Source organism: Enhydra lutris, unplaced genomic scaffold, assembly GCF_002288905.1.
Source record: "Enhydra lutris kenyoni isolate GAN:26980312 unplaced genomic scaffold, ASM228890v2 scaffoldscaffold111, whole genome shotgun sequence".
NCBI lineage: Eukaryota > Metazoa > Chordata > Mammalia > Carnivora > Mustelidae > Enhydra > Enhydra lutris.
In genome coordinates, this window is record NW_019154195.1 from 1,330,021 (window position 1) to 1,469,048 (window position 139,028).

Here is a 139,028-nt window from a genome sequence, read left to right on the forward strand (position 1 = left end):
AACAGGCGTCTCGGATGGCAGGGCTGAGAAGGGCGCCGGGCGCACAGCAAACATGCCGAGGGAATGAATGAGGAGCCTGTGTCATTGGGACGTTGTGGGCCGGTGCGGTGTCCCTCCAGAGTCTGGGACTCGTCTTCCTGGAAAGCACCGGGACGACGACAGTGGTAATACTGGTAACTAAGGTGCGTTTGCCGAAGTGCACGGGCTGCATGAAACGAAGCAAGTGGGGACTCGGAGAAGAGAGAGCAGCGCTCCCAGGCAGAGCCCGGGCGCGACCCTGGGCCCCCTGACACCGCACTAAGCTCTCCAGGGAAGGGATGAACTGTCAGTGGATCAGCCTGAGGCACGCACAGATGCCCCCAGGGAGCCCTTCCAGTGGGACAGGCAACCTATTTGCAGAGGAACCCGAGGGTCAGAGTTGACTTGCGCAGGGTCACACAGCCCGCACGTGGCCGAGTGGAAACCGTCGCAGAATCTTTCTCGTCCTAGGTGTCCGCTCCCGCCAGACTGCCTGGGTTCGGGAGTAGAAGAGGCAGGCGGAGAGCGCGGCCCGTCCGCCTGCCAACCTCGGGCTCCCGCAGCTCCTCACCCTCCCGCCCCCCGCCCCACCCCTGTCCAAGGTCAGCGCTTCACAGAGGGGGCCCAGGGGCGTGCGCCAGGCAATGTTTTCTCAAGTCTTCACTTACGCGTGCCCTCTCCCACCAACAAGAGCATCACCCCTTCCCCCTTTAAAAGCAGTCTGAAATTTCACACGAAACTGAATCACGCTAACCAACCTCCCAGCAAGGAAATGCCACTTCAGACCATGCTTTTCCGACCTACAATCACAACCAGAGTCCAAAAGTTCCTCCCAGAAGTCAGGCTCCCACCCCCCAGGTGGCCATCCATGACCTTGGTTTTGAACACCTCATCCTCCAGAGGAGGACCCGAGGCCCCAGAGGAGCAGGGAGCGTGAGCTGCTCACAGACAGGGAACCACCAGGTGTCAGATTCCAGGCTCACACCGGAAATCTCACCTCCTCCCTCAACTCCCCGATGCCAGTAAACTCCTCCTCCCCTAGAGGTAAAAGGAACATGGAGTCGGTCCAACCATGGCCATTCAACACGATGAAAAACCCCTGGGCAGGGCCCTTTCTTCCCCAGGACAGCCCACTGCAGCCTCCCACAAACCCAGGGACGTGGGCACCCAGGACTCCGGCTGTAGGTCCCAGGAGACTGGAATCAGCATGGGGGGGTGGCTATCCTGATGAACGACCCCCTGGCAGGCCTCGCCTCACAGGATAGCTGCAAGGGTTCTCTAGGGCTGTGTCCATCAGGCACCGAGCACAGTGCCTGGCACACAGAAGTACCCCAAACCGTCAATATCCGTGTGTTCACCCCCCAAGTCCCACCCAGACCCCTGTAAGAAGACAACTACCCACCAAAGTCCCTCTTCCAGAGAAGGGAGGGAAATCAGAAGGGGAGATGAACCATGAGAGACTGTGGACTCTGAGAAACAATCTGAGAGTTTTGGAAGGAAGGGTGTGGGAAGTTGGGTGAGCCTGGTGGTGGGTATTAAGGAGGGCACAGATTGCAGGGGAGCACTGGGTGTGGTCCATAAACAATGATTTCTGCAGTCAAATGCTCTACCCCTGAGCTATACCCCCTAAACAATGAATTCTGGTACACTGAAAAGAAATTTAAAAAATTAAGAAACTCCAAACAAACAAAAAAACAAAATCCCTCTTCCTCCTCCACAGTATAGTTCTGTCCCTGCAGAGTAGTGGCCTGGTCAGGGACGCTTCCAGCCCTCGGAGCAGTGAGATGTGACACTGTGACTGCCCCCCCAATACACACACACTTTATGAGACGTGAGCAGGGGAAGACCATGTTTTCCAAGCAGCTGGATGCAGGAAGGGGCTTCAGGTGCGGGGGGAGGAAGCCACCATCGGGAGCATGGGCACGTCTGCCTGTAGAGAAAAGCTACCTGCCACAGCCCCGGAGTGAGAACGGCCTTGTTAATCCACTGAAGCCGTGGGGTCCTCCTGTAAGCTGTGGTAGGCAGGCCCAGTTCCTTCCCAGACCGATGAGCTCCTGTCTGGAAAGCCCACGGCCCACCGCAGGTGATGAGGTCCGGTCACTCTTCAGGACAGCCCAGTCTGCACCCCGGCCTGGGAGGGAACCGACTCCACAGCTGCCCCGCCTGCTGCTCTCCACTGGCCCAGCGCTGTGACGGCAGGTACCGGGCCTCCATGCCCACTCTCGCCCTTCTCCCTCCCCACTCAAGAACCACGCAGAGCAGGGACAATCGGATAGTGCCATTTATTGCCCCGCACCCTCCTGCCGCCGTGTCCAGGCCAGGGAACAGACCGGACCCCAGCTCCGCAGGGACGCGGGGACCAGGGGCTAGTCCCGCTCCAGCACTCCTCCCGGCCCAAACCCGGGGAGGGGAGGAAGGACGAGGGCCAAGAAAAACAACAGGACCCGCAGGGCAGAGACAAAATAAGGGCAGGACGCAGTCAGGAGCGGGCATGATTCAAAGAAAACTCTACAGGGGAAAGGACCCTCTTTCCCTTCCCCCCGCATGGCCCTTCTGACCCGGAAGGCTCCTCGCAAGCCCCGGGGGCGGAAGGGCAAGGGAAAGAGGGGCGGGGCACCGGTCGTCCAGTGGCGGGCTCCGGCGTCCCCGGGTCTACAGTTCTCACGCTCGGTCCCTCCCGGGCTCGCAGAGAACCAGAAGGGCAGGCCAGGCCGGGGCAGGGTGCAGGGCGGGGGCAGGAGGGCCCTAGCACCCCCGGCCGCCCGTGGCTCCACGCGGACCGCGGGGGCGGGGAAGGGGGAGAGGAGACCCGCCGCTGGTGGCGCCCCTCTGTCCGCCTCTCTCTGGTCTCCGGGTCCAGCGCCAGCGTCCCGGCCAAGCCCGAGGGGCCCTGCCCCCCCGGGCCTCCGCCCCTACCGGCCCTCCCCGCCGCGGCACTCGCTGCAGCGCCCGCCGGCAGCCTCGTCGTCGTCGTCGTCGTCGTCCCCGCCCGCCCGGTAGTAGCTCTGTCCGCAGCGGCTGCAGACCGACGGCGCGCCCACGGCGTGCACCTTCTTGTGTCTGCGCAGCGCTGCGCCCTGCACGAAGCCCTCGCCGCACTCCACGCAGATGTGAGCGGGCTCCTCGCCCCCCGCCGCCCCGAGCCCGTCCCCGTGCTGGGCGCGCTGGTGGGCCAGGAGCCCCGCCCCGTGCCCGAAGCCCTTCCCGCACTCCACGCACACATACGGCTTGGGGGCCGGGGCGCGCCGCGAGCGGGGCCCCGGCGCCTTGGCCCCCGCGCCCGCCATGGCTGCGGCCGCCGCGGACCCCTCGCCCGGCGCGCCCACCACGATGATGCCCTCGCCGTCGCCCACCGGGATGGCGATCTCGCCGTCCGCCGCCGCCGCCTCCTCGGGCGCCTTGGCCCGGCGCACGCTGGCCGCCAGCACCTTGGCCGCCACGCCGGGGCCCGACAGCTCGGGGTGCAGCCGCAGGTGGCGCGCCAGGCTCTTGGGCTGGCTGAAGCCGCGGCCGCAGCGCGGGCACACGAAGGGCTTGAGGCCGCTGTGCGAGCGCCGGTGCTTGGCCAGGCTCTTGCTCTGCGTGAAGCTGCGGCCGCAGTCGGGGCAGGCGTAGGGCTTCTCGCCCGTGTGGATGCGCTGGTGCTGCATGAGGTTGGAGCTCCAGCTGAAGCGCTTGCCGCACTCGGAGCAGGCGTACGGCTTCTCGCCCGTGTGGATGCGCCGGTGCTGCACCAGGTGCGAGCTCTGCGAGAAGGTCTTGCCGCAGTCGGCGCAGGCGTTGGGCCGCTCGCCCGTGTGCGTGCGCTGGTGCCGCGTCAGCTTGGACCAGTGGCTGAAGCTCTTGCCGCACTCGTTACAGATGTAGGGCGCCGGCGGCCGCGGCCGGGGCGGGGGGCCAGCCGGGGGCGCGGACTGGGGTGGGGACAGCTTGGTCGGGGGCCAGCTGGGGACGTCATCGTCATCCATGATGAGGATGTCCACTACAAGGCAAGAGGGTGGGAGGGGAGTCAGAGAAGCCCCGGCTCGACACAGGGCCCGTCCGGGAGCAAGGGTGGAGAGCGAGGGTCCGGAGCGAGGGCCGAGGCTCCCGCCGGCTGTGCCACCTGCCGCAGAGCACGCACAAAGCCTCGGGCAGCTCGTCACCTGCGCGCCTTCTCGGGGTGCCCTGTGGCACGGGAGGGCAGCTGGGCTGGGTCACCTCGAAACCCGCTGCACAGACCTGGCTCTCGGCAGATGCCCCGTCTCTCCACCTCCCTGCCCACCCTATTTTCCTCAGAGCATGGCTCGCTCCCTGGCATTTCACTGCACGTTCATGTCTTCCATTATCCACCCTCAAGACTTTTCCTTCCCAGCTGCCTCCCCCACACCGGAACAAGGCCTGGAACACTGCAGCGACTCCAGAAGTGGCTGGGAAGTAAACTGTCCACAGGGATTCAACAAGGATGGAAGTCTAGGCAATGATACCTGAAGCCCAAAGGGCCAGGCAGAGACAGGGAGGGTCCAGGGAGAGCGCCACTGGCAGGGGGAGAGCGCCCACACCCTGGCCCAGGAGCAAAGGCAAGCCCGGGAGTGAGGGCATCACACCTGGGCTCCAGGAAGACTATCCTGGTGCAGACTAAGAAGAAGGAGGAGCAGGGCTGGTTCATGGGATCACAGGCTAGCACGGGATCCCACCTGCCCTGGCACCTGGGAATGTGGCCCCCACATACCGGAGCCCCCGTCTGGCCCATGCAGACGACAGAGGAGCCTGGGGCCCTGGTCTGGCTGGCTGTATGGTGAGGACTCAAAGCCTGTCCGATGTCTGCACCACACGTGGCTTTGAGTAATGTCCCAGGGAAAGTGAAAGTGGGATCTCACAGCTCAGAGACTGACCCCCGTGCACCTGAAGCAAGGGCTCTCGCTCCCCGATCCGGTGAGTGGGGCCCGGGCCTCAGCCAGGACTCCTCCACGGTGCCCACCAGCCCAGCATGGCCCTCCATGAGTGCGCCCACAGCTTCCCTTCCAAGCATGCATCAGAAACACTGCTTCCCCGCTCCCTCCCTCCCAGACCCTGGGCTCCACGTGGCAGCCAGTCACACACCAGGCACAGGCTGGGCCCAGAGCACTCACACACGGACCCAGGGTAACACACACCCATGCAAAGAGCGCCACGATGTGCCGAGGTGGGCACTACCTCACCAGCCTCAAAGCGTCTACATCCGGTAAGGGCGGCACCACAGAGCTCGGGTCTTTACAGCACAGAATCAACCTGGAAAGCCTTGCTCCAGTCCCCCCACTTCTGCCCACTGCATGGGGTTCAGGGGGTTCCTCAGACCCCCTCCCTGCTGCCAGAGAGCAGCTGGGCCCGAAGGCCAGACCCTGCCCTTGCTCCAGGGCCATATGACAGCCCCAGTGCCTCGTTCCGTGGCGCTCGGCACTACTGGCCCAGAGCTGCTCGGTGGCAGGGGCAGCTGAAGGCTTCCCACGCGCTCCCCGTCCCCAGGGTCGGCTGCACGTGGCCATGGTAGGGTCCACGCTCGCTTCACCATGGGGTCCAGTTTTCGAGATAATGAACTGATTCTCTATCGTTCTCCAGTCTCCCCTTTCTGAGCATCGGGACGAACGCCTGCATTTACACGGATTGCGGGGGGGAGGGGGTCTCCAAGAAGCAGCACGGCGTCCTTCGGGCAGGACCCTGGTGGGCCCTGGCAGCTTCCCTGCTCCCCAGCCCCGTGGGATGCTCCTGGCGCATCCCCATGTCCTGTCTGCACCAGCAATCGCTGTTTCTCCAGGAGGCCCTGGTTCATCTGATGCAAAAGTACTTCCAGACTCAAAGCTGGGAGCGGTCACTGCTTTTTTTTTTTCTTACAGAAATATTCCACTGAGTTCATTCACACAGACGCTTCTTCCCAGACAGATCCGGATCTACAGGTTTTTCTTGAGTCTTTTCTCTGTGATGTCTGCATCCCCCTTCAGAGGGGAGAAGAGAATGCGAATAGCCTGTAATTATTCATTTGCTGACCCCAAGGTAGTGCTGAGATAACCACCCTATTACCACCGATGACAATTTCTTGAAAACACAAAACACAGCTTTGTGTGCGCTACTCCTGACCCAGCGAACCTCCCGCAGCTCTCCTGAGACCCAACCCCGCTCACTGCCTGCCTCTCTCCAGCCGGCGGCGGTTCGAGGCTCGCCTGCTAAGATCCCTTGGAAGGGCCCAGGACCCTCGGACTGAGCTCCTGCTGTGCCCTTCCGACCTGTAGGTCAGTTTTGATGAGACCCCTGGCTCGCCTTTCCTTCTCCTGGGAATCAGAAATGTGGCCCCGTTGTCTTCTGGCATAAAGCCCTGCCCCTAGATGCCCCCAAGATTTCCTTCTTTCCTCACCATCCAGTGACCCGGACAGAACACGGCTCGTTCGTTTTGGTGACGCCCTTGGATTTGTGATTTGCTCTTTCAAGGCCTAACTTTTAGAATTCAGAAAGGTCCTCTTGGCTTGTAGTGTTCACTGTTTACTCTTTCTCTGCTTCGGATTTCTGCAAGGACCTCCCCATCCACACGCTGGGATTCTGACTTTTTTTTTAACTCCATTTTAACATTTCTTCATTTCTTTTTGATTTTTAAACATCCCTCCTTTTTACCTCCAACTTTTCTCAGGGAGTATGTTCTTTGTATTCCCTCCTGAGTTTTCTCCTTCATTTTTTGAAGGAATCAGACGCCTTCTGAAACGAATCTGCTCCTGTTCTCCGCTGAGCCCCGCACCCTTGCTTCTGAGCTGTTCCGAGTATGTGCTTCTCCCACCGGCTCTCACCTCTCTGGCCCGGCGGTGTGTCTCCAACTGACCCCTTATCTGGGGAGATGTTACCTGCTCCTTTTCTCTTTTATTCTGACAGCTCTGGGGTTGGGAGCACTTGTGTTAAGCTCAGTTTGTTCCTGTTGCTTTTTCTGTGCAGAAGGGTTACCCGACTCCCAAGCGGTGAGGTTCCCCTACTCTGGGGGGACAAGGTTCCCCAACTCCCAAGGGGCGAGGTCCTCCGAGCTCCCTCCTCTGATGTTCTCGTCGTAGCTGACAGTATGGGACAGTGCTGCAGGTTCCTAGCTCTGCAGCCCCCATTTTTATCTGTACCTCCTCCTTCCTTCCCCCTGTGGTCAAAGACATTGTCCCACTTGGTCTTGAGTTCCCTCCCGGAAGGTTTTGCTGAGTGGGTCCTGCTGTGGGCAGAACGTTCTCCGTGACTGGCAGCAGAGCCCACGGGTGGGCCCCAGGTCACGCCAGCCCCAGACCTTCCTGCGGCCCCGCTCCCAGTCTGGACAAAACACGTCCAATCTCAGCTGCAGGCCTCAGGGGGACCACCTCCCAAGCTTCCAGGGAGTCCCGGAGGGCTATCTGGGGCTCTTCCTTGCTTCCTTCCCTCCAGCACAGTGCCAACACCAGGCAGGCCTGTGGCCATTGGTCTGTCCCCAACCAACTGTATTCTGGGGTCACAGAGGCACCCACACACCTAAGGTGTGCTGTCATCAGCGTGGCTCAAGGAATCTGGGTTCTGCCACGTGGTTTTTCTGGGGAGGTTTGGGGGCTTTAAGGGCTGCCATCATCCCGGGCTGGACAGAGCATTCCCGGTGAGCCCTCCGGAATGACTCTAAGGCGCACTGCGACCGTGAGAGCCAGACCTCGGCAGAGGGAGGTCAGAACCCTGTCCCCCACGACAGGACTGCCAGGACACCAGCGCACTTCTTCCGTGTTGGGGGAGCTCCCGCCTCAGAATCACGGTGTCATTTCTATTTACGCAGTCATTTTGGACTGCTGCCCGTTCTGAATACCTGCGGCCAAACCCAGGACAGGCCTGCACGGCTCTCCCACCCCAGCGCCGTCCGGCCCCAGGCCTCGGACCACCCGCACCCGGACGGCCAGGCCGGGCCAGCAAAGGGGCCCCAGTCAGCAGGTGAGGAAGGGCTGCCCTCCCCCGGGGATGGTGCAGCAGACACCGGCTGTCCCCCCACCAGCTGCCCCCCCCGGCTGTCCCCCCACCAGCCGCACCGCCCGGCTGTCTGCCCCACCAGCTGCCCCCCCGCCGGCTGTCCAGTCCCCCCCACCCCCCACTCTGGGCGGGTGGCCCGGCCTCTCCGCTCTCCAGCACTCGGGCCGGCAAAGCCAGCGGCTGGAGAGGAGCACGGGACGGACAGGCCGAGCATCTAAAGCAGCAGCCGGCGTGAACAACGGCGTCCGCTCAGTCCGCATACCACTCCCCAAAACACCCAAATCCAGGGATGAAAATGAGAAAATTCTTGGGGTTTCACAAATGCCCTGGGCAGGTCCATGTAATGGAAAGGAGACCCCTGGGCTCTTTTCAGTCTCGTGTGCACAGAGCGGCAGGAGAGGCACCACCCAGGTGACCAGGTGTCTGCCCCCCGCAGCTGCGGGCTTCCAATGGGGTCACAGCCCAGCAGCAGGGGTCAGCTCAGGGAGGAGCAGGTCTGCGGTGACCCACACGGAACACGGTGGGAGGAGACGCGAACACAGCACCGGGGAGGCCGACGGGGAGGACTGATCCCAGACTCGCTGCCACCGCACGTGAACACACAAGGGGCTGGGCCGAGGGCACGTGCCGAACGACTCAGGCCCTGACGAAAGTCAGAAGACAGGCCGTGGACCCCCCTCTGCCATGTGTCTCAAGGTGCCTCCTTGTCATGGGGGGAGTCACCCGAGACACCCGAGGCAGGAAGACACCAGGTGGAGAGGCTCCGACTTGCGGGGACAGAGCGAGCTGGAACGGCCTTCAGACAACAGGCCTGCTGGAGCCCGCCAAGCCCACCTCCCCCCGGCATCCAAGGGGCCCTGAGGCCAAGCCTTCCCTGGGGAAGGGGCCTAAGGCCCACAACTGCCCCCAGCTCCTGGGCAGCCGCCTGCAGACCAAGACACGCTGGCTCTGGGCTCGGGGCTCCTGAGCTCCCGAGGAATGCCGTTCTCCCTGGGGTGACAATGCTCAGTCCCTCTTCCTCACCGGAAAATCCTGAGCTCAGGGCTGAGCTGCGATACGGCAGGCGCACCGATCGTGAAGCCACCTCCTCCACCATGCGTCCCCGACGCGGCCAGCCAGACCCATGTGGGGCTGCCGGGAAGAAAGGCCAGGGAGCCCCTCAGCATCTTCGGCAGGGCCCCGGGGGACGCGAAAGCCGGAGCTGAGGACCGGTGCAGGAGTGTGCGGCTGCCCGGCACAGCACACACAAGGCCGCCCAGAGCCTTCACCCAGCCTGGAACCAGCCTGCGGGCAGCCTGCTGTCCCGGACCGCTCCGCACCCTTCCGGTTAGAGCCGCGACCAGGATGGCTCTCGTCTCATCTCGCTGCCGCACCCCCTGTCTCAGTCTGCCCCCACGGCCTTGGCCCCACAATCCCCCACAACCCTATCCAGCCAGGGCCCAAACCTCCTGCAGTGGGCAGCCCCCTCCTTGGCAAAGCCTCCCTGCCCCCAAGATGAGCCTCTGGCGAGGCAGTCTCCACGGCCGTCCCCTCAACAACCACCACCAGCCTGTGGGCCCCACACGGGCAGGGACCTCGGCCTCAGGCACAGTGTCCCCAGCTCCTCCCCTGCAAAAGCGAGGACACAGGGCACAGCTTGCCTCCACCCTGCGGACTCCAGGCAAGGTGAGCAACGCAAGGTGTGGGATCACTCCCGGCAAGCCAGGACTCCGCGCCAGCCCAAGAAGCTAGGCTGGGGGGGCGCCTGGGTGGCTCAGTGGGTTAAAGCCTCTGCCTTCAGCTCAGGTCATGGTCTCAGGGTCCTGGGATCGAGCCTGGCGGGGAGCCTGCTTCCTCCTCTCTCTGTCTGCCTCTCTGCCTACTTGTGATCTCTATCAAATAAAATCTTTTAAAAAAAAAAAAAAAAACTCAGGCTGGGGGCTGTGGACAAGGGTGGACGCGAGGACTGGCTGGAGGCCACCGCAGGGTGGCAATCCAGGTGCCAGGTGGCGGTGGCAGCGGGGGCTGGGTGGGCTCCGTGGCCACATCCAGAATGTACACTATAAGTGGATCCTCAACAGGCCAGAAGTCAGATCAGAAGGGCCCAGGGAGCCCCCAGGGTCGGCCAGGCCATGAGGCTGCGACTCAGGGCTCTAACAGCACCTTCCACCTGCCCCCTTCAGACCTGGGCAAGGGAGGAGCCCACCCCACCTGCCTTCTCCCAGCTCCAACCCACCCTGGTCAGACCCACCACAGGTATCAGGCCGGGGTCTCAGGGCAGGAGTCTGGCCCAGTCACCCCACAAGAGGCCCCAGACCCAGGTGGGCAGGACTCCCCGGGGCAGGCCCACAACCACGGGACGCAGAGCCACTTAGAAGCATCCAGGCTCAAGGCCCATGAGCTGAGCACGGGGGTCACGGTGGCCGGCCCCGCGACAGGGGTGGGGGAGAACAGGCTCCGGGCTGCACAAGGGAGAGCAGAGAACCCACCAGACGTTCTGCAGGTTTCGTAAGGAGCACAAGTTAACAGAGGACTCGGAAGATTAAACCTGACTTACTCCACGGCAGAAGTTTGGAGAAAACTGGGGCTGTGACTCAGACTGCGTGTTTCGCTGGGTGAAGTAAGCACTTTGTAGCTGCGGTTTCGTGTTTGCTCTTAAAGAGCCCGCACCTGCTCGAGGACCTATGGGTGCAAAGACAGGACATCTGGGATGTTCTTTAAAATCTCCGGGGGGAGAAAAGGGCACAAATGGAGAAACGAGACTGGCCAGGAGGTTGGTAACCCTGAAGCTGAGTGCTAGCAGAGTCATGTACCTGAGCTCCAACGCCCCCATAACACACAGGCTTTTAAAGTAATTCTGCAAGGGCTAGAAGGCCGAGGACATGTGTCAGGGGAGGCAGAAGAAGCAGGCCCAGACAGGCACAGCGAGGAAGGACGGGCATGGTCCTCCCCATGGAGGGCTGCTGGGTCAGAGTGAGCACGGAGACCCCACCTCTGTTTCCTCCTTGGTAACCAAGGCCACCAGGACCTGCCTACAGGGAGCTTCTCTTTATGCTCCTCTGGGTGATCTTATAACGCGTGGGGGGAGGCCCAGAGGCTTTAAAAACCCTACCCCCGACCACGGTCCAGGCCCCGTGGCCCATCTCGCAGACGACTGTGGGATGCTGGCACCGGGGCCGAGACCCAGCGCCCGTTGTGAATGTAAAGTCCTACCAGCACGTGGCCGCGTCCACTCACTTCCATACTGGCTGCCTTCCCGCTGCACGGGGCACGGGCTCTGCAAAGCCAAAAATCTCTCCCCTCTGGCCTCTGTGTAAAAAACACACCTGCTGACGCCGCGCCGGCATAACCGCCGGCACGAAAACACACGGGCAGCAGCATGAAAGCCAAGCCCGTGCTTTATTTCTCGGATGCCCTAGAGGAAAACCCCTGGAAACCAGAAAGCAGAGTCTCAGCAAGCAAACCCTGGGCCCCGAGTGCTCAGAGGTGAGTTTTATTCAACCCAAATAATGCTTTATTAAACACAACAGGATACCGATATTGAAAAAGTGGAAGATTTCCCCTAAAAACCCAGATACTCAGCTTTCCCCCCAAAACTGGCACACATCACACCCTCCTCTGTGGTCCTGTCACCCCAGCCCCACAATGCCCACCCTCCGTCTATAGCTTCTCACTTGAGAGACCTGCAGAGAACCTAGAAACAGGGCAGAGGGGCCAGGACACCGGGGAGCAAGGAGGCTGGGCTGCGAGGGTGGAGAGGACGGGCAGAAGGGGAGAAGCGGCCCCCAAGGGCGCCCGTACCCTCTGGAGGAAGGAGGCATCACTCCTGGGCCACGGGAGCAGAGGGGAAAGGAAGCCGGGGTCCAGGAGGGGTACTGAGCACTGCCCAAGGCCACCTCACCTGGGTTCTCGTGACTGGCCATCTGCTGGTCCTCGGAATCTAGCGGCCCCGGAGACCAGGCCTCTTCCCGCAGCTCCATGTCTGGGTCCCTGGAAGAAGGGGAGGAGACGGAAGGGCAGAGATCAGAGGACGCCAGAGTAGGAAGCCAGGCGCCACGTCGGCTCCAATCCGTGCTCGAGCTCCGAGCACCCAGCTCGGCCCAGGCAGGCAGCATAGGCAGCTGGTACCTGAGGGACAATGGAAAAACGGCCCGCATTGCCCCTGCGCAAGGGACCAGCCCAAGGCCACGCACCATCTGGGGGAGGAGGGAGCTCGGCGCTGCAGCCACCGGCCAGGCAGGAGTCCTGACTCCACCGCCCGCAGCTGGAGCCTGGGGAGACCAGCTCCTGCCTCAGCCTCCCTCCCCCCACCTCCCAGCACCCGGACCGCCACCAACACGCCGACCCGTCTCACGGGCCTGAGGTTTAAACAAGACGACGCACGGATGCGGCTCTAGCCCCAGAGTCCATCCCTGCCCATCGGCCCGGAATGGCGAGGCCGACATGGGCACCTGAGTGCTCTAGGGGGTTCATGCGCTCGGGTCTCCCAGCAACACTCTGTATGGGGGTCCTGGGGTAAGGCGCGAGCCTCTGGCATCTGCACTCAGAGGGGCGGCCGGACAATGCTGGCCTCGGGGGAGGGAGCGGCGGCCTCCATCGCTGAAGATTTACGGGATCTGGAGATTTCGGGAATCGGGACGCCATGTCACTGGGTGTCCTGCGCCTTCTCTCAGTGTAACGTTCGCAGGACTTGTCCGAATGTCCTTTTCACAGCTGGACGAGACTCCACCGTACGGACGGACCACATTCCACGTCGTCTGTCCACCGGCCGACGCGGACGGTGTCTGGGCTGTTCCACCTCGGGGCTGAGGAGCAAAGCCGCTGGAGACGTCTGAACGCACATACCGTGTGGACGTGTCTTCATCTCTCCACCGCCCACCCCACGCAGTGGGCCTTGCCGAGGAGAAATCGCTCCCCTCCTTCTTTACTGGCCTCGAGGGTCAGGTTCTCACCACTCACCGCCGCCAGGGGCAATGCCATGTGGCAGGGCCTGACTCCCGGGGCAGACAACCTAGGCCTCCCCTGCTGGGCAAGGAGCTGGCGGGCAGCACCCGGAGACCGGGACAGGCCCCCGGCCCCAGGTGGTCTCGTCCGTCCTGCACTGCAGCAGGGCCTGGCACCAGGGGTACCCGTCCCTTGCTGTGGCGCCACTCCCCGGGGACGGGGACCTCGTCCCCGAAGCTGAGTGCACGCAGCTCAGGGCAAACCCCGCCCCCCACACACACGGGACCTCTCTGCAGAGGAGCAGCTGCGCACGAGCACCCACCAACAGCAACCATCTGCCCCCACCACAATATGCCAGACCCACTTCTCTTGAATCCCCCACTGACAGGGGGCTCGCCACCATCCAGGCACCGAAAGGAACCCATTCCACTGCCAGGGGGCTCAAGCCTGTCCCCTCAGTAACCTCCGCTGATCTCTGAGAGGAGCTCTGAGAAGCCACCTGTCCAGTTCATAGACACTCGCAGGCATCTCCCAGGTCCAGGCCCAGTTCTACGCGCGTCACACGCCATTACCACATTCGGTCCCGCCCGAGCCCTCTGAGTGGGCCATGCTGCCGCCCAGCACGCAGAGGAGGAAGCTGAGCCACAAGTGGCCGAGACCTGGAGGCAGACGGCCCACGGAGAAGCGTGAACCCGGGCTGTCCGGGCCAGGTCCTCGCCAGACGAGTGCTCACTCACACAGCAGCGTCCCATGTGCCTCCCACGTGCCTCCCACGAGCCAAACCTGGACACCGGGGTCCCATTTTCCAGCCGCTGGCCCCAGCTCTGTGCCACCCTGCACTGCCGTGCTGTCAACAACCCCCTTCCCCACGTCACAGCAGAGGACGTGAGGTCACAGTGAGGTCATCGCGGAGCAGGGACAGGACACCAAAGGTGCCGCTGCAGACTCCTTGGTCCCAACTGCTCTGCCGTCCTGAAACCCAGCCAACCGTCAACAAGGATCGAGAGGAGCATGGGACACGGGCGAGGACAAAGGCAAGCCCGTCTCAGGGGCCAGGAGCCACGCTGGGGGGCCCTGAGCAGGGGCTGGCAAGTGGCTGCCTCGGAGGTGCTGCTGAAATGTGGACAGAAGGCAGGAGCCTGGCAGGAGGCCAGCAAGGGGCCCCTGGTCGGAGCCCGCAGGCAAAGGCCAGGCCTCTTCGGCCCCGGCCACTGATGACAGGGGGCCACCACGGGGTCGGGCCAGGTTGGCGAGGGAACACACACACAGGGGTGCCCTGCTCAGGTTCTGGCTCCACGCAGCATCACAGCGCCCACCGTGACACGGGACAGCTGCCCAAGGACCACAGGCCCCCTCCCCGCAGGGCCCTCATCAGACGAGATCTTCCCGTCGGCCTCACGGGAGCCAAGGCGAGAGCATCAGCAGTTCTGCGGGCGCTGGCATCTTTCCGCCCCCGTCCCCGTCACTCCCACCCCAGAGGCGCAGGGTCTCCCCACGGGCCAGGCGTCGCTCCGACACTGGACAGCGCCCTGGTGATCGGGCCACAGCCCCAGCCACATAAGGGGGCCCTACGAGTGAGAACAAGCGTCTGGACACGAAAGGCGAGTTCACCCAGTGAAGTTCCCTGAAGATATGCTCTGAGGGGGGGGCGGAGAGGGGAGGGGAGGGATGGCCCGCTGCACCAGGAGGTCGGAGGAGGATCTCCCAGGAGGAGGAGCCGCAGGAGCGGCCCTGCAGGAGGAGCAGGGAAGAGGGATGCAGGGACGCGTGTGCAAAGGCCCTGAGCAGAGGCTAGAGATGCAGGGGTGGGAGGGCTCTCTTGCAGGGCTTCGAGGCCGCACAGAGCATGAAGAGTGGGTGAAATGTGGGACCCTCTGAGGTCAGCGTCGTTACGACCCGTACTTCACAGACGAGGACACTGGGGTCACAGACATGGGGGCCGGTGCTGGAGGTCGCCAGCAGCAGCAGCAGCATGTGGACGGCGGCAGCGGGCAGCCCGGATGCTCCGGCACAGCGCTGGGCTCGGAGCCACGGGACGGTCGCCACACGGCTGCGGAGCCGCACGCAGGCGCTGGGGGCCCCCGACCAGGCAACCCCCTCTCCAGAAGCTGATCTGAGGGAAACCCAGACCTCAGAAAACGCTTCTTGCAGACAAAAAATAGTTCCTCACGGCCAGATTTAGAGCAGGGAAAAACGGGAGAGAACCCGTCAGCGCCACGTGGGAGAAAGCCCGAGAAAAGTCCCAGCGATGCCACAGTCTCGGGAGCAGCGGCTGTGAGCCGTCTGCTCCCGCAGCAGGAGCGCTCGTCCCTCTTCGCTTCTCATCTTCATCTCAACGTTTTAATTCTTTAGAACAAGCGATCGCTTCTGTAATAAGGGAAAAGACAAGACAGCTCTTTTCCGGAAGGCCGGAGGGCTGTGCATCGCGAGGGGAAAATCACTGGGTGTGGAGGGGGCAACGCGGGGATGCCGCTGCCCGGCGGTCAGGTCACACAGGGTGACCGTGACCATGAGGCCGCGCAAACCCCGCACACAGCCGCTGGGCGTGCAGGTCGGGGAAGCGGTCTGACGGCTCCTCCCGCAATAAACAGACCCACTTTGGGAGCCGGCGACTCCACTCCCACGTGCACACCCGAGACGTAAACCCAAACTCCGGTCCGGCCGCCCACATTCCCGGCAGTGCTATTCCCACGCAAACACGTGGAGGTGGGGAGAGCCAGTCTCCCAGGGCCACAGAGAGAGGCTTCCGCAGGATTCCGCAGCCGTCCAGGACAGAGCCGGGGGCGGCTGGGGGCTGGGGGCGGGAGTGGGGCGGGACTCTGCTAATGGGTCTGTGGCTTCAGTGGGAGCGATGAGAACACCCAGGAGCCAGATGGTGGTGACAGCCGTGAATGCATCAGAAACCGCTAACTTGTAGGCGCGAAAAGAAAGGATTGCACGACATGCAAATTAGACCTCAATTAAAAAGTAAACAGACTTTAGGGTTCCTGGGTGGCTCAGGCAGTTAAGCAACTGGTCGTGATCCCAGGGTCCTGGGATTGAGTCCCGCATCAGACTCCCTGCTTGGCGGGGAGCCTGCTTCTCCCTCTGCTTTCCTCTCTCCCTCTCTCTCTCAGGAATAAATAAATAAAAATCTTTAGGGAAAAAAAGTAAACAGGCTTTAAAAAATCGTACGGGGCTGTCTGATTACAAGGCCACAGAGAAAACGAGGTAAGACAGGATCGCCGTCTACTCGTTAGACCAAACACCCCTGCTCACGGACCACGCGACAGAGCCGGCTACATCTTCGCGGGAAACAAGGGGCGCCTGGGCAGCTCAGTCATTAAGTGTCCGACTTTAGCTCAGGTCACGATCTCAGGGTCCTAAGATCGAGCCCCACATTGGGCTGCTTCTCCCTCTGCCCAGCCCCACCTCATGTCCCCCCCACCAATAAATAAAACCTTAAAAAAAAAAAAGAAAGAAAGAAAAACAAGGTTAACATGAAAGACACAGTGAGCACTCACAGGGCTGTGGGCCGGCAGGGCTGAGGCAGAGGGCCGGGCAGCCGCCCCTCTGCCCCGCTGCCCCCCGCGCCTGGGCGGCCGCCCCTCTCCCCACTGCGCATATGCAGACTCGCTTGCCAAGTGGGTGCCCCGTGCTTCCTCTGAATGAGGAGTGCATAAGTCACAGGGACTTCCCTGACCCGAGTCTCCGCCTCAGGCCGGCTTCCTGCAGCGACGAGGCCTCGGCCTTCGCTCGTCCCCTCCCTGTCTCCCTGCTGCCCGCGCTGCCCCACCGCTGCAGGATTGCGGGGCAGGGACTGGTCTCCACCGGGGACATTCACCCAGAACAAGCCGCCCCTCTTCCTGAAACTAGGAGATGGAAGCCACCCAGCACAGGGCCCTCCCTGTCCTTCCCTCCAGACCCCAGTGAAAGGAGCCCGGGCACAGACCTTCTCTCTGCCTATGGGCCAGGGTCTCTTCCCCACAGCCTCCACCCCTCGGCCCCCAACCCTGGGCGGAAGCACGTCTGCGGGTCCCACGTCTGTGGAAGTACAATCCGTGGGCTTCTGTCCTGCTAATCTGTTTCAGTCAGTCCTGGCCAGAAACCCGAAGAGGCAGAGGAAAGTCTCCCTCCCCTCTCGGGGGACACGCAGGAGCCCAGAGGGCTGTAGGCTGCCTGTGAGCTGCCCTGCCAGGACGGGCTTTCCCTGCGTGTTCGCACAGTCCCTCTGTAGAAGATGTCTGAGTAGCGACGCGAGGTCCTCCATTTTGCCCCTTGGCCTCTAAGGCCCTGAGTGTTTACCTTCCGGCCCGTGACAGAAAATGCTTGCAGACCCTGACTAGCAGACCCTAGCTAGCAAGCAAGGGCTGCTGAGACGTTGGGGGCAACGTCCCAGGCCGGACGGAAAGGCCTGGACGTGCTGTGCCTCCAACTGGAGGGAGAGAGGGGCAGAAGGCAGGCCAGGTGGCTGCGGGGGCCACAGGAGGGACGCCCATCTGAGGCAGCCGGAGCTCGGGGGTCCCCATCCTGAAATCCCAGTAAGGTTACCTTGCGTCTGTGTTTTGTGCACCGGAGTATGATGGGACAAGGGAGCACGCCCCAGGGGCTTCCCCACTGCTCCCCACAAGACCCAGCAAGTACCCCCCGGGGCCAGGAGAGGGTCAGGACAGCGCCCGAGCCAGGGACTAACCAGGGGTCCTACTGAAGAGTTGGGAAAGGTGTTCACTACACCTTACCCAGGTCCCTTCCTCTCCCACTCAGTCATTCATCACTCAGAAAGCTGCTGAGGCCTGTGGGCTGACCCTGTGGGCCTGTGGGTTCCCTACCAGGATCTCAGGATCGTGGGGGAAGGGCTCCAGCCCCCTCCCCTCCACAGCACTGCACACAGAGAGGAAGCACCGGGGCGTGACCGTGTCCGGCGACCAAGAGGCCCCCGGCCTGCTCTGGACGAGGGCTAACTATGCAATCTGACACCTTCGGAGCCCCTGCCTCGCCCATCTTCCCTCCCAGCTCCCCAGTTTCTGCCCCCTCTCTGTGACTTTGCCCAGCTCCAACCTCCAGTCCCCAAGATGGAGGGCCTCCCCCAGACCACCCCACCCACCCCAGCCAGGCCTTTGAGCGATCCAATTAACACAGGGGCTGACAGAGGCCAGCGGCTAATAAGCTTGAGACAAATTATTGTTATTATTGTTGTTATTAGATCCCGCCCACCTCCTCTGGATGCCGGCCCACCAATTAGCCCCTCTCTTTCTTCCGCTGCCAATCTCCCCGCCTCCCCTCCCCCGTGCCAGCAACCAGACGCTCCCAGTACCTGCAGAGCAAGGGCTCCTCCTGCACCTATGCCCCAGGCCCTTCCCTTCCCTTCTCTGGGACACACACACACCCATCCCCCACCCCCACCCCGTCCTCCCCTCCCCTCCTCCCTCAGGGCTGAGCTGCGACTTCCACCTCCTCCTACCTCCCACCCATCTCCGGCCTCCCCCTGCCCAGCCTCCTGGTCATCAAATCCAGTGGCTCTTTTACCCCTGTGCTGGCAGGGGACAGAGTCCAGCACTCAGTCCCTTCCCCGTCCACCCTCCCCCGCCTCCCCATGCCCACCCCCTTCCAACGCCCCTTTCAAGTCCACCCCCCACATCACAGACCACTCATCCTCTTAAGTCACTCAATTCAAACAGCCCAGGTAAAGGTGGGCGCAGGCTCCGCAAAGACACTTCTCCGAAGAGAACACGAAGAGCTGACAGGCACTAACAAGAGGCTCGACGTCCCCCGCCGACAGAGAAACAGACCTCAACCACAGGAGGTCCCAGGAAAACACAAAACACCCAGTGCTGGCGAGGCTGTGGAGAAAATGGAACCCCGCGTTGCTGGAGGGGGTGTGAAATGGGGGGCTGGAGGGTGCGGCACAGAAGGACGCCAGGGTCCGGCAGCTCCACTCGGGGCCGCAAACCCAAGACAAACAGAACATGCTTGAGCAGAAATCCGCACACGCGTGTTCAGAGGCATAAATCACGACCGCCAAAACCTGGAAACGACACAACCGCCCAACAGCAGGTGAACCCCGACCGCTGGAGAGAACACTGTTCCATCACACAGGAGTGACGCACTGACACGCCACACAGCACAAGCCCTGAACACATCTCACCACGCGAGGTGCGGACACAGAGACCGTGTCACGCATGAAAAACAGCAAACCCGCAGAGACGATAGAAGTGAGTGACTCCCGAGGGCAGGGGAAGGGGAGCGAGTACAGTCTCCCTCTGGGATGACAATGTTCTGCGGGGATGGGGGCGCCTACTCCCAAGAGGGGGTCATGTGCTAGGAGACTCACGCCTCCATGAGCTGCTGGGGTTCCCTTCCCTGCCCCACCTGAACCCCCTGCTGCACCTGCCCAAATCCAAACCCAGCCCCCAGCCCCCTGCCCACCTCCCACCTGCAGCAGTCCTCCAGCTGCCCCAAGTCCTCTCCCCTCCCAAGGGCCCACCCCCGCACCGCCCAGCATCCCAGGACTGAGCTTCCTTCCTCCCCAGCCCGCACCGCCACCTGGAACCATCCGCCCAGCCCACGAGACTCACTGAGGGGAAGCAGCCTGGCCGGCCCTGGCGTCCTCGACTGGCTGGGGGCCACTCAGACCTCACACCCCTCTTCAGCCTGGGTGGTGACACTCCACAGCCCCACTGGCGGTGCAGGCAGGCCCTACGCTCTCCTCTCCAGCTCCCACCCACTCCCATTTTCTGTGGGTGGCTTCACCCTTCGCCCCAGGCCCAAATACCCATCCGTCCCCTCCTCTACCTCCCACCCAGGCCACCTCCCACACCCGCAGCTGATGCTGCCAGGCTCCCACCTGTTCTTCCAACGCTGAGAGCAAGTCGGCAACACCATCAGAACCGTAAGCCCTTTTTTGGGGGGCAAACGGGGGCCTCTGTCAACTTTCCCCACTTCCTCCACAATGGCAGTCTGCTCAGACTTCTTCCATCTTCCCGGAGTCGGCTGGGAAGGCCGCACTTCCCCAGAACGCAATCTGCGCCCGTTCGGGTTTCCCAACACACCGAAAGAGCTGACCAAAGCAGTCGCTTCTGATCCTGCTCCCCTGACCCCCAGCCCCGCTTTCTTCCTCTTTTCACTGACCAGCTGCCTCACAGTAAGCCTACCTCATGGCTTGCTCTCTCCCATCGGCCTCCCACCCAGCCACACAGGCCTCACCCTTGCCCTCGGCCGCTGTCCCCTATCCTCGGGGGCACCCGCCGGCCCCGCCTCCAACCCTGTGGGGCCCTCCCGGGGGTGCAGGCAGGCGGCAAACTCCAGAGGCCCTGGCCCCCATTCCCCACTATCTCCAAGATAAACCAGTACCGGGAGTTCCTAGAGCCTCCCTGTGCGCTTATGGCGGCAGGTGCGGCAGGAGCCCGGAGGCCACCTGCCACCGTCCGGGAACACCCAGCATCCAGTCTTCAGACACGTCCGTCAATGCTCCTCATTCCTTCGTCTGGACAAGTAACTGAAAACTGCTTAAACAAACAAAAATACTCTCTAGGGGGTTAAAAGGCCACGCTCCGTCTGTCACCCCTCAATCAGGCCAGACCCCCATTCTTGGGGGGTGTTTACGTCCTGCCACCTTGCCCGATCTCCCCAGTGAAAGTAGCAGCTCCCCCAGAAAGCCTTCCCAGACTTCTCCCTTCCCTCAGCTCAAGTGTCCTCTCCTTTCAAAGCACAGACTACACGTCAGACCCTCATACCCACTGCAATGGGTTCACAATCCCAAGCCCATACACCGTCAGAGAGGAGAGAACAAGCTCTCCGGGCAGGCTGCCAGAGTCCAACTCAGCCCCGCCACTCGCAGCCATGTGACCTTGGACAAGGTGGTCTGGCCTCTGTGCCTCCTGACCCTCCAGGCCCCGCGGCCAGATCAGAGGTTAACGTGTGTGAAGCGCTCAGCCGGAAGCCAGGCACCCAGGATGTGCCTGGCAACCCCCGACAAGAAACTGTCGAAGTTGGGGTGCACACAAGTTCACAGAGCCAGCCACCAAGTAGAGGCACCAGACTCCAGCGTCGCCAGCCGCCAAGGTTATCGTTCCTTTCCTCCTCACCCTCAGGATCCTGGCACTGGCTCCCTTAACCGCCATCATTACAGTCGCGGCCTGTGGCCCCAGGTGGCCGGCGGGCGCAGCTCAGGGCCCCTGGCCACCCATCCAGGCTCCTGTGGCTGGCTGCTCGGTGGTCGTGAGGCCACAGCTCTCCGTGCTACTACGACAAAGCCACTGACACCACCAGCGTGAGTCATCCCCGAAACGAGAGGCTGGGGCTTGGGGTGCCTTGAACCAGCCAGTGACCCTTCGTGACAACACACCCCCTGCTACCCGATAACGGACACTGAAAAGGTCTTGAGGATAGCCTCCGTCTCCCCCAGACCCCAGCCGTGGCCGAAAAAAAGAAGTCATCAGAGCCCGTGGCATTACGGTGAAGGGCCGAGCTCTGGAATCGCGTGCAGGCCAGTGTTCCCAGTGCAACCATGGGGCCCAGGGCTCCATCCCACGCCCCTGAACTGGGAGCAACCAACCCCATCCCAAGACCTCAGAGAGCTTGGGACAGCGAGGACCAGACACAGGACCAGGCGCCTGCGAAGTGCTCAGGAAGCAAGTGCCGTCAAATTTAATCTGTCACCAAGAGGCCAAAGCTGCAGCTGGCTCCCGGAGGCCCCAGCACACATGAGGCTTTGGGCAGCCTGGAGGACAAGCGAGCAAGGTCTGGAGGCTGACATGTGTCTGAGCACAGGTGCCCGGGGAGCTGTGTCCCCAGCACTGACTACCGCTGCCATCACTGCAGCCACGGGCCAGAGTGGCGAATCCGGAGCTCACCATCACCTTCCCCCAAGCCCCAGGGTCCTCTTGGCCAATCCCTCCCTGTCTTTCAAGACACAAGATACACCACCTCCCACAGGGACAAGCTTCCCTCTGGGCACCTACAGTTCCCGGAAGGGATGTTCTGGGAAATCCCCCAGCCCTCTCCCTGGTCCTTCTGTATGTGTGTCCCCGACAGGCCTCCAAGCTGCTGCAGGACAGGAACTGCCACCCAGTGTCACCCAGCTCTGGGTCTGGCACAGGGGATCCTCAAGAAACGCGCACCGAGGGACCCTTCTCTCCCACCCCATGGTAGAGCGCTGTGCCAGGACCAATTTGCCCATGGGCCCAGCACAGGACCAGCCTTATCCAGAAAATGCTGGACTGTGCTCTCCACCACAGGGAATGAGGAAAGAGGGAAGGGACAGGTCCATGGTCACCATGCTGGAAGAGACAGGAGGCAAGGCCTGGCCTAGGAATGCTTGGCTCCAGAGCCTTTCTTACAGACCTTCCACTCAGCTCTCTGGAGGGGGACACGCATTCACAGCTTCCCTACCAAGTCAAAGCTATTACTACCATTCCTCTGCACCCAGGCAGAAACTGAGATGAGAGAGTCATTTACGCTGTAAGGTCACAAAGTACCAGGTATGGAGCTGGGATCTGAACTCGGGTCTGTCTGACCCCAGCACTTCTAAGGCCACACGGTTGCTCATGGGTCAGGCATGCTGATAAGCCCTTGGGGTTCTCCCGTTCCTCAGCTCAGCGGGTGTGCGGGTGGGGATTAAATCTGGAAAACTTCCAGGTGAAAAAGCTAAGACAAGAATAACAACGTGGGGATCTGATCCCAATGCTCTCGGGGCTGAGGAGGACCACAGGGAACTGCAGCAAGAGCAGGCAGGTGGACGCCAGCCGCATTTAGCCCAAGAGGCTTAGGTCTTAGGGGATAAGCGGGGATCAACAGCGACCGTGCTTCCCCAGAGCAGAGGCCGGCTGACTCCCAACTGTGTCCTCAGCACTGCCCAATACAGCCCGGCACCAGGCAGCCACACACCAAGTGACCCCTTCCTGAACGCCTCTGGACGGGACTGTGCCGGGAGGCCTTCCCACAATTGCTCTGGGGGAGGGGGTACTCCGTGTCCAGGTCCCCATCTCTGCCAGCCCGCTCCGGGGCCTTGTTCTTGACCCTGTCCTGGTGCCCAGCATGGGGCCGGGCACTGGGAGAGCCTGTGGGTCACTTTTCCGTCGTGGGACGCCACCATCCTGTGCCTGCCCAACCCCCGTCTCCACGAACTGGGGTGTCCCCCCTTGCGGTCGGGCCTGGGAGTGGGGGTGGGGTAGTCAAGCAGCACAGCTGGGCGCCCGGGAGCCCTGGAGGTGGCCTTGCGGCCCGGCCCCCGTCCGCCCCGGTCCAGCGGGCCACGCGGTGCCTGACCTTGGCCCAGTCATTTCCCCTCCGGCGAACGCGCTTCCTGCCCGCCGCCCGCGCCGGGGCGAATGAATGAGCCTCCCGCGAGGACCCAGACCGTAATCACCCGCGGATCAAAGGCCGCACGCAGCCCGCCCGCGGCGGCAGCGGAACTCGGGCTTCTCGGGAAGCGGGAAGGAGCGGCAAGGGAGGGGGAACAGGCCCGGGACCCAGACGCGCCCCCCGGACCGCCGTTTCCGGTCAGGCCTGCCCGGCCCGCGCGTCCCCTTCCCCCACCGGGGCCTCAACTTCCCCCGGGAATCACCACCACTTCCGGCCACGACCTGCCGGGGAGGCTGCGGCGGCCCCACCCCCGAGCCCCCGGCCCGATCCCCGGCGCTGCGCAGGCGCGCTCCTTCCCCGGCGCGGCCGCGGCGCGGCCCCGGCGCGCACGCGCGTTCCCCGCGGCTCCGCCTGGCGCGCCCTCGCCCGCCCGCGTCACCGGCCGCGCGCCCACTCACGCCCCCCCGCACGCGCACGCGCACTCGCCCCCCCCCTCTCGCTCTCCCCCGCGCGCCTCCCCGCCCGCCCCCCGCCCGCAGCGGGGCTCCCCGAGGCGCGCGCCCACCCCGGCCCCGGATTCACGCCCCCCCGCCTCCGCTCCCTCCCCTCACCTCCTCGGTCCCGGGGCCGCCGCGCCGCACTCCTCCTCGCTCCTCCCTCGCGGATGGTGGCAGCGGCGGCAGCGGCGACTCAGACCCTGGGGTCAGGGGGACGGGCGCCCAGGCCGGAAGTGACCTTCCCGGCCGCTTCCGCCCGCGCTGCTCCCCCTCCTTTCCCACCCCCCCCCCCGCCCCCCTAGAAAATAAAAAGACCCTTGGGGGGGGGGGCCCCCGGCCCCCCCCCCCCCAGCCACCGCCCCCCTCAGCTCTATGGTGCGGAGCGGGCGCCCCTGGGAGCCACTTCCGGACGGTCTAGGACACGGGTCCTCCGTCCCCGCTCTATGGCGCCGCGCGCCGAGGGGCTTCGGGCCCCGCCCCCTTCCAGGACAGGAGGCGCGAGCCCGGCCCGTTAGGCGGAGACTTCCGGGTGTCTCGGGAGGTGCCCCCCTCCCCCAGCCCGGCGCTCGCCGCTCGCGCCTGCGCGGTCGGCGCCCCGCGCGAGCCTGGGACGGAAAGGTGTGGGGGAAAGTGGCGTCGAGGGCCGCTCGTGCCACCCCGGGTCCTCCGGTCGTCTCTATCATCGTAACCCTTTCCGTGCCGGGGCTCGTGGCGGGTGCGGGGTCCGCTCGCAGGGACAGCTCCGGGGCACAGCCCCGACGAGCCCTGCCCGGTCCCGGGCTGAACTTCTAGGACGGGGATCCTGCTGACCCCGAGGCAAGCCCCACAAGTGCCCTCGCTTCCTGCACCTGCCGCCTGGCACTCCGAGCGGCCAACCCCTTCCTTCCCCGGTCCCCTTTCCTCTGGGTAGGAGATGGGAGCTGGGCTCTGGTTTCGTCTGGGAAGGTCCCCGGGGCTCGGAGCCACCCCTGGAGCTGCCAGAGCTCCAGGGCCAGAGCAAGCCTTGCCCGTCTCTTGGCCTCAGTGTCCTCCTTTTTCACATTGGGCGCCTGCGAGGGCTTTGCATGCTTTAGGTCCCATTAATAACCTGTTCCCACTTCGCAGATAACAAGGGACACCGAGCTCAGGCACCTGCCCAAAGCCACACGCCCGGAATGCAAAGCCTGGGCTCCAGGCGTAGTAGACCACTGGCCCCAGCGGCGGGGGCCTCACCTGCTTCCCTAATGGGAGGCCAGCACTTAGGAACCCCCACTGACTGTTGGCTCTCATTTCGGGGTCCTCACACAAAGTCGCTACTTTAATATTACAGTTTACACCACAGTGTCCTCATAAGCGAAGCCCCTCTGGCTCTCACGTAAGGATGACTTACCATGGTTACTGTAACCCTTTTACGATCGTCCTCATGGAAACAGTCACCAATAACAAATAAATATCAATAACGAATTTAAAAGAAACAGTCACCAAGCTTGGGAGTCAGGAGGATGGGGACGTACGAATCCCTTATTGGATGACACTTCTCACAGACTCAATTTAGTGAAATAATCTGTGCAAGTGAGCTCAATCCAGGCCCTGCCTCATAGCCAAGTCTTGGTGAAAATGGTAGTGATCAGTAAGACTTACTAGTATTGTTACTTCTGCTCTGTCCACTGTCTGGGTCACGTCTCAGTCTGCATCAGTTGTAAGGTGTGCATTGTAGATCTAATAACATCCCTTCAGAAAAAAAATACTGTATTAAATGTATACATAAAAGGTCAGATATGCCTGTGTCTCATCTTCAGAAGTACCACAAAAGTAAATTTTTTAAAACTAATTATTATTATTCTGGGCATGCATCGTGAGAGCTGAGACACATCTGTGTGTGTGTGTCTGCAGTAGCCTGATGAGGGCCAAGAGGGGGGCACAGCTTCCTCCCTCTCCCCTTTCCACCCTCCCAGTTGGCCAGACTGGTGAGACCTGGAGAAACTATCTTGGACAGAAGCTGTGCGTTGAGGATGGTGGAGTAGCAAGCTAGGAGGTTCCAGACAGACACTTGTTGGCGTAGTGAAAAACAGGTTCTGTGCCTCCGTGAGCAAAACAACCTTCTGTCTGATTGAAACCACCGATACTTCTGAGTCTCTCTTAAGACTGCCCAACCAATAACGGGATACGTCCAAAGCATAGGACGGGGATGAAGTAGAGATGGGTGAGTGGTCAGAGAAACCTGCCCTTCCCTTCCAGAGTATAGAGACACCCCTGCAGTGCGTCTTCCCTTCCAGGGACTGCAGGTACCAGTCTTGGCATCTGAGTGTGGCCTCATGATCATACTTGTCACTAAGATGGGGGCAGAGGGACACAGACCATTTCCAAGCCTCGGCTCTGAAAAACAAGCATGCTTGCTCCGTGCCTTCTTCCCTGGATACAGAAAATACCCAGGTCCTAGGGCATGGTAGAGCCCCGAGAAGATGGGGTCCCTCCACAACCATCTCTCCCAGTGCCCAATGCTCACCCAACATTGTTACATCATCAAGAAATAAGCATCTAATTTGTACACCCATGTTTATAGCAGCATGAATCGCAAAAGATGGAAACAAGTGGCTGTTGAGGCATAAGAAAATGTGGTTCATACGTTATCCAGCCTTAAAAAGGAAGGAAACTGGGACGCCTGGGTGGCTCAGTTGGTTGGGCGGCTGCCTTCAGCTCAGGTCATGATCCCAGAGTCCTGGGATCGAGTCCCACATCGGGCTCCTTGCTCAGCAGGGAGCCTGCTTCTCCTTCTGCCTCTGCCTGCCTCTCTGTCTGCCTGTGCTCACTCTCGCTCTCTCTCTCTCTCTCTCTGACAAATAAATAAATAAAATCTTTAAAAAAAAAAAAAAGGAAGGAAACTGCGACACACAGTGCAGTCTGGTTGAACCTTGAGGGTGTGATGCGAAGTGAAATAAGACAGAAAGACAAAGGCTGTATGACTCCACGAGGTGCCTAGAGGAGTCAAGTTTATGGAGAAGCAAGGAGAGGGGTGATTTCCAGGGGCTAGGAGCAAGGTGGGGAGGGAGGGTTTCATGAGTCTGGAGATTGAGTTTTTCAAGATGCAAGAACTTCTGGAGACAGATTGTGATGATTGCACAACAATGTGAACTAAAAGGTGGTTAAAACAGTAAATTTTATGCTCTATCTATTTTATCACACTTAAAAATTTTCTAAGTAAGAAAGCAAATAATATGATGTGCCATGATAATGCATATCGCTGATATAGAATGTATATTGGTGGTCTGAATGCTTATGTCCCTCAGAACTCATGGTGAGATATAACCCCCCAAAGTGATACCAGGATATCAATATTAGGATATTAAGAGATGGGGACCTTTGGGAGGTGATTAGGTCACAAGGGCGGAGCCCTCATGAACAGGATTGATTCCCTTATAGAAGGGACTCCAGAGAAATCTCTAGCCTTTCCACCCAGGAGGGTGCAGGGAGAGGCCGACTCTGAGCCAGGAAAGGGCCTTCACCGGAAGGTGATGGTGCTGGCACCTTGATCTTGGACTTCCCAGCCTCCAGAACTGTGAACAATACATTTCTGATGTTCATAAGCTCCCCAGCCTCAGTATTTATCACAGACTAAATCACATGAGTTTCTTTCTTCTGGAAGGTTCCTCTACCATAACTAGTGCGGGGTTTCCAGATGTCGGGCAGTGAACACAATGGCCGTGCTCCCCTTCAGGGACGCCTCAGCGCCTGGATGGAATTGAAAGCCACGGGACTGAATAAGATGGTGCAGGAGGGGAGAGAGGGAGAGAGAGAATGGAGCGCGCCTGTCGAGAAGGAAGCAGACAGCGGCTATCTGACCCGAGCCAGGCCAATCTGTGCCCTTCCTTGGGAGTTTTCACTCTGGGATGGAGAAGCTTTGCTTCTTCTCCACCCTGTGGAGGAAGCCAGTTTGCAGGAGGAGAAAATGTCCTCCTCTGAGAGATGAGAGGTGGGGACTGAGCACAGGTGTCCCCAGCATCCCCTGGCCCCCCTGAGGTTTGGTCATTGGGCTCTCACTTCCACGAAGTGAGTCCCTCCCAACTCCTTCCAGGAAATCCCCATTTTGGCCACCTACGTTCGTGTCACTGTGACCAAAGCATGGTGCACCCACAAACCTCATTCGGGGTCAATGTGAGTGAACAAGGATGGGCTGGGTGAAGTGGCAGGTGAGCCCCCAGCACTGCTGTGCTCACAGAGATGTAGGGGTCCCGGGGCCCAAGCCCCAGGTGCCAGCCCCTTCGTGTCCCCCCTGATGAAACCTCCCTGACCACTGAGCGGCCAGAACAGCTGCAGGGTGGACAGAGACTTTGCAGCTGCTGTGCCATCACTGAGAAGTGTCCCGAGTCAGGGAGAAGGACACACGCACCCAGATCATTGTGATAATGAGCAACCTGAGCAACCGGCTGGAGTCTTCATCCTGGGCCGGGCGCAGGGCTGTGCTCTTTGTTCTAGGCTTCCTCACCATCTCACCCCCCTGAGATCCTGCAGACCTGTCCTCAAGGTGTGAGCCTCCAGCCTGCCACGCCGCATGCCAATCCCCGGGACCCTGTGAGAAATGCAGAGTCCCACCCCCCTCCCTGCACCCGCCGAGTCAGAATGGGCACTTTAACCCCGTGCATAAGCGAGTATGGCCCACGAGAAAGTTTGCAAAGACTTAGCGTCAAACAAACTACAGGACGCCCAGTCAAATTTGAATTCCAGGGAAACAATGAGTTATTTTTTAGGATGAAAATGTGCCGATATTTACCCACAAAAAAATTATTTGTGGGGTTTTTTTTAAGATTTTATTTATTTATTTGAGAGAGAGACAGTGAGAGAGAGCATGAGTGAGGAGAAGGTCAGAGAGAGAAGCAGACTCCCCGCGGAGCTGGGAGCCCGACGCGGGACTCGATCCCGGGACTCCAGGATCATGACCCGAGCTGAAGGCAGTCGTCCAACCAACTGAGCCACCCAGGCGTCCCTGTGGGTTTTTTTTTAAGATTTTATTTATTTATTTGACAGAGAGAGAGAGAGAGATCACAAGTAGACAGAGAGGCAGGCAGAAAGAGAGGAGGAAGCAGGCTCCCGGCTGAGCAGAGAGCCTGATGCGGGGCTCGATCCCAGGACCCTGAGATCATGACCTGAGCCAAAGGCAGAGGCTTAACCCACTGAGCCACCCAGGTGCCCCTTATTTGTGGTTTAATACAAATGGAACTGTGTGTCGTGTATTCTTATTTGCTGTATCTGGCAACCCTGCATAGAGGCCCAGTGGGCGCTTTTAGGACACCAGACACCCTCCCTGCTGGGGGCTTCCCCAGATTTCCACACTTCCTCCTTGCATCTCAGGCGCAGGGTTGGGTGGGGGGGGTGCATGGGACCGAGGGGGACAGTTCCACCCCTGGGCTTTAGGAAGTGAGAGGAACGCCTGCCGTAGGTCCAAGCTAATCAAAGCAGAATCACGTCCTGTGGCCTCTGTCTCTGGGTAGGATGTAACCCCATTCGTGCCGGCGCGATAAAGAGGTGTTTTCAGTGGGGTGTGGACAAGTAAGTTTGTCCTGGCTCTCTTCCCAGAGGGCAGAATACAGGATGCGATGCTTGGGGTGGGGGGAAGTCATTTTGCCACCGTGAGGGTGGCTGAGACATCGAAGCAGAGAAATGTTCACCTGTAGCCTGGAAGGCTGACCTATCGTCTTCATAGACCCGATAAAGATCAGATACGTGCTCGCTGCTGCATTCTTAATGGGTCTCATGACCGTCCGCACATCTCACCCACAGTTAATACCGAACTGAATGGTAAGCACCAGAGAAACCTGGTGAAAGTAGTTTCACAAGTAGGAATTCGAACGAGACATCTACAATCACATCCTCCCCGCACACCCCCTCCTCCTGGAGCACCAGCTTCCTGCAGCCAACGCGCTGCGCTTTCTGCTCGCGGTCTTGTCCCTGTACTGCCATAAAAACAGCTTTTTGTGCCAAGATCATCTCACGAATTTCTTCTTGACCATTAGCTTGTGGCCCGAGGTCAAGGGATAGCAGTCTGAGGACAGATCCACACCACGGGCAGAAGAAAAGATGCATTTATTAATTTATTTCGGGGGGGGCACGTGCGCAAGCATGGGGGCATGGGGAAGGGGGCAGAGGGAGAAGCAGCTCCCCACTGAGCAGAGAGCCCAATGCGGGTCTTGATCCCAGGACCCTGGGATCATGACCTGAGCCTCAAGGGCAGATGCTTAACCAACTGATTGACCCAGACGTTCCCTTCCCCCACCCCAGCGCCTCATCTTTAAGTCTTTAAATCTTTAAGTCCCTTTAAATCAAAGGGACTCTGGAGCTGGTCCCTTTTTCAGGACTTCCCAGCCAGCTGATAAACCCTTCCTTAAACTTAAGCAAGTTGGAACCAGGCCTTCAGGACTGGTAACTGAATGCATCTCAACGACTACGGATAGAAACTCTCGCTGCTTCTATTTCACACAGGAGAAAACTGGTGACAGGGGAGGGGAGCACGTGTGCCCCAGGCCAGCCTGCTGCCTGACTACGTCTAGTTTGGTCCGACATCCAAGGCCACACTGGTAGTCATTTCCCTCTTTGCCCAGTTTGGGGCAGCTCTGTGCTCATGGGGCTGCTCAAGACTTTCATGCGTTCAAAGACGTTCATCTTCACACTCACCATGGTGCTGGAAGGGGGCAGGAGATGCTCAGCCCCAGAGAAGCTGAGACGTCAAATAGTATGGTCAAGAGGGTGACAAATGGGAACAGGGATCTGAGAGCCGCTACAGAGCCCTCCCCCACTCCTAGGCCTCTGCCCCAGGCTCTGTCCTACCCTCCCAGCCTCTGCCTCTCCCCAGACCTGCTGAGCTGGGACTGGCTTTACACTGTGCTTTATTTCCGAGTACTTTTGACACCCAGAGAGGAAAAAGATTACCAAAAACAAAACAAAACACACACACCAAAACCAACCAACCAACCAACCAAAAAAACAAAATAAGAACACAAAGACCCCTGTAAAGCCAAAAAAGCTTTTAATGAACTTGATTTAAATATACGCAATGACTTTATTGTTTAATAAGAAACACATATTCTGACTCCCTGGGTTTCATCCATTTCAAGTAAAACCTGCTGGAAGAGTACATTAACAAGAGGGGTGAGTGGTTGTCGGTGTGAACAAACCGTGGAACCTGCTCACTTTCCTCCTCCAGCAGCGAATTGTTCTCAGAGCCAGAAAAGCTCATCATAAATGCCAAGTGGGTGTGAGGTTCTGAGAAACACTCCCCGTTGCTGCAGGACTCGTGTTTTCAACAACGGGTATTTACCGTGGGCAGTTTTTCCTTGTGTTATCGCAGGACATCAGATGTTTCGAGTGGCTGGTCCCACGTCTGGGGCCAGAGGAGGGCAGGACCCAGTCTCAGTGAACTCGAGGGGCACTGCCCCCGACTCAGGATGCCCCCGCCCTGGTCCTCAGCCTTCCTCCTTGAGGATGTCCAACGTGGAGGAGAGACATCAAACCTCGGCAGGCGTCTGTAGCATGGCACAAAACGGCACACGAGGTCTCAGGATCCCCGGGCAAGGGGCACTGGGGAAAGGCCACATCACACAGCGACCTGTATTCCATATTTATACAAGAAAATTATTTTCTTATTTATTTATGTATTTACTTATTTATTTTTAATTTTTTTTTAAAGATCTTATTTATTTGTCAGAGAGAGAAAGTGAGCGAGCACACAGCAGGGGGCGAAGCCGGCAAAGGGGGAAGCAGTCTCCCCGCTGAGCAAGGAGTCCCATGCAGGACTCAGTCCCAGAACCCTGGGATCATGACATGAGCTGATGGCACACGCCCAACCGACGGAGCCACCCAGGGGTCCCAAGAGTGTTATTTTCAAGCTTGGTTGGAATTCTTTCTTGAAAAATGAAACTAAAAATTATTTTCCAAAAAAAAAAGAAAAGAAAATTGATCATTATATATGGATCCCATACCAGAGAATTGGCCTTCTTGCTAAGAGTGGTTAGTGCTTGTGCGAAACCAACTTTGCTGACACCCTGATCTTGGGTTTCTGGCCAAACTGGGAGGGAATAACTGTGCTGTTGAAGCCCTGAGGTCTGGGATGGCGCCCGCGGACTCACACACCACGACCGCAGAAATCACGAACAGCCCCGGTGCACGAGTGACCCCGGTCCTTTATCACGCTTCCTCAGCCCCTGGCCACCCTGTGCTGCACTCACCTTCCAGCCCTCTTGAGGTGCCCTGGGACCAGTACTCCAGAACCTTCCATCAGCCTGACTTTGACAGCAGGTGTTCTGGTTCCAACTCTTAGCCCAACGCATCTCACTGACTTCACCCCCAGAACCCTCCAACTCTAGCCTCCTGAGACAAGACATGGGGGATGAAAGCTGAGAGAACCGCCCACAGCTGTGGCCTCGGAGAGGCTGCGTTTGCTCTGGGCAGATGTGTGGAAACAGAGCTGGGCAGAACTTCCAGGGAATTCTCTGGGTTTGCAGGTGAGGTCTGCTTGGCTCCCTTGGGCTGGCGGCCTGCTCACCATCTGCCTGTGCAGGCTCTCCCGGCCAGTGGAAGATCTGCCACCTGGGCCACGCAAGGGCCACAGGGCGGAAGAGCGGGCTTGCCGCACCCGCTGCTGGTTGTGCCTCTCTCAGTCTGTCTCCTAGGGCAGCCTCAATTGTCCCAGCTGTAAAATGGGCTGATGCTTTGATCTGCTCTGCAGCTCCAGAGAGAGAGCATAGGGCGGAATAACATAATAGGCAGTGTGTGCCCCTCATTAAGCAATTCATTCATAATTTAACTGTTCATTCCTGAGGGTTTCCTGGGGCCTGGCGAAGGTGACTCACACTCACAATCCAGCCCCCAGGAGCTGGGGTGCAGACTGGCTGGCTGGCTCCGTACTCACTCATCCATCACCCGTTTATCCAATAAACATCACCTGAGCCTCCAGGTGCCGGGGGCTGGACACCAAGCATGAACCGAATCCCCTCCCCACCCTGGAGGATCTCCCTGCTTTAAAGCACTGTACAAAAGAGAAAACGTTAATTATTATTTTGAGTAATAATTATAGCGGTGCTACAAAGGAGCCCAGGAGCTTTGGTAGGATAAGGGCCAGATTTGCTGCCAAAAGAATTTTTGCCCTCAGGCCTGGGAAGTAAGGTTAAGAACCACTTTCCTTAGGGACGCCTGGGTGGCTCAGTGGGTTAAGCCTCTGCCTTGGGCTCATGATCTCAAGGTCCTGGGTCGAGCCCCGCATCCGGCTCTCTACTCAGCGGGGAGTCCACTTCTCCTCTCTCTGCCCTGTCTCTCTGCCTACTTGTGATCTCTCTGTCCAATAAATAAATAAATAAATAAATCTTAAAAAAAAAAAAAAAAAAAAGAACCACTTTCCTTCAATCCTTATTCACTCACCCAGGCAGGCCCCAAGCTGGGAGCTTTGACGACTGGGTCTCTGTGATTGAGGTGCTCGCCAGATGATGAGCAGGGCAGATACAAAAAAATAGTCCAAGCGCAAGATGGAGAGGAGAAGAGGTACTGTGGAAGCTCAGATGAGGAGCTTCATCCAGATTTATTGGGGTGGGAGTTATCCAGGAAGGCTTCCTGGAGGAGGCAGCATCTAAATGGATTGCTGAGGAATGTATGTTACCAGGTGAAAAAGTGGAAGAAGGACATCCAGGGAGTCATTCCTTCTTTCCATTCCTCACCAGTATTTATGGTGCACTCAGGCACTGAAGGAACAGCGCTGTGTGCTGACACTACATGGGTCATCGAGGTGGTGTGACATGAATGGCTACTTAATCTGTGAGGCCCAGTGCAGGATGAAGATGCAGAGCCCCACGTTTAAAAGGGCTTGGGGGCGCCTGGGTGGCTCAGTCAGTTAAGTGTGGGACTCTTGATTTCATCTCAGGGTCTTAAGACCAAGACCCGCACTGGGCTCTGAGTTCAGCAGAGTCTGCTTGAGATTTTCAGTCTCCCTCTACCCCTCCCCCTGCTCACACATACATTCTCTCTGAAATAGTAAATAACTAAATAGAATTTAATTTTTTGAGATTTTATTCATTCATTTGGCAGAGAGAGAGTACAGGCAGGGGGACAGCAAGGATCAGCGGGAGCCTGAGGAGGAGCTAATTCCAGGACCCCGAGACCACGACCTGAGCAGAAAGCAGATGCCTAACTGCCTGAGCCACCCAGGCAACCCTAAATAAATAAAATCTAAAAAAAAAGAAAAAAAAAAAAAAAGAGGTGACCTGTACACATGAATTACGCAAGACATGAGTAGACGACGTTCTGTGGGAAAGTAATCTGTTTTTATTATATGGAGCAGGAGACGTGGGGGCTGGGCTTGCATTTATCAGTTACGTTAACTGTAAGTGAAGTTTAAAAAAAAAAATAGGTGTTTATCAACTCCTTCCTCTCCACCCCGCAGAATGTAAGGGCTTTGCATATTATCACCCATGCAGCTGCACAAGGACCCTGTGAGGGGTGCCTATTCCCACCTGCTGCCTCAGGAGGGCTTGTTAAAACAAAGTGCGGGGCCCACCCCCGCGTTTCTGAATGGGTGGGTCTGAGGTGGGGGCCCAGAGTTTGCATTTCCAAGCAGCCCCCAGGCGATGCTGTGTGGCTGGTCTAGGACCTGACTCAGAACCCTCGGGCCACTGTGGTGGGGCACCACGATCATGCCTGAAGGAACGGGGTACTGCGGTGAAGCTGAGGTGAACCTGCTCCCTACAAGGGGCTGGCCTCTGGGAGAAGTTGCTGCATCCCGCCCTCCATCTCCCTGCCAGGCCCATGCCCTGGCCCGGGCCCACTCGGGCCGCAGTCCTTCTGAGGCCACCTCTTCTGATGTGCACCAAGGCACCACATAAACTAGAGGAATGCCGGATCTTGCAGGCCAGGGTCCAGAGTCTGCACTGAAGAGCTTTAAGCAAGGGTGACATGTTCCTGTAAGATTTAAGAGCCCTGTGATGGATGGAAAACCAGAATGTGATATCCATATACCTAACGAATTTTTAACCAGTCTTAAAAAGGAAGGTAATTCGGACACGCACGTCACAGGTGAACGCAGAGGACATCGTGCTACATCAGTCAGCCCGTCCCAAGAAGACATACAGCCTAATGCCACCCATACGGGGTACCGGGGGTTGGGGAAGAGGGTGGGAGGGAGAACGGGGCAGACTTTCAGATCTGCGAGAGGGAGTTCTGGAGATGCCGTGAGCGGGAACGGATCAGCGGTGCTCCTGGAGCAGAAAGGAGGCCGGAGGGCTGGAACTCACGAAGGAGAGGAACGAGGGGCAGACCGGTGAGCCCGGCGGGAAGCTCGCATTCGGCCACCGACCACAGGTAAACCTGGGGGAAGTCACCGTCCGTTCAAGCAACGGGAGGTGGGACGACGTCCAGCGCTGCGCCCGGCCCACGCGGCTTGTGGGAGCTTCGACCCATCTCCTCGCGTTTCCTCCCGCCCTACCGTTTCCGAGATGGGGAAACTGAGGCAGGGCCCTGTCCGACGGGGGCCCGCCAACGACGTGTGGCCGGCAGCACCCTCTCGCGATTCACGCAGGAGCGGACCCCGAGGCCAGACGCCGTGCGCCGGGCTCCCGCCGGGGAAGCCAAACCAGGGCGCCCAGGTCGGCCCCAGCCAGGCGCGACCCGCTGCGCGCCGGACTCGGACCTTGGCAGCGCCGCCCGGGCAGACCCGTTCTCAAGGAGACGCACCCCGCAGGCCTAGGGGCGCCGAACTCTGGCGAGGCCCCTCCTCCTCGCCTGCCCGCCGCGACGACCCGGGGATTTCATTTCCCGAGCACCCGCCGGCGTCCAACCTCCACCTGTTCCGGGACAGCGCCGCCATGACCTCTCCTCTTACCCACCTCGGCCTCCCCGTCGGCACGTCTGCGCATGCCCGCGCGCGAGCCAATGGGGTGGGGGGGGAAAACCCTGCAGCCATTCTGGGAAATGTAGTTCCAAGCCTGGCGCGCTGAGAGGCCCTGTTTGCTTGGGCTAGTAGGCCGCGGGCCGTCCTCGACACCCCTTGGAAAGTGTAGTTCAGAGCTATCTGGAGACGGGCGCGCGAAGTTCGTCACGGCGAGCTGCTAAAGGGACGCGTCCTTTTGCCGCGATGCTTCCTGGGAAGTGTAGTTCCGGGTGAGGCCGGTGGGGGGCGGGGGGGAACGGAAGGCTAGGTGTCTGAGTGTTGGGGGGAAGGGGACGGATGAGTTTGGCGCAAAGCCTGCCGGGGTATGGAGTCCCGGTGAGCTTTGTGCGCATGTGCGACGAGTGAGGGGGCTTGGGGGGCCTCGTCTGGGAGAGTGAGGTGAGCGAGGGGGGCAGGGAGGGTTAGGGGGGCGGTTGGATGCGCTTTGGGGAGAGGGGAGCTGGAGACTGGAGGACCGAGGGGTGGAGGAGCGGGGGGAGGGGAGAAGAGGGGGGCCGAGCGAAGCTGGAGGTGGGCGGGGGGGATGGGAGCGGGAACGGGAGGGGGAGGGGCCGGGGGAGGGTCGGGAAGTGGGAGGGGGCTGCGGCCCCGAGGGGTGGGGAACGCCGGCGGGAGTGGAGAAGCGGGGTCGGAGTGCAGGGGAGGGCCCCGGAGGGGGAGGGGTGGGGTGCGGCGGAGGGCCCCGGAGGGGGAGGGGCGGAGTTCGGGGCGTCGGAGGCTCAGGCCGCCCGCCGCGCTCCTCTCTCCGGGTGTTGGGCGCCCGCGTCGGGGCCGGGTGCGCGGGAGGCGGTTGGCCTGCGGCTGGCCGGGGCTCAGGCTGGGGTCGCCTGCGGGAGTTGCCCCCGGCCGGCCCCCGTCACCCTGCGGGCCCCCTCCTCCGAGGCTGGCGAGGTGCGGGTGCCGGCGCCTGGGGCTCCCTGTGCTCGAGCCCTTGCTGGCGCGGCCGCTGCGCTCCGCATCTGTTTTCCTCGCCCCTCGCCCTCACGCGGCGACGCTCGCACCTGTCGGGTTTTCCGGCCCATTTTACAGCCCGGGCGATGGGGACCCCGTGTGTAACAGGTGCTCGTGTACCGTGTGCGAGCACGGACCGCTGGGCGGCTGCAGAGGGGGGCTTGCCCCAGAGCCCTTGCGCCCCGAGTATGTCCCGTGGGCCCGTGGCTCTCAGCGCCGGGGCTGGGGGCCCGTATTCTGTTTCTCTGGGGAGACACGGCGATATCTGGAAACCTGTGTGGCGGTCACAGCTGGGGTTTGGGGAAACGGCCGCTGGCTTCGGGAATGCTGACAGACCTTTCGCGTGGCATGGGACGGCGGCCACATCACAGAAGCATCCGGCCCCACGTGGGACTGGTGCTGAGGTTTGGAAACCCTGCATTGGACAGTCAAGTCTTCCCTGAGCGCTTACTGGATCTTGGGCTACTTCTCGGTCACGACCCTGGCAGCCCCATGCGGGGAAGGAGCTGTTATCAGTCCTGGTTTCCAGGTGGAGAAATTCAGTCCACAGAGGGCAAGTCACGGGTCCAGGGCACGCACTGGATAAATGTCCGAGCTGGAAACGGAAGCAGCCTAGGCCCGCAGCCCACCTCTTAACCCTTTAGTTAACCCAGCGCGCTGTGCAGAGGTGCTGGGTGCGACCAGCATGGGCTCTGGGGTCCCACAGTTCCAGGTTTGAATCCTGCCTCTGAGTGATCCTGTTGCCTTCTGGTCGTGGTGCCCAACCTGCAGGGCTGTTGGGGTGCTTGGGTGGGGCATTGGGAGGCGGAGCCTGCTCAGCAGCTGTCTCCTGAGGCTTCCAGGGTAGCGCACAGCACTCTGGCCGGACTGCAGTGGAGGGTGAGGATTGGTTCACCTGGTGGAACGACCTTCCTTCCTGCTTCCTGGGTGATGACCCCAGGACCCAGAGAAAGGTCCAGCTGGCCCTGCTCTCCACTCACTGTGGACAGTGGCTAACCTGTGAGCCCCCTCCCCCCAAGACTGCAGGACCCTTCAGCGTGATGCCTGAGCCCTGGCTCTCTCAGGTCAGGTTCCAGTCCAATCCGGGGGGATCTGTCTCATAGCAAGCGGGTTTCTCTGTGTCTTTGGAGACTCAGCTCTGGCCTGGGTCTTCTGGGAAGCTTTCCCTGCCACCCCAGGCTCACCAGCCCTTGAATGGAGGGATGGGAGGGCGGGAGGTGATGTTGCAGACTGGCTGTGGACCAGGCAGACAGGGCTGTGAGTTTAGGCTCTGTGACTTACTAGCTGAGTGACTTTAGGCAAGATGTCTTCATCTTCTCTATTGGCAAAATGGGGGCAATAATACTAAAATCCCATAGGACTGATCATCCCATAAATTTTCTTTGAGTGCCAGCCAGCACGCTGGGTTCTATGAATGTGGTCTCTTGCTCTCCGGAAGCGTCAGTTCTTATGAAGGAAGACAGCACACAAAGAAAATCCTTGTTTTGTTAAACACTAAAGGAAATTAGTAAAGGTGACAGGATAGTAACTGCAGGGTAGGGTGTGTGGATGCTGTGTTAATCTACGGCTTGAGGAGGCTCTCTGAGTAGGGGAAATTGCATGGAGGCATCAAAAAAGAGGAGGAGCCAGCTGAGTAAAGGCGGGGGGAAGAGCAGGTACAAAGGCCCTGGGGTAGGACTAGCGTTGAGTCTGAGAATATAATCCAGGAGCTGGTGTGGCAGGAGTAGAGAGAGACAGGGGTAGAACAGTGAGAGATAAGAAAGGTAGGCAGATGGGAGACCTTCTGTAGCAAGGAAGCAGCCAGAGGGTTTTGAGTGGGGAAGTGACATAATGTGATTTGTGTTGAGGGAAAAAAAACCGCTTCTGATTCTTGTGGGGTGATTTGCATCTAGGGTGGCAGGCTCAGGAGCAGGGAGATGATGTGGGAGGGTGTGGTGGCTGGCCCAACAGTGAGATGACGTCCATGGTCAGTGCGTAATACTTAAGAGCCAGGGCTTTGGACTTGGGCTATCCCGGGGACTTTTCAGCCCAGCCACGCAGAGCCTGTGTCCCAGAGCCGAGGATTCCTGTCTCGACCTCCTTTGCTGCAAAATGTGGTTGGCCATAGAAGTTTCTCGTATCATGAGGAAAGTCGTTCAAACGCAGACTTTCTCTTGACTCTCACTAGTCAGAGCCCTTGTCTGCCTCCTGCCTTGGGTCACGAGAACTGTTCTGTAGTCCTGATCAGGAGAAGCTGCTGCAGCAACGAGGCCCCGAAACACAGTGGCTCAAGCCCAGTAGAAAAACTGGTTTCCTGACAGTGCAGGGTGTTCCGGCGTGGGTCAGTGCCGATACCCACGGGGCCACCCAGGGTCCCTTCTGTGTTGGTCTCCCACCATCCGGAGTTGGCAGACTGTTTCTGGAAGAGCCAGACAGTAGGTAGCTTTAGCCACGTGGCAGCTCTGCAGTTCTTCAGTCTGTGCCACACGCCCGCAGCTCTGTCTTCCGAGCTCAGAAGCAGCCAGGGACGGTGCCCCAGCAAGTAGGCATGGCCGTGTACCAATAAAACTTTATTTAAAAAAAAAAAGGCAGGTGCTTGGATGGCTCAGTCAGTTAAGGGTCTCCCTTTGGCTCAGGTTGTGACCCCGGGGTCCTGGGATAGAGCCCCACTTCTGGCTCCCTGCTCAGCGGAGCCTGCTTCTTCCTCCCCCTCGCTTCCTGCTTTCTCACTCGCTGCCTCTCTCGCGCGAATAAATCAATAAGAAATCTTCTAAAATTTTTGAAAAAGGAAAGAGGCAACTGGCTGGCCCACTTGGTAGAGCACGCGACTCTTGATCTTGGGGTTGTAGGTTCAAGCCCCACAACCAAAAGATAAAATCTTAAAAAAAAAAAGGAAGATGGGCTGCAGGCCTGATCTGGCCCACAGGTGGCTATTTGCTGACCCAGTCCTAGTGGTTCTCAAGTGTCGTGAACTCGGGGCCCCTTTATGTTCTTAAAAGTTATTGGAGATCCCGAACTACCTTTACTCGTAGCAGTTGTGTCTGTGGGTATGTGTCCTATTAAAGCGGAAGGCCAAAGAAATTTCAAAGTATTTACTAATGCCTATAGGAATAGAAGAAATCGACATTTCATATGTTGACATAAATAACCTTTTTTTTTTTGGATGGAAAATAACTGTGTTTTCCAAAACAAAACATTGGAAACATGGCCTTGTTTTTCTGCAAATATCTCCAATTCCTGACTTGAAAGAAGACGGCTTCTCCGTTCGGCCTGTGTGTGTGCAGCCTGTGGAAGACCCCCGCGCACCCGCAGATGGAACAGTTCTGACCTTGCAGTACCCTGGGGGTCCCTGGACCACAGGAGGACCTCTCTTCTAGCCCGGGGTCTTTCAGCCTTAGTGCTGTCGACATTCGGGGCTGGACCATTCTGTGCCACGGGGCTGCCCTGTGGGCCGTAGGTCCGCCAGCTGCCTCCCCACCGCGGGACACCCGCAGCCCCGTTCTCCTACCCCCATCCAGCAGTCAAAAGTCTCCAGACATCCCCAGCTGCTCCGGGTGGAGACGCTGCCGTGTCTGGGTCCCCTCCTTCGGGAACGGGGAAGAGGAAGTGGAGGGCACATGGCTTCCTTGGAGGGTGGGGGGATTGCGCAGAGGAGGAAGGGGAGAGTGGATGTGGGCCAAGTCCCGCAGTCCGCCACTTTTCCCGATCCCTGGACGTGACTGGGGGCCCATCCGTGTGTCGGACAGCGTGGGCGGCCGCGGGAATACCGAGTGGGCACCTCAGCAACAGACGCTGATTTCTCTCGGTTCTGGGGCTGGAGTCCAAGGTCGGGTGCAGGCAAATCCGTGTGCGTGCTGCGGGGGCAGCCTGCCTGTCTCCTCACGTGGCAGAGCACGCCAGGGGATGTCTGTTCCTCTAGCGGCACCGATCCCCTCGGATTCAGGCCCCGGCCTCATGGCTTCTCTTTGTCTCTTTCTCCGTTTTTACTGAGACGTCATTGACATAGAGCGTTGCGTTCAGTTACCATCTGGGTACGTTGTGACGCGGTCGCCATGGTGAGTGCGGTTCACATCTGTCAACTCACGTCGTCACCCTTGTCCTTGCTGTGGTGAGAACGTGTAAGCTCGCTCCCAGCAGTTCCGAGCAGACAGCGCCGTCCCGGGAGCCCCGGCTGCCACGCCGTCCGTTAGAGCCCCCGCGTCTTCTAACCAAAGCTTGTGCCAGCTTCAGCCAAACCCACCTCTAACCCAGACACCGGGGTGCCGGGTTAGAGCTCCGTGTGGGTTTGGGGGACGTGAATAAGGAAGCGGCTGGCGGGGGCTTTGGAGCGGGCATGCTGGAGCCCCTGCCGCAGGGGGCGCGGGGTCTGCGTGTCATCGGGCGAGCGGTCCCGGTGGCGAGGGTGCCGGCGAGAGCTGTGGGCTTTCTGAGCCCGGCCGTGCCGCGCTGTTCCCGGCTCTCCGTGTGTTCACTGCTCACACGAAGCCGAGGGAGGGACTGAGGGGCAGTGGGGCCTGCGGTCGCCCGCAGGGAAGGGCAGAGACAGGGCCGGAGCCCATGCCGTCCCGGGACAGGGTCCCATCTCCCCTCCTCCAGCACCTTCCTTCTCAGGCACTCACCCTCGGCCTTGGAGGGGAAACTGAGGCGCAGAGAGGCACCACCCCTTACTCCGGGTCCCTCGGCTCCCACCTGGGCGTGCTTGGGGTGCAGCCGGCGGGAGGCGGTGGCTTCCCGCGTCACCGAGCCGGGCTCTGAATGCTGACTCCCTCCCCACAGGCGCTGCTGTCCCCGCAGGACTCGCAGACCCCCATGGAGGTCCCGTCTCCCCAGCCCGTGAAGCAGGAGGGCCGGACGGCCGAGGGCCTGACCCTGGACTCGCTGTGGCACCACTTTGGCCGCTTCCACCTGGGCCCGCGCCGGGTCCCCGTGAGGCGCTGGGGCTGCTGCGCGCCTTGTGCCGAGACTGGCTGTGGCCCGAGCTGCACCCCAAGGAGCAGATGCTGGAGCTGCTGGTGCTGGAGCAGCTCCCGAGTGCGCTGCCTGCTGACGTCCAGGCCTGGGTGTGCAGCCGGCGGCCCGCCGTGGGGAGGAGGCCGTGGCCCTGCTGGAGGAGCTCCGGGTGAGCACGGGGCCGGCGGGGCGGTGGGGCGCCAGCGTCCCTCACCTGACTGGAGACTGGCCTCCCCCTTGCTGCCGGGGCACAAAGGAGAGCGGGAGGCTTTGGGGCGGGTGTGCGCGTGCAGGGGGTTCCCGAGACCGCCCTCCCTCTGACTCTCACGGCAACTTTGGGGGTCTCCGGGACCGCCCTCCAGTTGCATTCAGGGGAAGGATTCAGAGCCACCCGAAAGCCGTCTCCTCGCTCACATTGGGGTTTGTCACGGCCAAAGGGTGCGGATCGGGTCGGCGGAGGAAGGAGCTGCAGGGCCCCAGCCCAGGCCCAGAGCCTCCGGCCGCCCTCTCACAGGGGCGCATGGACAGCTTTGTGGAGAGGGGCACAGCTAGGCCTGTCCGTCTACACGGTTCCTGTGGCTCCTCTGCCACAAGGCCTGAGCGGGGCAGTGTGGACGCGACCGGTGGCCCGCAAAGCTGGAAACCCTTACTCCTGGTCTGTCGCAGGAACAGCCTGCGGACCCCTGGTTTAGAGCCGCGCTGTCCGGGGAGCAGTAGTACGTGAGCCTGTATGTAGTCCTGAACGTTCCAGTAGCGTGTAGCGTGGTAGAAAGGGTGGAAAGGAACAATGGATTTAATTATTGAACGCAGTGGTGTGCGAGGCGGCTGAGCTGGGGGCCCGGGGTGTGTGCAGCCGGGGTCCCAGGCTGGGGTCACCACCCACTCAGCCAGGCAGGGATTTCCCTCGGCCCCCGGGGATCCCAGCAGCCAAGAACAGTCCTCAGAACCACGGAGGCCCGCACGCTGCCGGTGGCCACGCCAAGTGGCCGTCAGAACGACGGCAGGTCACCTGCTGGGAGCGCCCTGTCGGCACGCAGCCGTGGTCTTGTCCATCCCTGTCTCCTTTCTGGCCCGGCTCCCTCTGATGCACTGTCTCCTGCTTCCTGGGGCCCGCCTCACCCTTCCGTTGCTCCTCTCGCGGCCACTTGTCCGGGTCATTGTTCCCCGCCGCTGCACCCGTAACCCATGGCTGCAGAGCAGCACTGCGGAGCCTGTGCCGTAGAGACAACCAGATGAGCTCTCCCGGGGTTCTGGCGGCAGGAGCCAACTCCCGCCCGGAGCCTCGGGTCTGGCTGGGACCTGGCTGCGTTCCTGCTGGCCGCCCCAGGGAGGGCTCCGTCCCTGGGCCTCGCTCAGCCTCCGCTTCCAAGGCCACGTCCTTTCCTGACCTCGACTCTTCTCGTGACGCTGGGGCTGTCCCCACACATCAGCATCCTCTGCTTGGGGAGCAGGGCCCGTTGCGTCTGCCATGGACGCAGGTGGGTGCCCGAGGAGTCGGAAACGGTGTGGAAAGTGTGTCAGAGTCTCACCGAGTCGTGGTTCCCGGGGATGCTCTGACAGCTGTTTTTTTTTTTCCCCCCTGGCTTTCTATTCCTGATCATTTCCTCCCCCATGGATCACATCACTCCACATAACAAATTTGGTTCACTGTTTTCTTCTGATTTCTAGTTAACAACATGCTAACACCACAAAGTCATCCGCAGTTTGGTGGGGAGTTTAGCCAAGGCCCATACAAAAGAGCTTTAAGAAGCCGCAGGAGAAATCTAGGTACTTCTCCTGCCTCAGCAGGTGAAGGTGAAGACGCACTTTACCTGAGTGAAAGGCCATTAAGTAACCGGGGCGCTCATACCCTTCCAGCTATTTTTCGCCTCCTAGAGAGGCAGTACATCCTTCTCCCCTCTGCTAAGAGAGCAGCCTCGGGCGGGGAGCCAGCCAGAGCGTCGCTGGACGGGGTGATGCTGTTCTGTGGGGTCACGCCACACCGTCCCTGGCCCCTGGATGCTGCTTCCCCGTTGCTGTGGGACGGACAGCTGTTTAAAGCAAAGGCGTGAAGAGCGACGGTCGCCTGGGCATCAGGCCTTTGCCCTCAGACTGTGACAGGGGGACCCAGAAAGCTGGAGTCTGGGAAATGCCTCCGGGACGAGGGTGTTTATGGGGCCGGGGTCCTCCGTGTGTGGGCAGAGCCTTCCCTGGTGCGGCCCCAGACCCGGCTGCCAGGGCCCCCAGGAGCTCCAAAGAGCCCGGCTCCCGGGCCTCCCTCAGGCGCGGAGCTCACTGTTACCGGCTGCAGGGGCCACGGCCTCAGTGGGCTGCTTTCGTTTAAGATTTTATTTAGGAAAGCGGGCGTGCAAGTGAGGGGAGGGGCAGAGGGAGAGGGAGAAGCGGGCTCCCGGCTGAGCAGGGATCCTGATGGACAGACGGACGGACAGAGGGGCGGACGAGGAGGGATTCCATCCCAGAAGCCCGGGATCGTGACCTGAGCACACGCTCAGCTGTTGAGCCAGCCAGGTGCTTGGCTTCCGTGTACTTTTAACTTTTTGGGGGTGGGGGGGGGGTCCAGTTCCCTGCGGAGTCAGGACAGGGACCTGTGCCGGCACTGCAGGGCCCCGCGGGCCGCCAGCGTGCGGTGCGTCTCCTGGGGAAACCCAAGAGGAGCTCCGTGTGCAGCTGTGGCTTCGCTCCGCGCCATGCCTTCGAGGCTGACGCGTGTGGTCGTGTGTGTCGGGGGGTGGTCCCTTTCTCGCGCCGAGTGGAATCCCGCGGTGGGGACACACCAGCTTCTCTGTCCCTCCCCCGCTCAAGGACCCAGAGGTGGTCTCCAGTGCTGGGTGGTTTTGAATGCAGCTGCCGTAAGGGCCGAGCCGTGCGTGTCCGCGTGGGCACGGGTGCTCTTTGTCCGAGTGGTGGCCGAGCGCGAGGGCTGGGTTTCGCGGAGGGTGTGTGTGGTTCTAGAAGCAGCCTCCCAGCTGCTTCCCGAGGTGGTGGTGGCACTTGGCGTGGCCGCCGGCAGCGTGCGGGCCTCCGTGGTTCTGAGGACTGTTCTTGGCTGCTGGGATCCCCAGGGGCCTAGGGAAATCCCTGCCCGGCCGAGCCGGCCTCGTGGAAATCCTTCAGTGGCGCATGTGGCAGTGACTAGAGCGTGGGTCCTCGAGCAGGGGCCGTGTCTGTCCCGTTCACGGCTGTGTCCCTGGTGCCTTCAGTTCTGTACGTGGTGGGTGCTCGGAAGGGGCTTGCCGGGGAGCGGTGAGTGACCCCCCCAGGCCGCCTCTGTTGGGTGCAGGTGGGCAGTGCGCAGTGCCAGTCGCATCTGCGGAGCGAGGGCCTGGTCCAAGCCGCAGGTGAGGGGCGACGGCCGGGGCGGGACTGAACTGGCTGTGCCCAGTCCCCCGCGTCCGGTCGCCGGCACACAATAGCCAGGGGTCCGCCCCGGCCAGCCCAGGAAACCCAAAGGAAAGCGGGCGGGCGGGGGGCGGGAGAGCCTGGGCTTCGGTCAGTCACAACAGGAAACGCCCGCTGTCCTGGGCCTCCGGGGTCAGCGCTCAGGGAGTCCTGGGGCTGCGGAGGAAGAGAGCGGGGACAGCCAGTAGGGGAGAGGCTGGCGGGGCCCGCGTGCAGGAGGGCAGGCCAGCTGCGGCCCGGAGAGTTGAAATCGGGCCACAGGGCTTGCTGAGCCCGTGCATCTTGGGCCAGAGGGTGAAGCTTCGGGAGAAAGACCCCCCACCATGGCCTGCGTGACCCTGTGGCCAGGCCTCCTGCCTTCGCTCCCCGCACCCCTGACCTGGTGGACCTGCGGGGTGGGAAGTGCAGACTTGAACCCAAGTGTCCTTGCTGCCCCAGGCGAGCAGTGCTGGCCACTGGGCAGCTCCGTGTGTGGCGCTCAGGGGTTCCCCGAGGACCCCTTGCCCTGATACCACCTGCAGGTTGGGGGCTCCCCGGGGCCAGCCTGGGTTCAGTAATTCCTGAGAAGGATTCAGGACTTGACAAGAGCTGGGGTGCTCCCGCTTCCGACTCGTTTCAGTGAAAAGACGAGAAACCCTCAGGGCTGGGTCCAGGAGAGCTGCTGTCCCGGGGGTGCCGTGGGGACAGCACTGTGCTGATGAGGGAGGCTCCCAAGCTTGGTGTCCAGGCTTTCTACTGGGGGTCAACTGTACAGCCTCAAGGCCGACGCTAGTCTCCAGCCCTCTGGAGGCTAAGAGGCCCCCAAGAAACCCGCTGTTAGCCCAGCCTGCCTGTCTCCACCCAGCCCTGAGGGGTCAGTACCGCACAGTGTTACCCTGTCTCCCGGGTGATGGCACGCGATCCAGAGAAGTCAGCAACTGGCCGGAGGTCACGGGGCTAGTTAGGGGACAGTGGGAGGAGTGGAACCTACAGGCCCTGGCTCTAGATTCTGCTTCTAAGCCTGCTGTACCCAGAGACGGAGTCCCCAGTGCCTGGTCCAGGGCCCGAGCCTCATCCCCACGGCCCTTCTGCCTGGGTGTCTTGCTCTGTGCACAGTCTAGCATCCCATGCCTGGGACCCCCAACCAGAGAGCCCCAGGCCATCCAGAGGACGTGTGCCCTAGAATCACCAGGAGAGCCTGCTGGCGGTGCGGCTGCCTGGATGGTGCCCGAGGGTGGGCCGGCGCAGCTGCAGCAGAAGCGGGCAGGGGCGGCACCTGGCCCGTGTCCTGCTCCCAGGCAGCTGTGCCGTGCTGGTCCAGGTAAGGACCTGGGGTGAGACCGAGCGCCACTTCAGCCCCTCCGCCCTGACCCCAGGGTGGGAGGTAACATGCTCAGGGTCCCACACGCAGGTCTGTGGCCGGAGGCACCTAGGGACCTAGTCAGCCTCATGCCGGACCCGACTCTACACCTCGGTACCCGCTTAACGTGACCCCGTTCTTCGGGAACCGTTTCTTCATCAGAGCAGAGGCAGACGGTTTGACCCTTACCCTTTGCGCCACCCGTCGCTCACTTGCTGGGTGCCTACTGAGAAGAGGCACCGGGAATCGCAGCCCAGCCCTCTTCCATGGTGGCGGGAATGGGCCACGCGACAGGTCTGGCAGTGCCTGTGAAGGTTAAACACCGGCCGCCCTGTGAGCCCACAGTCCCCACCGGGCATAGGAGCCCACGAACATCTGTCCCTGATGCGAGTGGCGCGGCGGCCGGGCGGCAGGCTCTGTAATGGGCAAGCCGTGGAAGTGCCCCAGGCGCCCGCTGGGGTGGAGACGCGGCGCGGTCCAGCCTCGCGCGGACGCTGCTCAGCCACACACGCCCGCTGGAGTGGCCGTCCGAGACGCGACGCGGAAGCGGGGGGGAGCCTGTGAGAAGGGGCTGTAGATGGCAAGATTCCGTTAATGCAGCTTCCAGAACAGGAAACAGCCTGCGGGTTCCCTGGGGCTGGGGCAGGGAACCTGAGCGACTGCTACTAGGTCTGCGGTTTAGTTTGCGGGAGATGAACGTATCCTAGAACCGGGGTGGTCGTACGCCGTGAATGCGCTAAGGCCACAGGATTGTATTCTCAGTGGGTGAATCTGCAGGTGAGTCACGCCTCGCGGCGGTTGTTAAAAGGACTGGCACCAGGATACACAGAAGGCAGGCGGGCCAGGCCCTCCCTCCCGGAGCCCGGCTCTGTGGGAGCCGATGGGCAGCAGAGGCATAGAAGTGCCGGCGGCGGTTCAGGTGGCTGTCGGGGCGCCTCTTGAGCGTTTCAGGACCAGCTGGTACCAGCTCCAGACAAACTTTTCAAAACTTGAAGAAGGTGTACCTCCCGGCTCCTTCTGCGGGCCGGACCAGATGCCGCGAGAAAGAGAACTGTTGGCCGGCGCCCTCAATCCCAAATAATGGCACCGCATGAAAGACCCCCCACCCCCTGCCAAGAACAAGGGTGCCTGTGTGCTTTGTGGTTCTATGTATGAAGTTTCTAGAACATGAAAACAGCTCTGCAGCGACGGGAAGCGTGCATCGGGGTTCGCTGATCCGCGCTGTGGAGAGGCGCAAGGAAACTTCCAGGGGCTGATGCGCTTGCCGTCTCGGTACTGGTGGCAGTTGTGGGAGCGTCTGCATGTTGGAACTCACAGGATCCTGTGCTTTAAATATATGCGTTCTTTTAATCTTTTGTTTTTTAAAGATTTTATTTATTTGATAGAAACACAGTGAGAGAGGGAACACAAGCAGAGGGAATGGGAGAGGGAGAAGCAGGCTTCCCACCAAGCAGGCAGCCCAGTGTGGGACTCAATCCCAGGACCCTGGGATCATGACCTGAGCCAAAGGCAGACTCTTAATGACTGAGCCATCCAGGCATCCCTAAACATATGCATTTGTAATGTGTATCCGTATAACCTCCATGTTGAATAGTGTGGTGTGACAGGTAGCAGGGTAGGGACCGTTCTTAAGTCACAGAGGCTAATAAACGTTTGTGTGGTAACAGCAGTGGGGGCTCAGTCAAGTCTTGAAGGACATGTCGGAGGTAGACAGGGAGAGGGAGTCCTCTGGGAGAGGGAGAAGAATATGTCGAAGAGTGGAGGTTTGAGAGAAACTGGCATGCTCGGGGGATCATTAGTTTTCTACTGTGGACTTCCGGGAAGGGACCTGGCCGGGGGTGGGGCTGGAGGAGGGGGTGGCAGGGCACGCTGGCCTGTGGGCCACAGCAGAAACAAGTAGCAGGTCGGCACCTTGTGGCACCATAACAGCCTGAGCCGCACGAGTGGTCAGGAATCCGCTTACAGCCTGCTGGAGCAAAGAGGTGACCACGCAAAGTATTCATCCTGCCGCCACCAGACAACGTGGGCGTTCACAAGGTCCCAGACGATGCATGTTTGGGAAAAGCTCCGGAAGCCCCCTGCAGAGTCGTCTTGCTAGCTGATAGAATTTTAGGCATCACTGACTTCCACCCTAAGTGTTGCATTTGAAAGAAGTAAATATGAGAAGGAGGTTGGGTGTGTGGAACTCAGGAGTCAGCTCTCCTTTATTGGCACCAAGATTCTGATCTGTTCTTTGGGGACAGGGGCTTAAGAACAATGACAATAGCATAAAGACACCTAGAATAGTTTGAAACATTTTCAGTAACCTTTGGTGTTCCTGCCGGCACTGTCTGCTCAGAAGTGATCTACCATTTGATCAGGGGAAAGTTCCATTCCTGAGCTTTATTTTTTCCCTGAGTTAGAGATCGCGTATGTGTTTTTTTGTGTGTAAGTCAGGAGTTTGCACTTTATCCAGAGGGCGGGAATTGTGAAGCTCAGGTAGGATTTAAAGCTGCTGTATCAGTTGTCCTTTGCTGCGTAACAAATCACCCCAAACTTAGAGGCTTGCACACAACAAGCGCTTGTTGTCTCACAGTTTCTGTGGGTCAGGAATTTGGGGCAGATCTGACTCCGGGACTCATGAGGGGGTTAGCTGGGGGCTGGAGGATCTGCTCCCCAGACGGTCCCTCACCTGGTAACCAGCAAGAGGCCTGGTGGCCGGCTTCCCCCAGAGCACGTGGTAGGGCTTCATGACTGAATGTAGTGGGGTTCGAAGGGGAGAAAAATTAGAGCCTGTCGCTGTGGTTTCTCATTTCTGAGTGTGGTATCCCTCATTTCAGGGACCAGCAGTCAGGGCACCTCAGGATGTGACAGAAGGCTCTGGGGTGAGCGCTGGAAAGGATGATGTTGGGATAATGCCCTTAGGTGAGTAGCTCACCCCTCCCCCACCCTGAGGGGGGTCCCCCTTCTGCTCATCATTCATTTTCTCAGTGAACATTCCTGGTGTCCCTGCCACGGGCCAGGCCCTGAGCTGGGCACCCGGGCTGGAGATGGGTCAGACACGCCCTCACAGAGGGCACGGCGTGGTCTGACGGGATAGCGGGTGCCTAACCACGTGTCCCAGCTGTGGGTGTGTGCCGGACGCCATGCTGCCAGCTCTCTTGCTGCCTGTGTGGCCACGTGGGACGGTCCCCCAGTACATCAGCAATTTTTTCCTCAAGAAAAGTCCACAGTTTGGGTTTTTATGACAGGCCTGATTTTCAAACGTTTTTCACATTTTTAAGCACACTGCAGTGCACCAAGCCGACACCACCTCTGGCTGGCCTGCTGGGTGCACTGCGCCCTCTGGGAGCCCGTGCCCGGCAGACTGGAAACCCGAGTCCAAGCAGCTCAAGCAGCGTGCCTGAGGCCACACAGCAAGTCAGGGCCAGAGCCGGGTTGGGGACGGTGGCTTCTGCCGCTGACAGGAGGTGTCTCTGCACCCAGGAGAGGCGGCCAGGATGCCAGGGCGTGGGAGCTGGCGGCTGGCGTGGAGGAAGTGTGTGGGTGGGAGCAGGAGCTTCACCTTTGCTGTTGCACTGGGGTCGTTTTTGTAAACTGGATCGTGAGCTGGAGCTTATCCCCCCAGAACTCCATAGAGCAGTTTAAAAACCTGGAGAAAGGAAATGTGAGGTTCATCTGTCCCCCGACTTACCCGCCCATCCGTTTCCCCAGATCCCCACTCAGACGCCACGCATCACACATCGTGTGGCCAGCCTGCCTACTCGTTCACGCCTGTCTCCCCACTGTCCCCTCTCCTCCATCCACCCCCACCCCCCCACCTGCTGTCCCTCCCTCCCTCTCTCCATTGTCCATGTTACTTCATTTTTTAAGTTTTTTTTTTTAATTTGACAGACAGAGATCACAAGTAGGCAGAGAGGCAGGCAGAGAGAGAGAGGAGGAAGCAGGCTCCCTGCTGAGCCGAGAGCCTGATGCGGGGCTCGATCCCAGGACCCTGGGATCATGACCTGAGCTGAAGGCAGAGGCTTTAACCCACTGAGCCACCCAGGCACCCCTCCATCTGTTACTTTAAACCAGGAACTTTATAGAAAAAAATTTTTTTTAAAATTTTATTTATTTGACAGAGATAGGGAAAGAGGGAAGCGGGAGAGGGAGAAGCAGACTCCCCACTGAGCAGGGAGCCGGATGCAGGGCTCCATCCCATGACCCTGGATCATGACCTGAGCTGAAGGCAGACACCTAGTGACTGAGCCACCCAGGCGCCCCAGGAATCTTTTTTAAAAAGGTTTTAGTGAAAGACAGAGCATGGGTGGGCAGGGGGAGAAGCAGACTCCCGGCTGAGCAGGTACCCCGCCCCCAATGGGGGGCTCAGTCCTAGGATCTGAGGTCATGACCCAAGGGGAAGGCGGATGCTTAAAGGACTGAGCCACCATGGCGCCCCACCGTCCATCCATCTGTTCCCCCCACCCCTGTCCACCAGTCCGTCCGTCTGCCCGCCCCCTCCCCCCCCAGCCCCTGCACCATCCACCCACTGACGCTCCTGGACACGCCGCTCATCTGCATCCCCATTAGTTCTCCTCCCGCTCAGCCGTGCCCGCGCGCCGCCTCCGTTTGTTAGGCACTGACTGCACTGTGCGGGGTCCCCGCGACCCATCAGCCCTTCTTCCGCCCCCATGGTTTCCTGGCATTAAGCTTTGCTCTGGCAGGGCCCTTCCTGACTGACACAGGCCCGACCCCCCCCCCCCCCCCCCGCCCCCTGTGCCCTGCACCACCCCGCCCTCACTCTGTGCCTTTCCCCGGCAGGAGATGCGGCCCCCGGGGTGGAGGTGCTGGCGACGGGGGACGCCCAGGCCACGTGTCCCTACAAGCAGGAGCCGGGCAGCCCTCCACTGGCTCCCGCGGCGCCGCCTGCGCCCGGCCTATCCCCCTTCCTGGCGGTGGCGGCGGCCCCGGGCACCACCTCCTGCCCCGAGTGCGGCAAGGCCGCCCTGAAGCCCGCGCACCTGCTGCGCCACCGGCAGAGCCGCTCGGCCGAGAAGCCGCACGCCTGCCCCGAGTGCGGCAAGGCCTTCTGGCGCGAGCACCTGGTGCGCCACCGCAAGACGCACTCGGGGGCGGCCGTTCGCCTGCTGGCAGTGCGGCAAGGGCTTCGGGCGCCGCGAGCACGTGCTGCGCCACCAGCGCATCCACGGCCGCGCGGCGGGCGGCGAGGGCGCGGGCGCGTGCGCGGCAGCGGGCCCCGGCGGCGGGGGCCCCTTCCCGGCCTGGCCGCTGGGGTAGCAGCCGCCGCGCCCGCCGCCGGCCCCTCCCGGCCCGCAGCCCCCTGCTCCTGCGCCGGCTCCAGTCGGAACCTTTGTTTCTTCGGCTCCTTCTGTCCCGGGCCACACGGCCCTATCCGGTTGTCACGGCCTGCCAGGCCGTCCCACTCCGTGCAGGTGCGCCCGCGAGCCCGCCGCCCCCGTCCTCTCCACCTGCCGTGCGGGGCCCAGCGGGGCCGGCCGGAGCCCAGGAGAGGAGCGCGGGGCAGGGGCCGAGCGCGGGCCCCGATCCAGAGGAGGCTGGAGGAAGGAGACGTCTTGGCCCTAGGGGACCCCTCCCCACCCGAAGGGGTGGTTCTGACAGGATGGACTGGGCTCTGCTCGTGGGCTCCTTGGGCTCGCCCCTCTCTGCAGACGGGAGGGCGCGTGATGGACAGCGATGCCCGCTCCGGGGAAGCACCGCGGAGACCACAGTTCACCAGCATCTGGAGAGTAACAAAGTTACTGATGAGAGGTGCCCACGCAGTCCCGGGTTCTGTGTAGGCGGGCCTCGCCTCCCACGCCCGTGTCCTGGCGGGACCTTGGCCACCAGTTCCTCTCCTTGAGCCTGGAGAGGAGCCTCAGAGGTGGGTTTCATCCAGCCCCCTGGGGGGCCAGGAGCAGGTGTCTTCACTGTGTCCTTAGAGCCAGAACGGTGCTCAGTGGAGGGGCTGGCTTGGCGACAGACCCACTTGGGTTCTAATCTCAGCCTGTGGCTTCTTGGCTGCTGGAGCTTTCATACCCGCTCTGGGTGTCGGTGTCCACATCTGTAAACAGCAGTGGTCCCTACGTCCACTGCCGGAGTCTTCCTTGGGGGAGGTACCCATTCGTGGGGGCCGCCAAATACCAGATCAGTAAGTCTTGGGGAACCGGTTTTGTCAAGAGAGGGATCCAGTATTCAGTGAGGATGGGGCATGAGGCTGGGGGCCGCTGGTCCGGGACCCTGCAGAGGGGAGGTCGCGGGAGTGGCTTACTGTGGAGTGCAGACCCTGGCCTGCTTCATCAGCTCCTGCAGCCCCCACCTGCCTTGTGCTCTGTTCAGCACATTCCTGGGGGTCACGCCCTGCTGTTCCGTCTTCAGGAAGGTGCTGCTGCACCTGACCCGTAAGACCCCGGCCACAGTCCAGGCCCTGGCCGCAAGGGGGTCTGGGAGGGCACGAGCTGGACCGTCAGGCGTCTGCAGCTGGAGGCTGGCTCCCCCTTCCAGCAGCCGTGAGGCAGGACAGTGCCCAGACCCTGAGGGAGGCTGGGATGGCGTGTGTCTGCCAGGGTGCCCTGGAGCAGCCCCAAGGTTGCAACACCCGCCCTGTGTGACAGGTGGGAAGGGCGGGTTGGAGGTGCCGTGGGGCAGGGAACGCAGACTTCTGGCTTGCCCTGTGTGAGCTCCCACACGCGCCCTGGTCACAACACCGTGTCCCCGCGCCCACGGCCGACAGAGGGAACTGGCTTGAGAAGCCACATCTGCTGCTGCAGGACCTCGGGGGACGGGGGGGGGTTGTCTGAGGATGGGGCTCCGTGACAACAAGACAAGGCGCTCCTGGCTGTGGGCCAGGCCCTCGGTCAGGCGCGGAAATCCTCCGTCTGGTTTATTGCCATAGTGCAGCAAGCCTGTCCCCAGCACACAGATGGGGGAAACGGAGGCATGGGAAGGGTGAGTGGCTGCGACCCCGCTGGCCCGGCACTGGCCCGTCGTGCAGGGATCACGGGGACTCCGGCTCCCGCCTCGCTCGGGGCTCCCCGCCTCTGCCACCCGAGCAAGCCCGGCTTTGGCTGGGGAGGTTCCGCCCCTTCCGACAAGCTCCCCGGAGCCTGATTTCCCCGAGGAAGCCCCTTGACGCACGCCGCCTCCGTCAGTGTGGACTGCTGCTGAGGGCGTCCCTCAGTTGGGACGCAGAGTCGTCGTGTGCCACGCTCGTGGCTCCGGTGGCGGAGCCCAGACGCAGCTGGGGAGATGCGGGCACCGGCACTCAGGTGCTCGTCCCCCCGGTGCCCGCCAGGGGGCACGTCCCGCCGGCCAGCGTTTACTCCCATGAAGGGCCGAGTCCCCCTCGGAGACGGCAGAAGGACCTCCCCAGGCCAGTAGGAAGCTTGGTGCCAGCTGGTGGGGGTGCGGAGTGCTGCTGACAGGACCCCCAGCGGCCCCCCGCCCGCCCCCAGACTCACAGGGGCCACAGGTGTCTGTCTCCGTGTTGCTTGGGTGGCAGCTGGTGGGGGCGACCTAAATGTCCATCCACAGAGAGTGGGGGAGGGGGGGTGCACCGACATTGCCCGGGAGACGCCCCGAACTCAGAAATAAGAACATCCAACGGAGCCTCCTTAGAAATCACGCAGGGCATTAAAGTCGTGTCCGAGGGTCGTCTTGTGATGAAGCTGCGTCTGGGCCACGACTGTCTGGACGTCGCCGGTTAGCTCTCTCACCAAGGTCGAGGTTAACGTGCCCAAAGCTGGATCGTGTGACCAGTTTTGGTCACTCTGATGGACGGGACAGCCCCAGGTGTTAGGGTTCACTATCCTGCGGGTCATTAGCCAATGTGGACGCAGCGGCCACGCTCTCCCACCGGCCGCCGGTCCTGGTTCTCGCACTCCTCTTCCCAGCGAGGTCCGGCCTTCTGCTGGCGGCCACGGGTGAGCTAAACAAAACAGCTCTGCACAGACCAGCAGTGATGGGGAGGCAGGGAGGGAATGGCGGCTGCGGACTCCGGACGGGAGGAGAAGCGAGCAGGTAAAAGCCGCGCCACTGTGATGAGGCCACGGACCTCAGAGTCCCCTGTGACAGGCCCCCTCCGCAGTCATGTCTCCATCCACCAGCACCGCTGACCAGGAGGTCTGAGTTGTGCTTCTGGAGGCTGGGCCTCGACTTCTCTGCTTCCTTCTTCAGCGACGAGGAGTGAGACTGTGGCCCGTTGCGGTCCCTGTGGGAACTTGCTTGTGGCCAGAGGCTCTGGGTGGCCACGTGCGGGTTTCCCTCCTGCTTCATTGATCTCTTGGGGTCCTGGCACAGCAGCTCTGTGGGGAACCCAGCAGGGGTGAGTCGGTTTCTCCCAGGGCTCCCTCCAGCTGCTGCCTCCTTGCCCTTCCCATGTCCCCAGTTAAAGGGAGTCAGCCATCAGGGGCGAACCCCAAGTCTGTACTTGCTTGTGAGGAGGGGAACCACAGGAGTGCCAGGTCACACCCCAAGGCTGCTCCCTCATCTTCGTCACCCCCTGCTTCAAACCCTCACGGCTCCCGGGGACAGCAGGAATGGCAGTGAGCTCTCCGTAAGCAAAACCAATGCAGGACGAGGGGCCCGTTCCCAGACGAGCTGGGGCCTTACCGCACGGCAGTGCCAGGGTTCCGAGAGTGATCCCGCACCGTGGAGTTGGGCACCGTGTGGGGCGCAGGTTCGAGGCCAGCACCACTTCCTTCTGCCATGTTTTCTTAGCGAGCAAGCTACAAGGCAGGCCCGCATCCCGGGGTGGGGAGAAAGCCCCCACGTCCTGCTGAGTTCGTCCCAGAGTCCCATGGCCAAGGGTTTGGATGTGGGGAGAGGTGGGGCCCCTCAGGGCAACCCCTCCTGTAAATAATCCTCCTTTACTCAGGAATCTTTAATGAACACCCCCTGTGGCCAGGCCGGTACAGAGTGGCCCTTGGAAAGAGCAGTGAACCAGAATGAGTCCCTGCCCAGCCGAGCAGACACTAACGGTCCCGGACATGTTTGGGGGCAGACAGTGGAGACTGGAGAGTCGGGAAGGTCCGAAGAAGGGCTTGGGTGAGGCCTGGGGAAGCCTGGACAGGAGAGGGAGCAGCCAGATGCCAGGCCCTGGGGCAGAGCGGGCCTGGTGCTGGGAGGAGCTGGTGCCGCTGGAGCGAGGAGGGAGGGGAAGAGGAGTCATGAACGTCTGGGCGGAAGTGAGAGGTTAGTTATATTTTCAGCATGCTGGGAAGCCCCTGGAAGGTTTGGGGCAGGCACTGCATTATCCCGTTTGTATTTTATTTTATTTTTTTTTTTTAATTTTTATTCATTTAACAGAGAGAGAGATCACAAGTAGGCAGAGAGGCAGGCAGAGAGAGAGAGGGAAGCAGGCTCCCCGCTGAGCAGAGAGCCCGACGCGGGGCTCGATCCCAGGACCCTGAGATCATGACCTGAGCCGAAGGCAGCAGCTTAACCGACTGAGCCACCCAGGCGCCCCCCGTTTGTATTTTCAGTGCAGCGTTTGGGCCGCCCTGTGGAAGACAGGTGGAGGAGGGAAGAGAATGAAAGCGGAGGCGCTGCTCAGCGTCCATAAGATGCAGGGGAGGGTGGATCCCTTCTGGGAAAAGAACAAAGTGTCTTTCGGGGCCTCACGGTGACCTTGGATCCAACCGTATTCCCTCTTGGCCAGTCATGCAAACGGGAAGATCAGTAGTACTTCCGGGCATGGCTGCATGGTGGCTAGGCAGGCACCGGAATGCAAATGCCTGGGTTTGGTTCTGGTTATTTATATCTGTGCAATCTTGGGGAAGTTACTCAACCTCTCTGAGCCTGTGTTTGTCTTTGGTTCGGTGGGGGTCATTTCTACCCCACAGGGTTATCAGGGGGACTCCCTGAGGTCAGGTGCACCGTGTTCTTCGCACATCACTAGGAGCCCAGTTAGTGCCTACGATTACTAGAAGTAGGATTATAATATCTGATGAAAGCACCTTTCCACAGTGTGTCCCTTCCCAACCTGCTTTATATGCAGTCTCAATATTTCAACAACTCCCTGAAGATACTATTTTTATTATTTTATTAAAAATCATCTCTAAAGATGAGCAAGTTGACGGCTACTTAGGAAGTGGCAAAGCTGGAATTCAACCCCAGGCACATCTGGCTCTGAAGTTCTCTGTCCATGTCCCTTTCTTGCTCGGAAGAAACAGAGCAGCCTGGGGAGTGAGAAATGCCAGGACACTGAGGCACTGGGAAGTGCTGAATTCTGGGGTGGGGAGCCAGTTAAACCCCCTGCACATGCCCCCTTCCCATCACAGATCCCAAGGGAAAGTCTCAGATTCCTCTTTTAATCTTGAGCATCAGTGGGCTTCTAGGGCAGGGGGTTCCAAATGGCATAACGGGGGCCAAAGAGGTTGCAGAAGCCAGTGAAGGAGCTGGGGGTACACACTAGGGACTGGTGAGGTCTGTGGTGAGCCAGAAAGAACACGCTCTATCAAAAGCTGCTCTTTGGCCCGGGCCGGGTGGCTGCCAGCTGGAGACTTGGACCCAGTGTTTACAGACTGACATCCCGAGAGAAGCCAGAGACCCAGATCTTTATGTGAAATTTCTGAATTCTACACATCAGAGACTCAGCCTGCAATTCTTCAAAAACACTGCAGAGGAACCAAACCAGATGGAAAAAAACAAAACCAGAAGCTGATGCACTGAAAGCATGCCCGAGGGTCTGGTCGGGGCTACCCCTTTGCCGCATGTGATCTGATTCCTCAGTTTACCAATGAAGCAGTGGAGTGTCTCTCCCACAACCGCATGGCTGGGCAGTGAGATATGAGGATGTCGGAAGGAGTCAGGGTTCTTTCGGGGGTCTGGGGTTTGGATGAAGTGGTGGACACAGGAGTGGAAAACCTGGAGGTATTGAAACAACACTGATTTTGGGGTTATGAGCAGGAAAGGGAGTGGGGTCTTAATCCTAACCCACGTTCCCAACCCCATGGGGCACCAGGGTAGCTCAGTCGGTTGGGCATCTCTCGGTTTCAGCTCAGGTCATGATTTTAGGGTTGTGCACCTGAGCCCCAAGTTAGGCTCTGCGCTCAGTGGGAAATCTGCTTCCCTTCTCCTGCCCCACCCCCTGCTCACATGTTCTCTCCCTTTCTCTCAAATAAATAGAAATAAAATCTTTTTTAAAAAAGTTTCTGGGGCACCTGGGTGGCTCAGTGGGTTAAGCCGCTGCCTTCGGCTCAGATCATGATCTCAGGGACCTGGGATCGAGCCCTGAATCGGGCTCTCTGCTCAGCAGGGAGCCTGTTTCCTCCTCTCTCTCTCTGCCTGCCTCTCTGCCTACTTGTGATCTCTCTCTGTGTCAAATAAATAAACAAAATCTTTTAAAAAAATTAAAAAGTTCCCAACCGCAAGTGATAGCATGCCTGTGTCCTTTAGAAGATTAATTGTAATCCCTTAATCCCTTAATTTTGGTCCATGAATGAACTGGTTGAGAGGCACTGAATATTCAGCACAACGGACAGAGGTGATTGCTTGAAGCTGAGCTCCAGGGAGAAGAGGTGTTTGACCCAACTCCCCCAAGCCCATTTTTACCTATGTGAAGGGATTTCTTTGGTAAGATTGAAAAGACAAACATGGGTCTCAGTTAGACCTCAGGAGAGTTTCGTGAATACCAAATTGCTGAGCGACGTTGGAGGTGAGCGTGGATTTGTAGAGCCTGCCTAGCTCAAAAGGGGTAAAATTTGAAGATGTTCACATGTATGTTTAGAAAGAAACCCTTTTCTCTGTAATAACATGTAACGATCCCCCCCTGCTACACCTCAAACCATCGTGGTAACGAGTCAATAACAAGAAAGACACATCCCACCATGACTGTGTCAAGGTTTTACCCCATCTTCTTTATCATCTTTTAGTTTATGTTATTTTATTTACCCTATTTTTTCAGTCTACTCTGTCACAGACTCTGAAGGAAGAATGCAGGAGCATTCCAGGCAGAACCAACAGCAGCTCTCTCTGTGTCCATTTTCAATTCCACTAATACTATCCATGACCCTACAAGGAAAGCAGAAGCTAGACAGATACAGCCAACCCAATAACATGAAGGAGTCCGTCCTCTCCCACACACCTTCCTGTTCACAAACAGAGGAAGCTGACACATCTTCTGCACTCCTAAAATTTTCACAACTTGATATCTACTCACATGCTTTTCCACCTTTCCCCTTCCCTGCCTTTGTTGGTCACCTCTGGTGACTCTGCCCATGAGTCAACCACGCCACCCGAGTCTGTGCCTGTGTAGGCATCGGTGGCGGCTTTTGCCTGCTGCCTTTGAAAAACCATGATGATCACTGGCCCCACACCATTCTGCCCCCCTCAGCTTTGCACAGAAACATTCTTAGGGGAGTCAGCTCCAAAACTCCCCTTCCTGATCACAGATTCCTGTCCTGTCATTTCAGCGTCTTGATCTTGTGGTATCATGAGTCCAGCCCTCACCAGCCCAGCCCCCTTTGAAAATAGGAGCATTCAATGAATCCTGGGTCAGTGATTCAGATGAGTCTTTCTCCTGCAACACCAGTGGTTTGTGCTGCCCAAAGCTCTCGGGACCCTTCCCTCCCACCCCCATTTAACTCTCTGATGAGATGGATACTCTCCGTGGTGCTGGTGGGACCACAGACTCGTGCTCTCTTGCTGAAAGACAACTTCAAAACGTGTATAACTTTTGACTGAGTTACCTTCCTTCTAGGATTTGAGACTAAAGAATGAGTGAGACATGGAGTGCCTGGGTGGTTCGGTCAGTTGAGCGTCCGACTCTTGATTTCAGCTCAGGTCATGATCGCAGGGTCGTGGGATTGAACCCCTCATCAGGTTCCCCATTCGGCATGGAGTCTGCTTGAGACTCTCTCCCTCTGCCCCTCCCCCCTGCTTGTGCACTCACTCTCTCTCTCTCTCTCAAAAATGAATTTAGAAAAGAAGGATTGATCAGCTATGTGTAGGAATATTTATGTTCTGCAATGCTCATTGCCTACTTCCTAGGATTGAATGCGTGATAGTGGGGTGGTAAGGGGTGCCAGGCAAAGACCCAGGCAGTGTGTGGTCGAAGCTTCCCCTGGTGCCCTGGGACATGTGTGACTCCAGGGCATGTTACTTCAACTCTCAGAACCTACATTTCCCCTCTAAAATGAGATCCTGTAGTACCTATTTTATAGGGCCGTTTCTCAGATTAAATGATCCATATAAAGATACCAGCACAGTCCCTGGCGTGGAGTGAAGGTCGGATGCAGAAGCTGTCCCTTTTATCATCCATTCGGCATTGCTCTGCAGACGCTTGTTCCATTCTCTGAACTCTGAGGAGGAGCATGAATCTGGTCTTAGATGCAAATATCCTCTGTGGCCCTCTGTGTCTCTGTCTGCCTTATCTGTCCATCCATCCATCCACCCCGTAGGTATCTAACTATGTAGCTATCTAGCCATAGCTCCCTTGTCTGAGTGTTCCCTAAATAGCAGGTGCTATCCTAAGGACTTTAAATATATTTTTTGAAGATTTTATGTATTTATTTGACAGAGATCACAAGTAGGCAGAGAGGCAGGCAGAGAGAGAGGGGGGAAGCAGGCTCCCTGCTGAGCAGAGAGCCCGATGCAGGGCTTGATCCCAGGACCCTGAGATCATGACCTGAGCAGAAAGCAGAGGCTTAACCCACTGAGCCACCCAGGCAACCCCTAAGGGCTTTAAATATTAAGGCACTTAATCTTCACAAAACTCTGTGAGGCAGTTACACTTAAGGCCCTGTATTGTTACTTAGCTAGATAACTTTCAATTATCTTTCATATCTATCTACCTACCTATTTTTCTATTATATCTATCAATTATCTCTATCATCTGTCAATCATCTTCCATCCATCCTTCTACCTATTATACTTATCTATCAATTATCTCTACTATCTATCATTTCCAATTCTCTCTTTTTTCTCAACTCTGACTCTCAGTTTACAGCCTCATCCTTTAGACACAAATATGTTATTAGTTGGGGGCAGGCTGAATCGTCCTCCCTCATTTCTTCAAGTACTTGGTGGAAAACACATGGGGTGGGCAAACGTTTCCTTTGGATGCTAATGGGTGTTCCCAGCGGAAGCAGAATGAGTGTGGAGAGTGCGGGCGGGGAACCCCGCTCCCTGCATTTGCTCTCTTTCAAGTGCCTGCAGCTTGTCGTCACCAAAGCCTGCATTCTGCCCCCCTTCAGATGCGAGCACGGGGACAAGCTGCCTTTGGCACCTAACCCACGCAGTGACAACTGGGGACAGAAGGGCGGAGGGAGATGTGGTCTCTCAGGAAACGGTCGGTGCAAGTTCTAGAAATCGGCTCACCTAGCCTAACTCAAGACATTTTCTGATTTCTCTTTCAATTTCTTCTCTGCCCTGTTGGCTGCTGTCTCGTTTCCACATGTTGGCGAACTCTCCAGTTCATCTAGTTCCACACGCTCGCAGTCGGGGAAGACACCGGGTTGTGCCAGACCCTGTGTTCTGCAGACCCGCTGTACCACAGCCTTGCCCCCGTCAGGACTTGTTAAGGGGACAGATGTCATGTCACGTGTTCTCACACACACACACACACACACCCTATACAAAGGGACCCAGGAGACTCCGGGAGGTGCTGGCTAACTCTGTTACCTGGAATTTGGTGATGGCGCTACGGGCGATTGCCTGAGTCCCAACTCATCCGAACACGCAGACCTTTGTCATCTGGTACACCTCCATGAAGCTGTTCTTTTAACCTCCAATGCAAGGTGGCTTAGTGACACTCTGCTTGGTAGGAGCAGATAGTTGGAAGTGCAGGAACAGGGTGAGCTTTCAGATCTATGCGACTCCATGGCTCAGGGTTACCCCGTCTTCCCATCCTGCTTTCTGTGCTTCAGTGTCAGTCCTGCATTTCGCTCCCTCTCCCGGTGGCGTGGCAGTGGCGTGGTGACAATGCATGTCTATCCAGATATACGCTTCCAGAAACTCTCTCAAAAGACTGAAGGAACTACACCTACGTCGTCTCAAAGTATCTCCCCAAAGACACCAATAATGGAGGGACAAAATTAACTTTGCTGTGTGGACATCTGGCCAACGCCCCCTTAGGCAGTAAGTTGACCCCATGGAGAGCAGGAAGACCTGATGTGCTGAATCCCTGGGATGGGACGCACGGAGGACAAGGATGGAATTTATACGCCACCACGCTGATCACTTCTGTGGCTTTCCTGCCCAATACGCGTAGCCCGCATCTGATCACGAGAAAGTCTCAGACAGACCCAGAAGGAGAAGTGTGCCACAGAGCAGCTCACTGGTCCTCTCATAAAAATGCCAAGGAAAACGTCAAGGTTGCGAAAGAGAAGGTAGAGACAATCTTCTAGTTGTAAAGGACACTGAAGAGGCATCCAGTGGGGGTGTTTCTTTTGGGTTTTTGTTTTGTTTGTTTTGTTTCGCTATAAAAGGACAATTGCTACTGGGACAGTGGGTGAAATTTTAAGGTCTGTGGTTTATGAGGATGGCCTCCATGTTACACTGGTGATAATCTTACTGTGCTCACGTTAGAGACTGCCCTCAGTTTTAGGAAGAATTTAGGGGCAAGGGGGTGTAAAGTTTGCAACTTACTCTGGAACGGTTCAGAATGTTTGTATGTATGTCTGGGCAGAGGAGAGAGGTGGGCATGGGATCAGGACGTCCAGTGCAGAAAATGTACACCTTGAGAGAATCTGAGTACTGGGGAACTATTTGGACAATTTTCCTTTAAGTGTAAAATGACTACAAGATAAAAAGTTTAAAAAGGAAGAACTTTTTTTTCCCCAGAAGCCCCAACAGATATCTTTCCTGCTCTCAATGACCAGAATAATCGGGTCTTCAGCACACTGGCTTGCACACAGCATGTTCAGGCTCTCGAAACCTATCTTTGGAAGGAGGAAGGGTGAGCTTTCTCAGTCTCCTGCCATCTCCATCGGGGCAGGAGTAGATGACTGTCCCCATAACACTGGAACACATACAAGAACTCTGGCTGAAACGTGGCGAAAACCCAGCAGACTCCTCACCGGGGGACCAAGTAAACATGGGACGGGAACTGCAGTGTGCACTAGGGAAGGGGTCTTCATGTCCACGCTCCGAACTACAAAGAGCCACGCGGGCTCAAGACAGACAACGGGCTCAGCCACAGAGATGCAAAGAAAGCGGCATTTCTTGCACACATTTGGGGGGGGGCATGTGGTGGGGTTCCCTTCGTTTACTTTTCCAGGACGGGTTAAGTAAGGAAGCGAGGGCTGGTGATGCTCTCTGCTCTGATTCTCCAGCGGTCTCCAGGTAACCATCTCTGGGCTTCCAGCCTCGTCTGCCCGTCCCTCCGTCCCTGTGAGCACCACCCGTCATCCTTCATGATCTTTCCCAGCAAAGCCATTTACACCTTCCTGTCACTTCCTGCCTCCCTTCTCCTCCAGAGGAGAAATGACGGATGCCCAGAAATGAAGGTGGGACCAAGCAAGGATCCTCGTGGTCCTGTGTCTTGCTCTCACTCGACCCCTGTCCCAGGGCTTTCGTTCTATAATTGAGATGAGACAGCTCCCTTCTGCGCGGCTGGTGGAGAGATGTGGCGATGGCACGAAGGTACAGATGAGGCCCGGGCTCTGCCTGGTAGAGATGGGGACCTCCCCCCAGCCCCCGCCCCGTGCCTGGTGAGGACCAGGACTTTTAGGAAGCAAAGTGCAGGCATACAAGCCCCTCCTTGATTCTGGGGTTCCTTCCTCTGGAAAACTGCTCATCCCTGGGGCCAAGAGGGAGAGAAACAAAGACACAGATCAATTAAAAACCAGAAACAGTGGGAGATCACACACACACAGGCTTTTGTCCACCCCACAGATCCTGACTGAGTGCCAGGCGCCGTTCCAGGCACTCTGGCGCGGTTTTGCAGCCTCGGGGCTCTGGATGTCTGGGGCTGGACCATTCTTTGGGGGCGGCGTCCCTGGCCTCCTCCCCCCGGAAGCCAGAAGCGCCCCCAAGTCGTGATGGGCCAAGATGTCTTCAGGCATGGCCACATGTGCCTGGAGGAGCAGAGCCGCTCTGGGGGAGCACCTCTGGGCTCATGAGGAGCAAGAAGCCTCGCCGCCCCTCGCTGAGCCCGTTCCCAGGGAGGGGGGAGATGCCCGGAGAGCTAGGAAACGCCCGAGCAGGTGCGTCGTGCAGGACGGAAGCAGGGGACGCAGCAAGAGCCCTGAAGGTGCGCAGAGACCCCAGCACTGCGGGGCCGGAGAGGAAGGGGCGCGGATGGAAGCGGGGTACACAGACTCAGGCTGGGTCCTGAAGAGGGGGCGCGGAAAGGCAGGAGGAAGGGCAACCCGTGCATCTCAGAGCTGAGCGCCTGCAGGGGAAACGGAGGTGAAGCAGAGAAACCTTTCCCTGGGGCAGCGTCCTCGTCCTGACCTCACAGGCCAGCTTATGAAAGCCCTTCCGTGCACAAAGCCTCATGCCCACCTCCACCCTTGGCACGCTCTCCCATCGTCCCCCTGATTGTGCACACCCTCCCTCCCTCCGTGCTTCCCTCCTCGCCTCCTTCCTCCTCGGGAGGCACAAAAGCCACAGTCAGGCTCTGGGCCCCCAGAGAGCCCCGGAGAGCAGCGGACTCCAGTGAGGTGAGAGCAGGGCCGAGTGGGGAGGGCGGCAAGGGGGAGGGGGGCACTCAGAGAATCGGGACATGCTGATGGGGAAGGCAGGGCAGGCACGGGCCGAAGGTCGGCGAGGGGCAAACACGCCTGTGAACCTTGAGCCTGCGTCCCCGGTGCTCCCGGGGTTCTGGGGGGCCGTGTTTCACCTGTGCGGTGTCCTGTCGCTTACCCGCTTCCTTCGCGGCTGTCCCTCAACCAGCGCTGTCGCGTTGCTTAGATAGACGTGTTCCGGAGTGGAGCGCCACAAAATCGGCCATGAACTCACAAGTGTCTGTTTTACTTTTCCGCCACATATTTGAGGCGGGAGGACCCACGCGTTAGTCTCTGTTCTGCGCTAGAATATGGTGCACGTTACAGTTCGTTACAGGTCGGACAGAGGAAGACGGATCCTGCGTGATCTCACTCCGGGGTGGAATCTGGAAACAGCAGCCACTCAGGGAACGAGATTGAGGGGAGGTTGAGCAGAGGCAGGGCTGGCCCGGGCACCCGGCTGTGAGATGTGGGCGTGCTGGGGACGCGAGGGACGGCCTGGTGGCCATAGGGGACGCTGCCATGTGTCTTTACAAGCTGCCTAGAAAGAGTAGATCCTACAAGCCCTCAGTGCGATGAGAAAGGAGCTTTCGTCGTAACTAGGCGAGGTGACGGATGTCACCCCGACTTACCGAGGAGACCCTTTCCCGATATCCACGGTAAGTCATCGTGCCCAGACAGTCGCAAGGAGATGTTTGCCGGTCGCGGCTATGCTTACGGCCGTGACGGCGCGGGACTCTGGGCTGCACGCGTGTGTCTGGATTCGTCCCGAGTGTGTTCACTGCTTCCCGTTCCTCTGTAGGGCAGTTACACCTAATGACATTAAAAACACAGGAACGCCCTCACCACCCTCGGTTGGCAGCGTCCCGTAGCCCCCAGCGCCCACCCTGCCGCCCTCCGCTGGCTCCCCCTGTCCGTCTGGTCCTGCATCTTGCCGTCCTGCTCAGCCTGGCGGAGACCCCCGCCTCCGTGCCCGTCCGCCAGGTGAGACCTCCGGCTTCCTCCCCACCTGCGGCGCGCCCAGTCCCTGCCCTCCTAGAAGAGCTTCCTGATGCTCCTGCCTGAGCCGGGAGCCATGGGCTGTGGGGCGCCCTGGCCCCGGGTCAGGGTGCGGGCGGGCATGGGGTGGGACACCAGACACGGGGGTCAGGATGCAAATATGCCCGAAGGACTAGATCGGCGTTGCCCACGGTGCAAGAAGATGCCTTTGGTGAGCTCCTGGTCATTCTAAGCTGTTTGGTCACCAAGGACGGGGCCGTGCCCCTAGGGTTTCTGCCAAGCCGGGCTGATGCCGCTGGCCGCAGGCCCACATTCAGGGAGCCCCGGCTGGGAGCGTGGGCTGCGGAGACCCGGCCGGATTTGGTTCCGTCACCTTGTAGCCTCCTGGCAAGTTGCCCAATTAATCTCTCTGTCCCTCTGAGTTCTTCGTAAAATCACAGCGCCACAAGGGTTAACTGAGTTCCCCCGGGCCAGGTGCGTTAGCTGGCCCGTTACCAGACCCTGAACACCCGGGCTGGGCACTCAGGCCGCCCCAGGTTTGGGTCCAGCTACCTGCCTTGGTGCCAGGGTCCTCTGCCCGCCCTGGAAGTTTCTTGGAGCTTGCCGGGACCAGAGCAGGGGCCGGGCCGTCCCCCGGCCCGGGACCTGACCCCCTGCAGGGTCGCATGCCCAGAAGGCACCCCCTCTGGGTTTTGCGGTCTACTCTTGCCGTCCTGAAAACTTTCGTCGTGTTTGAGATGAGACCTTTCATCTAAGTCCTCTTGGAAGGGGACGCTGGCACGTGGACAATGCACGGTGCATATTAGCAGCTGTGATTGTCAGGGGAGCCCAGCCACTTGCCTGAAGCCGTCCGGTGCTGTGGCTGGGTTTGCACTGTGTGTGTGTGTGTGTGTGTGTGTGTGTGTGTGTGTGTGTGTGTGTGTGAGAGAGAGAGAGAGAGAGAGAGAGAGGTCTGCAACCATGTGTAAGTGGTTTTCAAAGCTTCCTCTTCATGCCGAGCTGCTACATTTCAGGAAGACTTTGCTTTCCTCACTGGTGAAATGTGCATTAAGTGAACCCACTTGTCAGGCCCGTGGGAAAGTGGCAGCCGGCCCCGTGACCCCAGGCCCGTGGGGTGCTCACCGCCCTTCCCGCCTGCTTGAGTCTCCATCTCTCAGTCTCTGTCTAGGGACGAGGAAGCTGGACCCTCAACAGCGTGGGCTACCTGCTGGGTCCCGGTGAGTGCGTCCGCTCCCAGTGCCAATGAGCCCCCTGCGGCACAGGGGGTCAGAACAACTCCCGGTGCAGAGGGGGACCAGGTGACACTCAGTGGCCACTCCCCCCTCTTCTGGGCTCCTCTGTCCCGGGCTCCCCGTTTCCCCGAGGGCGTGTTCACTGTGCGAGGCCGAGGGACCATTAAAGCCCTACATCCCCGTGATGCTCAGGGCGGGGACCACTGATGGTCCAAGGAAACCCAGGCCCCCGGGACCACGTGGCCAAGCAACAAGGACCTGGGGTTCGTGCCCAGACGTAGGCGGGCTCGGCTTAGCAGTGGGTGATGCTGGGCGATGGATGCGAATCTCAGAGCCACAGCCTCCTCGCCGGCCGGCTCGGAAGGCTGGCGGTCCCTCAGGTCTGGCGGCGGTGCTCCGCGAGGGGAGCAGTGCGTGCGGGTTGCTGGGTTCCCTGTGTTACTGCTGCCATGTCCCAGACCACAGGCCCAGCTCTCCCCTCCCCTCCCCTGCCCAGTGCTCCACCTTCCCCAGAGGGCGGACCGCGGCGGGAAGGAGAAGCCAGCCCTGGAGGTCCTAGACCTGTGGAAGGCCCTTGGTAAGTGAGCGCGGGCTTCGTCTCCGCCTGCCACTGCTGCTCGGGGGACTTGGGGAAAGGCAATTCCCGGCCACGGGACATGTCTGAGACTCCCCCTTCTTCCCGCCCACATCTCGAGGGAAAGAATCACGGGGTGCACAGGGGTGCAGAGAGCAACCACCAGTGGGCACGCCGGGAATGCAGCCTCGGTCCCGACCCGAATCTTCCCACTGTTGCCGCCTACCAGGCCACTGAGCGTGTCCAGGGTGGTGTGTCCCCGGGCACTCACGGTGCCCATCTGTCTGCTGCGGGCCATCCCCGTGCGGGATGATTAGCCGTTCCCTGGCCTCCACCCACTAGGTGACCTTAGCATCTCGAGTTGTGGCAGCGACAGATGTCCCTGCACGTCACCAGATATCGGGGGGGGGCAGAATGACCCAGGATGAGAACCCCTAGGTGCCACCAATGCCAAGGGAACAAGGGAACTACGGCCACAGTGCGTGGTACAAAGCACCGACCCTGCCATTCGGCTTCGTTCCCAGATGGGCTCCGCCACCCCCGACCTCGGCGGGCCTCCGAGAGGAGCCTGAGGGAGGCCTCTGCCAAGCCAGAGACTGCGGGTGAGCACGGGAAACGTGGAGGACACAGGCAGGAGCCGGGGACAGGAGCGTCCTCGCCCTCGAGGGCCGACTCAACGCCCATGCTGGCCTTGACGGCTCCTTTCCGCTCTACCCCTCCGCCTCGCACCCGCCTCTGGGCCCAACACGTGCTTCCCAGCCAGTCCCAGACGTTTCCCCACAACCTGGCACTGACGTGATGACCCCACTCCCAGACCTTGACCTCCCGACTCTCAGCCCCCCGGGCTTTAGCTGCAACACCAACCACAGAGCCTCCCTCCCAGCGCCGACCTCCGTCTTTATTTGCAGCCTTGGAACTCTCTCTGGACCCCGTGCCTGTCTCGACTCACGCTCAAGCACGTTCTTCTGCTCCCGTTCTCAGTTCTGGCTTTCTTAGAACACCGGGTCCCCTTGACTCAGCTGATGCCTTAGTCTAGAATGTTCTGTTTCTAGAGCTTTGCACGGCGAGATCCTTCGCGTCATCCAGAAATCATTTAGCCGGCTCCTGCACTGCTACCCCTGACCATTTCCCTGACACCAACCTCCTGTTCCTCTGTTCTTGTCGTCCTGTCTAATTCTCGTCCTGACGTCTGTCCGCAAGTGCATCTTCTCTGCATCCTGTGCTCCGCTCGTTGTCTGTCTGCTCCGGAAAATCCAAGCTCCACGTGTTAGGGACCTTCTACGCCTGGCTCGCTGCCTACACACAAGGAATGATGCGTAGTAGGTGCCTGGAAAACGTGCTGAAGGCACAAATCGAACCATCCAAGGCGGGCTTCCCACCCAGCCGCGACCTCAGTCCGTTTCGCTCGCCTTCCTCCAGCTGCGTCTTTACCCCAATTCCCTGTCCTTGAGCTTAACCCTGTTTCTGGAAACGAACACCAGGCTTTCATTCCAGCGCCACTAACCCATCTGGAAAGCACGGACTGGACATCAGCCAGTGTTGGAGGTGACACATACCAACCTTAGCTACCCCCTGGCTCTTGAAAACGCCCATCTCCACCCCGTGCCATCTTAAATGGGGTAGAAAAGAGAAATGTGTGGGTAGATGCAAAGGAAGGGAGGGAGAGCGAGAAGCAAAGAGGGAGAGAGACCAGGAAATGGAATTGGAACTTTGGACGAACCAAAGCTGTCTTCCTCTCCGGTTTCGCTCCCAGCCTGGGCCGGTTTGGATGGTGGCGGTGAGCTTAACCATTCCAAATTCGCCTCTTTCTCTCCCACAGATCTGGGCGAGTTCAGCGAGAAAGCCCCCAGGGAGGGCGATGCCCAGCGGTCCTAGAGATCTCCAGACCTCTGCTCCGTGTCCTTCTGTCCAGCTCCTCCTGAACCCCTCCCTGTCTCGCTCCCTCCACTGAGACTAAGATCCTGAAATTAAGTCCCTGAGTCTCCTGCAGGAAATTTGGGGAGCGTTGGGAGACTTTTCTTAAAAGTTGCCAGACCGTGAGGGTTTCACTGATTTATCCTCGAATAAGTAGAAAGCATTGTTAACAAACTCAAGAATGAAATCTGGGGCCATTTAGGAGAGTCGGGGTAACGAGGGAGTATTTCTGCCGTCCGTGCGAAGTGACTGTCTTCTTTCGGAACTATAACTCGAGCGACTAATATGGTATGAATGTCCCATTTGCGTCTAAGCGTCTACGATGTCTGGCTGAGAAAGATTCTGCCAAGTAGCGGGCTTGCCTACCGTCGTTCCCCCGCCCCCGCTGGGCGTCCTCCAGTTCGAAAGGGGGAGGGGTACCCTGGAGCAGAGTGGAGAGAATAAAACATTTCTCTGCAAATGGTCCATGATTTCTTGTGTCAGCACGGGAATTGGTGGCGGCGGCCGGCGGCCAGGTCGCGGCTGAGAGCGTCAGCTGTGGGGTTTGGAGACTCTCCTGTTGGAGGTGGTGGACCTCGGATTCTCTCACGAGAAGGCCTCATGCAATTCTGGTTTCTGCCCTCTGTCCGTCTCTGGGTCCCTGACCTACTCCCTGTTCATTAGTTCATTCGTTTTCAAACTTTTACATATTTTGAAGCCTTGTTTCATCCTCATATAAGTTTATAAGTTTTGCAAATTTCTGGAGGGATTTTTTTATCATCAAGTGATGCATCCCTTGGTCTCTCTTAATGCCTTTTGTATTTGGACCGATCTAGGGGGTCACATGTCTGGTGCCTCGATGACTGTGGGTAGGAGGCTGGGGTCAGCTGGGATGGTTGACCCAGAACCTGCGTGGTAGTCAGGGCTCTGGCCTTATTATCTGGGACATTCATCACGGCCAAGCTGCTGTGACAAGGATCCCCCACCATGGAGTAGCTCAAATGAGAGACATTATCCTGTGTTCACAGAACGGTCCAGAAGGAGGCGGTGTGGGGCTGGCAGGAGGGCTCTGCCATCTTGGGCCACGAAGCTTCATCTCTGGGTCAGGAAGGGAAGCCTGACCACCTCCGTGCTGGGATTCTGACATTCCTGGATCTCCGGCCATAGGCAATCTAATCAGAAATCTCATTTTAACCCCTTAGCAACTTTATTTTTTTCTTCAAAGATTTTATTTGTTTGTCAGAGGGAGAGAGAGATCACAAGCAGGGGGAGTGGCAGGCAGAGAGAGAAGCAGGCTCCCCGCTGAGCAAGGGACCCCCCCCCCCAATCAGGACTCAATCCCAGAACCCTGGGATCATGACCTGAGCTGAAGGCAGCCACCTAACCGACTGAACCACCCAGGGGCCCTGCCATTAGCAACTTTAAATCACAGAATGGGAGGACAGTGGCAGCATCGAGCCTCAGGGACAAAAAAAAGATCCAGGCCTGCCTTTGAGGATCTCACGAAGGGAGAAACCAAACAAATGCGTTAGCAGGTGCAGGGTGGGACAAGGTTTGAGAGCAGCGGCACAGGGTCCAGCCCTCTGCAGGGCTCCTAGCCCCCATCAGTAGGGGTGAATTTCCAGCACGTGGACAGGACCAGGGATGAGGGCAAGGAGTCTCCAACCAACTTTGGGAGGACAGGGACCACTTGGGATGCTATAATCCCGGATGGTGATGAGAACCAGTCACGTTCTGGATGTAGTTCAAGGCAGAGCTGATAGGACTCCCCAGCAGACTTGCTGTGGGATTTGAGAAAGCAGTCGAGGATGAATCCCTACTTTTTGGTCTATGCAATGGAGGCAGGGGGTCGCCCTTGAAGGTTATGGGAAGCATGCAGGGGGCAGGTAGGAGTTCGATCTGAGACCCGGTGAGCTTGAGATAACTACTGGTTATGCAGCTGGGGGTGGGACGTGGAGTTGGATGTGCAGATCTGGAGCTCGGAGGAGGGGACAGACTGGGTGTATAATTTGGAGCACCGTCGGTACTTAGATGATGAGAAGAGGAGAGAAGGGGTCTAAGGGCAGAGCTCTGGAGACTCAATGGATTGCTGGTCCCAATGACGTTCAGAGACAAGGGAGAGAACAGGAAGTGAGGTGGGGTTAAAGATGGCGGAGGCACTTGGTTATTGGGGTGACAAATTCACGGGTATGGGTTCACACAGTGTGTGGCAGAGGGTTGAGAGAATGTCATGGGGCCAAGAGCACGGGGCATGGAAGTATCCCAGAACTACAGTAACAGTAATGTCAGAGGCAGGAGCTCAGCCCTCCAGGGAGGGAGGGTGAATGCCTGAAGGACATTCAGAGGAGGCTGAGGGTGAGATAATTTTCCTGGGAGAAGACATTTCAGGAGCTGGGAGGCAAGGGGGTATTGCCATAGGGGAGAGCCAGAGTCAGGCTATGCCTGGGCCTGGGGGCTGAGGTGTGGCTGGGGGTGGGGAACTAGCCTTCTTTTGGAAATGGACAAAAGCATAAGTAAAGGATATATTGAGGCCAGCCCTCGTGGCCCCAGGACAGATAATAAGTCTGAGAGCACGGAGGTGAGAGAGAAAGGATAGGGGTCCTGTCCCCGTGCTGGAAATTCGCCCCTACTGATAGGGGCTTGGAGCCCTGCAGAGGGCTGGTCCTAATGCCTTCTACGCTGCGCTCATATCACAATATATTCATACCATGAGAATCCCCATCGTTCATCTTCAATCCACATGTCCTTGTATACCCTGATGTAAACCAGAACAGCTTCCTTCCTGGAGCGCCACTGGTACCCGACGGTCCCGGATGCCGGTCACTCCCCAGAGCGACTGTGGCATCAGAGTCCCGTTGCTAGACGTCACTGCTCACTCCATCTCCCGGCTTGGGAAGGAGAGGGCTGATGCTGGAGGAGACTCTGCTCTGCCCAGGCTCTGGGCACAGCTCAGCTGCCTCCCCCCTCTGCACAGCTAGGGCCACCAAGGGCCACTCCCTGCTCTGGTCTTTGCTTTGTAGGCTGTAGGCTGTGTGCAGAGTGAGGGGGAGGCTGGACCAGAGCCCTAGAGCTGCCCCCACACCTCCCTGGCAGGGGCTGGGCAAGCGGGGTGGGTCCTTGGAAAAAGAGAGGGATTTCCTTCCAGGAGCAAATCACCCTCCACACGTGCTGACGAATGACTGAACCCTAGTGAGCGGAGACTGTTGCCCGCCCAGAGATCAGGGGAGGGACCCACGTGAGTAAGGAGAGGGGCTGTGGTCCCTCCTTAATCAAGTTTCCCTGAAGCATGTGACTCTCGATCTCAGGGTTGTGAGTTTGAGCCTCACGTTGGGCGTAGAGCTTACTTAAAAATACAATATTAAAAAATTTAATTTAAAAAAACCTTTAAATTGTGACAAATGCATGTAACATGAAATTTACCAAATTTTTTTTTAAGGTTTATTTATTTATTTTAGAGAGAGGGTGCCGGTAGAGGGAGGGTCAGAGGGAGAGGGAGAAGCAGACCTGCGCTGATTGCTGAGCCCGACTTAGGGCTCGATCCCAGGACCCTGAGGTCAGGACCTGAGCAGAGACCAAGAATCAGATGCCATAGCCAACCGAGCCACCCAGACAGACGCCCCTGAATGTACCATCGAAGCCACGTTTCAATGTCCAGTTCAGTGGCATAGAAGACAGTCACGCTATGCAACCATCCCACCAACTGGAGAGGGCTTTCCGTCTTGAAATCTGAAACTCTGCCTGTGTTAAAGGCCACTCCGCAGGACCCCACCGCAGTCCCCTTCCTGTCTTCAGCCACTACATCTGCCCCTTTGTGCCTAGATTATCTCACTTAGCATAACGTCCTCAAGCTTCTGCCCCATCCTGGGAGGTGACGGGATTCTCTTCCTTTTAAGGCTGAATAACATTCCATATCTCCTGGTGCTCAAAAAAAATATCCTGGCGAAGCCCCACCCTAACCCAAGTAATTCAGACCAAATGATCCGAGGGTGGGGCAAAGCCCTGGGGGGCTCATTTGCTCTCACCTGTTCCCCCGTGAGTGCTGGCTGAGAACCTCAGGGGTCGCAAGGGCTTCCTTTCACTCTGGTGTCCACAGGGGGCTTAAATTTGGGGCCAGATCTGAGGTTTTACTTGGTAGGATTGTACCAAAGGGGGTGCGATTTGGATTAATCTGCCACTGAGGGCACTGGGGCTGGAAAAGTTCGGTCTCTGGCTTACAGGACTTCGCCAGCTCATCCGCTAGAGTCAATACCCCTCTTCCGGCGTTCAGCCTCGGCACTGCGGACGTTTCGGTCGGGATCATTACTATGTGGGGCCTTACAGGGTGTTGAACAGTACCCTGGTCTCTACGGACAGGACGGCAGGAGCAGCCTCTCCCCAGCTGAGAGGAGCAAACACGTCTCTGCACATTGCTGAGGTGCGGCAGAATTGCCAGAACTGAGAAGCTATCCTGTCGTTCAGGATACTAACTCGTGGGGCCAAACAAGGACACAGCTAATGTATTTATTTAGTTTTTAAAGACTTTATTTATTTATTTATTTTGACAGAGAGAGATCACAAGTAGGCAGAGAGGCAGGCAGAGAGAGAGGAGGAAGCAGGCTCCCCGCTGAGCAGAGAGCCCGATGCGGGGCTCGATCCCAGGACCCTGAGATCATGGCCTGAGCCGAAGGCAGAGGCTTTAACCCACTGAGCCACCCAGGCGCCCCATGACACAGCTAATGTAAAAAGTCAACAAAGAATATAAGAGCTAGATTGTAGCTACTTTCAGAAATGGGGTGTTAGAACTGACGTCCAAGGAATAGAAATAAAAATAAACACAAATCAGCAGCATGAAATCAGAAGGTAAAAAATTTTTAAATGCAATGAATATTAGTTAAGAAAAATATGCAGGAGCTGAACGAACACGGCAGATGGGAGTACGGCAGAACGGACACAACAGGGAAATTAGGAGGAACAAAGCATCGGAGACGCTTCCAGAAGCGAGAAAGTACAAAGAGGCCAGGCCCTACTTGAGGGGAGCACGAGAAGGGGGAGGAAGAAATATTTGTAAGAAATCAGGAAGATAACTTTCCCACGTTTACAGATGAAAGAGCTCTCGGACCCGCGGTGTTCTTCAGGATGAACAGGAAAAATCTACAGCCGGTCACAAAAGAATGCATTTCAGAAAAGCCTGAAGAGAGAGAGACACCCAGACCACCTCTGCGGGAAGGCTCACATGGCTCTCCGGGGCGACACTGGGTGCGGACGACGGCGTAACAAGGACCTTCCAGGAGCTGAAGGAAAACAAGGTAAATCTATCATTTTCTATCCCGGCAAATGTTCATCCCCATGAAAAGCACATTCTCGGTCATACGAGGTCATTTACAGTCGCAGAAAAAATGAGATCTTAAGAAAGTGCAGAATCCTGGACGTGTCATCTATTTGTGAACGACCTGTCTGTCTGTCTGTCTAATCTGTGTGTCAGTACTCACGGAGCATCTGCGGGGCCAATGCTGTTGGAGCCCTGTAGGGGCAGACAGAGCGCTCCGGACGGCGGAGCGTGAGCATGGCCGAGGGGTCAGACTCCCAGAGCAGAAGCGCGCCAGGCTGCTGGGGAGGGGCTGAGGAAGGAGAGCATCCGCAGGTCAGATGCTGAAGGCCTCTGGGTGCTGAGAAAGGACAAGGCTTCTCCTCCCCGTGTTCAGCAAACCGTGGGTCGGTTCTGAAAGGGGGACTGCTGTGTAAGCCTGGGGTCCGGTCACATGGTCCAGGGCCATGGGGAACGCAGCCCTTAAGAGCAGGAGGGCAGAAAGGACCACTGCAGAAGCAGCAGCAAAGGTCCGCGTCCCGGAGAGATTAGAAGAGGCACCAGTGAGGGGGCGAGAGGTCGGGTTCTGAATCAGATTTAGTGTCGGGTCTCCCATGCGCTGATCTCAGGATGAAAGGGACGAGTCTGGGTGGGCAGAAAGCCCCCATCGTGCTTACGAGGACTCTCAGGTTTAGAGACTCCCTTGGGCTCCGAGAATCATGCAAAGCCAGGAGCCTTCCAATTCCTCTGAAATGTAACACAAAGAAGTTCACGATCTGAATGGATTGGTTATGATTTGATGGACTCTGAGAGCTTCCAAAACTGTAACCCAGACCTGCCCAACCCTGATTAAATTTCACACGGTAGCGTGCGGACCCACCGTTATAGCTTTTCAGGATTTGCGAGAGCTAATTCAGGGGGAGAAGCAGGTCCGCGGAGAAGCCTCAAAACCACCTTCCGCTCCCGGGAAGAGAAGGAAGGCAGAGCCGCGTCTGCGTGCTTCTGTCTGGTTTCTGCTGCTTTTATGAAAGGGTAAATTGATGTATATAAAATCGGTGATTTAACCCAGTTTGAGCAAAGCTTGAAGGCATTAATCCCAAGACAGTGAAAAATATAAAAGAGTTAAAAAATCACGAATATTCTTACGTATCAATAATTACTTTTCACTTTTCAATACCTTAGAATTAATATGTCAGAGCTTTCCTTGAGTAGATTTTTTTCTGAAGATTTTATTTTTTATTTTTTCAAATAATTTATTTGTCTGACAGAGAGAGAGAGAGAGCACACAAGAGGGGGAGCAGCAGGCAGAAAGGAGGGAGAAGCAGACTCTCCACTGAGCAGAGAACCCAACTTGGGGCTCGATCCCAGAACCCCTGGATCATGATCTGAGCCGAAGGCAGATGCTTAACCGACTGAGCTCCTCAGGCGTCCCTGAGCTGGATAGAACCACCGGTTTGATATCAGCCTCCCAGCTCTGTTCATGTTCTTGGCTTGACGGGTTGCTGTTGCCTTTGGCATTTAGGAAACACTCGCTCGGCCTGCGAAACAGTATGATATACTTTTCTCTACTTGAATGCAACCTCTGGCTTTCTAAACACCTACTTCCTACGCCCTGCCTCGTCAGCTCATTTTAAATAAAATCTTGACCCAAAGTGCTTAAAACTTGCTCTCTACATTCCCTGACTCCTTTGAACGCTTCAGGCATAGGATAAATAATTCAGTAGACCAGGAAAACCAATATTGTTTCCAAGTAGACTTACTTAATAAATTCCTTTTTTTAAATTAAAAGATTTTATTTATTTATTTGACAGAGATCACAACTAGGCAGAGAGGCAGGTAGAAAGAGAGGGGGAAGCAGGCTCCCCGCTGAGCAGAGACCCCGATGTGGGGCTCCATCGAAGGACCCTGAGATCATGACCTGAGCTGAAGGCAGAGGCTTAACCCACTGGGCCACCCAGGCGCCCCAATTCCTTTTTTTTTTTTTTTTCCTCTTGATGGAGTTTCAGTGGGAAATGTAATCCACACAGCCACCTTCAAGTGGTTCATTCCATGGCCTTAAACTAATCTTTGGGCTGCTGAGGTAACTGGAATTCTGGGCTTTCTCTAGCCCTATATAAGCAGCTGTGTGTTCAGCGCAGAGCTGTGGGAGAGCCAGTCCTAGCTGCGAGGAGGCTCGAGGCAGGAAGGCACAAAGACACGGGAACGAGGCAAGTCACCGGGTGGGGGTGTCCGAGGGTGCTGGGAACCTGGGACATGGATGGAGGTTGGTCCCAGGAGGATTTGGGTCTGCATCCACTACACATTTGCTCCGAGGTCTTGTGAAAGCAAGAGTTGTCCTATATATACCCCATAATTAACTCTGAATGGTTGTGGTGTGATTTGACCCCCGGTATGTGAGGTTTGTACTTTGAACCAGGGTTTTTCAGCCTCGGATGGTATTTTTGGCCAGGTGATTTTGTTGTTGTTGTTGTTTTGTTTTGGGGAGGGGAGTTGGGGCTGTCCCGTGCACTCAGGGTGTTTAGCTGTGTCCCCCCGCCGCCCGCCTCCCCCATGCCCCGGTTGCGACGACCGAAAATGCCTCCAGATGTCACCCAGTGTCCCAAGGTGCCAGAGGAGTAGGGCAAGTCACCCTTGGTTGAGAATCACGGCTCCAAATGTTGGTCACTCCACTGCGTAAAGATGTGCCAGGCATGTCCTCTCAGCATCCTCGTAGTTTACCCTCAGACAGGGTAAGAGCTGGGTTTTCTCGTCCGTGTTATGGAGAAGGATGACGGTCTTCTGAGAGCTGGCGGACTTGCCTAACAGTTAATTAAAGCTACAACATGGGATCGAATCAGCGCTGAGCTGATCGGGCTTCCCCAGGGAGCTGAAGCAGGGACAAAGGTTGACTATTACGGGTTTTAGGCAAATGTGTTCGCCTTGAATTCTGTGTGGTACATGCTTCTCCTGAGGTTTCTGAACGACCCACACCGTTGCTTAAAAACACATCGCTGGGTGTTTGCTGTCCATGGGGTAAAAATCAAACCTCTGAGTATGGACCTTTTTCTTTTATCAACCTACTAGCCCAGCCATGATTAAAGCCCCTCTCTTGGGGCGCCTGGGTGGCTCAGTGGGTTAAAGCCTCTGCCTTTGGTTCAAGTCATGATTCCAGGGTCCTGGGATCGAGCCCCGCATCGGGCTCTCTGCTCAGCGGGGAGCCTGCTTCCCCCTCTCCCTCTGCCTGCCTCTCTGCCTGCTTGTGATCTCTGTCTGTCAAATAAATAAATAAATAAAATCTTAAAAAAAAAAAAGCCCCTCTCTCTATCTGGGGACCATGTGGCTCTCAGTGCCCTGCCGAGTACCCCCAGTCTTCCACACCGTCCTCAGGTTGACCCTTGGCCTTTGAAAATTTCAAAGAGCATTGGATTTTTAATCCATTTTCTTGGATGAGATTAAGTGTTTAACCCATAGAGAGGGAGAAGAGATTAACGGATCCTCTGGGGGTGGGTGTGGCCAGGGAAGCGGGAGGGACAGAGTTTCCTTTGGGCGGGGGATGAGTGAGTTCTGGAACCAGACACAGATGAATGTTGTAAAGCATTGCAAACGTGATAGTGCCGCAAACTTGTGCGTTTTAAAAGCGTTGAAATGGTGAGTTTTGTGTTGTGTGTATCTCACGACAGTAAGGAATATTTGTTAATCCTGTTAGGGTTCTTTCGAATCCCCTTCCTGGAACAAAGCAATATCCCGGGACCAACAAGGAAATGTGTCAGGGGACAATCTTAGATTAATACTTCTGATGTTCCCACACCACATGAAATTCTCAGGTTGTAAATATTTTTCTGTATTCTGCAGAATTTCAACTAATACAGTTTTGCCTTGTAGGTTGTCCTGGTGGAAAGATAGAAAGACATCGTTAAAATTCAATTATAGGAGGGTTTTTTTTTTTAAAGATTTTATTTATTTATTTGACAGACAGAGATCACAAGTAGGCACAGCAGCAGGCAGAGAGGGCGGGGGGAAGCAGGCTCCCTGCTGAGCAGAGAGCCGGATGCGGGGCTCGATCCCAGGACCCTGAGATCATGACCTGAGCCAAAGGCTGAGGCTTAAAACACCAAGCCGCCCAGGCGCCCCTTAATTATAGGAGTTTTATATAATATATATAATATATAACGTATATAATATATAACGTATATTATATAATATATAATAATATATAACGTAGTTATATATAATTTATAGTCAAGGATGATATTGTCCCAACTTACAGATGAGAAGACTGAGCCCACCTCTGTATGTTTAGAGCTCGGAATCTAGGGGCCCTTCAGACATGTAAACCACCTTTTACTATAAATGTGAACATTGGAAAAATAATAGTGGGGTTACTTTTCATGGTATTAAATACTGTATGAGTGGGGGACGGTGTTAGTGTTGGGGTGAAGGGTTTGAGGGAAGGGGGTGGTAAGAAGTTAAACCAATCTGGTTCATTCCCCCCCACCAAGACTTCTGAACGAACAGTGCGTCTGTTGCTGAGGAAAACTGGAGTCAATCCCTTTAGGTGGCTCTTAATTAGGCACCAGCTTCTTGAAAGTCTTCAGAGTCATACGGGAAAGTTCTCCGGTCTATATGGCTACAGACCAGAACTTCTCAGGGGGTCAAGATAAACCCCAAGGCAGCCCGGAGACAGATCTGCGGCAGTCTATTCCGTCGCAAGGAGCCCACGACAGGACTCGAGGCAACAGGATGCAAGACGGCGACTGTGAGACGTGGCACCTGAGCTTCAGGGCTTTCACCGGCTCGGAGACGTCAGACCCCCTTGAGGACCTGAGGAGGCTCGGTGAGCTCTGCTACCTGTGGCTGCGGCCAGACCTTCACACCAAGGAGCAGATCCTGGATGCGCTGGTGCTGGAGCAGTTCCTGATCTCCATGCCCCCGGAGCTTCAGGTCCTAGTCAAGGAAAGTGGTGTGCGGAGCTGCAAGGACTTGAGGGACCTGCTGAGAAGCAACGAGACCCCCAAGACTTGGGTGAGCAGGGCCTTCCTGACGGGAAGGGGGACCTGGTGTGGGGGCTGCAGGTGCCCTTGGACTAGAGAGGACATGGGGGCCTTCTTGGTCAGTGGTTCCCACGGGGAAGACGGTTTGCCCCTCAGGAGACACTCGGTAGTGTCTAGAGACATTTCCGGCTGTCACGACAGGGAGGAGAGGGAGGTCACTGGCATTTGGTCGGTTTCAGGAGTCTATGAACTTTACTGTCACTCACCCTGTCCGACCTCTGATGGGGGCAGCTGCCTAAGGGGCATTCCAGGGGCTCCAGGAGGAAGGAGCCAGAAACCAGTCTAGTCCATTACGTTTGCAATTCTTGACATCGCCAGAGACCCTCTTAAAAGTGGTCCTACTTGGGTGAAGTACCTGGTGTGCTATGTTGCCACGGAAACTAGAGTCCTGGCATGACGCTGAGGAAGGAAGGGGGCTGGGACAGCAGGCCTTTGACTCCATGAGGGTCTCTCAAATCTACTAGTGATACTGGGATGGACCAACCTTGGGGCTTTCCTGGGCATCATAGTGTTAGCGCCATCCTTGATGTCAACGGCAACCACCCCCAGTTGGGAAAGTCAAAAACAAAAAATCTCTGGTGGTTGCTGGATGTCCCTCCAGCTCACAGGTAAGACTCTCCAGACCAGGTTAAGACCTTACAATGGGAACATTTTCCATCATGGTGGTTGGCGTGCACCTGTACGCTTTGTAGAAAAAACAAGGGTCCGAAGGATCTAGGAGGGGAATGGGACCCGGTGTAGCACCAGCCATGGGGAGATGAGCTCTGTAGGTAATCTTGTAAGTGGACAGGAGGGAATTAGATCAAACATGGCAGTCCTCCTTGCCCTGAGCACTCTGGGAGGTGATGAAATTCTCCAGGGGTGAGTGGAGAACGGGAATTATAAGCTTTTGACAAGGTGGTGGGAAAATAGCCATGGGAACTGGAAGATGGTCATCTGGAATGACAGATAAAGGGGATTCTTAAGACCGGCCAAGTTGAGATGTAAGCCACACGTGTGACGTCTCACCAGGGCCTGGTGTTGATTTCTCACTGTGCTCCACCTTGAGTGCCGAAGTCAGGAGTGGACAAGGCGTGCCTTAGGATGACTCGTGAGGGCTGAGTATTAGCTGAGTGGTGGTGGGACATGGGGAGGTGTTGATGTTGATTAGATATTGTGGGTAGGCCGGTGGTTGTCCAACACAAGAGGGCGGTGGGTAAGTCCCCCACCACCTTGGGAGGCTGCCTTTGAAACCAGTAATTCCAACAAAGTATGAGTGTGCGGTAGCTTTATCAAGGGAGCTCAGAGCTCCGTTCTGGTTCGAGTGAGTCTGATCTTGGTTGACTCTTGCCCCCACAGACCATAGTCACCTTACAAGGACAGGAATTTCTTGTACAAAGTTCAGATGCTCAGATGGCTGGAGCGGAGGTCAGTGACATGGACCTTGTGGCGGACTTGTCCAAGAAGCCCCCATCTTCCATGAGTGAGACACGTCCAGAGGACAGCGAGAAGGTCAGCAGAGAGCTGCAGAATCTGCCAGGAGTCGACGAGCCATCAGCTGGGCAGGTGAGTGCGAGGCCCTTCCCGATCTCGAGGGAACTGTGGCAGAAGGTACTAGAAGCCGTGGTGGGTGTAGCTGCGGAATAACTGGGACAGTGGCAGAGCACAGAAGTGCACCCATTGGCCCATGGAATCCGCATGGATGCAGCGAGCCTGTAGACATCTCTGAGCCTCTGTGGAGAAGGAAGACTCCTCAGCCTTTGTCCCTCTGCCTAAGGGAGTGGTTCTCACCTGGAGTCGTTTTGCCTCTAGAACACTTTTGCAAATGTCCCAAGACCGTTTCAGTTGTCAGAATGCAGGTGGGGTTGGAGGATGCGATTGCATCGAGTGGGCGGAACCCAGGAATGCCGCTATGATCAGTTATTCCACAATGCACAGGAGAGCCCCAAACAGGGAGTCATCCCACAAAATATCAGTGGTGATAAGCAGCGACACCTGGACCCAGAGCCACCTTGCTTCCTGAGTTGGCCAGAGGAAACCAGGTGACCTGAGGAGTGCTTAGAGAATTAAGCATAAGGGCTGTGACCTATGGACATGATTGGGTACTGATTGATGACGGGGAGTGATGAGTGGCCCAAAGGAAGTGTGGGCACATCCACAACACTGTCATGTTGAGAGAGTTGGTGTCTCAGATTAGGGCAGTGGGCAGGATAGGGAAAGTGGAGACAAGAGCTTCCCACGCCCCAAGTTAGGCACGTTGGTAACTACACCTGTTTGCCCATTGCCAGGCACAGAACGTTCTCCTACTGGAGACCATTCCTGGAAAAGGTGTACAGGACAGTCGGAGACCCAAGGGGAACCTGAAGGAGAATCTGATGGAAGATCCGGAAGAGAGAACAATACTGAAATTCCAAGAGCCTCAGCTTCTGGAAAGTCCTGGTGAGCCTGGAAACTGGGAATTCAGAGGAGTTAGTGACTATTCTTCAGCTGGGAAGTGGGGGTGGGGATCCAGCACTGACATCTCTTGGGGGAAGGGAACCCTGAAATACCAATCCTCTCCATCCCTGACTGTCCTCAGTGTCCTATGTACAACCCTATCCCAGGTCCATTGGTTGATGGGAAGTTCTCAACCCACAGCGGCCTTTGGTCCAAAGGAGGTTGTATCATAGAAAACGCTCTTTGTTAAGTGTTGTGTGTTAATCTTTCTTTCAACAGATTCCATGAAGGCAAAGGGTGGAAAGAATCTCCAAGAAGGAGCCCATATTACAGACGTGCATGCCGACAGACCCTCCGCCCACGTTTCAGAGGGACAAACTTCCCCTCGGAGTGGGAACAGAAGAGATTCTCAGAAAAGCCCAAGAAATCCCAAAAGAAGAAAACTGGACAACACCTCCATTTCCAAAGAAGTACCTCAAGGAGGGACCCCGTATTTGGACAAAGGAGAAGTCTCAGCTCAACCTGCGTCCAGCTCAGTCCATCCTGTTGGGGTAAAAGCCACGGGACAGACACCAACAGGACAGACACCAACCGTGTGCAGCATCTGTAAGAGAGGGTTTCGTTACAAATCTCAGTTTCGCGTTCACTGGAGGACACACACGGGAGAGAGGCCGTTCAGATGCGATGTCTGCGCGGGGGCGTTCACGCAGCCTTCGGACCTCCGCGTGCACCAGCGAATCCACACAGGGGAGAAGCCCTACTCCTGTGAGCTCTGCCACCAGACCTTCACCCATGACTCCACCCTTCGGAGCCACCGCCGGGTCCACACCAAGGAGAAGCCTTACGCGTGTGCGGACTGCGGGAAAGCTTTCAGCCACAAGGGGAACCTCAACGTCCACCTTCGCACCCACTCTGGGTTGAAACCCTACACGTGTCCCGAGTGCCACGGCGCCTTTCGTCAGTTGGGAACTTTCAAACGCCACCAAAAAACCCACGCGAAGTGACTTCCTGATGCTTCCGCAGACAAGGCGACCGGGTCCAAGTCCCTTCTGCCCTGAGAAGGAGGTTAAGGGTGATTTGTCCCCAATTTTGGAAAAATGACAGGACATCTCGAGCACTTACAAGGTTTCCGGAACACAGCAGCTGTCCCGTGAATGTTAATTATGAGGATCTTGGAATGATGACGTCTTCCCTATTGGTTTTCATTTTCCAAAGTCTCATCAGTCTCATCGTGTCCCATTGTCGTGAGCTTTTTGGTTTATGTTGCTATTCTCTCAATGAAGGCCAGTCTTATTTTCGACATTTCCTAATAAAATCATGGCTGCAGATTGTCTTCCTGTTATCCTTTATTTCCTTATAAGGTGGGATGGTCCAAGTCAGGTGGCCAGATTTTTTTTTTTTTTAAGATTTTATTTATTTGACAGAGACACAGCGAGAGAGGGAACACAAGCAGGGAGAGTCAGAGAGGGAGAAGCAGGCTTCCTGCTGAGCAGAGAGCCCAGTACGGGGCTCGATCGTAGGACCCCGGGATCATGACCTGAGCTGAAGGCAGACGCCCAACGACTGAGCCCCCCAGGTGCCCCGAGTGGCCAGATTAAATAGGAGATACCCAGTGAAGTTTGAATTTCAGACGGACCCGTTTTAAGTATAGACACATTCTGATTTATTTATTGTATTCCTGAGCAACTTAAAAAAAAAGACATTTTTTTAGAGCAGCTTCAGATTCACAAAACAGCAGAAGTCCAGATTTTCCCAGAGGACCCCTCCGCCCCTTCCCCACACAAACACGTCCTCCCTTACCATCGGCACCCCCAGGCCAAAAGTGATGAGGCCCTGCTGATGTCATTGTCCCCCAAGCCTAGGGTTGAGGGGTCACTCAGTGTTGCCCCTTCCCTGGGTTTAGACAGACGCAGGACGGGGACCCACCGTGAGGGTCTCGCGCTGAGCAGTTCCTCTGCCCTAAAATCCTTCGTGCTCTGCCTGTCCGAACCACTTTGTGTTCTGCACCCTGAGTCGTTGCTAAGTTGGGTGACCTGTCATTTCCCACAGGGACTCCGGAAGCGTCTGGAGCCACTGGTTAGTAGGTCGCCTTAACTGAGGGACACAGACATCGCCTGGAGGCTCTGTGAAGCTGCAGGTGAACGGCCCACGCTCCGCTCTGGGGCGGGGCCTGGGAACCTGCATTTCAAGGAACTTGAGTTTCAGAATCGTTTTCACAACCCCCTGTGTCCCACAGCATTTCCTCTATTAACCTTGTGTGTTAGGATGGCACATCTGTCTACTGGTTTATTAACGCTCAAAGGCTGGTACTTGAGTGATTTCCTTGCTTTCCCTGTAATATCCTGTGTCTCCACGCCCCCTCCCCCACCGTCAGGATCCCACTCTTTCTGCTTCCTTAAACTCAAACTCCTTGGTAGTGAGTTTCTCTGGTCTTCTTGTTTTTGACGTCCCGAGAATCTGCACTTTTAAGAAATCTCCAAGGGATATGGATGCTTCTGCTCTTGGGAAATTTTGAGAAAAGCAGATTTTGGGTCCAGTAACCTTCAGGGCTCTGAGTCTGTCCCTTCCTACATGGGGTCCATTTACAAAAGTCCCGTTTCCAGGGAGGAGGGTTTAAGGTCCTTCCCTGGGGCGGGTGCCCAGTACACAACCCAGTGTACGTGTGCAGACTCGAGTCTCCTCCAGACTTGAGGCCCTGAGCAGTCTTGGAGCAGAGTCCATGAGGCCGTTCTCCGCTTGGCAATGAAGCCTGATTTCCTTCACCAGACCTAGAAAACATCTTCCTGGGACGCCCTGCTCGTGTATCTTAATCATAGGGACGCCCGCCAGTGAGCCTCACCCAAAGGTTCTTTGCAGTCCAGTTTCCCAATCTGGCAGCAAGCTGGAGCCAACTTCAAAAAATACAAAAACAAAAACCACACAAAGAAACCCCACAAAAAACCAAAAAACCCCACCTGCGCGTGGGGGCCACACCCAGAGAGAAGGATTTGGCTGGTGTGGGGTGTGGCCCAGGCACTGGGAGCGTTACAGGTCTCCCGGGAGATCCTAGCGTGTGGAGGACGAAAAGAGGATGAACATTCCTCTGTATTCCCAGAGATCCGCTTCCCCCGGCCCCTCGGGTATCTCCATGCCTCCAGGACCCGATTGGGATTTGGGAAGGCGGGGAGTGGGTCAGGGATGAGCAACCTTTCCTAACCTCTGGGTGTGGTCCTCCACCAGCTGCGTCCACATGGCTGTGATCCGTGTTAGAAGTTAAACAGCAGGGCGCCTGGGTGGCTCACGCGGTTGGGTGACTGCCTTCAGCGCGGGTCATGATCCTGGAGTCCAGGGATCGGGATCGAACCCTGTATTGAGCTCCCTGCTCAGCGGGGTGTCTGCTTCTCCCTCTGTACCCCCCACTCCTATCTCTCTCTTAAATGTAAAAATAAAATCTTTTTAAAAAGAAATTAAATAACAATCAGGCCCAAACCTACTGAATCCGAAGGCTGGGGGTGGGCTCCTGCCCTCCTTTGAAAGAGGGATTCTAAGACATTCTAAATTCTAAGACTCTCCAGAAGCTGCCCCTTCGTCATTGGTTCTTACGCTGGGAATCGCCCGAGTACAGTTTTGTTTTGTCTGTTTTTGAAATAACTATAGGTTCACAGGAAATTGCAGAAATAGGACAGGGAGATCTCCTATATCTTCATCCAGGCATGTCAAAAAGTGCCCAAAGCCCATGTCTTTCAACATGCAGAGGGGACACGAGGTTGGAGAACGCAGGTGTGAGGACACACATGTTTTCACTTCTTCCAGGCTGTTTTCTCAGCCGCCCACTCGGGCCTTCTCCCCACACCGCGTCACTAAAACAGCTCTTGCCAGACTCTGCAGTGATTTGGGTCCGTCAGTACGCGGTCATCTTCACTCCTCTAAGTCCCACCCTGCGGCCGGAGATGGAATTAGCCATTCACACCATGGCCTCGGCCTCGAAACCCCACGTGCCCTTGGCTTCCTCTTTCCTAATTGGCTTCTCCCCTTCTCTCTCTGCCACACATCCTCCTTTTCTCCAGATTTCTGAATAGTGCATGCCTCCGTTATGGGTTAAAAAAGAAAAAGATTGTTAGCATGAAAAACAGTTTGAATTTTGTTAAGATGTAGACATTCATCATGGGGTAATTATAAAATACAGGGACAATAAAATGCTTTTAAAAAGGATACTTCCGGGGTGCCTGGGTGGCTCAGTGGGTTGGGGCCTCTGCCTTCGGCTTGGGTCATGATCCCGGGGTCCTGGGATGGAGCCCCACGTCGGGCTCTCTGCTCAGCAGGGAGCCTGCTTCCCTTCCTCTCTCTCTGCCTGCCTGTGATCTCTGTCTGTCAAATAAATAAATGAAATCTTTAAAAAAAATTAAAAAAAAATAAAAAGGATACTTCCAATATCCAGAGACATGAGTTGTTAACATGCTCGATTTCTTTCCCTTTAATAATTTTACTTGCAAGTCGCAGAATTGTACTGACACTCTCATAAATTGGTCCAGTTATGTTTCTCTTTAATTACATACTGTTAATTTATTTTGAAAAAAAAAGGAACCCCTTATCATCTCCCAGAAATGGGATATTGATAATATCCCATGACCTTCGCATCTCCGTAGACGCGTCCCTGAGAACTCGTCTCTCAGCTTCTTCACCTGGAGAAAACCAGCATCACAAATCCTAGCTCATCGTTACTTTAAAACGTAATTCTATTAAAGACGTGTGCATGCGACATAAGAATATGTTTAGTTCTGCCTTTTTTTTTTTTTTAACAGAAGAATAAGGTACAGAAGCTGGTCTTCCTGGATTTGCTTTTTGCCACTCAACTTTGTTGCTGAAATGCACCCAGGTTTTTGAGTAGGACGGTGGCTTCCGCATTTATTGTTACTGTCGTGTGTTCTTCCCAGGCATGTGCTACAATGTAGCCGTCCGCTTGGCTGCCGCGGTCCGTGTGTGTGTCACACGCGTTTCTCGGCCCCTCTACAGACCGGCCGGGGAGGCGTCATGACAGTAGGGACTGAAGCAGACGTTGTTAAACGTTGGGAGGCTGCAGTGTGAGGTCTGATGAGAGCTTATCCTGTGTCCTTGACCTTGAAGAAATACATTCCTTCCTTGGAGGGGCGGCGTGCAAGGCCTGCGGAGCGAATGCGCGTGGGGACCGGCCGCAGCGTCCCGCCGCGGGCTCCGGGCTGCAGGAACCGGCGTCTGCGTCCAGGCTGGCGCCGCCGGTGCCCCGCGCGGCTCGCCGTTCTGACAGCGGACGCTCGAGCGCGAGAGGTCGTCCTCGTTGATTTTAGGGCCGGTTCGCGTGCTTATTGCGACCACGGCCGGTAGGTGGCAGCGAAGACGGCGGGCCCGGGGGCGCTCGCCGGGGCTTCCCCGGGAGGGACTGTCCCGGTCACCCGGTCACCCGAAAGGACGTCTCCGCTCTCCGTGGGGCTCGACGGCGGAGGGAGCGGGCGGAGGCCGGCCGGGCGGGGGATGGGCTGGATGGCGCCTGCGGGGATGAGCCGGGGCGTCGTATGGGAGAGAAGGATCGCTAAATTCTCCTGACACCAGGACGACGCTGCACCTTCACTAACCGGAATTTAAATAAAAACTTGGGAAAAAATTCACCATGAAGTATTTTGTTATACAAATTATTTTTATGAAGCCCGACGTATTACACAGAGAAAAAATTGTGATTACTAATAACGATCTTCCAATTAGATTGTAACCTGTTTTATTTATTTATGCAGCTTTATGTGACCTAAATTACCGTCATTCTGCACACTTCTAATTGTAACACATTCTAGGATAAACTGCTAAGCTCTTATTTCTCCTCATGTCAGAAACAATTTTTTTAAGATTTTATTTTCTTGAGAGAGTGGGTGCGTGTGCGCTCACACAAGAGGGAGAGGGGCTGAGTGAGAAGCAGGCTCACCCCTGAGCAAGGAGCCTGATGCGGGGCTTGATCCTAGGACCTAGATCCTAGGTCCTAGATCATGACCTGAGCGGAAGGCGGAGGCTTAACCCACAGAGCCACCCAGGTGTCCCTAGCATCTGACTCTTGATTTCAGCTCAGGTCATGATCTTGGTTTTGTGGGATCAAGTCCCACATAAGGCTCCGTGCTCAGCGTGGAGTCTGCTTGTCTCTCTCCCTCTGCTCCTTCCTCGCTCGTGCTCTCACCCTCCCTCTCTCTCTCAAATAAATAAATAAACAAATCTTTAAAAACATATATATTGGGGGGGACTGGGTGGCTAAGTCGGTTAAGCAGCCAAGTCTTGATTTTGGCAAAGGGTTGTGAGATCAGCTGTGCTCACAGCCTGTTTAAGATTCTCTCCCCCTCTCCCTCTCTCTCTCTCTATGGGAATTTTATCTGGTATAATTGACGTACAATAAAGTACATATATTATCAGTTTATGATAATCAGTTTGATGTCTGCATAGACCCGTGAAGCCGTGTCACGCCCAGGATAACAATCTCATCCTCCCCCAGAATCACCTGTACGGGGCCTGTATGGTCAGTCCCTCCCTCCCTCTGGCTCAGGTGACCGCCCGTCCCCTTTGCACCACGAAGGTCAGTTTACATCTTTGAGAATCTTAAATAAATGGAATCATCCACCCAGCATGTCCTCTTTTGGATGTGGTTTCTTCCGAGAATTGTGAGATTCACCAGGTTATATGCCTGTTTCGAGAAATGCATTTCCATGAGCTTTAGAATCTCCTTATTAGGGGCGCCTGGGTGGCTCAGTCGTTAAGCATCTGCCTTCGGTTCAGGTCATGCTCCCAGGGTCCTGGGATGGAACCCCACATCAAGCCCTGCATCAAGCCCCGCATGGAGCCCTGAATGGTGCCCCGCATGGGGTTCCCTGCTTGGTGGGGAGCCTGCTTCTCCCTCTCCCTCTGCTGCTGCTCTCCGTCAAATTAATAAATAAGAAAAAATTTTTAAAAGAATCTATTTAATAAATTCCATTAAATAATCCCACTGGAATATGTCATTTATCCTTTATTCACAATGACGTCCAGAGGACTTGGTATATGTTCTGGGCTCCACAAATATTTGCCTAAGGGGTGAACGAACGGAGAGCGCACAGCCCATCCACAGCATGGAAGGTGTGCAGTCACTGAGAAAGAACAAGGTAGATCCTTACCTAGTGCTCTAGTAAAATGTGCCTAACAAACTAATAACTTAAAAAAAAAAAGCAGCTTCCTTCACCATAGATGTGCTGGGTCCCACATTTGCATATTCGATACAGGTGCGTGCAAGGGTATGACCCAGGTGTGCAGATCCATGCAATGCAAGTAAAAGACATACTCGGAGGGCAAACAGGGTTCTGGTGAGGAGGGAATGGTGGGGGACAGAGCAGGGAGATCTAAGCTTCCTCTGCATTTTTTAAGCTGCTCCCTTTGGAAGCAGGAAACATACTTTTATTATTTTTATTATTATTTTAAAAAGATTTTATTTATTCATTTGACAGAGAGATCACAAGTAGACAGAGAGGCAGGCGGGGGCGGGGGAAGCAGGCTCCCCGCGGAGCAGAGAGCCCGATATGGGGCTCGATTCCAGGACCCTGGGAACACGACCGCAGCGGAAGGCAGAGGCTTAACCCACTGAGCTACCCAGGCACCCCAAGATACTTTTATTTTAGTTTAAAAGCTTTTGGTGACTTTAGGGAAACAAAAACGCAAACATGTATCTAAACATTGAGCCAAGTGTGGTCAAGAGCCGGCTGGGAACCTGGGGTGGGGGTCAGGGAAAGGAAGCAGACTTGACCCTGAGGACAAGAACTCCCCCAGCCCCAGGTGTCCTCAGGCAAACAGAGAAAACCAAAACAGCCTCAGCGTTCAGAGGGGCACAGCTGCCTAATTACAGCCTCAGATAACTCTCCTCTTGCTATTTCAAAGTTTTCATCCCCCCCCCAATGCGAATGCATTCAAGTGTATTTATTCCCAAATCTCACTTGCCTGGGGCCCAAGGGGTTTTCCCTTTGGCATCTCAACACCACCCTCCCCCCGCCCCCCAAAGGAGAAGCTGTTTTTCCTGCAGCCCCGGGATGGGCTGAACAAGCGATCGCTGATTGTGACCATCGTTTCCCAGCGGCAGGAAGGATGAAGAACGCGGCTCCCTCACCTTCAGGGTCCCTGTGAGGGCTGTTAAGGCGATTTTAACGAGTCCCAGAGCGTGAAGCTCCCTTTCTGCCCACTGAGGTGCGAAAGTGGCGTCAGAAAGTTCATTCTGAAGGTCTTGGGAACCGCTGTCCAAGGCCAGCCTCCTGGGGGCCCGTTTTCTTTCAACTGCTTATTAAAAAAACAGTGATCACCGTAGGCTTCTGATCATGAAGGTAATATATGCATGATTGCTGAATACCTTTGAAAAGTAAGGAGCAAAGGAGAAGAAGCCGCCCACGACCCCACCACGCAGAGACAAGCGGCTTTTACTGTTAAGAGTGTGTCCTTCTGGAGCGCCCAGGTGGCTCAGTGGGTTAAGCCTCTGCTTTCGGCTCAGATCACGGTATCAGGGTCCTGGGATCAAGCCCTGAATCGGGCTCTCTGCTTGGCAGGGAGCCTGCTTCCCTTCCTCTCTCTCTGCCTACTTGTGATCTTTGTCAAATAAATAAATAAATAATCTTAAAAAAAAAAAAGAGCGTGTCCTTCCGATGTTTTCCCTACGCGGGTGTGTACGTGTAAGAGACGAGTTTGTGGACACACACGTATGTCACGCGTGCATATATGGGCGTACATAGGAGCCATGGAAATGAGAGCAGGTGTGACGGCCCATCCGTAGCAGATGGGGGAGAAAAGCAAACCGGCTGCTTTGGGGGTTCCTCTTCAAAGAAAACACAGGATGAGCAACGGGTCTGAAGGAGGAAATTTAGTGCTCATCGTTAGTGGTCTGTGAGGTCTGCGGGGTCCGCGGGATACCTGGCTGTAGGGCCTGGGAGCGCTCCCTAGACCCGGCCGTCACCTCTCCCCAGACCCGGCCATCACCTCCAGAGGGGTGAATGAGCCCAGATAACTCAGAGTGTGCGGGGATCACCTCCCACGGGCTCAGGTCCCAGAGGAAGGACTAAGGGCAGGAGAAGCAGGGACCAGGGCAACTGAGGGGGTGGCCCGAGTCAGGGCGATTCTGTGCATGGAGAACACGGCAGAGTTTTGAGGGCTATTTCTGGAAGCAGGTGACTCCCCGGGGGCACTGGAGATGAACCCAAGGGCTGATCTCCATGTTCTCAGGAGAAGTTACCGGGAGGACACGGAACACTTATTCCTGGGACGTGGGCTGCAGAGTGCCCTCCGTGCTAGACAGGTCGCTGTGGTGCAGAAATTAGACGCCCACCGTCCTCAGCAGGTGGGCAAGCAAGCTGCCTTCCGTCCTGTGTCTTCCCCACAGCTTCAGCCTGACCTTCCCGGACACGGGCCTGGGAGAGGCTGCAAGCCTCTGGCAGGCTTCCAGAACTCTGCCCCCACCTGCCCCTTGGTGCCATGCCTAGGGCGTTCCAGGGGTGCAATCTCGGGGCAGGTCAAGCCCACCCTCTCCACAAGCCCCCTTCAGACCACCTAGATAGCCTTCCACACATACGAGCACCTCCCTACCCTGTTCTAGACCCATGTGGACCCTGGGGAGACTGAGGGAAACCAGAAAGTTCCCGCCTGAGAAGACCTCACTGCTGGTCGAGGGGAGGTGACAGACACACAAAGGGACACATGAACCATCTGTTTTGGTTTTCCAGGATGGTTGCGGTGCTCTCGCCCAGCTCGCGGCTGCCATGTTGTGAGGAAGCCCCAGCCAGCCCATCCCACATGGAGACACACGGAGAGACAGGCGGTGTGGCCCGTCCCAGCTGCTCCAGTCATCGCCTGATAGACCCCAGGCCAGAACCCCTCACTGGGAGGGTCTTCCCCGAATTCCTGGCCCTCAAAACCATGACAGGTCCTCCAATAACTCTTGCTCTTTTGAGTCACTGAGTTTGGGGTGACATGTTACTTGGTCCCAGGTAGTTGGGGCCGCGTCAGACCATCCCAGCCCACACTTCTGACCCTGTCCTCTCCCTGCTCGGTCCTCAGACGGCACCCCTGGAGTCTCCATCTGCACAGTCCAGCTGACACGCTCCTTCAGATGCAGTCTCTGGTGGTCCCAGGCCTCTCCTCTGTCCTGCCTCAAATTTACCTTCTGTCCTCGCCATCTGGGAGAAGAACGTGTGAAATGCGCCAAGTCCTCCACGTTCAGAACCTCAGCACCTGAAGACTCACGTGTTTGAGGGGCTAGAGACACCTTCGGAAGGATTTTCACGGTTGGGATTTGGAAGTGTGTCAAAACAGGTTGAGTGCGGGTCCAAATCCTACCTCCCCCACCTTCTGGTTTGGTGACTTTGAATCAGAAAATATCATAAATAAATATAAATATTAATAAATATCATAAAATGGCATTTTAGGGCTTTTTAAGGTTTTCTTTTTTTTTTCTTAAGATTTTTTATTTATTTGATGGAAAGAGAGGCAGCGAGAGAGGGAACACAAGCAGGGGGAGGGGGAGAGGGAGAAGCAGGCTTCCCGCTAAGCAGGAACCCTGATGTGGGGCTGATCCCAGGACCCTGGGATCATGACCTGAGTAGAAGGCAGACACCCAATGACTGAGCCATCTGGGCGCCCTAGGGCTTTTTAAGGTTTTTAAGAACACTGTGTCTTCCTACCTGCGGGGGAGGCACACATGTCCATTTGGTGCTATTCTGGTGGGTTGTTCAAGGAGCGCATTCAGTGACCCTCATTCAGTGGATGGCTCCTTTGATTGAGATCACTGATCAGCTGGAAGAAAGTTTTCAAATTGCAGCCTCAAAAACTCATAGAATTTTAAGAAATTAAGTCATTTCCATCAGCAGTTAAGCCATCAGATATAAGTAAACAAAAATCTTCAGAACATTTCCCACTAGCCTTTGGCTCTTGATTTTCTTCAATTGTGGTTTGCAGAAACAGGCAATACCATAAGGAATTTTGTCCTTTCTGATTTGTTGTGGGCCCATTTTTCTAAAATGCTCCATTTGGACATAGCATCTTGCAGAAGAGACGTTAGAGGCTAAAGGAAAAGTGTGTGCTTCCATGTCTGTCTGTCCGTCCTTCCAATCCTTCCCACTCTTTTCTGTGTCGGGAGCTTTGCACAGGTTGTATCCCAATACTCCAAATCATCACCCACTCAGACCGAAACCTGAGGCACGTGTCGGTGAGGTCTTCCCAGGCAGCCCCAGGCTGATCCGTCACCCCAACACCCTCCCTGTGTGCCACGTGACCCCACTTTATGTGCCTTCCTTGCAGTGATGGCGGTAGCTGCAGTCATATTATCCGTTGTCTTCCTGCCCCAGGATGCACACGCCTCAGAGCTAGACGTGCTGCACCCGCATCGGGGTCTCCTTGGTGCAGCGAGGACGGCTTGCCCATGCGGTTCTGTCTTCAGGCTCCCACGACCCACCAGGGAGACAGTGTGACAAGGCTGAGATCCAGCTTTGGCTAGTGGTTCAGAGCAGTGTCGTCCAAGATGACAGCCGTGAACCACAGAGCTCTTTAACGTGAGACACGTTAAAATGAAATGAAAGTAAACTTCATTTTACTTCTTGCACTGGTGTCGTCTCAAGGGGTCGGCAGCCATGTGCAACTGCCGTGTTGGACAGTGCGGGAGGACATGCCATATGTGTCACTGCGGAAAGTGCTGTTGGAAGCGGCTGGTTAGAGCGTGCAAAGCATATTCAGACACTCGCTTCCAAAGCCCAGCCCGGCCCGTGTGATTTTGCGTTGACCTTACACTTTCTGGGTCTTAGTTTCTTCATCTGTGCAATGGGGCTCATCATAGTTCCTACCTCGTAGCGTCGTAGGAGTTCCTGGATGCCAAGACATTTGGAAGGGCGTTGGGATTATAGCCAACGCTCTAAAAAGTATTAGCTATTCCTGTGATGGCTCCATTTCTACTTCTCCAGAAACTGAGGACCAAAAAGGAGAAAGAGTTTGTCCAAGTTCACAGAGCTGGGAGGTGGGGGAGCTAAGGCTTGATTCTGTAGCTTTCTGGTTCCACGGTGGCTCATTCCTGTGACCTGTTGGCAGCCCCTTCTGGGTGAATTTCTGAAACTCATTGTTCCCACACATGTCCCATGGGAGACAAGAGACTCCACTGGGCCCTCCGTCCAGGACAGCTGTGCAGGAACAGAGCGGAGAGCCAGCCACAGCCCCGGAAGTGGCTGGTCCATCCTGGGACCTAGCCCCTGGCTTGCGAATCTTCGGAGGGTGGAGGAAGGAAGCCAGATGGCCCTGGGGAGAACAGTGTCGATGTGGCCAAGCAGGTCCCAGCAGCTGGGGCTGTGACGACCCGTGTGGGTGCTGCCCCGTGGGAGTGATGACCCTGCGCCGGGGACACAGTGCTCAACCCTCCCACTGTGGCCAAGCCCTGGGGTTGCTCCGGGAACTGCATGGAAGGATTGAACTGTTTTCATTAATTTCTCTTTGGGGGAGGGGGGAGGTGCTGCTGCTGTTGCTGCTCTGGTGGTTTAATTTTTAAATTGGGTTAGTTTTAACACGAGCAGTCACTGTGCATGTACTTTTTCTTGTAATGCAGGAGTTTATTTGATTGTTATTTTGAGGTCTTTTGATGTATTTTCCACACATAAGATTTTTTTGTTTGGGATAGAAAAAATTTACCTAATAGAGTCAAATTTTAAAAGATTTTATTTATTTATTTATTTATTTATTCGAGAGAGAGAGAGCACATGAGCAGGACAGGCAAAGGGAGGGGGAGAAGCAGACATCCCACTGAGCAGGGAGCCTGATGCGGGTCTCGATCCCAGGACCCTGAGATCTTGACCTGAGCCCAAGTCAGATGCCTAACACTAAAGTTAATTATTTTAAATATACAATCCTGTGACATTTAGCACAGTCACAACGTTGTACAACCATCCCCTGTACCGAATTTGAAAACATTTTCATCGCCATGAGGAGAGCCCATTATCATTCAACACTCACCCCCCTCCTCCCTGCCCCTGCCCCTGCCCCTGGTGACAGCCACCATACTTTCTGTCTCTAGGGATTTGCCTATTCCAGATGTTCATATAAACGGAGCCACCGACGATGCGGTCTCCTGTGCGGGCTGCTTGCCCTGAGCTTGTTTTCAGGTGTATCCACGTTGTGGCACATGGCAGGACTTCCTTACCTTCCCAGGGAAATACATCCCAGGAGATGGACAGACCACATTTGCCTATCCGTTCACCCATCTGCAGATGTTTGGGTTTCTTCCACTTTTTGGCTTTTACAAACAGTGCCTCTCTGAACATCTGCAGGTGCTGTGGACCCAAATTCATGCGTTGAAATCCTAATCCCCAGCGGGATGCTATTAGGAGGTGAGGACGTGGGGCAGTGATTAGGTCACAAGGCTGGAGCCCTCAAGTATGGGATCAGTGTGCTCCCTCCCTGTGCTCCCTGTCAGGTGAGGACACAAGAAGGCAGCTGCCTGCAGGCAAAGGGGGCCCCTCCCCCAACTGCTGTCACCTTGATCTTGGACACCAAGAGTGTCCTCTATAATTAACATCTTAAACTAGTGTGGTACATTTGTTACAACTGATGAATGAATGTTGATACTTTATTATTCACTGGAGTTTGTGGTTACATTAGAGTTTACTCCCTGCTGTGTATTTCTGTGGATTTTAATAAATGCCTGTCATACACCCACCATTGCAGGGTAATACTGAAAATACCCTCTGCCTCATTTACTTATAAGTAAACTTATAAATAAATATGCTCTTTTTATGATGAAAAATTTCAAAGTTTTGCTCATAAAACTTTACGGTTAATGAATGTTTGAAGCCTTGGAGAAATGCTCAGTGCATACTGTGCATGAAGAATAAAGCATTTTGAGGGGCGCCTGGGTGGCTCAGTGGGTTAAGCCTCTGCCTTCGGCTCAGGTCATGATCCCAGGGTCCTTGGATCGAGCCCCGCATGGGGCTCCCTGATCAGCGGGGAGCCTGCTTCCTCCTCTCTCTCTCTCTGCCTACTGTGATCTCTCTCTGTCTGCCAAATAAATAAATAAAATCTTAAAAAAAAAAAAGAATAAAGCACTTTGAATATTTTATGCAGGAAATGATCACTTCTTTTTTTTAAAAGATTTTATTTATTTATTTGACAGAGAGAGATCACAAGTAGGCAGAGAGGCAGGCACAGGGGCGGGGGGAGGCAGGCTCCCTGCTGAGCAGAGAGCCCGATGCGGGGCTCGATCCCAGGACCCTGAGATCATGACCTGAGCCGAAGGCAGCGGCTTAACCCACTGAGCCACCCAGGTGCCCAAATGATCACTTCTTGAGATATGCATGCATGGTGGCACCTGGGGGGCTCAGTTGGTTGAGTGTCTGGTTCCTGGTTTCAGCTCAGGTCATGGTCTCAGGGTCATGGGATCAAACCTCCTTTGGGCTCCATGCTCACCACTTGGGATTCCCGTTTGGGATTCTCTCTCTCCCTCTCCCTCTGCCCCTCCCCCTGCTCTCACTCTCTCTCTGAAATAAATAAAACCTTTTTATTTTTTATTTTTATTTTTTTTAAAAGATTTTATTTATTTATTTGACAGAGATCACAAGTAGGCAGAGAGGCAGGCAGAGAGAGAGAGGAAGGGAAGCAGGCTCCCCACTGAGCAGAGAGCCCGACGTGGGGCTCGATCCCAGAACCCTGGGATCATGACCTGAGCCGAAGGCAGAGGCCTTAACCCACTGAGCCACCCAGGCACCCCATTATTTTTATTTTTTTTAAAGATTTTATTTATTTATTTGACAGAGAGAGATCACAAGTAGATGGAGAGGCAGGCAGAGAGAGAGAGAGGGAAGCAGGATCTCTGCCAAGCAGAGAACCCGATGCGGGACTCGATCCCAGGACCCTGAGATCATGACCTGAGCTGAAGGCAGCGGCTTAACCCACTGAGCCACCCAGGCGCCCAATAAAACCTTTTTAAAAAGGTACACATGCGGGGCGCCTGGGTGGCTCAGTGGGTTAAGCCTCTGCCTTTGCTCAGGTCATGATCTCAGGGTCCTGGAATCGAGCCCCGCATCGGGCTCTCTGCTTAGCAGGGAGCCTGCTCCCCCCACCACCTGCCTCTCTGCCTACTTGTGATCTCTGTCTGTCAAATAAATAAATAAATAAATAATCTTTAAAAATAAAGGTATGCATGCATATCACATATATCGTGTATGAAATGTATGTACAATCATGATTTGTCCATATATTGTATTCTTGATACACACACAGAGACGATCACACCATTCTGTGTGTTTTAGAGATATACGCACAACTAATCTCAACACCGATGAGGTTGAGAATAGCATTATCCCCATTTTATAGTCGGGGAAGCTGAGACACAAAGTGGTTGAGTAACTTGTTCAGGGCACATGGCCAGTGGGTGTTAGGCACACGGAAATGCACAAGAATGTGAAAATAATTTTTATCTCTGGGCAGAAGTAGGACAGGTGTTCTTGTTCGCTCGTGGTGTTGTTTTTGGAAACTTACAACTTGTCCAGGACGGGGTTGGCACACTTTTCCGTCAAGAGTCCGATCGTGGCTGTTTTTGGCTTTGTGGGTCAGAAGGTCTGGGTCACAGCTGTTCCGCTCCGCCGTTGGAGCAGGAAAGCCCTCGTGCAGGACACGGAGGAACGGGCTGTGTTCCAATAAAATGTTCTTTGCGGAAGCTAGAATTCCACTTGCCATGGGATAGTATTCTTTCGTCTTCCCCGACCAACTGTTTAAAAATGACTCAGCTCAAGGGCCTTGGAGTAACAGGAGACAAGCAGGATGGCAAGCTTCGCACTGCGCTCTTTCTCTACAATGTTTCTTTAAGATAAATAAGCAAGGCGGGTAGGAAAGGCGGCTCCCGCCTCAGCAGCGGGCTGCAGGGGCCCGGGGCTGGGTACCTGCCAGCCTCCTGGGCGGGAAAGGGCATGCGTGGGAAGGGAGCTTGGCCCTGGGAGTCTGGGAGGGCAGCGGGTGACCAGAGTCCTGTTTGTCTTGGAAGGAGAACGTCCACCCCACATCCTGCCCCACCATGCGCAGGTGCGAGCTGTTTCTGCGGACGCCCCTGCTGATTCTGCTTTTCCTGGGACTGGCCGGAGCCTGCATTCCCCGTGAAGGTGACGTCTGCTCCTGCTCCCCATCTCTTCTGCCTTTCTGCTTGCAGGGGCAGGGCTGGCTCCAGACGGTCTCCGGCAGTCCGACCAGACTCCTGCTGGCGTCAGGTGTAGACACCCTCTTTTCCCGGTTCCCCGTAGGAGATGGGAGGGTGGGTGAGCCCTGTAAGCCAGCAGCCCTGCCGGAGCTCTGCCTTGGAGACAGACTGGCATCTGATCTGGTTTTGTCACGGGCTCTTGGTGGCTTTGGCGGAGAGACACTGCTTGAGTGAGCCTGACCATCCTCGTTGGGCCAAAGGGCATCATGAGCATCTCGAGTCCGTCGGCCTTCTGTGTGTCACTGATGTGGTTATGTTTGTGTAGTGCCTGGGAGTGGACATTCCTATGGTCACGGAGCTCTAGTGAGACCCCAGATCTTTACCATGTAAGGACGCCACCTGTTGGAAAGAGCACTTGGGTCTCATCACAAAGCTGAGTTCCTATCGCCTCATTTGCTGCACAGACATGCATTGAGTTTCCGGCTTGTTCCCTGTGCGCGATGCTGGGAATGCAGTGGGTGAAAAGAACAGACACAGTCCCATCCTCTGAGAATTCTCATGTTACACAAATAAGCACTTCCCAGCGTGGACATCGAGAGAAGGGCTCTCTGGATAAATGACGTTTTGAGGAGAGATGCCAATGGTGGGTACGAGCTGGCCAGCCAGAGTTAGGGAGACAGTCCGGGAGGGGGGGTATGCGCAAAGGCCCTGGGGCAGGAAGGCACTGGGTTCCTTCATAGATCTGAGAGCAGTCTGTGTGTCTGGAGCACGGTGGATGGGGAGAGGGACAAGGTGGGTGGGGATGTCACAAGTAAGAATGGAGAGGAGGCAGAAACCTGCACACGGGGGCTCTTGTGGGTCAGATTAAGATGTGGCTATTACAGGGGCACCTGGGTGGCTCAGTGGGTTGAAGCCTCTGACTTCAGCTCAGGTCGTGATCCCAGGGTTCTGGGATCGAGCCCCGCATCGGGCTTTCTGCTCAGCGGGGAGCCTGCTTCCCCCTCTCTCTGCCTGCCTCTCTGCCTACTTGTGATCTCTGTCTGTCAAATAAATAAAAATAAAATCTTAAAAAAACATTTAAAGATGTGGCTATTACAAGGCTGTCAGAAAGGGGGTGTCATGTAGGGGAGTGTGTGTGTGTGTGTGTGTGTGTGTGTGTGTTTAAATGATCAATCTTGGTCCTAATGAAGAATACATTGGGCGGGAACCAGGATTAGGGAAAAACAGAAGTGAAGAAAGACTCCTATAATTTTATTTTTCATTTCATTTCATTTCCTATCTTTTGCAGCTGGATGATTGGGCTGCCCTTAACTGAGATGGGACAGTTCTGCAGAGCAATTGATTTTTTTTTAACTTTTTCTTGAAGTCATTTGAGACATACAGAAAAGTCACAAAACTAGACTTCCCAAATACCCTCCTCCCCACCTCCCTTCACGTTACTATCTCACCCAGTCACAGCACAGTGACGATAACCAGGACCTTGACACCATTACAAAACTACCACCTAAATTACAGAACCTGTTCCAGTTTTACTAGTTTCCCCACAAATGTCCCTTTTCTATCTGAGGATCCCATCCAGGATCCCACACTGCCCCGAGTTATCCCATCTCCTCACTCTTGCCTTAGTCCTTACAACTCATGGCTGAGTTGGCCAACCTTTCATGACCTTGACACTTTCAAAGAAGAACCCTGGTCAGATATTCTGAAGAATGTCTCTCAGTCTGAACTTGTGTGAGGTTGTCTCACGATTATGTTGTTTGGGGCACGTTTGGGGCAGGAAGGGCACGGAAGGGGTGCGTCGATGTGTCTCTTTACTTGAGATATTAAGCTGGACCGTTTGGTTGTGGTGTGTCTGCTAGGGTTCTCCACGGTCCAGTAACTGTTTCGCCTTGTAACTAATGAGTGTCCTGAAGGAGACAGCTGGAGACCCTGCAAATACCCTTTCTCCTTAAACGTTCGCCGACCAGCTATGGCGCCCACTGGTGGGTCTTGCCTGCAAAGACGATCACCGTCGTCGTATTCACTCCGTGGTGATTCTCTATTTCTCTTGTTCCTTCATTGGAATTCTTCTGTGAGGAATGTGTTCCATTTATTTATTCAAGTATTCATCTATATCACTGTGAATGCACGGGTGTTTATTTTATTAACGAAAAATAACGTTACTTTTTGGTGGGTGGGCGGGTGACGACCACAAAGTCTCTTAGGGACACGCTATGTTTGAAGAGCCTGGAGGAAGTTCAGGACATTCATTGGTTACCGGTTCCATTCATGAGACCAGGGCTGGAGATGTCTTGTTAGCTCTGTACCAGCATCTCTCTTCCCAACTAGTCTTGTAAATGTGTACAGAGCAGGGGCTGAGTCTGAGTCATGGCATCCTCAGCTTCCGGCATACGGCAGTGGCCAGAGTGTGTGCCAAATGAATGTCGGTTGGGTGAATGATGGATGGGTGACAGGTGGACCTGAGTAGATTATCGACACGCACGGTGGGTGGGTTATCAGTCTCCTTGAGCAACACAGTGATCTAATGCTGAATTCTCTCCTTACTTCCTGCTCCTGTTGGAATCTGGATGGCTAACACTTTTGCTTCCAGTCGCCATTGAAGAAAAAAGTAAGAACTGTGTAACCCCCAAGCTAGCTCCCATATGTAACCCCCATAGCTAGCTCCTCTCAGATTCCTTCCGATGTCAAGACCCCTCAGGGAATGCTGGGGAAAGGTGGGACTTGGGTCTGGCACACAGGATTTGTCTTGGGGGCAGGGAAGACTGGTAGGCAGTAAAGACACAAATGCTCCATGAAGGCATAAAGACATTAACTGAGATGGATAATGTTAGCATTAATCCTACTCTCTCCTTTGCTTTTATTTTCCACGTCAACCCACTGACTCCTGGTTCTGTTGCCCTTCCAGTAAAACGTAAGTAAGACCTACCACTTTCCCCCTACCTAACTAGGGAGACTTTCAACCCAAGAAGAGGTGCAAGGAATAGGCAAAAGTGTTGACCACCATGATCACCCAGAACAGATTCCGGGAGAGGCTCTCAGTCCTGACTCAGGCTCCAAACCCAGAATCCGCAGATCCCAGGAGGCAAATAGGTGGGCTTCAGGGAGGTCAACAAGCCTTTGCAATCACGTGTAAAACTGAGTGTGCAAGAGACAGACAGAGGATTGAGAATTGGTGTGGTTTCCTGGGAACGTGGACTTTACAGCTTTGATCAGACTTTCAGTAGGATCCGTGACCTTCTGCTCTAAAAAATATAGCTGGATTAGAATAGACTGCACATATTCATTTGGTGGGTTTTAGTCGAGAAAAACACGGTGCAGAGTGGAGAAGCTCCCTTTTTTTCTGAGTATTAACCTTCTTGGTCTCTGCTGAGAAGTGGAGATGACAACTGGTTGTTACAGAGAAAGAGCCCTCTTCTGCAACCCTCCCAAAACCCTGGTGGAGGGGGAGTTGTCTGCCTCCGATAACTGGTATCCTTGGGGTTCTTTGACTTTGGGATAAATGCATCTCCAAAGGGGTCCAGGGCTCTTAGGATGGGTCCCAGCTTTCAATCTGGTTCCTTATTCTATCTGGGGACCTATGGGGTACAAGGAGGTATGAAGCGTGACTTGATTGATTTCATATTCTTTTTGAAACTTTATTGGGAAAACGACTCCCGCTGGCTGCCATTGGTCTTCTCCTTCCTGGGGTTGCCCACCAACAGTGCTGAAAGGTGAGACTCTTGGCCCACCTGCTTCCCCTTGGTTTGGCTGTGCGTGTCCAACAGGGGTAATTTCTGCTGCACTTCAGTGGGTCTTTCTTCTCCTGGCTGTCTACAGCCTAGCTTCTACTCTAGAAAAGTACAAAATCGAGTACTAGAGTATCTTGAGGAAAACAAAATACCACCCCCCTTCCTCTCTCCCCTCCCCCTAGCCAATCAATCAAACCCAGCTGCCCAGAAATTGAGCACATTTTCATAGTTCCTATATGGCTGAGGGAAAGCCATCAGGCCAAGGAGCTAAATCTGAGTCCTAGCATGGCGGAGCGGTGATCCATGACCATTCCCCAGCTCACTTCAGCTCCTTCCAACGTCAAATGCAAAGACTCCAGCCTCCCCCAGGGTTCTGGGTCACAGCCCCTACCTGCCCAGCACCACCCATTGTAGACTCTACTCCCCAACCTGTTCCTGACCCCCACCATCTCATTTTATGTTTGGTTTTCTACCTGGGGCTCCTTCCATGACTCTGCCATTCTGTACCACATCTGTGACCTTGACCACCACATGCTGACTCTTCTGGTTGGCGGCTTCAGGAATCCTAAGTAAGTCCCTTCCATGCTCGTGATGGCTTTGGACTGTGAGCTTTGGTGGGGGACTTGGAGCACGAATTTCTGAGCATCTCCTCATTCCTGGACCAGAGGGATCAGACATGCTCCCCCTTTAAGAACTCAGACACTGGCAGAGAACAGAGAAGAATAAACAGAGATGATATTAGTGACAAGGGATGCCTGCCAGTGATGATGGGGAAAGGGGGCACTGGGGATGTTGAGGGAAACCCTAGATCGTGCCTGAGACACCGTAGCCATACTTCCAAAGGAAGGGAAGTTGTTCAATCTGTTGAGCTGGGGAAATCCATTTATTAGGACTATTTCTTTGTTCATATTTGCTTACTGTGGGGTGTATCTTCTTCCTCAGGTATGATGACCAGGTTGTCAACGGATGGTAAGTGGGAAACCCGTACCCTTTCTGGTGTTCCCCTTCTCTTGTCTACAAGGTTATGCAGACTTACAGATGGAGTCATTTACTTATTTGTTTAAGTACGTGTTTTATTTATTCATTTATTGGGAAGAGCCATTCTGACAGCATCCTGTCCCATTGTGTTTCTTTGAATTTTAAGGTGATGGAAATTTTTCATTCCTGCGTGGCAGAGCTGGGACTCTACGCTATAGTTATTAGGCTGTAGATTTTTGACATTATAAATCTAGTAGATGCACGTGGGAGAAGTCGAGAGGACATAAAATCAATGACAGAAATCTTCTCCTCATCCCTTCCCGGGTCTGTCGGGTCTCTGGTGTGTTCTTGCCAGAAACAATCATACATACATATGGTCACCCTCAGCTTTTTGAGTTGAAACTGTTGTGCCTTTCAGCAGAACTTGCCTCTTTTTCTCAAACACCTGAACCATATTTCACTCACTCTGGTGTAATTTAATGAGTCTCCTGGTCACAGAACTTTTGTTTCCCTCTTATCTTCATTTCCTCTCTGCTTCGGTTCATGTTTATGCTACAACATGCTCGCTCTCTTTCGATTTTCTTGCTTTTGCCGTGTTTGCATTGTCTTATGTGTGAGAGAAACTCCTAACAGGGAAGGGAACCAGCTGGGTCTGGGGCACAGGCATCTAAAATGGGGACAGAGGTTGAATGCATTCATGCTCCCAACAAAGGCCAACAAGAATGCACAGGGAATTCTCTAACTTCTTGATTTTCGATGCTGGGATGGCTGGAAAACCTGGGTCCTCATTTTGTACAAACAGGGAGACAGGACATGGTGGGAGTTCCTCCCACATTCATGTACTGGCCCTAGTACCACTTATATTTTTCTTTAAACGGACTCAGTTCTTTTACCTACAGAGAAAAACTCGAAAAGGAAACAAGACACCCCATGAGAAAGTAGAAAGCCAGCATCGTTCATTATAAGCAGACACTGTGAAAAAAAACATATAATGAAAATAAAATGTTAGTGAACTCTAACACGATGCTGGTCTCTATCGAGACTTCATTGGAAGCCTGTTCTCCCTACTTTGGTAGAAAGAGCTTTGGAGGCGGGTGAGAGACAAGCCAGCATCATCTTCCGGGGAATGGTGAGGGGAACGGCTCCCCACTCCACCCCCAGGCTGCTCTCCGCCCCGAGACCTCCTCGGCCATCACCGAGGGCTCACACCCCACTTCCCAGGGGATGTCTATGGTCCCAGATGCCCAGAAGAGGGGGTGAGAGCTGGCCTTCCAGAAGCAGATGTGGCTGGAGCTCCAACCCACTCCACTCCCTACCTGCCGAGTGACCAGGGACAAGTCTGTGTTCTTCCCGCAAACCAGGGCTAGTGCCTATGACATTGAGACAAAATATACAAACCACTCAGTGCTGGGGAGCTGGCAGAGCTGCCAACGCCGCTCAGCCCACACTCCGTGGGTTCTGGACTCCAGACCCCTCTCACTGGCCGTGCTGCTTGGAGAGAGCAGGTTCATCAGCAGGGGAGGACGCCCCGCCGCTGGGTCCCGGGAGAAATCCACTCATGTCTGCAAGTAACGAGTCCCAAGGAGGGACTCTCTCTCCGGGAACATCTCCCCTTTGGTCCCAGGCAAGCTAGAATGGCTGGTCATCCTGTTAGAATTCCATTTTTATGACGAGGACACAGGCGTGGAGAGGTGGGGCACGTTGCTGCGGGTCAGAAAGCCAGTGGGGGTAGAGCTGGGACCTGGACAAGGTCCAAATCTTGCAATGCTGCATCCCTGTTGTTAGGATGGAGTCTGAGGGCCTTCAGCTCACCTGCTGGGCTCTGTGTCATCTAGCTCCCCGCACTCTTGTGTCATCTAACTCCCCGCACTCTAGCTCCCCGCACTCTTCCAAAGGCCCAGGCTCCCTCCTACCCAGCACCTCGATGTTCCCCCTGCCTGGGTTGCGTTGCTGTCCCCGCTTCCAAAGTCCTCCCGCGATTAACCCTACTCGTGTTTCAGGTCTCAGACACAGGGACAGTGCCTCCAAGATGCCTTCCCTGGTGCCACCACAAGGTCAGCAACCACACCCCCTACAGGTTCCCACTGCACCCCGCAGGTTCACCCAGACACGCTCCCCGGCTAGCGCTCCATAGATGGCCCTTGTCACTGCTTCTCTGACTTGACTCCCTGAGCTCTAGGACCTTGTCCACTTTGCCGTCCATGTGTCCTCGTGCCTTGAACACCGTAGAAGCTCCATCCAGATCTGTGGGAGAGAGACTGACTGCATGATGGAGTCCAAGCCTTCATTGGCCTCATCTCCAGGGCTCCTTTGCCTCTGCTCTCTTCTGACCGGTCAGGGACACGTGCCTGCCGGCATCTAGGCTCCCAGTCTTAATGCCCATTTCTTTCTCTACCCCGTGCCTCCGTCGGGACCTGGCTGCCTGCGTTCTCCCCTCCAGACAGGACAGAAGAAGAAAGTGAGTACCGTGTCCTTGAGATTACATTCTTGTAACCCTCTCTGGGCCTTGAAATTCCTTAAAATACGTGGTAAAGGGTTGGTCCAGACCCTGGCCTTTAGACATTGGCCTGGGGCCAGGAGCACAGTCGGTAGAAACAGACTCCATTGGAGATGCTCAGCCGTTGCGTGTAGCCGCCAGGTGGTGAACCACTCGGGGGGAGATGGTGTGGGAAAGGGAGCTTCTCTCCTCCTCCTCTGAGGCCAGGGTTTGTCCGTCTTTTAAATCCATGGCCTAGAGAAAGGTATGGGACACAGCTGGGCTGCACAAGTGTTTCTGGAAGGAAAAGAACATCCCCTACAATGGCTAATGCCTGCTCTCTTTGTTAATTGGGAGGAGTCGAAGAGAAATAATGGGGGAGTGTCTGTCTCTGTGACATGAGTGAATTCTCACAACAGCACCATGAGCCGTAGGGAGCTCAAGTCAGAAGACATGGCTCCCCGAAACGCTGATCATCAGAAATTTGTTTGTTGAAAAAACAAAACAAAACAGAACAGAACAAAATGTGATTTTCTGAGTTCCACCCACAGTTTTTGCATGAGAATACCAATGGGAGGGATCGAGGAACCTGTTGTTTCAAGAGGTGATTCAGATGGTTGGAGAACCACTGAGCTAGAGCAGGAGTTGGCCAACTAGAGCCTGGCCCACTTCCTGTTTTTTTTTAATAAAGTTTTATTGACACCAAATCACGCACATCCATTTATGCATCCTCTATGGCTGTGTTCTTGCTGTCAGGACACTCGTATAGTCACCACTATGACTGCTGACCCGCAAAGCCTAAAATAGCTACTATCTAGCCCTTTATGGAAAGAAGATGTTTGTTGGGGCACCTGGGGGGGCTCAGTCGGTTAAGTGTCTGGCTCTTGATCTCAGGGTCATGAGTTCAAGCCCAAAAAAGAAGATGTTTGTTGATCTTTGAGCTGGAGCAATGTCTCTCAGGGTCTTCATTCAAAATTAGGATCCCATCTCAAACTACCTGAAGAATCAGGACATCTGGGGCAGAGCTTCAGGCTCCTTGTTTGTAACAAGCTTCCCAGGGGGTGATCCTTGAACAGGCTAGTCTACTCAAATGGACCCACCAACGTCAACTCCATAAGCGGATTGTTTGGTGGGGCCCATCATGATTTAGAGGGTGGTCAAGTAGACAGATAAAGAAGTGGTGCATTCCCCTCAATCTTCAGTCCCAAGTCCCACCTCTACTCTCCCCTTCAGGTGGAGAGATGGTGAATCCCTGGTACCCCCCTGTGTTGGGTCACCATGTGGCTCTTCTAAATGCCCTTGGTGACCGTGTGGATCTCCCTTCTTTCACTCATAAAGCAAGGTGATGATGTCCGTTTTATTTTAAGATGGCTTCCCTATGGCTATGAGATAGATGAGGATTCAATAAAACAAAGATGTTTTTATAAAAAGAGTGCACAAGGAAATTGGTGATCTGAGCCCATTCTACTATCTGAGTACTGGCATAGTGCTCACATCAATTTACTGGTTTTTTTTTTTAAGATTTTATTTATTTATTTGACTGACAGAGATCACAAGTAGGCAGAGAGGCAGGCAGAGAGAGAGGAGGAAGCAGGCTCCCCGCTGAGCAGAGAGCCTGATGTGGGGCTCGATCCCAGGACCCTGGGATCATGACCTGAGCCGAAGGCAGAGGCTTTAACCCACTGAGCCACCCAGGTGCCCCCAATTTACTGGTTTTGACAATGTCCTCTGGTTACATAAGATGCCGCCACTGGGAGAAGCTGGACGGCCATCACAGAGGACCCCTGTGTGTACTATTTTTGCAATATTTTGTGAATTCCTAATTAGTACGCAATAAAAAGTTGAAAGTGATTTTAAGGTTATTTAATGAAGGAATAATGGCATGTCCTTGGGGTGCTGTTAATGTGGTCTTACTCTCTTGCCTGCTCTTTTCCATATTGACTTCCTGACTTCTGGTTTTGCTGCACCCTACAGTGAAAAGTGAGTTATTTTTCTTTTTTTAGGGGTCATTGGGGTGTGTTTGGGTGCTATGAAGTATAGAAAACAGAAAGACAAGGGGGTCTTTGAGTTGCTCTCTTCGATTTAGGCCCCAGGTTGAGAGACCCTCTGCTGGGGGGGTCTCAGTCTACACCCACTGCCCCCACCTCTGTGGGAGGCTCAGGATGAGCTGTAGGGTCCACCTGCTCCTCGAGGCTGTGGGGATCATCGGGATTGGGTGCCTGGGACTCAGGTGGGTCCGAGGCTGCAGGTATGACCGGGTATGTGAGCACATATGCATATGAGGTCCCCAGACTTTATCAGATTCTCAAAACCCGAGAACCACTGCCCCAGAATTCAAGGATGTATTGAGTTACATGTAAGAGGTACAGCCCACTCTTTCCTGACCCTCAGCAGAGAAATGAGGTAAAATGGATCAAGGGGGTTCTTTGCTGATAATCTTTCTAATCTCTGGGGGGTGAATCCCCCATCTCCTCGGGTACCTGCAGTTTCTGGCCACCTGGACAGATGTGTCTCCAAAGGGGACATATGTAGTAGAAGCAAGCCACACTGGCCCCCAGAGCGTCCCATGAAATCTGGGGGATCCCCTCCTTTCCCTCCTAGGGGAGGGTCTCTTTGGGAACCATCAGGGTGGGGTGAGATAAGAAGGAGCCATTAACACCTCGGTCCCCTCCTTTCTGTTTCTGTCGGTGCCCAACGACCCCTACTGGGTGTTTGCCTTCTTGCTGCCTGCATCTCAGCAGTACTGAAAAGTAAGATTCTGATTTCATGTTGTCCCTCTCCCCCAGCTTTGTTCCCTTTCTTGTCTCTGCTAAGGGGTCCATTCCTAGCCACGGATCATCTCTAGGGAAATTTCTTTAAAATCCAGGGACTTGAAAAAAATAGCTGTCCTACTTTGACTTTCAAAAAGGTGGGGTGTCCTATGGGAACCAACCTCCCTCCTCACCTCGGGGATATGGCGATGATATGGTGAGGATGGTGAGGATAGTAATGAAAATCCAGTAAGAATTTCCCAAATGCAGGGCCCTGGAGGCGGCACCTTTCAGGTATCAAGCTCTGTCTTCCCCCACAAGGTCTTCGCAAAGTCATAATTTTTCGTCCAAAGTCTGCGAGGGACTTACAACACAGGGACACTAACTATAAGGGGAGGGCTGGTGGCTGCCTTCCCAGCTTAACCCCAATCCAGTGCAGATGTCTTTAGCCGTTTGCTTCCCCCACCCAGATAATGAGGCTTTGGATGGTCTTCCCTGTTCACTGCCAAGTCCTAACTGATCACCACACCCCCCACCCCGGGCTCTGCTCTCATGGGATCCCAGTACCCCTACCTTCTGATCTGGTGATGGTGATGTTTCCTCCTTACGGCCTCGTCTCTCATGACTCTTGGACTCAACACTCTGGACTTTGTCCGCCCCCATGGCTTGCCTCCCGGACACCGTTTCCCCTGCATGGGCAACACCAGAGATCCTAGGTAAGAATCCCACTCCGAGCACACGGGGGGGTTTCGGTGGGAAGCTTGTCTGGCATGTGCCAGGATATGTGCCAGGACCCTGCAGAGTGGTGGGAACCCCAAGATGAACCCCACACGCTCGCACATCTGCGCGAACTCGTAGTCTGTTGGGGGAGACGATGGTTATAAGGCAGTAGGGATCCGTGTCCCGAGGGAGGTGCCTGGAATCCAGCAGGGCTTCCTGGAGGAGAGGGAGCTTGTATTGAGCTTGTTGGATTGGGGACCCAAGGGCACTGTTCATGCCACTTCTCGCGGTGCTCAGCTGGTGCTGTCTTCCGTAGGTTTGCTCAGCCTCCAGGTGTTGAACGGTGAGTAGTGCCCGAGCCGTTTGGCCCTTCTGTTTGCCTTCACCTCCTTGCACCAAAACACAGAGCTCTTCGCTCCTCTTCTCAGCGTTGGAAGAGAAATTTAGAGATCACCGAACCTCGCACTCCCCCTCTCACCTTTGTGTCTCCCATCATGAGTGGTTCAACATTTTAGTCGTTCCTCCAGCAAATGCTGATGAAGACTAGCTCCTCTGGGCCAAGTCCGGCTCTAGGAGGCGGGAAAGAGTAGGGAACCAAACGAGCAGAAATCGGTGCCTGCGCGAGCTTGCTTTTGAACAATATAAGTAAAGGAAGTAGGTGAGGTGTCTGCTGGAGGTGGGTGAGTCCTGTGGACACGGAGGAGAGAGGGAGAAGGAAAGACAGTGTGGGAGAGGTTGACAGGTTTCTAGCGGGAGCTGAGGGCAAGTGACAGTTCAGCAGGGAGCCGGGTCGACTGCCTTGCTGCCGGCCATGCCAAGGGTGTTCCAGGCACAGGGAACAGAATGGGCCAAGGCCAAGAGGCAGGCGAGTGCCTGGGGACCACCGGCCTTGAGGAGGCCACAGCATCCCCTCCCCTCCCCATCCGCGGCACCCAGAGGCACTGCTTCTCTCCCTTTCATGCTCCCTTGATGATTTTCTCTTCTCCTCTTTCTCCTCTTTGTTCACTTTTAGAAGAAACAAGTGGTTGCAAGGAAGGAGGTAAGTCGTGCATTCGCACCTTTTCCTGCCCCGAGGACAGGGAGTTCCTTCCTCCCGGTTTCCGAAAAAGCTGCAAAAAGAGAAGCCTCCAGGTAAGCACGGGCTGGAAGTCTGTGCCCGTGAAGGTGTCAGTGCGGCGGGCAGCCAGAGCCCTCGGGCCACCCTGCTCCTTCGTGCTGCTCACGGGTGCCAAGGAGACCCAGCACACTGAGGTCGGCGTGGGACTCATTCCTGTTCCCCCTGGAAGTGACATGTCAGTCCCCAGTGTCAGGGCTGCGTGGCCGAAAACTGGGAAAGAAGACGCCGGGCAAGAAAAGTGAGGTTCCGGGTGGTCCAGATAATGGCCAGAAGCACTTAAAAAAGCTTGCTCTTATTAAGTTCACAAATTAGATGAAGAATTTCACCAGAGAGTTATAGTTTATTCAAAAAAAATAGTCAAATGGCAATTCCAGAACTGAAAGTATGTAACTGAAATGACGAATTCAGGCGTTGGTCGTAACAGCCAAGAGCACGATCAGGGAGCTAGAGAACGGGTCAAGGGGAATTACTCAAAGTGAACCACGGTGGATAAACGAGTAGAAAATACACAAAGACTCACACAAGACTTAGACCCAGTGAAAGCTGTGACATACGCGAAGTGAGAATTTAAGAAGCTGAAGTGAGAGAAAATGAAACTGAAGTGATATGTCAAGGGTTAATGGCTAAGAATTTTGCATTTTGGTAAAAAAATAACCATCAAGCAACAGATTTTCAAAAGTTCTGAGAGGGGCGTCTGGTAGGGCTCAGTTGGAAACTCATGCAACTCTTGATCTTGGGGTCGTGCGTTCGAGTCCCACGCTGGGGGTAGAGATTACTTAAAAAAAAAAATCTTAAAAAAAAAGTTCTGAGAGCTCCAAGAGGAATGACTATAAAGGAAACTACTTCTAGGAACCTTGACACAAAGTAGTTTAAAACCACAGACAAAGAGAACGTTTTTAACTTCTCCCGCCCACAAAAAATCTGTAAGAGAGAGACGGAGAATTTGAAAGGAAAGTAAGGAGACTCCTACCATAAGACATAAGTCTCTGAAGTGAAAGGAAGCCAGCATACGATTCTGACACCAGACACTGCTGGTTCGGAGTCAAGAAGTGCTCTGAGGGACGAAGCGGGACGTTGAAATCGAGAAAGAGATTAATCCACCAGGAAAATACGCCAGTTCTCAATCTGTTTTCACACAGGAGCGGGTTTTTGCATAAAAGGAAAAGCAGGGCAAACGACAAGAAGAAATAGAGGCATCCATGACGTAGTGGGCGACTTGGACACCTCTCGCAACAGGTGACAGGACAGGTCGGTAAAACTGCCTACGGAGCGTCTAGAGAGCGACGAGCAAACATGACATGACTGACGTGGAAAGAAATGCTGAACCCACCCCCAGGGGAATGCGCAGCCTTCTGGGTGAACGTGGGATCACTCTCCTTACCGAAACTGGCTGCACGTTTGTTCACAAAACAAGCCTCAGTCAGCTTCAGATTGAAATCATTTATTGTTTATTATTCTTTTTTAAAGATTTTATTTATTTGACAGAGAAAGAGAGAGCACAAGCCGGCAGAGAGGCAGGCCGAGAGAGGGGGAAGCAGGCTCCCTGCTCAGCAGGCAGCCTGATGTGGGGCTCGATCCCAGGACCCTGAGATCACGACCTGAGACAAAATTGAGTTGGACAACTGAGCCACCCAGGTGCCCCAAAGCTTTTTTTTTTCCCCAAAAAGATTTTATTTATTTATATCTGAGAGCACAGGAGCATGAGTGGGGGAGGGGAAGAGGGAGAGGGACAAGCAGACTCCCCACTGAGCACAGGACCCAGTGTGATGAGGGGCTGGACATGGGGCTCGATTCCAGGCCCCTGAGATCATGACCTGAGCCGAAGTCAGACGCTTAACCGACGGAGCCACCCAGGCTCCCCGACAAAGCTTTGCTCAGAGAGAAATTTATAATCATAAATGTGTACATTAAGAGAAAGGAGGGAAGGAAGGTGGAAATGCAGAAAACCAATGATCTGAGTACCTATTTAAAGAAGTTTGAAGAAGAGAATGAGATTAAACCCAAGCAGAATAAAGGAAGTGATAAAAGGCCAACGAAAAAATGTACACCAGTAATCAACAGTGCTAACAGCCGGTCCTTTGGAAAAGTATGATAAAAATGTAGTTCTCTAGTATTGCCGATGAGAAACAGATAAAAACAGGAGAAACAATCACCAAACTCAGGAGGGAGGGATCCTGCAGGTATTAAAAGAATAATAAAGGGGTGCCTGTGTGGCTCAGTGGGTTAAAGCCTCTGCCTTTGGCTCAGGTCATGATTCCAGGGTTCTGGGATCAAGCCCCACATCGGGCTCTCCACTCAGCGGGGAGCCTGCTTCCTCCTCTCTCTCTGCCTACATGTGATCTCTGTCTGTCAAATAAATAAATAAAATCTTTAAAAAAAATAAAAGAATAATAAAGAGGATAGCTTGAAAGACCTTATGCTAGTAAGATGGCTAGTGTAGACAAAATGGACAAAATCCTAAGAAAACGCCGAGGACCAAAAGTGAAACAAAAGAAGGCTGGACTATCTGAATAATGCTTTGTCGAAGAAACCGAGTCTGTAATCAAACTTCCCACAAAAACAGACAAAGACACTCTCCCGGGGTCAGATGGCTCTTAGGGAGACGTTACTGTGTACACAGTAAAAAAAATCGGAGGTTTTCTGTATGTTACACTCTGCTAAAATGCTTAGAGTGAGAAGAGCAGGAAAGCCTGCTGGAGGGGAAGGGACATTGGCACACCAGGTTAGGTCCAAGTTAGAAAGATCCTCCTGGCACCCTTGTGGCTGAGGGCTTCAAGAGGAGGAGGACAGCGGGTGAGGCGGGCACCTTGGGGCCGAGCGGAGGGAGGGGGAACCGGCAGCAGGAGACCCAAATGTCCCTTGGAGGGGCAGGCAGGTGGAGACGTGGTGTGGAGTTCGGGAAGGGCAGGGATTTCCAGGCGGGAAGGGCAAGCCTTCAGCCGGCTTCATTCCCTCCGGGTCCTCTCAGAGAAGCTCCCCCTGACCACCACCACCCCCAAGAAGCCGCCAGCCAAGCGATCCAGATGGAACATTCTAAAATGCGCCTACATGATGGTCACCTTCTTGTTCGTGTCCTACAACAAAGGAGACTGGGTAAGAAGGAGCCCGTTACTGAAGGGAGTGGGGAGGGGGAGGCGGAAGGGGAGAGTGGAGCAAGAGGAGGGAGGGCGTGAAGGAGATGCCAAGCAAGCGAAGGGGTAGGAGAGAAGCGCCTCTGGGAATAGAACCAGCCCTCCTTCCCGCCCTCCCTTACCCCTTCCTTCCTCCCTCCTCCCCGCACTCCCTCCCCGCCTCTCTCCACGGCCCCCCTCCACCCCAGCCTCCATCCTCAAGCTTGAATAGAAACCACCCCCTTCTGTACTGACATGGCCCCAGATGATCCTATGAAACACTACCATCCACGCCTTTTCTCTGCCTCTGCCTCTGTCTCTCTCCATGGAAGGTAGGTTAGGGACCAAGCCATTTCCTAAGCATTAAACAGAGGTAAGGGGGCAGAGCGTGGGTCAGGACTTGGAAGACCACGGCCCAGCAGTCGTTCAGCTCATCACGTGTCCAAGTGTTTATATACGCAGCAGGTCCCTCGCTGGACGCTGGGGACTACACGGCCCCACGAGGTCCCTGGACCTGCAGAGCTCACATGGTAGGGGCAGGACAGACAAGAAACGAGCCAGGAGCCCCAGGAAAGGAAGAAATCCAGGGAACCTCTCGCAGCCTGTAGGGCAGTGGGCGCCTTTGCCAGAGAAGGCCAGGGGATCCGAGAAGCCGCCTGCCTTGAGAACTGCAGGGACGGCTGTTGCGAGCCAAGAGAACGTGCCAGGCAAGGACCCCGGGGCCAAAACGTGCCTTGAGGGACCAAGGGAAGACGTGCGGGAGTTGAGAGGGGCAGAGGGGGTCCAGATCCCAAAGGGGCCTCCCAGACCATCCCAAGAAGGAAGCTTTTATTCCGAGTCCGGTGGAGAGCCGTCTGCGAGATCTGAGTCCAAGTACGGAAGGGTCACTGTGGCTGCTGCGTGCGGGCGGTGACGTGGCATCAGGGCAAGAGGGGAAGCAGAGAGACTGCGAGGAGGCAGCCTGGCTGCCCGGGCAGGATGCGTGGTGATGGGAGTGGACACGAGGAGGACCTCGGAGCAGATCACGAGGCTTGGCTGGGTGGGGGGAGGGAAATGGGACCAATGAGCTGGGTTGGGTTTGGGTGGTTCTCCAGTTGGCGGTGGGGATAACCTTGCCACCCAGAGGACGCAGCAGCATCTGGAGACACTGTTGGTGGTCCTGCCTGGGGAGGGGGAGCCATGGCATTTAGTGGGTGGTCTTAGACATCCTACATGGCGCAGGACAGCCGCCCCCACGACAGGGATCTGGTCCGGATGTCAGTGGTGAGGAGGCTGCGAAACCTCCCCGTTAGAGGCTGATGCCCACCCCCTTAGGAGATGGGCGAGAATGTGGGAGGTGAGCCTGATGGAGCAGGGAGCCCCCAGGATGTCACAGCGAGAGCAAAGGGGGGGACAGGAAAAAAAGGAAGGAAGGAGTAGAGGACAAGGGAGGGGAGGAACCTGACCAACTGTGTCTTCCTGTTTCTGGGTCACTTTCTCGTCAACCTCCCAAGTGTTACTGTCACCACTGCAACACAGAAGAGGACATCAGGTATGTTATGGCCGGGAAGGGCATTTTGTCCACAACTGGGGCGGGGGGCTTGGCCCCATTGCCTCAAGGTTGAGAAGGGAACCCCAGGTGGGCTAGGAAACGCCCATGGGAGAATCTCGGAGTTGTGTTCACCAACAGTAACACTCCCACGGCGCGGGGCAGGCCTCACCACCGTCCAGCTACGGAGCGTTTCCCCAAACGCTGGTCAACTCCCGGCGTCCCTGTGGGAGAGCTTGGTCTGGACACCTTTGTGTCAGGCTTCATTCGCCGAGGAGCCTGTTTTCAAGGTCATCTTCAAGGTCGTCCAGGCGGAAGCAGGACTCGGTTCGTTGTTCTTTCTTACGGCAGAGTCACGTTTCGTCCGACAGCTAGACCACATTTTGTTTATCTGTCCGACAGCTGAAGGACCTTTGGGTTGTTGTCACCTTCTGACTATGGTGGATAGCGGTGCCTCGAACATCTGTGTGCACCTTTTTGTTCGAACCCTTGTTTTCCCTTCTTTCGGGTACATGCTGAGCGGTGGAAGGGCTGGGCCACCCGGGAATTCCGTTCAGTGTACTAAGGAGCCACTCCAGGACGGATCCTTGATTCGTTACAACGGTTAAATAGTGAAATTTATGTGATGCGGATTTTACCTCAATTTTTAAAAAACTATAAAGAGTGGGGGAGGCTGGAGTCACCCTGAGGCTGTTGCCTGTGGACCCCTACACTACACTGTGAGACCCCCTGAGAGGAAAAAGTCCACCTGATCAATCCTGGGGGCCCCAGTACACAGGGCAAACCTCACATACTCCCTCCAGGTTCCTGTGTGCCCGGCTGGGGGTACAGTGAAGCTGGGGGCCGCAGGGGGTCTGGGGGTCAGAGGGGCCCGGGTGTGGGGGGTGGGGTGACAGATAGTATGGGATGTTGTGGTCTGATGCATGGAGGGGTGGGTGGTCAGAGGGGCCAGGAGCACCGAAGGTCCAGGGATGGAAGGGGTGGGGGGACCCAGGGGCTCCCGCAGGGGAGGTCCCTGTGGTCACCGAGCTCACCATGGGAAGGGTAACTTCCCCAAGCAGGGGAGTGGAAGGCCTAGCTGTGAGGTGAAATACGGAACTGGAGGGGCGGCCCGTTCCCACTGAGGGCAAGAACCCCTGGGAGGAGGAGGCACCTGCTGGGAGTGACGGAAGGAGCCCCCCCCCCAGACTTAGGGCCCTGAGTTCCAACTGGTAGGCACACCTACCTTTCTCTGCTCTCTGTCCCCCTCCCTCAGGACCGACCCCTGCTGCTCTTTCTAGCAACCCTGCTCGTTCTCAGCTCGACCCTGTTCAGTCCTCCATCTGCCCTGTAGTCTTGCCTCCCGAGAAGCCTGTCGGCCCCAGAAGGCCAGTTTGGAGGGTGAAGAACTGGGGTCCTCTGAGGGTGACACCTGTCTGCCCAGAGGCACTGCGGGAAGGAGTCCCTGAGGGTCCCAACAGGCCCAGGGTGAGTGAGCACCAGGGGTCTCCCCACGACTGCTCTCCCTGGCCTTGCTCAACCTCCCCCACTGTTTCTCTGATTAAACCTACACTAGCTGAAGCAGCTGAAGGCTCAGTTCTTCCATTCACGGGGGGCCAAGGGTGCCCAGAATCATATATGCCAGTTCCGGTGACAACCTTCAAGGAGCTTCCGCTAGGCTGCCTGCTTCTGAGGTGAAGAAAATACAGCCCAGAGGGATGATTAGTCCAAGGTCAAGGTGCTGGGGTTTGACCAGGTTTGACTCATCACAAAGTATTTTTACTTATTTATTTATTTTTGTACAAAGACTGAGGAAATAGGGATCTGAAGGTGGAGTGAGCCCAAGATTAAGCTGTTCCCAGCTCTCCAGCCTGTGGACTTCGTTGCCTTATTGCATTGGAGCATGTCCGCGTGGTCCTGGCTCAGAGCTTGGGCTCTAACAAGGAGACAGGTTTCTTTTTTTTTTTTAATTTTTAAAATTAACAGATAATGTATTATTTGCCCCAGGGGTGCAGGTCTGTGAATCATCAGGTTTACACATTTCACAGCACTCACCATAGCACATACTCTCCCCAGTGTCCATCACCCAAACACCCTCTCCCTATCCCCCTACCCGCCGCAACCCTCGTGAGATTAAGAGTCTCTTCCGGTTTGTAGGAGACAGGTTTCTTGAGTGTAAATTCCGGCTCCCGGCCCTTACTGGATTGCAACTTTGGGGAAGTTATTGTCTATCAACGCCTCATTTTGTCATCTGTAAGATGGGGGTATTGAAGAGTAGGAGCCTCCCGTCACCATGATCAGAAGCAGGCATTGGTTGGTTCAGCAAAAAGTTCATTAAAGGGGCCCCTGGGTGGCTCCGTGGGTTAAGGCTCTGCCTTCAGCTCAGGTCATGTTCCCGGGGTCCTGGGATCAAGCCCTGCATCGGGCTCCCTGCTCAGCGGGGAGCCTGCTTCCCACCCCACCCCACCCCCCGCCTGCCTCTCTGTCTACTTTTGATCTCTGTCTGTCTCTGTCAACTAAATAAATAAAATCTTTTTTTAAAAAGTTCATTACAATAGGCAGTTGAAGAGGTGCCTGGGTGGCTCATTTGGTTAGGTGTCTGCCTTCGGCTCAGGGTCCTGGGATCCAGCCCCGAATCCCGCATCAAGTTCCCTGCTCAGTGGGGAGCCTGCTTCTCTCTCTCCCTCTGCTGCTCCCCCTGCTTGTGCTCTGTAAATAAATCTCTGTAAAATAAATAAATAAAATCTCTTAAAAAATAGGCAACTAAAAACACTTTAAGACGCACAGATGGGGCGCCTGGGTGGCTCAGTGGGTTAAAGCCTCTGCCTTCGGCTCGGGTCATGATCCCAGAGTCCTGGGATCGAGCCCCGCATTGGGCTCTCTGCTCAGCGGGGAGCCTGCTTCCTCCTCTCTCTCCCTCTGCCTGCCTCTCTGCCTGCTTGTAATCTCTGTCTGTCAAATAAATAAACAGAAAAAAAAGAGACGCACAGATGTACGCTCATTTGGTCTAAGAGAACCAAGGTTTTGTTTAGTGTTTAGTGTGGGTCTGTGGACCTACAGTTTTCAATTTGTCCCTTCAAGCAGGAGCAGAAGCACAAGCACTCCTACAGAGCAATTGGAAGGTAGAAATCTTCTAGAGAACAAGAGAAAAAGGTCTGTTCCTGCAGCTATCTTGCCCATTTGAATTTAACACATTTTTGTTTTGTTTTTGAGAGAGAAAGAGAGAGAGAGAGAGAGAGAATGAGCAAGCACAAGCAGGGGGAGGGGCAGAGGGAGAGGAAGAGACTCAAGCAGGCGCCACACCCAGTGTGGATCCCAATTGGGGCTCAGGTTCATGACTCGGAGATCATGACCTGAGCCGGTATCAAGAGCTGGACACTTAACCGACTGAGCCACCCGGGTGCCCCATTTGGGTTTTTTTTTTCTTTAAAGATTTTATTTTATTTTAAGTAATCTCTGCACTCAGCCTGGGGCTCAAACTCACGACCCTGAGATCAAGAGTCACTTGCTGTACCGACTGAGCGGGCCAGGCGCCCCCTTCAGGCATTTTAGAAAGCAGTTTGCTCACCTTGGGCTTCCTGCCGCCCGGAACACCCACCCGTGTCTGAGAGAGGGGATGCGAACATCAGTTGCCCCAGGAATCACCCAGCAGTGGGGTCTGCTTACGAAGGGTTCTACGGAACCTTCCTCGCAGGGTTATTTTCAGGCTTAAGTGAAACAGTATTTGTCAAACACAAGGCCTGACATTGTTCTCAGTAAGGGTGAGTTATATTGTTACCTAGGGCAGCAGGGTCCAATCAAAATCTCACACGAGCCACGGGGACTTAAAACTTTCTAGGGGGCACATTAAAAAGTAAAATGATGCTGGTCAAAAGGTTCACACTTCCAATTATAGATGAGTTAAGTTTTGGGAGCGTAATGTATGACATTAGACCAATACTGTATTATAGACTTCGAGGTTGCTAAGAGAGTAGATCGTAAAGGTCCTGAACACACACACACACACACACACACACACACACACACAGAGGTAATTTTATAAGATGATGGAGATGGTAATTAATCTTATTATGGATATATACAATATATACATATATCAAATAATCATGTTGTGCCCCCTAAAACTATACAATGTTATCCATCAACTGTATCTCAAAAAAGCCAGAAAAGTGTAAAAACAAACAGGTGAAATCAATGTGAATCAGTAGTATATATGATTTAACTCAATATATACAAAATATCATTTTAATACTTAACAGATAAAACCATTATTAATGCTTTGGCTTATATCCTTCTTTTTGTGGGCACCTGGGTGGCTCAGTGGGTTAAAGCTTCTGCCTTCGGCTCAGGTCATGATCCTGGGATCCTGGGATCAGTCCCACATCAGATTCTGCTCAGCAGGGAGCCTGCTTCCCCCTCTCTCTCTCTGCCTGCCTTTCTGCCTACTTGTGATCTCTGTCTGTCAAATAAATATCCTTCTTTTTGTAGTAAGCCTTTGAAATCCGGTATGCATTTTTCACTTACAGCACAGCTCAGCTTGAATGCTCGTTTTTCACCAAACGTCACTGATGTGTAATTAGATTTCATGAAATTTAGCTGAAAAAGTGGATGCACATATCCAGATTGTTCTAAACACACTTAAAGTTTGTGCAATCATTGACTCAACTAGCAAAGTTAAATGTTCAGTTAAAGAGTCGGTTCCTAGTTGTAAGCTAAGTGGTCTGGAGCAAGCACTGGAGGACGTTTTGCAGGACACCTGGCTAGGACCCTTCAGGACTGTCAAGGCCACGGCAAACAAGGAAAGTCTGAGAAAAGGGCTGCGGATCAGAGGAAGCTGGGGAGACCTGGGAACTCCACGCCACGGGGCTCCCGGAGTAAAAAAGGACCCCGGAGGGCAGACTGGGACATGGGAATGGGCTGGGGCTCAGTTTATAGCCTTGCTCAGATGCGAGAGGCTTGCACAAACGTGCTGCAGTCCTGAGAGGTTAACGCAGGGGAAGCTGGGGGACAGGGCCATGTGGGCACCTTCTACCTGCAACCTCTCTCTAAACGTAAAATTATCGCCGAATAAAATTTACAATGAAAATATCCAATTCAGGGCGCCTGGGTGGCTCAGTGGGTTGGGCCGCTGCCTTCGGCTTGGGTCATGATCTCAGGGTCCTGGGATCGAGCCCCGCATAGGGCTCTCTGCTCGGCAAGGAGCCTGCTTCCTCCTCTCTCTCTGCCTGCCTCTCTGCCTACTTGTGGATCTCTGTCTGTCAAATAAATAAATAAAATCTTTAAAAAAAAAATATCCAATTCTTCAGGTGCACTTTGATGAGCTCCGAGTTTCCTCGAAGTGGAAAAAGATGGGGATGGACTTCCCAGGCTCGCTTCTGGGCCAAGTTGCGGGTCCTAACTCCGCCCTCACCCTCTGGCTCCTCCCACGGGCCCGCCCCACCCCTTCCTCCCCCCGCGCATGCGCCCACTGCCTTCTCGCCAGGCTCCGCGCGTGACGTCAGCGCTCAAGAGGCGGGCCGCGAGCCGAGGGTGTTACCATGGTGACAGAGACGCGCCCCCCCCCCCCCCCCCCGCCCCGCGGCGTCCCCACCACCGACCCCAAGGCCCGCGAACCGGTCGGCCCCTGTGGCAGGACCTAGCAAGCGGGACTTGGGAAAGGAAGTAGGAACGCCGGCGTCGGAGACCTTTCTCGTTCCCCGGCGCCTCCCGTTTCTCTGCCCCCCAGAGACTACAACACCCAGAAGTCGCTGGGCCTCTCTTTCTTAGACAGGCGGTCTGACGGTTGCCCTGGAGACAGCAGGACGCCGGACGCCTGGCGAATAAGGCGGGGCCAGGCTGGAAGGAGGCTTCCGATTGGCAGAGACGCCGCACGCCGGCTTTGAACGACAGCTAGGGGCGCACATGCGCACTGAGTGGGCCCCGCGCGCGCTCGCCAGCGGTGCTGTCCAGGGCTGCGTGGGCCGCGGTCCCCCGGGCGCTGTCGCAGGTCGCGCTGGTGGAGGGACGCCGAGTCCGCGCCGGCGAGCTGCTCCCGGCCCCGTTCCCGGAAGTGTGGGCTCCGAAGGTCGGCTCGGGAGGTGAGTGCGACCCGCGGTTCCACGCCCGGGTTTCCCGGTCACAGCCCCACCCCCCGTGTGACGTCGTGGCTCCCCGCGGCGGGGAGAGGCCGGTCTGAGCAGGTCGTGGATTCCGAGCCGCGCTCCCTCCTCGGGGCGACCCCCCTTTGACCCCCTCGCTCCCGCCGAGGGAAGTTCGGGCCGGAACCCGCTCGTCCTCGGTGGGCCTCGGTTTCCCCTTTGTGAAGTGACCTTTGAAGCGCCGCTGCCCTCAGTGGCTCCGAGACCCCGGGCAGGGTGCACACACTCCGTGCCTCAGTTTGCCCATCTGAACGGGGCGATGATGGAATTGGAGTGTCTGATGGAACCGTCGGGCGGTGCCCGCGCACAGGGGCCGCTCACGCGTGGGTGTCGTGACCTCTGGGGACCCGGACGCGACCCTTCCTCGCTCTGGAGTCTCGGTGCCTTGATCTGAGAAGTGGGCCTAGTGGGCTTCGTGATGCGGGTCTCGCGTCTCCGCGCAGCGCCGGTGGCCGTCCTCCCGGAGGGATGGCGCGGGTCGGGTAGCAGGACGCGGGGATTCCCAAGACGTGTCCTTGTCGCGTGCGCTGCCGGCTGGCCCGGCCAGTTCTCGAGCGGGGTGCGCTCGGCGTTTCCTCGCGCGGAGGGGGATGGGCGCGGACTTCCCAGCCTAGCTCCCCACCCCGCACTGCCCCGACCCTGCCCCGACCCTGCCCCGACCCTGCCCCGACCCCGCTTGCGTCTTCGCGCCGCGTGCAAAATGCAGTCAGGTCTGCCGCCCTGTCCTCGCCCCGCTCCCCCTTTGTAGTATCGGCGTCTTTTCTTCCTAGTCTCAGATAGGCCTTCACTGCTTCCTGGTATTTGTTTGTCTGGTTTTTAAGATTTTATTTATTTGACCGAGAGAGACGGAACAGAAGCAGGGGGAGTGGGAGAGGGAGAAGCAGGCTCCCTGCTGAGCAGAGAGCCCACGTGGGGCTCCATCCCAGAACTCTGGGATCACGACCTGAGCCCAAGGCAGACGCTTACTCACTGAGCCACCCAGGCGTCCCTACTATTCGTCTTAAAATCGACTAGCAAAACTGGGCCAACTCATGTTTCCCTCGCCCTGTGTCTGAAATCAGGGTCTAACTAGGCCAGTGCCCTCGTCAACCCGGGAGGCAGAAAGCGCGGCAATTCTGAATCAGGAAGTTGTTATTTTTTTCAGATCTTTTTCAGGCCTTCTCAGTGAAGGAGTAAGTTTATCTGTAGCAGTTCTAATGCTCACCAATCCCCTTATTTCAGGTTATATCTCTTTTTCACTGTGTTTACTGTTAGGAGTATCTTATGGCAAATGATGCAGGGTTTCCATTTGGGCAGAACAATGAAGTTTCATCTTTTTTTTTTCCAAAAGATTTTATTTATTTGAGAGAGAGAGAGAGTGAGCATGAGAAGGGAGAAGGTCAGAGGGAGAAGCAAACTCTCCGCAGAGCTAGGAGCCCAATGCGGGACTTGATCACGGGACTCTGGGATCATGACCTGAGCTGAAGGCAGTTGCTTAACCAACGGAACCACCCAGGCGCCCTGAAGTTTCATTTTAAAAATACACTTTGTAGAGGGGCACCTGGGTGGCTCAGTGGGTGGAGCATGCCACTGTTGATCTGGGGGTTGTGAGTTCAAGCCCCATGTTGGCTGTAGAGATTACGTGAAAATAAAATCTTTTTTTTTTTTAAGATTTTATTTATTTATTTGACACAGAGAGAGTGTGTACAAGCAGGGGGGAGAGCAGGCAGAGGGAAAGGGAAAAGCAGGCTCCCCACTGAACAAGGAACCTGACGCAGAGCTCTGTCCCAGCACCCTGGGATCATGACCTGAACTGAAGGCAGACGCTTCACTGACTGAGCCCCCCAGGCGCCCCTTTAAAATGAAATCTTAAAAAACCCCAAAACTTTGTAGATTGATTGGTTCTCAAGCTTGGTTGTACCTCAGAGCCACTTGGAAGCTGTAAAAAAATAATACTGTGCCCATGTCCACCGCCGGAGAGCGTTCAAATTGTCATGGACACAGTGCACGGTGTTGTAAAACTCCTCAGAAGATTCTAATGTGTGGTAGGGTTGAGAAACATGGACCAGACTGTCTATAACTGATGTGTTGTGCTCTGACACTCACTAATGTTTTCATTCCTAAATCCCAAAGAGGTCTTTGGCCCACTTTGGCTTTGGCATGTGGACTGTTTGGGGCTCAAGGCGATCGAGACCCTGTAGGCCCCAGAGAAACTTTCACCCTTCACTTAACTAACTACCTAGAAGACTCTAAACTGGGGGTCTTTTCCAGAATTAGAGCTATTACCGAAGACGGGTTTTATCTGAGGGCCCCATCTGCATGGCAGGGCAGACATCTATTACCACACGTGTGTTCTTCCTGCCTTGCTCCCCTCTGAGGCCCCGGCCCCCAGCCCCGTCCTTAGCTCCGCGTGGCACGGAGACCTGCCTCAGCCTTCCTCTCTGTCTTGGAACCTCTCGTGTATGTGGGGATCCTGCATGTGCAGAATTAAATTTGGTTTTCCCCTGTGCATCTGTCCCGTATTAGTTTAATTCTTAGGCCATCCAGAAAACCCTCGGAAGGGTAGAGAATTTACCCCAAACAGTTGTCAAGTTAGCTCCTGTGCTAAGTGAACAGCCCAGGGAAGACTCCGTTTCTTTGCTTCTTCCAGCTTCTAGAAGCTGTTGTGTCCACCCCCCCAATCCATATGTTGAATCCCTAAGTGTTAATATTTTGGTGTTCACAGGTGGGGCCTTTGGGAAGTGATTGGGTTTGGACGAGGTCTTCGTGGTGGAGACCCTCGGATGGATGGCGTCCTTATAAAGGGATGAAGGGACCAGACCGTTCTCTCTCTCTCTGAATCTGTCATTTTTCTTCCCCACAATATATTTTGTAATAAAGGTGTAACCATAAATATAGTGCTTCCCTGACTTGTACCAGCCCCGTACTAGTGGGAGCCTCTGAATCTGTAGCCAACTTGTGCAGAAGCGAAGATGGGCCGGGAGCCCAGCATCCGGGGGCTGGTGTGTGATGTGGGCGCCACGTCGTACCACACGCGGTGAAGTCCAGCCCCAGAGGATTCCCTGTAATGCTGTTACTGCTTATTTCTCCGCTCACCCATGAGAGCTGGTCAGGAGCTAGGCTGGTGGTGTTCCAGAGGCAGCATTCCTGCTGCGGGGCGGGGGGTGGGGAAGGTATGGGAAGAGGCTGCTGTCTACCCCACCGCCTCCTCATGTAGGCAAGAGGTCATTTGGTAATGGTTGGATCGCTTAAGAAAACCCAAACTGACCACTGACCTAGGCAATGCCCCTACTTTATTAACGCCGACATGAGCTGCCAGTTGGGGTGTTTCTCAGGGTCCAAGCGAAATGCCAACACCCGGCTCTCACTTCCCTCCCCAAGCAGCCGACTCAGAGAGGCAGAAAAGTGTGCCCTTCTCCTCTAGGTTCTTTGGCTGGTCTGATCATTAAATCGGTGTAAGACAGATTAACAGGAGGAAACCAAAAGCTTCGTAAGGCTTGTACTATCTGTGCACAAGGGAGAGACCCAGGAAAATGGAGTGAGTGAAGTGGTGGAAGCCGTCGCCTCTAATACCGGCTTCCCTGGAGACAGAAGGTGGTGGGAGTCAGTCATGGAGGTGACCTTGAAAAGCCCAGCGAGCAAGAGCAGGTCCTTGTGCAGATTTCCCATTGATGGGAAATTCCTAGAAATTTAGAGTCCTCGCCCTCTTACACAGAGACACCCTCACAAATGGGGATTTCCCTTAGAAACGTAAATGTCACTTACAAAGGGTCACCACGACTCAGTTTTTAGAACTTGTCTTGTGTTTGCAGTTTCTTAAAAATAACCTGCTTTAAGGGGCGCCTGGGTGGCTCAGTGGGTTAAAGCCTCTGCCTTCGGCTCGGGTCATGATCTCAGGGTCCTGGGATCGAGCCCCGCATCGGGCTCTCTGCTCAGCGGGGAGCCTGCTTCCTCCTCTCTCTCTGCCTGTCTCTCTACCTACTTGTGATCTCTATCTGTCAAATGAATAAATAAAAAAATCTTTAAAAAAAAAAATAACCTGCTTTGGGCGCCTGGGGGGCTCAATGGGTTAAGCCTGCCTTTCGGCTCAGGTCATGATCTCGGGGGCCTGGGATCGAGCCCCACACCAGGCTCTCTGCTCAGCGTAGAGCCTGCTTCTCTCTCTCCCTCTGCTTGGTGCTCTACCTACTTGTGATCTCTCTCTGTCAAATAAATAAATAAAATATTTTTTGAAAAATAACCTGCTTTTAAAAATCAGCTTAGGTCACCGGGGTGGCTCAGTCAGTTAAGAGTCTGCTTTCTGCTCAGCTCTTGATCTCAGGGTCATGGGATCGAGCCCCACATCTGACTTCCAGCTCATCGGGGAGCCTGCTTCTCCTGCTGCCTCTACCTCCCCCCACCCCCACTTGTGCTTTCTCTCACTCTCATAAATAAATAAAAACTTTTAAAAATGATACATATTAGCTGTTTAATAGAATTCGTATCACTAATGATAGTTGCGGTGTACTGACTAGTCCTTATGTGGCGAAGTGTGTAAAGCAGACACACTGCTGTTTACTAAACCTTCACTCTAACCCGCGAATATAGTTTACCCTTGACAGTCCCCATTTCGCCAATAAGAAAGTCACTCCCAGAGCGGGCTTTCTCTGGTGGGCTGGCCCAGCACATCTGCTGGGTGTCAGAACCTCCCCAGTTAGCCGTGATATTTTCCCGCCTCTGATTAGAATGATATTATAGTGATTGATAAAAACAAGTATTTATTTGGTCCTCACCCCCCTTCCTGGCACAGAGCTCCTAAAACCTGGGAATTCCTGAGAACTGATGAGTGATGAAGGTGCCTTTAACTGATGTATGAGGGGACTTTGGGCAAACACCCAGGGGTGGGTCTGGTTACCAAGGGAACCAGCCAACCAAGTCTTGGCCGGTAGCAACTTCCAGTCCCATCCCTGACCTCTGGGGTTGGGAGAGGGGCCGGAGGCTGAATCCAACACCAATGGCCAGTGATTTCGTCAGTGATGCCTATATAATGCACCACCACAAAACCCTGAAAGGGCGGGCTTCGGAGAGCTTCCAGGTTGGTGAACGAGGGCAGATGTGGGGAGCGCTCCACACACCCTTCCTCCATACCTGGCCCTAAGCATCTCTCCCATCTGGCTGTTCTCGAGTTACCTGCTTTTATAATAAACCAGTTTTCTAGTGAGTCAGATGTTTTTCTGAATTCTGTGAGCTGCTCTAGCAAATTAATTGAGCCTGAGGAGGGGTTCCTGGGACCCTCTGAGTGATAGCTGGTTGGTCAGAAGCTCAGGGACAACCTGGATTGGTGTCTGAAGGTTGGGGGAGGCCAGTCTTATGGGACCGAGCCCTTCGCCTGTGGGATGTGATGCACTGTGTGGTGACAGCGTCAGAACTGAGTTGAACTGTAGGACGCCCCACTGGTGCAGAGAATTGCTAGCGACACCGCAGACAACAGGCATTGCGGTTAGAGGCGGGGTCAGAACACGGAACCCCTTTCTAGGTTCCTGGGGCCCCGTTCCCCCCAAGAAAGGCTCCTGCTCTCTTTTGGCTTAAATGAGATCATGACAGAAGCACCAGGGTCTGCGCCGCACGCTTCCATTTACTTTGGGGTCACCTGGGGCTCCATGCCAGAGACTGGGCTTCATTTGGGCCCAGCAGGTGCTGCTCCAATTTTTTTTCTTTTAAGATTTTATTTATTTGAGAGAGAGAGAGAGAGAGATCATGAGCCAGGTGAGGGGCAGAGGGAGAAGCAGATTCCCCGCTGAGCAGGGAGCCCAATGTGCGACTCGGTCCCGGGAGCCTGGGATCATGACCTGAGCCGAAGGATGCTTCCCCCAACTGGGCCACCCAGGCGCCCGGTGCTGCTCCAATTTTTAAGGAAATGGTAATTGCACGGCTGGATGGAGGCGTTAGTGAACAGTAGCGATAATTTTGGCAACACAAGGGTGTGGAGTCCCCACAGTGTGTACCTTAAACTCACACCTACTACGTGTACCTATTACCTACTACGTGTCGACTCTGTCTTAGTCAGATGGGAAGGGAGAAGGAGCTCCTCCGGTGCCTAGTCCATGCTGGTGGCCAGGACATCTTACCCCAAGAAGGACCTCCTCATTCATTCCTGCAACTCAGAGCCCACGCTGGGGCGAGGGTGACAGCTGCACCTCAGTGTCCTTTGGGATGGGGTGGTGTGGGCAGGCGGTGGGCAGACAGATGAATGCGCAGCCATGAGTGTGGCACGTGCTGTGATGAGGAAATGTATGGGATCTCAAGGGACCACAAGCAAGTCAGTACTTCCTTCCCCTATGCTGGGAGAGGGGAAGGCAGGGCCAGGGTTGCTCCAGGAGGACTTCTGGGAAGAAGTGCCATGCAGTGTAAAGGAAGGGACAGATTGGGTGAAAGAGGGTAAAGGTGGTACGTCACTCTGCCCATGTTCTACGCACACCAGCCACCAAGGAGGCTGAGTAGTATGGCCGTGACTCAGCGTGCTGTGGACCAGCCCAGTGTCCGGTTCCCTCCCTGTCGGGAGCAGCCACAGGGCTGACGGTCAGATGCGTCTAGTTATCGTGACTCAGCAACTCTGATAATGAAGGTCACGAGGTGCATCTGCGGAGCACACCCCAAGCAGCAGCAGTTCTGACAAACCTGGGACACACAGTAGGTCCTTAAACCCCTCTGGCCCCCCGGAGAGATGCTTTGCCTGGTCTTACAAATGCGGCCTCTCTCTGAGCCTCAGTTCCCCCTGCTGCCAGGAGGCACAGCTCCCTTGTGAGGACTAAGGAAGTCACACCTGGTGCTCCCAGCACCCAGTAGGACCACCTCCGATGGGAGTCGCTTTCTGAAAGCTGCTGGGCCCCGGGGGCGTACTCGCGCGCCCTCTAGTGGTTGAACGGCACACGTCATGGTGCCACCTGGTGGCCACATCCCGCCATTGCGTGGCCGAGCTCAGAGCGGGGTTGCTTGCGAGCCCCGGTTCTCGAACTCGGTTCTCACCAGACAGATGGTGCAGGTGAGGGATGCTGGCAGGCTGGGAGTCATGGCGAGCGATGGGGATAGTTGAAGATGGAATCCATCCCAGATCCCCAGAAGAGTGTTGCCACGCAGGGATGCAGACCTAGAATTCCCCTCAATTGTGATTTTTCCCCCCAAGAAATCCCAATTCATGTGGAAAGCGTCTCTATTTTTAGAGATGGATACTCAGAAATTGTTCCGCGAACGCTGTGTTGGCCAGACACATCCCGAGGCTGGCTGTGTAGCCTGTGGCCCACCAAATCGTGACACCTGTTTGTTTGGTCTTGCAGGATTTTTTATTAAAATCAGTGGGGCCCTCACCCCGTTTTTGGCGCCCGCAGTGGTGAATTTTATGTGTCAACTTGATTGGATCGTGGACAGCTCAGATACTCGGTTAAAGCTGAGTTCTGGGGGAGTCTGAGGGTGTTTCCAGAAGACGTTGGCATCTGCCTCCGCAGACTGACTGACGCGGAAGGTGCTCCTCTTTCTGCCGGGCAGCACCAGCTGGCTGGGGGCCCAAATAGCACAACAAGCCCAAAACAGTGGGCGAAGGGCAGAGTCTCTCAGACTGACCCTGACCCTGGAATGTGCAACACAGGCTTTCCTGGGTGTCCAGCGTGCGGACGGCAGGCTGTCGGTCTTCCCAGACCCCGTAAACACACGAGCCACCTTGTCATAATAAATCTCTTCGCCTGCACTGTATGGGTCCGGTTCTCTGGAGAACCGTAACATTCCAGTGGCTTTTTATCGAGTGCCTGTTACGTGTCCCATGCTTTACCTGCATTATTGTCATATCATTTTCCCTGCAACTTGAAGGGTAGTGATTATTAGCTCAGCCTTAAAGCCAGTAGTTCATAATAGCGAACGTTTCTTTAGCCCTAGGCACAAGCTAGATGTTTTGCCAAGGGCAGTCCGTAAGTGATTTCACTGGGTTTCCATACCGAGTCATTGAGGTGGACTCTGCTGTTACCCAGACAGGCACAGAGAGGTTCAGTGCCCTCCTCAAGGCCACACAGCTTTAGGTGTTTATAAAATTGACTCTTGGGAGTGCCTGGAGGCTCAGTTGGTTAAGTGTCCGACTCCTGACTTTGGCTTCAGTCATGATCTCGGGGTTGTGAGTTTGAGCCCACATCAGGCTCTGTGCTCAGTGTGGAGTCTGTCTGAGATTCCCTTCCGCTTGCACACTCTCTCTAAATAAATCTTTAGAGTTTTAAAAAAATATTTATTAACTTGAGAGAGAGAGAGAGCTCAAAGTTGGGGGCTGGGGCAGAAGGAGAAGCAGACTGTCTGCTGCGCAGGGAACCTGATGAGGGGCTGGCTTGATCCCAGGACCCTGGGGTCACAACCTGAGCCTACGGCAGATGCTTAAGCCACCCAGGCGCCCATAGAATTGTTTTGTTTTTAAATTTGTATTTATTTACTTTAGGGAGAGAGAGAATATGCACAAGTGCAAGGAAGGGCAGAGGGGGAGAGGGAGGGACAAGCCAACCCCGTGCTGAGCACAGAGCCAGACACGGGGCTCATCTCAGGATCCAGAGATTATGACCTGAGCTGAAATCAAGAGTTGGGACACTCAACCAACTGAGCCACCCAGGCACCCCAATAAATAAACTGTTTAAAAAGTAAAATAGAATTGTTTTTTCAGTTTTAATATGTACAATGTCCACACGGTTCAAAAGTCAAATTTAGGGGCGCCTGGGTAGTTCAGTCGTTAAGCATCTGCCTTCAGCTCAGGTCACAGCCTCAGGGTCCTGGACTGAGCCCTGCATCGGGCTCCCCGTTCGGCAGGAAGCCTGCTTCTCCTTCTGCCTGCTGCTCCCCCTGTTTGTGCTCTGTCAATAAATAAATAAAATACTTTAAAGTGAAATTTTAAAAAGTGAAATTTATATAAAAAGTTAGACAAAGGAAGGTTTCACTCACATCTCATTTCCATGGATTCTCTGGAAGTAACCATTTCCATTTCTTTTTATCATTTCTTTTCTGGCTTCTTCTGCAAAAGGCACGACACATTTGACACTCGTTATTGTTATTAATAAACACCCCAGATGCAAACACATGGAGGGGACGAGGGGACAGACAGTATCTTGTGATGCGCACTCCAGAAGATGAAACGTGGGGGTACGGGATTTTGCAATGCTGTATTACATTAGCGGTGCAAGAATCAGGGCAGAGAATTCGCTGGAAAATGGAGAAACGTGAAGGACCCGAAGAACAAAGCACTGGGTGTTCCAGCCCTTCCCGTTATAAATAATTAGACTCCACTCGCCTGTGCAGGTCAGGGACCGTCCAGCTTTATTACTGAAAGGGCTTACGTGGCAAATACTTCAGCCTTGCCAGCACCCAGCCTCCATCACAATTGTCGGACTCTGTCGCTGTTGTGCAAAAGCCGCCACAGACGACAGGGAAACCGTGTGGGCTGTGGCCGCTGTTGCTCGGTGCCTTCCACACCCCAAACACCGTGGCGGGTCAGCGGGATCACACTGCTGGGCGCACGGCATCTGCAGCGCTCACGGAAGCAAGCCGGGGCGGCTCTGCCCAAAGACAAGGGTAGCGACTTCAAACAGAAAATGGAAGATTTGTCAGGGCAAGAGAGCTTGCCTGTGGGACCCCTCCCGGCCGCCTGCCTGATGGCACCCTTGCTGAATGTCCTTGCCTTTGAGGCGGCACTGGCATAAAGACTGCCGAACCTTCTGGAAACATTTCTCCATAATTTCAAACTTAGCAAGGATAACTCTGTGGCATCGAGGGAGATTTCTTTTCCATGGGCTTTGTGAAATGGACTCTCCAGAAGTAAGGCAGGAGCCGTGGGTATGAGGACTCATGAGGTCTGGGTCTTAAGTTGGCCCTGCCCCGTTTTTCTTTGCTCTTGATTCAATCTTAAATTAATGGTACTATTGTATTTTTTACGAATTTGTACTTCATGTGGATTTTCTTTTTCTTTTAACATTTTATTTTTTTCTCTCTCTACCCAGTGTGGGGCTTGAACTCACCACCCTGAGATCAAGAGTTGCATGCCCCACAGACTGAGCCAGCCAGGCTCTCCCTCACCTTTTTTTTTTTTTTTTAAGATTTTATTTATTCATTTGACAGAGAGAGAGAGATCATAGGTAGGCAGAGAGGCAGGCAGAGAGAGAGGGGGAGGCAGGCTCCCTGCTGAGCAGAGAGCCTGATATGGGACTCGATCCCAGGACCCTGAGATCATGACCTGAGCCGAAGGCAGAGGCTTAACCCACTGAGCCACCCAGGCGCCCCTCCCTCACCTTTTTAAAAAGATTTTAATTATGTGGATTATTTTTTTAAATTTATAGTGAAATTGACATTTCTTTGCATCAAGAAAGTTGAAGGGGGGACGCTTGGCTGGCTCAGCTGGTTAACTGTCTGCCTTCGGCTCAGGTCGTGAACCTGGGGTCCTAGGATCCAGCCCCTCATCGGGATCCCTGCTCAGCAGGGAATCTCCTTGTCCCTCTCGCTCTGCTCCCCCCACCCCTGCTCACGTGCTCTTTCTCTCTCAAATAAATAAAATCCTTAAAAAAAAAAAAAAGAAGCAGCAGCAGCAGGATGAAGGGTACAATGATTTGGGAGGAGTGAGGGAAAACATGGATAGCAGGAGAGTGCGGTATAAAACTTGCATGTCTGACGCCAACGTAACAGATCCCCAGGCTTCTCAACACTGTTTTCTCTTTTGTTGAAAGGGTGTCATTTGCAGGCATGGCGTGGTGGGTAAATATCTCATCTCTTAAGTTAAAATTCAAATCCCACTTCCCCTTTCGAGAAAGCTACTTTAATTGGAATGTGTCTCAGTTTCTGTGGCAACCACCACCCTGCACACTGTGCCTCTGTCCCATCTTTCAGCATGCTGGACATAATTCAGAATCTCTCTCTCTCTGGCTGGCTAGCCCCATTTATCTGGCACTGAACACAAGCTAGATTAAATAGGAAGAGAGAATATCCTTCCATAGCATTTTTTGAAATATGCCACGTGACTAAGTCATTCAGAGGGCCGGACAATTGTTTTTGGTGTTCATTTGTATATCTTTCTTTTTAAAAGCTGCGTTTGAATCCAGGTCTGAAGCCTGGAAACACCGTGGGTACAGACCTCTGACAGCCAGGCAGGAACACAAGAAAGAATGGAGAGTGAAATCAGGCTTTCTTTTGAGAACACTCCATGCACCGTTTCTCTTCTCCTCCCCTGGCTGGTACCGGGGCTGGGGCTCATGGCTTCTGAAATCCCCAGTCAAGAGTGAAGGCATAATTCCTCTCTACCGCAGATTCTCCAAGATGAGAATTTCTTAGAAAAATCCCAGGAACGTCAGCACGCTCCTTCAAGGGCTGCCACTATCATGGCTGTTTTTGTAACGGTTGTGATGTGTGAATAGTGTCCTTGGGCAAGATACGACTGTCACCCAAGAACTTGAAAGGCTGGTAGCCTGACGATCAGAGGGTGTGAGATCTTAATATGATTTCGGATACGTCAGTGTGTGGTGCACAGAACTGCCGGTGATAACAGGAAGGAAGAGACGGATGGAGACGAGGAGGGAAGAATCAAAATGCCACCACGCTGGGTCTTCGCCTGTCCTCACCCCTCACTCTCACGTCATTCCCCCGTCCTTCCGCAGCCTCCAGGAAGACTGTCGTTTTCCTCACTTTGTACTGTAGGACCAGGAGGCTCAAAAAAATTGACTGGTTTCGTGAAAATAAGAAGCCAGGGGTGCCTGGATGGCTGGGCCGGTTGGGCATTAGGCTCTCGATTTCAGCTCAGGTCGTGATCTCAGTGTGGTGAGACTGAGCCCATGTCAGCGGGGAGTCTGTCTGAGGACGCTCCCTCTCCCTCTGTTCCTCACCCTGCTCGTGCACGCACTTTCTCTCTCAAATAAATACATTTTTTGAAAGAAAACAAAGCCAGTGATGCTTGTAATAGGGATGTACTTAAGCATAATAATGGAGGTCACAGGGCTACTCACCAGGGGACTTTTGTAAAGTCCCAGGTATTTTGCCACTGGAATGGAGAGAGTCCATCTAGTTGCTCCAGCCGCCAGAGCCGGAGGGAGGCTGCCTTGACGGCTGTGGTTAGGAATGCGGCCCTTGTGACCAAGGCAGAGTCAGTCTTCTGAAGGGCCAGGGACACCATGTCCCTAAAGTCCAGAATGGAGACACCCAGGGTGTCGGAGTAAGACACAGCAGACTGGAATGGAAGTTGACAAGGAGTTGTGTGTCATGGGAAATGTCCCTGCGGGCATGGCTAGCCCCCCACAACCTCGTCCCCGTAACCCACACCCCCCTTCCCTGTTCACATGGCAGAGCTCTGCAAAGTGGTCTTGAGGTGAAGTGCAGGAGGGAGTAACTTCTGATCAGAGTCAGGTCGATGACGCCGCCCATAAGCCCACCACCAGGCCTCTCCGAGGGAGGCCGGGGAGCCCCTCGCTCAAATGGGCTGGAGGCCGGTGCAGAGCCCAGAAGGCACCGCGGCAGAGTCCCGACGGACATCTCAGCCCACGAGCGGGTGAGGCATCCTTTTCCGGGGGGCCTGGTGCCCCCTTCAGGCTGGAGGAAGGCTTTTTAAATTTTTTTTAAAGATTTTATTTATTTGACAGAGAGCACAAGCAGGGGGAGCAGCAGGCAGAGAGAGAAGCAGGCTCCCCACTGAGCGGGGAGCCTGACTCAGGACTCGATCCCAGGACCCCAGGATCATGACCTGAGCCGAAGGCAGACAGTTCACCAACCGAGCCACCCAGGCGGCCCGGGAATGACAGTATATTTAAAGGAGAAACCGTATGAGTGGTTGAGAGGATTGGCTAAATCAGAGTATACTGCAAAACGCAGAACTATGAATCTGTTGAAAAGTCACGTGGAAGAATTTTCTGTCCATATAAGGCAGGGCTGTGAGCCCCATCACTGGCGAAATTCGGTCGGGGCAGCTCTTCAGGGAGAGCAGTCGTGTCCCCTGTGAGATGTTGGCAGTGCCCCTGGCCTCCGCCCGCCGGATGCTGTGGAACTGTACGACCCCTCCCCAACTGTGTTGAGCCAAACTCTCTCTGCAGGCCGCCTCGCGGGCCCCGAGGGTTAGAGCCACTGGCGGTGAGAAAGGCTGTGATCGGTCTCTCCGTTCCATCTGGCTGCTGAGTGCTGCCCACGTGCCGGGGTCCTCTAGCTGCCAGGAACACGTCATGCACATGAAAGTGACCAGGGTGAGTAAGAAATCAGTCGTCAAGCTATGTGCAACGAGATCCAAAGTGCCTATGATTTTGCCACCCTGAGAAGCATCCGTGTTGGGGCTCCTGGGTGGCTTAGTGAGGCGTCTGCCTTCGGCTCAGGTCAGGATCCCAGTGTCCTAGGATCAAGTCCCGCAGCGAGCTGCCTGCTCAGCGGGGAGCCTGCTTCTTCCTGTCCCTCTGCCGCTCCCCCTGCTAGTGTTCTCTCTCTCCTTCTCTTTCTCTCTCTGTCTCACATAAATAAAACCTTAAAAACAAACAAACTGGGGCGCCTGGGTGGCTCAGTGGGTTAAGCCGCTGCCTTCGGCTCAGGTCATGATCTCAGAGTCCTGGGATCGAGCCCCACATCGGGCTCTCTGCTCGGCAGGGAGCCTGCTTCCTCCTCTCTCTCTACTTGTGATCTCTCTGTCAAATAAATAAATAAAATCTTTAAAAAACAAACAAACAAACCTACCTCAGTACTGCAAATACTATCTGTGCTTGTTCATTCCCTCCAGAATCCTTTTCATCCCTCTGAATAAAAAGGTGCTATTGTTGATCTCCTTTGCGAGCACGAGGAAATGGGCCATTTCTCTCAAGTTCCAGAGAGAGGAACTCATGCTTCCCGGATACCCAATTAATCTGCTCGCATAGTCCAGGAACATTTGAGGATGGCACTGAGAGATGGGTCTCCTGGGCTAGACGCGCACCCTCTCGCCCTGCGCTGTGCCCCACGGACACTGCACAATTAGAAGGAGGGGCATCACACGGGTCCTGTCTCCTTTGTCGCCCACCGACTTGTCCTGCTCAGAGCCGGGCATTTTTAACCAGGACCTTCCAACAACGGTGGCTCCTTCTCTGGGGGAGACAGTGCTGCCGCGGTGGGAGCTGCTGGGAAGTCGCCCTGAATGCTCCCGCGGGGCCCCCCTTTCGGGAGAAGCCCAGGTCTGTGCCTGGGGCATCGCTCTTTGATTTCCGCAGGAAGGGGTCCAGCCGGAGGAACTGAACTGTCAGCGATTAGGGGACCCAAAGCTCTTCAGTGGTTCCAACCACATCCCTTTCTGCTTAGTCATTATACTTAAAGGGAGAAATATCTCAGATAATTTATTTATTATCAGATAGAATTGTGGTAAATGGATAAGTATGACTTCCTATGATTTAGCCGTAATAATGTGGTCTGGTTTTACACTGGGAAGAGTGAGAACTTCTTATTTTAGAAAAAAAGAGGGGAGGGTAGTGTAAGCTATCAAGATGAATATTGAAAAGAATTGGTGTTCTACATAGATGGCCACTGTCAACAATTTGGTCTGTTTCTTCCCACTTCTGTTTCTCTGAGCAAATTTATAACAAAGAGTGTTCAGGTAGCCATGGTTTCTCCTGATTCCCTCGGAGCCTAACTAAGGACTATAAGTCTACCCAGGGACACCTTTGGGGTGCCTGTCTCTGCCTTCATTTCTTCAGAATCTTCCTACGCAGGGCCTGGAAGTGAGCAGACCACAGACAACAGAAAATAAACCTCTGGGGCGCCTGGGTGGCTGGGATGGTTGAGCGTCTGCCTTCGGCTCAGGTCATGATTCCAGGGTCCTGGGATGGAGCCGCATGTCAGGCTCCTGGCTCCTGGCTGGGTGGGGGGAATCTGCTTTTCCCTCTCCTCATGCCTCTTCCCCTGCTCGAGCACTCGCTCTCGCTCTCTCTCTCATGGATGAATAAAATCTTAAAGAAAAAAAAAGAGAAAAAGAAACCTCTTTTCAAACATACATACATTTCCTTTTCCTATGACCATATATTTGGTCAGGTTACAAAGAATGCATCCATACCTCCAAAAATTGAAATGACAAGTGGCATTTATGCTCACATGCAGGAAATGAAGACATTTAAAGGAGAAAATGAAAACATAAATAAAAGATGTTTACAACAAGAAATTATAAAATATTTCCATTAAACAACTCTAGGATAAAAAGGAAAATATAAATGAAACTTGTGAAAATTGCACACTTTCAAAACAATTGAACATAAAAATTATGTATGAGCACATATATTTTATGTTTATAGTTTCAAGTTTTTGTTTAGTTTTATTTAGTTTTGTAGTTTTATGTTTTTCAAGAATATTTTATATATTCATACTTACAAATTATGTAAGTTGTATATAAGTTTTAGATATAAAACATTTTCTATAGACATGTATATAGGTTTATAATTTTGTTTTTATGTTTATATATTTAGTTTGTTTTTAGATTATTTTTCCTTTTTCTTTTAATTTTGATTTTTTTTAAAGATTTTATTTATTTACTTGACATACAGAGATCACAAGTAGGCAGAGAGGCAGGCAGAGAGAGAGGAGGAAGCAGGCTCCCTGCTGAGCAGAGAGCCCAATGTGGGGCTCAATCCCAGGACCCTGAGATCATGACCCAAGCCAAAAGCAGAGGCTTTAACCCACTGAGCCACCCAGGCGCCCCCTAAGATTTTTTTTAAGTGATCTCTGTACCCAACATGGGGATCAAACTCACAACCCCAAAGTCAAGAGTCACATGCTGCACGGCTGAGCCAGCCAGGAACCCCTATTTATTTAGAGTTTTAATGTTTATGTAGTTTGTTTATAGTTTTTAAAATATATTTTACATAAATATAGGTTTTACATATAAATTTTGTATATAAACATGTTTTCTTTATATATACATTTTATATATAAATGTGTTCATTGTTTTAAGCTTTATTTAGCTTTTTACAGTTTTATATGTGTAACACTCACATACACGCATGCATATGATGTCACAATCAACTGCGTAAATTTCCAGTAGTGATCGGAGAAGTAAAATACAGGTCTGTGGGAAACAGAGGAGCCTGATCCTCAGTCATCTGAGAACGCGTCTGTGCAGTGGCCCAAATGTGTTTGCTGAAGAGCGTTTTGGGCAAGCAGTAATTTCTCCTGCTGATCTGCCCGGGACAGGTGTAAAGAAACCAAGCGAGCGACTGCAGATGTCCACAGCGGCACGTGGTGGGACACCGGACTGATACTCTAAAGGAGGGAGGTTTTTTTTTTTGAAAATTTTATTTATTTATTTGACAGACAGAGATCACAAGTAGGCAGAGAGGCAGGCAGAGAGAGAGGAGGAAGCAGGCTCCCGGCAGAGCAGAGAACCCAGTGCGGGGCTCGATCCCAGGACCCTGAGACCAAGACCTGAGCCAAAGGCAGAGGCTTTAACCCACTGAGCCAGCCAGGCGCCCCCAGTGAGTTTGTTTTTATCACACAACAAAACGTCTCAAAATAGGCAGCTGTTCCCCTTGGCTCAAAGGCTCGTGAGTCTGTGCCCGGGAAGAGCTGGCAAGAGAGACAGACTATACGGGCCTTCTCTCGGGCCAGAGGGCAGCAAGTCCTCTCAGACGAGCAGCAGAGGCTACATGTGACGGCATCTCCCCCTGTAGGACTCTCTTCTGTCAGAGAAAGAGACATCCTTTCTTTCCTTTCAGTCCTCCAGAACGCTTTCTTCTATCGTTCTGATGTGAGAAACGAAGGCAGAAGAAAAATTAATGAATGTCCTTATTACTTACAGCCCACTGACAAGTCCTTGAAAAAGGTAGAGTGACATTCCTCTGGGAACTCAGCTGCCAGGATGTTGACACTTTGCTAAGCATAAAAGGCAATTCCACTAGACCACCCCCCGCCGCCCCCCATCCTGTAAGTCTCCTTTAACATAAAAATTCCGTTGGAGGGCCGTCTGGGTGGCTCAGCTGTGAGGCTAAGCGTCTGCTTTTGGCTCAGGTCATGATCCTGGAATCCTGGGATGGAGCCCTGCATTGTGCCTCCTGCTCAGTGGGAAGCCTGCTTCTCCCTCTCCCCACCCCCCACCCCCCGCGTTTGTGTTCCTGCTCTCACTGTCTCTCTGCCAAATAAATAAAATCTTAAAAAAAAGTTCTTTTGGAAACTTCCTTTATCTCTACATAGACCACCCCCTCAAACACATGTTGGCATTCATCTCCCAAGCGTATGACCCACCAATATAGATCTGAAGGGTCTCATGACTCAGGTTTTATTAGACGGTAATAAATAGCCTTTTTCTAACAATAGCTAGCCCTCTGAAAGTCCTGAAAATCTTGCTTCCAAAATTCTGTAGAGACTTACACTATCCCTAACCCCCTCCCAACTTGAAAGTATATAATGAGCCACTCCTCCTGACCCCAGTGTCTTTTTTTTTTTTTTTTTAAGATTTTTATTTATTTTTGAGAGAGAGAGGAGAGCGTGTTTTGGGGCCGGGGCAGAGGGAGAAGCAGGAAGCCCAGTGTAGGACCCAATCCCAGGACCCTGGGACCATGATCTGAGCCAAAGGCAGATGTTTGACCCACTAAGCCAGCCAGGCACCTCCCCACCCACCCCCAGTGCAGCTCTTTCTGCCGCAGTCCTGTGCCCATTCTTTAATAAAATCACCTTTTTGCACCAAAGACGTCTTAGGAATTCTTTCTTAGACATTGGATTTGAGCCCTAACATCCTTCCTACATCAGTCTCCACGGCTGTGGAGACCACCTCTATTTAGTTATGATTCTGCTACTTTATACCAGCGTGGCAAAATACTTGCCACATAATAGAAACTAAGGAATATATTGAATAAATGAAATACAAAAGTGGCTTAAGATCAAGCTCTAGAATATCATTGTGACTTTGTGCCAGAAATTTCTGGCTTGAACCCGGGGCTCTCAAAATTTCATTTGTTAAGAAATTGCGCAGTCTCTGAAGCTCAGGTTTGTACGCTTAAACTATCAGGATTTATTTATTCATGCTTTCATTCCCGAATTCACTTAGCAGCCTCAGGGCCTGTGGATGCCGCCAACCCCCCCCCACCCCCGGGCCTGGCCCCGCCCCGCCAGTGAACTCCTGAGGGAAAGCGCCTTCCCCAACAGCAGGTGTTAGCTTCAAGGTGTCGCCAAATCCCAGAGGCCAGAGAGAAACCGACAGAACAAAAGACACGGAATGGACTGTGGACCTGGTTCCGGTACAAACCGGTACGAACGTGTGTTGTCTTCCACACGTTCACAGGATTCTTAGGGGACGGCTGCCTCATTCAGAGAAACGGGCAGAACAGGGCCTTACCAGGATTTAGGACATCTCTGCCCTGGCCCTCTGGTTTCTCTCTAGCCACACAGTGTCCGGATTCATAAAGCTCTCCTCGGTGCACGGCCTCCCAAACTTTCCCACCAAAGTTTCCCTAAACAGCAGAAAGAATGATACTCACTCTTGGGAGGTGGTCTAAGGAAAACACAGAACTGCCAGATTGCAGGTTTTCTTGATTTTCTTGGCCATCCCTTTCTTTGTTCCAGCACCACCAGGTGTGCAGAAGAATCTTCCTGTTCAGGAAGCAGCTTCCTCCAAGGAAAAACCCCTGAAGGGGTGAACAGGACAGGGGTTTTGGAGTCCCCAGGACCTGGATTCGGAAATCAGCTCTGACCTTTGCTAGCCCTGTTCCTTTGGGTGAGTACTTTCCTAACCTCCTTGTGCCTCCATTTATGCACCTGGAAACCAGAGATTTCAGTAGAAACAACTCTTAGGGTTAAAAGGATTAAATAAAACCTTAAGTGTGGGATTCCTGGGTGGGTCTGTCGGTTGGGGATCTGCCTTGAACTGAGGTTACCATCTTGGGGTCCTGGGATGGAGTCCCACACTGGGCTCCCTGCTGGGGGTGGTGAGTCTGTTTCTCCCTCTCTCCGTCTCTCTCTCCCCCTTCCCTTTTCCACCCCCATTCATGTACTTTCTCTCTGATACATAAATAAAATCTTAAAAACACAAAACAAAAACAAACCTTAGGTGGAAAAGACACTTGACCAGGGACTGTGATGTGGTAGGTGCTAGCAGCAGGGGTGGTAGTAAATAAGTCCTGATAATCATCCCTGGTAACTGC

General features: G+C 55.1%; 5 protein-coding genes across 10 annotated transcripts; 4 read left to right on the plus strand and 1 right to left on the minus strand.

Moving 5' to 3' along the window:
• Positions 1–2,281: 2,281 nt before the first annotated feature.
• Positions 2,282–23,976, minus strand: LOC111139545 (zinc finger protein 787). 5 transcript variants are annotated; one of them, XM_022491850.1, is made up of 3 exons: positions 23,793–23,976; positions 11,858–11,946; positions 2,282–4,000 (listed from the first exon to the last, which is right to left on the minus strand). In XM_022491850.1, exons 2-3 carry the CDS (start codon positions 11,934–11,936, stop codon positions 2,931–2,933), a joined length of 1,149 nt encoding a protein of 382 aa, XP_022347558.1. In that variant the 5' UTR covers positions 11,937–11,946; positions 23,793–23,976; the 3' UTR covers positions 2,282–2,930. The 5 variants fall into 5 exon arrangements, with proteins under 5 accessions (XP_022347558.1, XP_022347557.1, XP_022347559.1 ...); XM_022491849.1 differs by lacking the exon at positions 23,793–23,976 and adding an exon at positions 19,724–23,423; XM_022491851.1 differs by lacking the exons at positions 11,858–11,946; positions 23,793–23,976 and adding exons at positions 9,001–9,108; positions 10,514–10,572.
• Positions 23,977–39,770: 15,794 nt separating this feature from the next.
• LOC111139548 (zinc finger protein 444) lies at positions 39,771–55,441 on the plus strand. Its single transcript, XM_022491856.1, is given in 6 exon segments — positions 39,771–41,419; positions 41,422–41,586; positions 41,589–41,629; positions 49,018–49,102; positions 50,981–51,290; positions 51,292–55,441. Coding segments are annotated over 6 exon segments (921 nt in total). The 5' UTR covers positions 39,771–41,265; the 3' UTR covers positions 51,458–55,441.
• Positions 55,442–59,816: 4,375 nt separating this feature from the next.
• On the plus strand, positions 59,817–69,018 carry LOC111139549 (galanin like peptide). 2 transcript variants are annotated; one of them, XM_022491858.1, is made up of 5 exons: positions 59,817–64,830; positions 66,014–66,062; positions 66,574–66,654; positions 67,176–67,253; positions 68,471–69,018. In XM_022491858.1, the coding sequence occupies exons 1-5, from the start codon at positions 64,663–64,665 to the stop codon at positions 68,524–68,526; spliced, it is 432 nt and encodes a 143-aa protein (XP_022347566.1). In that variant the 5' UTR covers positions 59,817–64,662; the 3' UTR covers positions 68,527–69,018. The 2 variants fall into 2 exon arrangements, with proteins under 2 accessions (XP_022347566.1, XP_022347565.1); XM_022491857.1 differs by having other exon boundaries at positions 64,769–64,830; positions 66,003–66,654; positions 67,176–68,523.
• Positions 69,019–78,070: 9,052 nt separating this feature from the next.
• LOC111139547 (zinc finger and SCAN domain containing 5B) lies at positions 78,071–82,559 on the plus strand. The gene is made up of 4 exons (XM_022491855.1): positions 78,071–78,829; positions 80,197–80,403; positions 81,126–81,276; positions 81,553–82,559. The coding sequence occupies exons 1-4, from the start codon at positions 78,431–78,433 to the stop codon at positions 82,275–82,277; spliced, it is 1,482 nt and encodes a 493-aa protein (XP_022347563.1). The 5' UTR covers positions 78,071–78,430; the 3' UTR covers positions 82,278–82,559.
• A 25,460-nt stretch (positions 82,560–108,019) lies between these two features.
• LOC111139542 (epididymal protein 13-like) lies at positions 108,020–115,113 on the plus strand. The gene is made up of 6 exons (XM_022491840.1): positions 108,020–108,074; positions 108,395–108,421; positions 109,091–109,117; positions 112,164–112,288; positions 113,799–113,836; positions 115,089–115,113. Exons 1-6 carry the CDS (start codon positions 108,020–108,022, stop codon positions 115,111–115,113), a joined length of 297 nt encoding a protein of 98 aa, XP_022347548.1.
• Positions 115,114–139,028: the final 23,915 nt, after the last annotated feature.

Bases quoted from the DNA above. Each gene is read 5' to 3' on its own strand.
- LOC111139545 (XM_022491848.1), bottom strand. From the start codon at position 12,152: ATGGTGCGTGGCCTTGGGCTGGTCCCTTGCGCAGGGGCAATGCGGGCC. The intron at 4,001-11,857 runs GTGAGGTGGCCT...CTTGCCTTGTAG, and splicing joins GGCCAGTCACGAGAACCCAG to TGGACATCCTCATCATGGAT.
- LOC111139547 (XM_022491855.1), top strand. From the start codon at position 78,431: ATGGCTACAGACCAGAACTTCTCAGGGGGTCAAGATAAACCCCAAGGC. The intron at 80,404-81,125 runs GTGAGTGCGAGG...GCCCATTGCCAG, and splicing joins ACGAGCCATCAGCTGGGCAG to GCACAGAACGTTCTCCTACT. The intron at 81,277-81,552 runs GTGAGCCTGGAA...TTCTTTCAACAG, and splicing joins TCAGCTTCTGGAAAGTCCTG to ATTCCATGAAGGCAAAGGGT.
- LOC111139549 (XM_022491857.1), top strand. From the start codon at position 66,393: ATGGATGCGAATCTCAGAGCCACAGCCTCCTCGCCGGCCGGCTCGGAA. The intron at 66,655-67,175 runs GTAAGTGAGCGC...CTTCGTTCCCAG, and splicing joins AGACCTGTGGAAGGCCCTTG to ATGGGCTCCGCCACCCCCGA.
- LOC111139542 (XM_022491840.1), top strand. From the start codon at position 108,020: ATGGCTTGCCTCCCGGACACCGTTTCCCCTGCATGGGCAACACCAGAG. The intron at 108,422-109,090 runs GTGAGTAGTGCC...GTTCACTTTTAG, and splicing joins CAGCCTCCAGGTGTTGAACG to AAGAAACAAGTGGTTGCAAG. The intron at 112,289-113,798 runs GTAAGAAGGAGC...CAACCTCCCAAG, and splicing joins CCTACAACAAAGGAGACTGG to TGTTACTGTCACCACTGCAA.